The sequence below is a fragment of the Danio aesculapii genome, chromosome 22 (assembly GCF_903798145.1).
Source record: "Danio aesculapii chromosome 22, fDanAes4.1, whole genome shotgun sequence".
NCBI lineage: Eukaryota > Metazoa > Chordata > Actinopteri > Cypriniformes > Danionidae > Danio > Danio aesculapii.
In genome coordinates this window covers 5,490,419-5,599,536 of record NC_079456.1, presented here as the reverse complement: position 1 = coordinate 5,599,536, position 109,118 = coordinate 5,490,419, and the positions used below count along the sequence as shown (strand labels likewise).

The following is a 109,118-nucleotide window of genomic DNA, read 5'->3' as shown; positions in this document are numbered from 1 at the left end:
CTTCTTGAGGCAACTTAAGAAGAACCAGCTTTCATCAGCCGTCTTGGTGAACTTCTACCGCTGCACAATAGAAAGCATCCAGACCAACTGCGTCACAGTTTGGTATGGAAGCTGCTCTGTTGCTGAGCGTAAGCCACTGCAGCGGGTGGTGAAAACTGCCCAACGCATCACAGGGACTACACTGCCAGCTATTGAGGACATCCAGAAGAAACACTGTCTGCGCCAAGCACGCAGTATTCTTAAGGACACCTCTCACCCTGCTCACAGACTGTTTTCTCTCCTGCCTTCCGGCAGGCGCTTCAGGCTCCCCCGGACAAAAACCAGCAGACTGAGGAACAGCTTTTTTTCCCAGAGCTGTCTCCCTTTTGAACTCTGCCCCTCACTGACTCGTTTGCCCCCCCCCCCCCCCCCCAATACACCCCCCACACTCCTCTAACTTATACTCCTCACAATCACTGCACTATTTTACTTTTTTTTTTTTGGATACAATCAGGGTTAGCACCCAGACATCCCTTTCAGACAGCTTCTGTTTGCGTCTACTGTTACTCCTGTTGAATGTAGTTCTTTTTGGAGCTTTGCTGACATTACTCTGGATACCATGGCTCTTGATAGATCACAAAAACTTGCTGTCCAGGTGCACCAGCAAGATGCACACCAACCATTCATCCTCTTTTGAACTCTGATATACGATACCCATGATGTTGTGTGCATTGAAATATTTTAAGCAAAACTGTGCTATTACTCTGCTAATTAAACCGTCACACTCTGCTCTTACTGGTGGAATGTGTGATCAATGAAGATTGGCCACCAGATTGCTCACATTTAGCCATGAAACATCCAACACTAAATTATCCAGTCTTTTAATTTCATTGTCCATACAGTGGGTTATGTAATTCATGTACACACAGCACTCCATATTGATAGAAAAACAACACGTTTTACACACCTGGATTTGGGGATCCTCTGGCATTCCTCCTTGCGGATCCTCCAGTTTTGTCAGGTTGGATGGTAAACAATGGGTTCAAGAACAGTTCAAGAACAGTTACGGAGTGGTTATGAAGCCACTCCTCCATTATTTCAGCTGTGTGCTTAGGATCATTGTCTTGTTGAAAGGTAAACCTTCGGCTATGTCTGAGGTCCTGAGCACTCTGGAGAAGTTTTTCATCCAGGATATCTCTGTACTTGGCCGCATTCATCTTTTCTTCGATTGCAACCAATCGTCCTGTTGTCCTGTCCCTGCAGCTGAATAACCACAGCATGATGCTGCCACCACCACGCTTCGCAGAGGGGACTGTATTTGACAGGCGATGAGCAGTACTTGGTTTTCTCCACATATACCGCTTAGAATTAAGGCCAAACAGTTCTATCTTTGTCTCATCAAACCGGAGAATCTTATTTCTTACCATCTTTTTTTTTTTTTAGAAAACTCCATGTGTGTTTTCATGTGTTGGGTCACTCTGCCACAAAGTCCTGACTAGTGGAGGGCTGCAGTGATGGTTGACTTTCCACAACTTTCTGCCATCTCCTGACTGCATCTCTGGAGCTCAGCCACTGTGATCTTTTGATTCTTCTTTATCCCTCTCACCAAGGCTCTTCTCCTCCAATAGCTCAGTTTGGCCATCCGGCCAGCTCTAGGAAGGCTTCTGGTCTTCTCAAATGTCTTACATTTAAGGATTCTGGGGGGTCACTGTGATCCTTAGGAACCTTAAGTGCAGCAGAATTCTTTTGTAAACTGTCCAGATATGTGCCTTGCCACAATTCTGTCTCTGGGCTCTTCCGGCAGTTCCTTTGACCTCATGATTGTCATTTGCTCTGACATGCATTGTGAGCTGTAAGGTCTTATATAGACAGGTGTGTGGCTTTCCTAATCAAGTCCAATCAATATAATCAAACACAGCTGGACTCAAATGAAGGTGTAGAAGCATCTCTAGGATGACCGGAAGAAATGGACAGCACCTGAGTTAAATACATGAGTGTCACAGCAAAGGGTCTGAATACTTAGGGTCGTGTCATATTTCAGTTTTTCTTTTTTAATAAATCTGCAAAAATGTCAACAGTTCTGTGTTTTTGTCAATATGAGGTGCTGTGTGTACATTAATGAGGACAAAATTAACTTAAATTCATTTAACAAATGGCATATAATAAGATATGTAATGTTAGTGAATGTTACTTAAAACAGTTAACTGTCAATTTAGGATTTTGATTGCAGAGTTTATATTTATACTGATTTCTGGATACATGTTTTCTCAAATTCAAGAAATATTAAGAGGGGGAGCTTACATAACAACCCTAATATTTTAACTCTGTACATAATATACATCAGTATCAAGGGCTAGAATAACATAAAAAAAAGTTAGCATAGCAAAGTTTCTCAGCAGTTTCCTTCTGCTGAAAATAGCTCAATTGATCTACAGGATGTTGAGGCAGTGTCACACTTAATGCACTCAATGGAGCTAGTGACTCACTGTGAGGGGTAGTGTTAGGTGTGTTTTTAGGTGTGCACCTGGTCTGCATCCGGACCTCTCTTACACTGAAAGATAGCTCACCAGCGTATCTGTCAGTTCATCCCTGAACCCATTTTTAAGAGTTTGTCTTTCATATCTGTGGACTGAAAGCGTTGTTGAAGATGTTTCACAGAGTCTGCTTCTGTTTGTGTTTGTGGTGTCTGGTTGGTGAGTCTCAAACATTTTATTATCTCAGAGGTTTCTGTTCTGGTGTAACATATAATGAATTAATGGTTTGCTTTATGGAGTGTCAAACAAGTGTTCATGATGTAACTGTTGATACTGTTGTTGTACATTCATGACACGGATGTAGCCAAAATCTGGTATCATCGGTTTTAACCCATTATTTTGGTCCTAATTGTATAGGGTTGATAAGATCTTGAAACTACTGTTTGAATGTTTAGTCCAATGAACTTCAGTTCACTGAACGTCTACTATATGAAGGAAAACTCCACTTTACTTTTTAAAATAATTATCAGGAAATGTTAGTTCTAGAAGTGAACTGATCTCTTGCACCAGGGGCGTCACTAGACCCAAGTAAAAATTGGCTGTGTGCCAGTGAAAGCTTTGAGTTACGCTTTTTTTTTTTTTTTTTTACATGTGAGTGTCTTAATTAAGAGTGGTAATTCCAGAGTAAAAACATTATTCTCTATGTACAACCAAACCATTACTTATAAAAGCAATATAGCTTAATTGAAAACAAAACCCTGTTTTCTCTTTACACACTCCCTCTTGGTTCTATTATTAGGACGTGTGGGCTGTTATTCCATTATTATGCTGACGACATACAAATAGTTTAAGTGACTTTTGGCCAATTTGCCTGATGTTAAGGCAATGCTCACAAGAGTTTCAATAAGAGTCAAACAGAAATTATCAATTTTAGACCTTCCGATTCTTCTGTTAGGCCTAATCTAAATGTTGGTGGGCTGTCCTCAGCTGTAAAACCATGTTGAAAAATCTGGGAGTTGTGTTTGATTATTTAAAAAAATTTGACAGGCAGATAAATTATGTGGCAAAATCTTGCATTTTCCAGCTTCGACTATTATCTAAAACAGACTTTTCGATCTTTTACAAATTTGGATTAAGTAATCCATGCTGTCATCTCTTCAATAGTCCTCTACTGTAATTCTCTTTATTTTGGGATTAGCCATTCAGCTATGGCCAGCAGCTAGCTCACTGCAACTCTCAGATGGTTGCCCACTGAAGCTAAGCAGGGCTTTGCCCGGTCAGTACCTGGATGAGAGACCACATGGGAAAGCTAGGTTGCTGCTGGAAGTGGTGTTAGTGAGACCAGTAGGGAGCACTCAACCTGCAGTCTGTGTGGGTCCTAACATCACAGTATATTGATGAGGTCTCTACTGTCAGTGAGTTTTAGATGAGACGTTAAACTGATTGAGGCAACAAAAAAAAAGCCCCTCTCAGACTGCCGTCAGGGGGTAAAAAGCCCCACAAGCACATTAACACATAGACACAGCATTGCAAGGAGATGGGAACAGGGCATGTGAATATAGTCTGATAAAGGCGGCCGCCATCTGGTCCTGCAGCCAGGGGGTGCTGGTCACAAACCTGCCTACCCACATCGATGGGTGAAAGCACACGAAGGCGTGGGGTTAGGCAGTGATTTTCTATCTGTAGCTGTGTATGTGTGTGTGTGTGTGTAAGCCTGTAGTCTCAACAGGTGTCCTTGGAACAGGGAGCAGGGATTTAGAGCGTCTCATTGTCATGTTCTCAGGGGGTAGTTGTTTGTCTCCAGCCGAGGCCGTCTGGCAGGAGAGTCACAGGGAAGCCGAATGTCAATTTTGCAGATATCTAATGTCCATCACTGGTCACCAGTTCTGACCAAATCTTGCTACAAAACCGCTAGTTTCTCCTTGATGTTTTCCAATTGGTGGTCTATAGCCACAGTCTGAGTATTAACAACCCTACTCACCATTGTTTCAATCAAGCCAGTTAGCTTAGTGGTTTTTTGAGCCACACTGATCGCTTTTATCAATTGTCGATACCCCAGGGCCCCGCATAAGCCCATCAGCAGAAACCCCATTATCAAAGTTCCTAATAGATAGATGTCTTCAATATCCTTCAGGGACAGAGTGGCCATGCTCACAACGCGCCACTTCTCCCACTCGTCCATCATGTATCCAGCTGCAAACATCCCCGCAGGACAGTTGGGTTCCCCTGAACCCAGACTTGTCATCGAGAAGATGGTGTCAATTGTGTTCAGAGACCAGTTGATCAGATCCATAATTCTGTATTGTTTGGAGAGCAGGGCAAGTAGAGCCTCAGAGATAGAATAAGATGAGACATGAAGATCCAGCCAGGAGAGATTTGGGAGGGAGAGGAAAAAAGTGTGACCGCCTTCACCAATATATACATAGCTTTTATTTACATTTGAATAAAAAGTGGCATGTCCAAAATTATTGATACCCTTTGCAAACTGTCACAGTCTATGGGAAAATCCAAAGTTCAGTACCATCTCAAATGTTCTAAAGCACCCTAATTACCCTGAATCACTGGGAACAGCTGTTTAAATCAACTCAACAGGTGAAAAACAGAAGCTCTCTGCTGTTGGTTTGTGGACAGTCATGGCTTAGACAAAGACGCTGCATTGAATGTGAGAGAAAGAGAGAGATTGGGCAGCTGGCATTATATAATTATAAAACAATAAATATAATTATGGGGTGGCAAGATGGCTTATAGCAATAAAGTCAAGGCATGGTCATGTTGGCATGACTTGGCTTGTTTGGGGGAAGCGCATTTATTTTGAACTATGATGAAAACTGACTGGAAGTACCTGTGTGTTTAAATAAATATAATGCACACCCTCCAGCCAATCAGAATCCAGAATTTCAACAGACCATGGAATGAGTCAATCTTTTTGGCTTTAAATTAGTAATTATTATTGTTAAATGAAATAACAGTTTGTGCGTCTCTTTGTAATTTTTTACTTTAATTTTAAATTACGCTTCACCCCACCTCACAACTTAATACCCCCGTGCATGTAAATGCACACACACACACCCAAAGGTTTGTCAAATAGAGAAAATAGTCACAGTATTGCATGCAACTCATCATCACAGACCTGAAGAACAGCAGAAGAATCTCCTTTCTTACTCTGAATGACCTGAGATGATGAAGAAAGTGGATTCTCTGATATAGAAATAACTGAAGATCTGTTTTTAGAGATTACATTGAATCATTGAGTATTTTAGAGATGACTTTTTCAAGCCAACTTCATGTGATTTAAAGCTTTAATCTGACAAAATCTGTTCTATAGGTGGATTTGATTATTATTATTATCAAGTGTTGGTGGGAAAGTCAGTCACTCTGAGCCCTGATCTCACTGAACTGAAGAATGATGAGCAGATTCAGTGGAGGATTGGAAATAAAAACACTGTAATAGCAGAAATCAATGCAATGGCGAACAGATTCTCTGTATATGATGGTGTTCTTGATGGAGGATTCAGAAACAGACTGAAACTGGACAATAAAACTGGATCTCTGATCATCACAGACATCAGAGCCGAAGATGCTGGAGTTTATGAACTGCAGACCAATCAGATAAGCACGGCAGTCATTCTTAAAGTCTCTAGTGAGTTGAATATTTGTTTCACCGGTTTCATTTTTTAATCAGCAAATACAATATTAATCCACATTAAGTGTTGCATTGGTGTGTCTCTTCTGTTGTTTTATTATATTCATTGTAAATTTAACATTCAGACTGTAAAGCCTTTTTGAATGTTGATATTTGTTCTCTTTGTGTGTTTGATGATGAAGATGAAATGCGAGTGTGGGCCGAAAAATCAGTCACTCTGAGCTCTGGTGTAACTAGACTGAGGAATGATGATCAGATTCAGTGGAGGTTTGGAGATAAAGACACTTTAATAGCTGAAATCATTCAACAGACCAACAGATTCTCTGTATTTGATGATGTTCTTGATGGGAGATTCAGAGACAGACTAAAACTGGACAAGAGAACTGGATCGCTGACCATCCCGGACACCAGAACTGAACATGCTGGAGTTTATAAACTACAGACCAACAATGAAATCAACACTGTTAAACTGAAAGTTAGGGGTGAGTTAAATATTAGTTTGATTTATGTTATAACAAGCACAAAGACACAATTACTAATCCAAACATCCTTTTGCTTTTGTAGATTTATGATATTAATGATGCAGTAGGAGCTCTGGGATAATGCTAAGTTTAGCATAATAGCATTAAAGCATTGACGCTCCCTGGCGTCAAAAGTTCTGACTCCTGAATCATGAATGCACACCAAATAGATAAAAAAATAAATGAAGGGGGCAAATAAATGCCAAAATGGAGGAATAGGGAGGGGCGGAGGATCTTGAAGGAAGGTAGAGAAACAGAAAGGTTTTTTTTCTCTTTCTCTATTGGCCGGGGTGGGGGGTTATGTAATGACTCCTGTGGGAGTCGAATCTCTGAGTGACCCATGCAGGAGTCAGAGCCATGGGGGGCGCAATCCAGCAGGAGGCGTGACTGTGAAGGGGTGGCCGAGAATGGGCTTGGCGTGACTTCTGTGGGAGTCGGAGCTGCTGAGAAATGAGTGGTGGGGAAGCAGAGCATAACGGCGCTCGGGGGACAGGCTAGAAAAGAGAGTAGGGCAAAAAGATATCGAAATGTCTCCAACGCTAGATAGAGAGGTAGTGAGAGATAACGGCAGGGTCATGTTCGAGCCCTTAAACTCCGGTGGGTGGGAATCAGCTGGTGAGGACAAGCTGGGCTTCCTTGAGGTGGTATTGGTTGGGGCAGATGCAGGCTTTAAAAAGCATCAGAGGACCGGTGTCCGAGGGACTACGTTTGTTGATAGAAGCCCCCATTGTGGGCTGCTGTGGTGGCTGCACCTATCCTAAATGTATGGCTAGAGAATGGTTCAGGGGGGAAGCCTGAAAGGCGGAAGACTTCTTTTTTTTTTTAATACTTTATTTATAAGGATTTTGTATACATTTACACAAAACAGAAAAAAAACAAACAGTCAACAACAACAAAACAAAATAAACAAACAAATATCCCCAACACTTCTTTTCCTTTTGTGGCTTTAACAGAAGATATACATAGCTAACAGTCTGCAAACATTAAAGTCCTCAAGCGTCACACAAATGCACAGCAAGTGTACATATAGGGTGCATACTCAACTTCAGTAATGGCAAACAGAAGACTAAATGTAAAAAAGTGAACAATTCAGTGTGTAATCAAAGGAAGGTTCTGTATACCTTTATTACAAGCACTGCCATTGTGAAAGTCATTACAAAAGGCATTACAGTGACATGAAAAAGGAATAATAAAAAATAAAATAAAATAATAATAATAAATAAAAAAAAAAAAGGGGGGGGGGGGGTCTTTTAGGATTATATGAGATTGTATATATCCTCCTGCTCTAAAAATTATAAATTGTCAACATATGTCAGAAAGGGAGACTATGTTTTAAAAAAGTTATTTTTTTGAACCTCTCAGAGTAAATTAGATTTTTTCAAGCTCGATTCAATTCACCTTTATTTGTATAGCGCTTTTACAATGTAGATTGTGTCAAAGCAGCTTTACATAAAAGATCACAGTAAATAGGAACAGTGTAGTTCAGTTTGTAGTGTTTGAGTTCAGTTTAGCTCAGTTCAGTGTGGTTTAATAATCACTACTGAGAGTCCAAATATTGAAGAGCAAATCCAACGATGCGCAGCTCCACAGATCCTGAACCATGCAAGCCAGTGGCGACAGCGGAGAGGAAAAAAAAGTTCACTAATGGCGAAAGTGAAGAAAAAAAACCTTGAGAGAAACCAGGCTCAGTTGGGCACGACCATTTGAATTTCTCCGCTGGCCAAACATCTTGTGCAGAGCTGCAGTCTCAGTGGCGGAGGCTGGAAGCTGGCCTCAGCGAAGACTTGTCTGTCCCTGGAGCGTCACAGGAATCAGTCTCATGTTCTCCACTCTTCCATGACCACCACAGTAGCTGCTCAGGATACGGCCTGGTCCAGGATATGGAAACCTTGGGATCATCTCGTCGTTGGTCTTGGATCGAATCAGTGACTCTGCATAGTCTGAGGGCCTCGGGAAGAGTATCCCCAGGTGGAAATGGAGAATAAAGAGAATAATTAGCGTAGCTGCTGTTCATAGTGTATATCAACAAGATGCAGAACCTGTGTGGAAGCCCCCTAAGTGGTGCACTGAGTGTATGCTTTACTGAACAGATAGGTCTTTAATCTAGTTTTGAATTGGGAGAGTGTGTCTGAGCCTCGGACATTATCAGGAAGGCTATTCCAGAGTTTAGGAGCCATAAATGAGAAGGCTCGACCTCCTGTACTCGACTTTGCTATTCTAAGTACTACCAGAAGCCCTGAGTTTTGAGATCTTAAAGAGCGAGTTGGATTGTAGCGAGACAGAAGGTTGGTTAGATAAACAGGAGCTAGATTATTTAAAGCTTTGTAGGTAAGAAGCAATATTTTAAATTCAGTAGCTGAATAAGCTGAATAAAATAAGCCGAATAAAAGCTGAATAAAATACATCATCTACTATGTGTTGGGGCCTCCGTTTTTTTGCAATACAGAAGAATTAAATGCCTTGCCAATAGCGTGGTAAAAGCAATTACTCTACATATTTATTCTGTAAGCACAATATTTTCTGGGCTGGTTCCAAAAATTGCCAACAGGGGTTCAGGTTCAATAAGAAAACCATACATATAACTAAATGATTGAAAAATGTCTTTCCAAAAGCTCCCTAGATTTGGGCAGAATCAAATCATGTGGGCTGTTGTGGCAGGTGAATTTGAGCATCTACTGCATGCTGGACTAACAGTAGGATAGATCTTAGACCATTTTAAATTTGTGAAATGTAACCTGTGATGTATTTTAAATTGAATGAGGGCATTTCTGGTACAGTGTGATGATGAGTGTGGAAGACTTCTTTTAAGTGTTTTGGAACCAAAAGCGTGTTACTGGACGATTAGCATCATCAGTAAAAAAATAAGGCGAGGGGGTTGAACTCCTGGATCTCCTTAGGTGTAGAAATGCTAGGAGGTTTTGGAAAGGGTGCGTGGGGAAGGGGCTGTTGAAAACGTAAAAGAAATGCCCTTTGCGTATTTGATCTGTTTGCTTTGCTTGACAAGAAAATAAAGGGTGTCTTTATCCTGAAAAGTTAGATCAGATATTGAACTGAAGACAAAACTATCAAATGACTGCCCTAATCTGTCTCTGCTGATAATAATCTGTTTCTTCTCTGTGTTTGGTGATACAGCATTTAAAGAAGTGTCTGTGACAATGGGAGATTCAGTCACTCTGAGCTCTGGTGTTACTGAAATTATGGATGATGATCAGATTCAGTGGAGGTTTGGAGATGAAGACAATTTAATAGCAGAAGTCAATATAACGACCATTAAATTCTCTGTACATGATGATGTTCTTCGTGGAAGATTCAGAGACAGACTGAAACTGGACAGTAAAACTGGATCTCTGTCCATCACAGACACCACTGTTGAATATAAAGGAGATTATAAACTACAGACCAACTATATTGATTTTACTTTCCGTCTCATTGTCTGTGGTGAGTTATAAATGTGTTTCATCTGGGGTTTTTTTTATCAGCAGGTGTCATTTTAATCCACACTAATTTTTTTTTTCTGTTTTGTGTATTTTCTGTTTAATGATATTGAAATCAACTTTCTAACACAACAATAGAGCTTTAATGATCTTAATCTAACAAAACAAAAAAAAAACGTTTTTTCTGTGTTTGTGATGAAGATGACATATCAGTGAAGGAGGGAGATTCAGTCACTCTAAACTCTGATCTCACTAAACTGAAAAAATATGATCAGATAGAGTGGAGGTTTGGAGATGAAGACACTTTAATAGCTGAAATCTATAAACAGACCAACAGATTCTCTGTATTTGATGATGTTCTTGATGGGAGATTCAGAGACAGACTGAAACTGGACAATAAAACTGGATCTCTGACCATCACAGACACCAGAACTGAACATGCTGGAGTTTATAAACTATTGTTCAACTATAAGAGAGAAATACAATTCATTCTCACTGTCGGTGAGTTTAATATTGGTGTCACAGGTTATATTTATCTAGGAACAGATCTACACTAATGTCTGATCATTTAAATGTTGTTTTATTGTTTCATCTTTAATCCAGATTAAACTCAAATGCTGTTCAGACTCTATATTAGATGTTGTTCAATGCTCTACTGTGGATGGGTCTTGTCTACTTCAGTCTCTTGATTCCTCCTCATTTCTCTTTATTCTCTGGTGTTTTCAGCTCCTCTGCCTGTTCCTGTCCTCATCTTCAACTCTTCTCAATGTTCTTCATCCTCATCTTCATCAGTGCAGTATTGTTCAGTGCTGTGTTCAGTGGTGAATGTGAGCGCTGTGAGTCTCTCCTGGTACAAAGGAAACAGTTTATTGTCCAGCATCAGTGTGTCTGATCTCAGCATCAGTCTCTCTCTACCTCTGGAGGTGGAATATCAGGAGAACAACACCTACAGCTGTGTGATCAACAACACCATCAGCAACCAGACTCAACATCTGGACATCAGTCAACTCTGTCCCACATGTTCAGGTACAGCAGAGCTGATATTAGTGGATGGCAGTGCTGATATGAAGCTTTATTGACTGATCTGAGCTCAGTTTGATGTGTTTGTTCCTCAGACTCTGTTCACTGCTGTGGTCCTACTGAAGCTGCGATCCGATTGGTCCTCTCTGCTCTGGTGGGCGTGGCTACTGTCATTATTGTGCTTAATGACATCAGATCCAGAAGAGCTCAGAAGAGGGTTGGGGAGAGATTATCATTTGTTTGCGGGCATCCAAGAGTCTCTACGCATATGCAGGAGACTCCCGGAACTTCCGGGAGACTTGGGATGTCTGGATATTAGTGTATTAATGTGCCTCATGTAAGTTTATAATTGCTCCACTCACTGTAGATTAAGTAAAACAGTTTTTATATCATTTTTATGTTTAATATTATTCTATATATTTGTTATTCTTTTCATCTATAATTCATATTTGACTGGAAACTTAGGGGATTTTAAAAATTCCAATTAAGTTTGTATCTTTCCCTGTTTTTCAATGAACTTGCCTCACTCCAAGGTTCAAGACTCTCTCCATGTTTCAGACATATTTGTAAACTTAAACGACCACCTCAACAATTTACACTTATCAAGTTTAGTTTTGCTACCGCATAGTCATATACCTTTATATCAACGCTCACACTATATGTATTGGACTGTTGAATATGCCGCAATGGTTTGTACTTGAACATATGGTTATTAATTATTAAGTTTTACTACCGCTATAAACACTTTTATCTGCTGTTGGCAAACCAACTTATTGTGCATATTTAGCCACCTTCTGGATTGGAGTGTGGAGCACAACATGAGCTACGTCCCAAATGGCACACTATACACTATGTACTTGCATTTATACACACATATGTATGTAGTGTCGTCCCAAATGGAGCACTAATGGTTTTTTACTAAGCAGAAATTCAAACCGTTTCCCTGATGACGTTTGCCAAATCAGTGAAATAAATGACCAAACTATCAAATAATACCTGCCATGAGTATAACCGCATTCACCATCGGGAGGCGCTATAATCACTTTCGTAGGAGAAATTTGCTTTCACAATCTAAAATAAATGCATTTATTCAACATGTGCGCCCGAAAGCTCCGCCCCTTTCGCTACCTGAGCAAACCTGTGGATGTTGAGTGCATGAAGTGTCCATCATTCCACACTTCATTTTACCGGCTGAATGAGTTCATCATCCGGGTAATTAAAGTGACTTATTATTGTTAGAGTTTTCAGTGTGAACGCACTACTTACACTATTTATACTAAAAAATGGCGTAGAATAGTGCATAAGTATGCGATTTGGGACGCAGCTAAATTGTTTTTTACTAAGCGGAAATTCAAACCGCTTCCCTGATGACGTTTGACGATTGCCAAATTAGGGAAATAAATGACCAAACAACCAAATAATACCTGCGTTGAGTATAACTGCATTCACCATCGGAAGGTGGTATAATCACTTTCATTTGAGAATTTTACTTTCACAATACAAAATAAATAGACCCTTTTCATACTGTATTTCCGGCTTTCTCAGTAATGGAAGGCGTCATGAAAGGCTGGGTAAACTTAGAGCGCAGTGAATGAGAGTACAACAAATAATTATTTTACAATCCTCCCTGCTGAAAAAAACAGCCTAAACCAGCCTAAGCTGATTGGCTGGTTTTAGCTGGTCAACCTGCCTGGCTTTAAAGGGGGTTTTGGCCATTTCCAACCTGGTCTTAGCTGGTCAGGTTGGGAGATGACCAGCTAAAACCAGCTTGACCAGCCTGGTTTAAGCTTGACATAGCTGGTTTTAGCTGGTCATCTCTCAGCCTGACCAGTTAAGACCAGGCTGGTCAACCAGCTAAAACCAACTTAGGCTGGTTTAAGCTGTTTTTTTTTCAGCAGGGCTATTTGCCGATTTTTAACATCTGATGCATACTCAACGTAAACTTTCTAAGCACACCGGTGTAATTGTACACTTCAGGGAACAGCCAATGTTGTCTTATCACATGAGTCTCAGTGTTATCGTACGAGTCAAAGGGTTAAAAGTGTGTTCATTTAAATTTTTTTATTATTCAGTGATTCTTCCGCGTACCAATAGAAGGAAGCCTGCGTACCACAGTTTAAGAACCACTGATCTAAATAAATCATTGTTAATCGATGAATGCTGTCTGCTGTAATCTCTTTAAGACAGAGCACCCAAATCTTTAATGACTAAATGTTCAGTTGTTGTTCTTTCTAGTAACATATAGGATACTGTTTCAGAAAGTCTTGGGACTCTATTTTAACAATCTAGGTGCAAAGCGCAGGGTGCAAAAGCATTAAGGGCATGTCTGAATCCACTTTTGCTATTTTAAGGACAGAAAAATCTGCTCTGCGCCATGGCGCATGGTCTAACAGGGTTGAGCTTATTCTCTTAATGAGTTATAGGTGTGTTATGAGAATAAACCAGTGAGAGTCTCCTATTCCCTTTAAGAGTCAGTTGCGTCACTCTATGGCGCATTTGATATTTACATGGCGGACTTTGTAAGTGGAAAAACTGACAGACATCCATTAGCCTATACATAATTAATTAAGTTTATTAAGTGCAAAGATTTGTTTCAAAACTATTTCTAAATTAAGTTCTAATTTCCAGCAAATGAATAAATGAACAATAATAATAAACTTTGCTCAGATACACATGCTATGCCCCATATGGTCCAAAACCTGACAGGTGGGCAAATCTAAGCTGTTTTTTAATAAAACAAATATAAATATGCATATAATAAATAATACTGCTAATAATAATAACAATATACAAAAGCAAATTGTCATGAATAAACTGAAAAAGCCCCCCTGAGATGAAGAAGGCATGGAGGCAGTGGTTTTTATATTTATGTAGAAAATAATAATTTTGTAATATTTTATTCTATTAATTCTTTTTTATTTGTAAGAATTTCTGTATTGCTGAACATCCTGCATGTGTTTTAAGCAATATATAAGGGAGGCACACAACTAACACGCTCTGTGCTGGAGTTTAGACCTCCTCTCAGTTCATCTATGGGGTCTATTTTAGTTCCTCAAAATAGCAACATGCCAGCAATGCGAGTCCACAAAGTGGTGCAAATGGATTTGCTATTTAAACAACGTGGCTGAAAACAGAAGAAATTCTGGTCTAAAAAAAACAACACGTCATAGAATAGTGCCTTGCGCCTTATTGCGCCGGGTGTATGATGGGGCCCATAAACTTTGGTTTAGTATGGCGTATGGCAAATTTTGCAGTCCTGTCACAATTACATCCTTCCTCCTGGTCTTTATACGCTTCCTTTACATTCCCACATTTCTTAGTGTTTAATATTATACATACATTTCTGTTTCTTTGTTCCATATGTTCTGCATATCTCTCATATGCAATTAATCCTTTTCCTTAAGTCACGCTAGCGTTTTGTCTTTTATTGATGGTGTTTCAATCTTATCTACTTCCTCGTTCCCTGCTATTTCAACATGTGCCAAAACCAATAAAAACGGGTTTGGGGAAGATATTATTTATGAAATATTAAATGCTATATTAAGGGCTGCATGGTGGCACAGTGGGTAGCATGTTCGCCTCACAGCAAGAAGGTCGCTGGCTCAAGCCACAACTGGTCAGTTGGCGTTTCTGTGTGGAGTTTGCATGTTCTTCCTGTGTTCGCATGGGTTTCCTCCAGGTGCTCCACACAAGTCCAAAGACATGTGGTATAGGGGAATTGAGCAGGCTAAATTGTATGTAGTGTATGTGTGTGAATGAGTGTGTGTGGATGTTTCCCAGTGATGGGTTGCAGCTAGATTTGCGGCATCCGTTGCATAAAACATATGCTGGATAAGTTGGCGATTCGTTACGCTGTGGTAACCCCTGACTAATAAAGAGACTAAGCTGAAAAGAAAATGAATGAATATTACATTACGAGTATAGCATTAAGTTTAACAGTCTATAAGTATAACATTTACTATTTTATATACAATATGTTCCCATGCTCATCCTCTTTCTAGGCTTTCCCAAGCTGATTGAGTCTGTAAAACTTAAGGAGCTGTTATGCAGTTTTTAACACAAGAATCTCACTATACTTGTTTTTATTTCTACAAACTTCCTCATTTTGCGTCAACTACGTCGCAGAAGCCCCGCCCACCGCGCTGACTCCTCTTGGACTCCTCACTCGTGGTCTCATCTGATTGGCTGCGCGTCCGGCCAATGATCCTCGGCCATCTGTGCAGGAACACAACTGAGCCATATTTTAGTGACCATTACCTCGAGCGGCGTTCATTATTATATCAGGATCTTCGTCAAAAGCAGGTCCTTTAACCGTGCAGAGATGCGGATCACTGCAGCAGTGTGCTTTATTTCTGCACTGGCCTTCATTGCACACGCAGACGTCTATTTTAAAGAGCAGTTTCTGGACGGAGGTAGGCTAAATTCCACTTCTATGGTCGTGCATGACACATTCTTCACTATTTCAGATTGAGATCAAAGTGTTTGTAATGCAAATGTGACGACGACGACGATGATGATGTATTGAGCATATTTACTTTCATTTTTGTCATCGAAGCTTGTCAAAAATGCGACTTTTACATATTGTATTAATTTACATGCCTAGTCGTTTTATACAGCTTATATGTTAAAATAATATGAACACGATTTTTTAATATGAATATGAGTTTGGATTAATGATACATACATTAATATCAAGTTTCTAGAAATGACTTCTGAATCAAAGTCTTGGGTTTTGGTTTCAGTTCACTTTCTTAACCATAAAATTATTTTTGTTGCATAACAGCAACTTTGAGATACTAAATTTGTATACATGTTCTGCTTTACTTGGCATAATTTGCATGATTTAAATGATTCATAGTCCAAATTCAGGCAGGACATGCTGGTATTATCATCAACAGCATGGACCTAAGGGGGAAATAGCAGTATTATTGAGTAGGAAGTAGAATAAAACTCCTAAAACACAACTCAATGGTTAATCCGATCAGAGTACATAAGACATCAAGCATCATAATATTAGAATAATCAGTTTGAAATGCATGTTAATGATATATTCATTAAAATGTCTTAAATATAATTAAGGCCTTTTAAAAAAAGTGTTCATGACATAATTAAAAAAAAGGCATAACATTTTGATCAATATTTGAAATATCAATAATATTGTGCATACTTACTATATTTGCAAACTTCTTGCTTTCTAGATGGCTGGAAAAGCAGGTGGGTCGAATCCAAGCACAAGTCCGACTACGGCCAATGGAAACTGACCTCAGGGAAATTCTACGGAGATGCAGAGCTTGATAAAGGTCGGAGGTCACAGCTTCTTTCATGAGAGCTTAACTGCTTATGCAAATATCTCAATTTGACTTAAAATCATCTTTTTTTTTTTTCCCCTCAAGGTCTGCAAACAAGTCAAGATGCTCGGTTTTATGCTTTATCCAGTCGCTTTGATTCATTTAGCAATGAGGGCAAACCATTAGTGATCCAGTTTACGGTGAAACATGAGCAGAAGATTGACTGTGGCGGTGGGTATGTGAAAGTCTTCCCCGCCGAGATGGATCAGACCGAAATGCATGGTGAATCGCAGTATTACATCATGTTCGGTAAGTGACTTAATGTATTCGTATATAAAATGGCAAAAAATAAATAAAAAATCACAAAACAATATTTAAATTAACTTTCACTTTCACAATCTGTGTGTTTTACTTTCTTTCTTTGTCATAGGGCCTGACATCTGTGGCTACAGCACCAAAAAAGTCCATGTCATTTTCAACTACAAAGGCCAAAACCACCTAATCAAGAAAGACATCAAATGCAAGGTATGTTAAAATAAATAAAGTGTCTTGTCAGATTTCCTCACAGCCGTTATATAATTTAATTACTCTGCTTTGGCCATCAGGATGATGAACTCACACACCTGTACACACTGATTCTGCGACCAGACCAAACTTATGAAGTGAAAATCGACAATGAGAAAGTGGAATCAGGCTCCTTGGAGGAAGACTGGGATTTCCTTCCTTCCAAAACGATTAAGGATCCAGAGGCCAAAAAGCCAGATGATTGGGATGACAGGGCGAAAATCGATGATCCTGAAGACACGAAACCTGAGGCATGTTGTGATATTTCAAAAAATTGTACTCAAGTTATGAGTCCAGTGGTGTATTAAGACTTTAAATCCCTGCATTGTAGGATTGGGACAAACCTGAGAATATCCCTGACCCTGATGCCAAGAAACCAGACGACTGGGATGAAGACATGGATGGTGAATGGGAACCTGCAATGATCCCAAACCCAGAGTACAAGGTATAAAATGACAGTCCTCAAGTAGTCGATCTTACTTTTTTAAACTCTGAGTGGTCAGATTGCTTGAGTTTAATGGTTTTGGGCACTTGGGGAACCAGTTAACGTCACGTTATACTAGGGCTGGCCAATGTGACAAATTGCATCACAATATATCACAATTGCATCCCCAGCAAACAATTTTGTGTTTATATATACATCTAATAGACATCTATAAGTAGACAGCTTGGCTAAAACAAGGCTAAACTTGGGCTGTCAGTGAAAATCTAACAGACATCCAAGAATAGCCCAAAACTAGACTAGTCATCAAATAGACAGATTAGACCGACTTTACATGTGTAGTCGTTCATTTCTGTTAATTTCATGACTAGTCTAGTTTTGGCCTATTCTTAGACGTCTATTATATTTTCACTGACAGCCCAAATTTAGCCTTGTTTTAGGCTAAACAATTATGTTCTAATACGTCTATTAGACATCTTTTAAAAACAGAAAATACTTACTGGGTCATCTCATATTCCGATACCTCTCATATGTGATGAAATCGCAAAATCTGACAATTCAATAAGGTAATGGGTCACCCTGTTAAAAAATGTAGATAGATTTTTATTTGTTCTATAAGACGTATATTGTCTGGTCTTTCTGCAAATGTTACTGCCACCTGGAGGTTTAAGCTGGGTGTACACGATGCACAATCTAATGGTCGGAAAATTGTCCACGCACAAGTCACAAGCGAGTTTGTAAAAATCGTTTGGATGCAGTGACCTATAACACGTTTTCATGACTTGGTGAATTCAGAAGCAATCGCAAGAAATGTCACGCCAATTAGATGGACAAAATAAAACGCATAATAACTATTTATACAAGCCTTAAATGTTTGCTACAGAAAACGTATGTTCAACACCTGGGGCCTGTTTCAGAAAGGAGGTTCAACCAACTCAGAGTTTAAACTTGAACTCTGAGTTGATTTACCCAGAGCTTAAAAACTCAGAGTTTTCGGTTTCAGAATAGCTGATCTGAGTTAGGTCAATCAACTTTGAGTAGACTTTGAGTTAAGCGCGCACACACCGCTACTATAAAAAGGCATTATCAGTGGAGTGCAGATATTACTAGTGACTATGACAACATCTTAAAAAAAAAAAATAAATAAATAAAGAGATCAACATTTCTTTCTCTAGCTGAACTTGCTGTGCTCATGCAAATTATAGCAAATATGAGCATATATTTTAAAAAGCAACACCACTGCATCAGGGAATCAGGGACAGCGTGGGAAAACAGCTGCTCATGTTAATGCGGAGCTTTACATTTAAAGTATTGAAATATTTAAGTATAATAAAATAAATAATGTTACAATTTTTTACACGTTCCCACTTTTATACACATTTTAATAGATTTAAAAGTGCGTGTGTGTGTCTGCCTTTTTATTTATCAAGTGATAGAGGTTGATATGACATTTAGAATGTAAGCAGAACTAAAAATTTGTTTTTAGTAAGAAAAATAATCCCAGTAATCTAGTAACAGTATATGTCTCTGTCGAAGGTCAGTGAATTTAAGCTAATTATTTATTAAAAAAAAGGACAAGCCATTCTCATACGTGACTTTGTTCTTTGTGTGACTAAAATGTAGGCAAAAGCTGTTTTCATTCAAATATATTAATTAAATTTCTGTGCAAAATTGGAAAAACGCATAAAAGATTCGAATAAAGCAGCGTTTCCATCCAACGAATCAAAGAGAACAAAATCGTCACTTCCTGATTAAACGGGCGCCCAATATCAACAGTAAAAACAGAATTTACTGCGGTAGAAGAAGCTGCGTCAATCTTTTCTTTATTTAATATATGTACTTGCGCCACAGAAGACAATGCTGACACTGAACGCGTGGTGGCATTTGAAGCCATGAGACTGGAAGAACAGACGCTCTTGACACGCTCCAGACGCTCTGGGGGTCAATAATAATATATTAACATTAAAACTGTTAATATAAGAATAATAAAAGAATGACCAAAACATTTCAGATGTTTTATAATATGTTCAGCCTGCTGGTTTGTCCATTCGCACAAATTTTCATCATCATATGATTTCTTATAACAAACCTTTTTTAATGCATACTGTAATTGTTCAGAAAGTGTTTCTTTCGCAGTTTAGGCGCATCTTTTCTATCGAATAAAAGTTTATCCTACTCTCTTATGCGCATAAATTGCTTCAAAGTGGTCAGTTTGATCTAGTTGTCAAATCACAAGCAATGGTTTATGATTTGGCACCTGGGAGACCGTTGAAATCTACCCTACATTAACACGGTTTAGGGTTCAGTCTGAAGAAAGTTGGTTGATTTTATGTTTTAGAAGTTCTTGAGCAAGATTAACAGTCTTGGTCAAGATCTTCAGGTTGTTTTAGACCTTTTCTGAAATGACTTTATTATTGATTTGTTCAATCAACTTAAGATGGCTTCTCAATCAGAGTAATGGCTCATTATGTAGGAAACGGTTTATCATTTACATTTCGTAGTTTAGCAAATGCATTTGTCCAGAGTGACTTACAAATTAGGAAGGCTTTAAACAGCTCAATGTGAAGAGACCAACTAACAAACTTGTGTTTATGTAGGGTGAGTGGAAACCCAAACAGATTGACAACCCCTCCTACAAAGGCACCTGGGTTCATCCTGAAATTGACAACCCAGAGTACTCAGCAGATGACGCCATTTACAAGTTTGACAGCATTGGTGTTCTGGGACTGGATCTTTGGCAGGTATGGTCTAGATTGGTTTATCGTTAAATTAGCATCATGAAGTTAATTTGCAGGTTTTTCTCTGGTGAAAAATTTAACCAGTCCTATCAGAACTTCATTTGTTGTCAATTCTGCTAATCAGAATTACATATTTGGGACTGTTTTTGTGGGAATTCTTTGTAGATTTGGTTATTTTCTCTTTGTTTAACTAACCAATTGACCTTTTTTTTTTTTAAAGGTGAAATCTGGAACAATCTTTGACAATTTTTTGATCACCGATGATGTTGAGGAAGCTGAGAAATTTGGTACAGATACATGGGGTGCGACAAAGGTAATGAAATGATGGCTGTTATTGAGTGTTGATTTTCTATATACCTTTGATTAAATGTTAGATTAACATAGAAGATAATAAACGTTTCTCACCAACATTTATTTTATGTTTTAGGGACCAGAGAAGAAAATGAAGGACCAGCAGGAAGAGGAAGAACGGAAAAAGCGGGAAGAGGAAGAAAAGAGCAAAAAGGATGATAATGAGGAAGATGAAGAGGACGAAGATGAGGATGAGCCAGAGGAGGATGATCATACAGAAGAACCTCCAGAGGAAGAAGAGGAGGGTGAGGATGATGCGCTCGCTAAAGATGAGTTGTAAAGAGAAGTCTCTTCCTGAATGAGCAGATCTGATGTGGTTCTTAAGTCTTTTTCTTTAAATGAGGTGTATAATTTGACCCCGCCCCCTTTCTAGTCACATGTCGCATCCCTGAATTCAAATTTCTTTTGGTTTTGCTGCTAGAAGCCCCATGTTCATAGTACAACCTGTTAAACTAGACTAATAAATGTTTGGGTTTTCTGTTCGGTCTCGAGTTGCGCAATGGGAAAATTCTAATGTATCATTTGTTGGATTTGCACTTTTTTAAATAAATGATTTATTTTTAAATCGCTCTATTGTCTCATTTTGCTCCTACAGAATGTGAATATTACATTTTCCTTTGTTTGAACATATAAAAACATAAAGGGATGGTTTACCCAAAACTAACAATTTATTTATTTACTCTCTTAATGACTATAAATTAGTTTATTTATTCTGTTAAACACACAAAGATATATATTTTTTTAAAAGCAGAAAATCTGTAACAATTGACTTCCATTGTAGGAAAAATAAATACTATTTAGTCACTAATTACAGATTTACAGATTTTTTTTTTTTTTTTCAAAATATCTTAAGTGTTGAAAAAAGAAAAGGAAAAAAAAGTCAAACCGGTTTGGAAGAATTGAAGGGTGATTAAATGTTGACAGAATTTTCAGTTTTGGGTGAACTATACCTATAAGCCATTTTTTTTTTCTTAATTTAAATTACTGATTTATTTAATGGTGAAGGATTTTATATATATATATTAGTCAGAATTATTAGTCCCCGTTTATTTTTTTCCCCCAATTTCTGTTTAATGGAGAGGTTTTTTTTCCCCAACATATTTCTAAACATAATAGTTTTAATAACTCGTTTCTAATAACTGATTTATTTTCTCTTTGCCATGATGACAGTAAATAATATTTTACTGAATATTCTTCAAGACACTTCTATACAGCTTAATGACATTTAAAAGCTTAACTAGGTTAATGAGGTTAACTAGGCAGGTTAGGGTAATTAGGCAAGTCATTGTATAATGATGGTTTGTTCTGTCTGTAGACTATAGGAAAAATATAGCTTAAATGGGCTAATAATATTGACTTTAAAATGGGTTGTAAAAAATTAAAAACTGCTTACATTTTAGCCGAAATAAAACAAATACTTTCTCTAGAAAAAAAAAATATATATTATCAGACATACTGTGAAAAATACCTTGCTCTGTTAAACATCATTTGGGAAATATTAAAAATAAAACTAATTCAAAGGGGGGCTAATAATTCTGACTTCAACTGTATGTATATATATATATATATATATATATATATATATATATATATATATATATATATATATATATATATATATATATATATATATATCTGGCCCATAGCCAGGGGGGTTGGGTGGTTCGGAAGATTTGCCCATACATGAGCTCATTTGTCCTATTTTGACTGCTATGCCATCATAAATAATGACACTAACCCATTGAAAAATGGCTTTAAGACCAAGCGGGATCCTGGTGTGACTTCAGCTAATCAGTTTTGGCCAGTCCAACATCCAGCTGTGCAAGAAAACATCTGACATAAGCAAAGTCATCTTTCGCTACTCTATTGTTTTTAAAAAGAGAAAACATTTTAAAGTAACTTTTATTCTATCAATCTTGGACCTTATCCTTAAAAGAAAACAGTGTGAAGCGATTTTACAAGAGAGGCTAGAAAAATTGTGAAGCTCAAAATTATTATTATTATTGTTTCAGTTTTATTTTTTAAATGGACAAATTCTGACTGACTGAGTTAATTGTGCTGGCCAGTTTATTTGCTTAATTACGCTAGGCAACACATTGTAATAAAAATCTCTAATGATATATGATGCAATAAATTTATATTTTAAAAACAAATATTTGTCATGTTTCTTTATTCTAAATATTTAGGAAATATTTTTGGTCCATCAAAAAGTGTGCTTATAATGACCATCTGACAAGCTAATTCAGCTTAAAATGTCACCTAAGTGCAGTATTTAAATGTCACATTAAATAGAAAAATGGTGAATACCTGCAAAAAGGTCCACCTTTTGTGGAAAAAAGAACCACACCTTCACCAGGCTGGCTACGGGTCTTTATATGTATGTGTGTCAATTTGATGTCATGTGACAAAATAACAACCATAAGCTGGATCCTGTAGGCTCAACAGATCCTGAAAAGTTAACATTTTTATAAATATACATGGTTAGTTGAGGTTATTTAATGGTAAAACGCCATAAGAGTATATTATAATACACTAAAACATTTTATCAGTGAGAGTGTATGAGTGTTTCCCAGTGGTGGGTTGCAGCTGGAAGGGCATCTGCTACGTAAAACATGTGTTGGATAAGTTGGCGGTTCATTCCGCTGTGGCAACCCCAGCTTAATAAAGGAACTAAGCCGAAAAGAAAGAAAGAAGTGAAAACATTGTATCTTTACTTGATGCACTGCTGCAAAACATAAACTGAATTTGTTTGTAAGGATCCGGCACATGTTTTTAACAAATTTGCCATGTTCATGGTCTCCAACGTACCTGTTTATACTGTCCCACGTGAAGTTCATTTTTTGAGGGAATCTTCATCGCTTTTATATTTCTCGCGCGTTTTATTCAGACTTACTAACTGCCCAAAAGACTCGTCAAGGGTCACTACGTCCATGTGTCTTGTCCTATTCAGCAAGTAGATGGCGTCTTCCCAAAACCCCACCGCCTCATCCCTCCTGAAGATAGCTGAGTCACATCTCCACGCGCGCTCATTCAGGACGCTGTTATTCGCGTGGTCTCGCGCTCCGACACAATGCTGACGATAACTCTGAAGACCCTCCAGCAGCAGACGTTTAAAGTGCAGATAGACGAGGAACTTACGGTGAGTGTGTGCGCCTGAGCCCGTGTAAACATGCCAGTGCGCGGGCATGACGCGCTGGGAAACGCCGCGGCCTCCGGCGGCTGATGCATGTGGAACACGCGCGCGGACGGTCCTGTCATTGTACAATGTTGTATTATAACAGGTGACGTCACAGCGGCGCACATTCTAACGGCTGTTAATTTGAAATTAACGGTCGCGTTGTTCACTTTAACGGTCTGTTTACACTCTCGACTTATGGCAAGCCGTATTAACAGTCATTTGTTTACTCTTACTAGTCTTTTTGTGTTACTTATGACTTAAATAATTATTCTAGTTACCAGCAAGTCTAAGAGTCACAAGTATTTTTTTCTGTTTCGTTGATTTGGAAGAAGGCGGCTGCTGTTTATCATATTTGTCAATAATGCTCATTAGATAGGCTACTACTTGTTCATTGGCTACTTGTAGTTATTTGTTACTAGTTGGATAGTGACACATCCAACACAGCTTTTCCACTGCTACTGGTAAGAAATTGCTAATTTTTTTGCTGTTTAACTCTCTTAAGTGTACATCACAAACTAATCACTAACTAGTTTGCAAATACCAGTTTTGCCTTTATTAGACAATATTTGTGTATGTTCAGTTTAATCACTCCAATGTTAGCTGCTAGTACTTCAGGGTTTCTATCTTATACATTAGCATATAGGCCTGCTTCATGAGATACTTTGTTTGACTATACAAAATATTGTTAAACTTTACGGAGGTCTCATTTGTTACAAGTATTTAATACATTAGTTAACATAAACTACATTTGAGCAATATATTTTTACATCATTAACCTGTTAGTTGTCGGTGTTAATAAAAAAATGCTGTTTTCTTTTTGTTCAAAAGGTTAGCTTACAATGCTTTATTGTTAACAAATAGTGGGATTTTTAGCCATGTATTAGTAAATGTAAAAAATGTACTTTGCTCTTTGTTTATGTTAAATATTAAGGTAACTCATGTAAGTTCTTTTTTTTACCATAAGTGACGAATGGCTATTTTATAATTTGGGAATATTTCTATATATTGCTATATAGATACTAGTTTAATTTCAGAAGTAAATATTAAAACAGCTTGCCATGCTTTCTGTTTTCCTTGAATGACTATGCATTGCTGATATGGACATTACAAAATGTAACACCATACACAATACTGCCTTGAAATACTTAATATCGCAGTAAAAAATATTGCTTTGTTAATCTCACTGAGTATTGTGAACTGTTTGTTGTGTACACACACATTTAAAAACATAATTCTAATAAAAGTATGGCCTTGTATGCTGTAAATACAGGTAAAGGCTCTTAAAGAGAAGATAGAAGAAGAAAAGGGGAAAGATGGTTTTCCAGCAGTCGGTCAAAAACTAATCTATGCAGGTATGTTTTCAGGGAAATTGTATTGTTTCTTGTGCATAAATATTAAGATTGCTATTGTATTTTTGCATTTTACCATATTCTTGGTTCTCTTTGAATCTTGATTTGTACTTTTTGATAATATATGCAGGCAAAATTTTGAATGACGATATACCTCTGAAAGATTACAAAATAGATGAGAAGAATTTTGTTGTGGTGATGGTTACAAAGGTAAGACACTTTTCTTTCTCTCAATGCTCTCATTGACTTCTTTCGGATGTCTTTCCGGTTTTATAGAATTTTCATTTATTTATATTAAGTACATTGAGTATATTGTTTCACAAAGTCAGTAGCTATGATATTGCATAATAAAATGCTTAATATGCGAGAAACACATTTACAAATGAATTTCAAGATGCGCAACAAAAAAAAAAAACTCTTCAATGGATTTTGTGATTGGATAACTGGATTAAATTAGTAGACTAATCAGATGTATTAAACATTTTTTTTTCCCAAGCGGACATGTTTTGGACAGCACGGATTAAAAAAATTGATATCCTCGAAATCGGTAATACGTGTCCATCTACTGTGCACTTACTGCCACGTATTGCATAATGTATAAGCCATTTTCACAAATTCGAGTACATCAAGATGTTTTTGACAACATTATCATCTAAATGCAAAACATGTTAAAAAAAACTAAATATTTTTACTTAAATTTGTAGTTGAAAAATTCTGAGGATCAATTAAAGTATCGTGTAAGAAAACAATTAACGTTTTTTTTTTTTTATCATTGATGCTTAGCTCCATTTTTCCAAGAAGTGTCGACTTAATTCTCTTAAACACATGGAATTGAAACACTACATAGTTTAGGATTATTTTATGAAATATTCAAATATTTCACAATTTAGCTAGCCTTAAACTTGGTGGCTATAGTTCTCTGTGCAGTTGTGTTTCTCCTCCTACAGCCGAAATCTACAGCGTCGCCACAAACTCCCACTCCTGTACCAGTGTCCGAAGCCCTCACACATCAACCCACGACTCCTGTTGAGCCTCCTAATGCCTCCATAGTGCCTGAAACGACCCCTGATCCTGCTCCTGTAGAACCAGCGGCGTCAGTGGAGCCAATTGACCCACCCGTCACAGCGCCCTCTGCTGCATCGGAAGATACTGTAGAAACAACTGAACCTGTTAGCGCTACTCCTGCTCCAGCAGTAGAAGAGGAGATCCAGGGCCAAGAGGAGCAGGCCATCGCTCAATCAGAGGCCAGGTATGGCCACGCTCACTAATAATGTTTTTTTTTTTTTGCCTAGAAATTTGAAGTGTTTAAATTTGTTGTCTGTTTTGTGTAGCCTTACAGATGAATTGAGTCTTTTAGAAGCAGCTGCGTCGATACTAGGTATGTTTGGGTATTTAGTTCCATTGTAAACCAGATACAGTGGAGATAAATGCGGCTTTAATATTTGTCAACTTGTGTTTTTTTTTAGTTACAGGTCAAGCATATGAGAATTTGGTGACGGAAATCATGTCAATGGGTTACGAGAGGGAACAGGTGATCGCTGCTTTAAGAGCAAGTTTCAACAACCCGGACAGAGCCGTGGAGTACCTGCTTACAGTAAGAGTGACTTACTTGTGTGTTTACTGTAATAAAGCCACAAATGTTTTTTTTTTTGTTCCCAGGAAATAGGAACAGAATACTAATAATGCTACAGTTTTTCTTGGTCAACATAAAATGACTTTTCTAATAAATTTTACTTGTAATGTCAGAAATTTCTGTGGATTTTTAGCAACATTTGTACTGTACATATTGGATCAATTCAGTTGGTAAAATAACCAAATATATATATGAGCAATTCCAGCGTTATGGATGTGACTTTTGCAGTAAAATCTTAAAACATAAATTGACAGAGGAAGTAAATGTTAACATTATATCGAAACATCTCTTTATATTTTTCAAAACAACTAACCACAAAGTTATGAGATCAGAAAAATATCCATCTGTAAATATTTTTTATACTTTAAATGAGGAAATTAAACATGCGTTATGGATATGACAAAGAAAGTCTGCAAGTTTACAGCATACAACATACTTTGTAGAAATTCTGTGAATTAAACTGCACAACCCAAAAGAAACAATGCTAATCAAAAGGGTAAGAGTTGACTCTCTATAGAACAAACGTGATTGATTTTATTTGATTTTACATTTTTGCATTTATGAGGAAAAAGCTTCGTTATGGATGACACATCTATCTATCTGTTATGGATGTGACGGATGTGAAATTGCCACTTGTGTGACTTTGGTAAATCAGATATTATAGTTTGAAAAGACTGACAGAGACATTTCTGAGTATTTTTAAAGCACTGTAAAATACAAGCTTACACAAAAAATGCAGAAACAGTTTTGCTATTTTGGTAAAACCTATTTATTTTTCATGGCAAGGTTGACATTTGCATGGAATTGCTCATATGTGCATATATATTTTTTTATTGAAAATTAATATACTAAATTATTAATTACTTTAACCCATATTATTGCAAAGATGGGAAAGAAATAAAAATAAAAAAAAATAATGAGAAGAAAACTAAACAAATTTAGCGTCATTTAGCACAAAATAGCTATTCTAAAAAGATAATTCCAATAGTTTAAATGACAAAAACGTTTTTATTAAAAATTATGCTATATACTAGGTATATATATATATATATATATATATATATATATATATATATATATATATATATATATATATATATACATATATATATGATCAAAGTACATTTACAACAATTAGAATCACTAAAATTTATATTTATAAAGTAATATAAATAACAACAATAATTATTGATGTTGTTTTAATTATGTAGCTTTACATGAAAAAAATAAACACAAAATATTTATATTATTACATAAATTATTTATATTTCAACTTTAATGTTTTTGTGATGAAAATGGTCACGTAGTTATTTTGTACAAAGTAGAAAAGTTTTTTAAACCTATTTTTAAATTAAATATTGTATTAAATATTAATATTGATATAAAACTAATATACTATTGTATACATTTTTTATGGTATATTCTATAATAATCACATAATAATTAAAATTAAGTAATACATATTTTATAATAATAATAGTTAGTTAAGTTCTAATACATCAGTAAATTGCATAAAGGATAAAGACAGTGGGTTCGGCTTAATTTCTTGGTAAATCACTGATATATTAAATGTCTGCTCCTCAAGGGAATTCCAGCCGAGTCAGAGCAGCCCCCGCAGGAAGTAGTTCGACCCACACCCGCGTCCAACCCAACTCCTCCAGCGCCACAGAGAGCTCAGCCTCCGCCTGCCGCCGCCGGTGAGTCCACATGAGTTCAGGACAGTGGAAATAAACACGCATTTGTCCAGCAGCAGCTGCATTCCTGCTCATTCAGCGAATTTTATTTCAGTTGCACAGCTGATAGAGTCTTGAGTATTTATGTCCATGAGTGGAGTATCTCAGGTTGGGAATCTTGGACATTGTTGTTTCTGATCATCAAACAACATGTACCTCTAAAAACAGTGTTTAAAGCTGTGAATTAGATTTTTTTTTTTTCCTGGAGGGCCGACGCTCAACACAGTTTAGTTTAGTTCCACTAAACACACCTGATCAACCTAATTGAGTCTTTTAGGCTTGTTTAAAACCTACAGGTATGGGTGTTGAAGCAGGGTTGTAACTCAAATGTGCAGGTTGCGGCCCTCCAGGAACTGAATTTGACACCCCTGCACTAGAGTATGAACATTTGAAATTCTGTTGTGCGACATTGCAAAAAGAAATGGGATAAAACAAGATGATTAGACATCGATAAAGTGAGCAATTGCTCTATGTTTTGCATTTCTGTACAGAGAGGTCATGTTTTGATTTTCTAATTGTCTAACATAATGTGAAATCGCAGGTCAGAGTTCACCAAACTTGAACTTTCGAATGCAGTGACATGCGGAACTTGTCGCACAAACTTGGCCATGGGTATGAATGGAAGTCTATGGGGTGAAAACTGCAGTGTGACCGCAGCTTTACTATATTCTTTATCGAGTCCATTTGACCCACATTTGATTTTAAACAGCTTGAAACACTGGTTACGCTATTAATTTCTTCTTGAAATTTGGTGGATTTTTCCCATTTTGGCTCATGAAAGTGCATGCATGGTTTCAATGCTTAGATGTGTTTTGAAAAGGTTCAACACAACTTTTGTAAATACAGTAGTGTACAAATAGACTCCCAATGGATTTCCTTGCAATTTGCAGTCAGACCTTGGGGGAAAAAAGCAAAGTACGAAAACAAATAATTATTGTTAAAATAGACTGAAATATGAAATGCATGTTAATTCATGAAGTTTAAGGCCTTAAGTTTACTCTAAATCTTCTAATGAAATTCACTTTGAGAGTTTGAGAGAGAAAAACTAAATGTTTGTTATTGAATATTTTGTTGATGTTTATTTAGTGTTTTTTTTACGTTTTGTTGATTCATGTGTAGAGTTATTTTCCAAAAGTGAGGAACAATCTGGTCTGACGTTAGTTCCAACAAAATCACAGCAAAATATTTTCCAGAAAATTGTGCTCAATCTGGTAAACGCCATTGAGATGTCATTGCTCCAATTGGGTATTTTGAAAATAGGTTTTTAGACTTCACTTTTTTACTTTGTTTCCAATGAGGTCAGATATGCCTGAGTTAAAACTCAATTTGTAGCTGATATAGTTTATCAGACACTTTCTGAATTGCTTTCTGTTTTTTATTTATATGTGTTGTGCAGCACATATTTTCATATTCATCTATTTCATAAGAATTGCTGTCATTAATATCAAACCTTTTCATGCCCATAAACTAAGATGCAGAATTTTCTCATTTGGAGACACAAAAAATACACCATATTATAGAATACAGTGCGGTCAAAACAAAGAACAATGCATTTTTGTCTTTAGTTTCTCCCTGGTTTTAGTCTAAGATCCAGCTGTTTCTGTACTGTGAACAGGTGCAGAGTCTGGTGGTGCGCAGGCATCCGCAAACCCACTGGAATTCCTGAGGCACCAGCCACAGTTCCAGCAGATGCGGCAGATCATCCAGCAGAACCCATCGCTCCTGCCTGCACTGCTGCAGCAGCTCGGCCGAGACAACCCACAACTCCTGCAGGTGAGCAGAGCTAAGCAATGATCCTGCCCACAGAGCACTGACTCTACCCAATAGAGCATCTACACCACTTCTAGACAACAAGCGCCACCTCATAGTCCACTGATCTAACCAATAGAGCACTGACCCAACCAATAGAGCACAGACCCGACCAATAGCACACAGGCTCCATCCAATAGAGCACTGACCCAACCAACCAATAGAGCACAGGCTGAGCACACTGTAAAACATCTGAAATGTTGTTTTGGTCACTCTAAAATGCCTTAATCATTTCAGTATTAGTGTTATTATATTAACAATTACCTAATTGTTAAGAGTGTCTGTGCTCTGCATCTGATGCCTTCAAACACCATCATGTGTTTATTGCGTGTTGGCATTGTCTTCTGAGGCGCAAGTCATTTATTAAATAAGGAAAAGATTCACGCAGCTTCTCCTACCTCAATAAATTACATTTTTACTTTAGATATTTGGCACCAGTTAATCAGGAAGTGACGATATTGTTCTCTTTGACTCGTTTGATGTAAACGCTGCTTTATTCACACGTCTTTAATGCGATATGCGTCTTTTTGAGTCTTTGGATGGAAGCACTGATGCACACTCTTGGATGCGCTTTGCTGAATTTAGAGTTTTCTTTCTATATATGCAGCAAATCACGCAGCACCAGGAGCGGTTTGTGCAGATGCTGAACGAGCCTGAAGCTGAAGCTCCCAGTGCACCACAGACCAACTACATCCAGGTCACACCACAGGAGAAAGAGGCCATTGAGAGGGTACAATCAGTTCTGAAATATTCATGACATTGATATTAAACAGTGAATTTAACTAGCACTTGGTATGGCTGATGTTGGCTAAATCAGGCGTAAAATGTAAAAAAAAAAAAAAAAATGCAACATGGAAACAAATTAAGTTGATATTTTTATTTTAAAAAAAATTCTGTATTTTTTTATGTTGTATTAGTGTTGTCACAATACTGGAATTCTGTACCTATCGACACTGGCATTTTAAAATCGTCCATTTACTGCTAACATTTCAGCGCTGTTGAGCACGTTATTAAACAGCGCTTATTTGCCATTGTGTTCACATGCTCAACGGAAATGACTGTGGTTGGCCATAAAGTTCATCAGTTCACCAAACTCACCATGTTTACTGAGTGTAACCACAGATACAGGAACACTGGAGCACTTTAAAGCTGCGATTCATCAGCGGATCACTCGTATGTCAGCTTATAGACAAACCAGCTGATTGATGTGACTTTGAAATGCTCCAGTGTCCCTGTATCTATGATTACAATCAGTAAACAGTGGTGAGTTCGGTGAACTGATGACCTTCATGGCCAATCATAGTCATTTCTGTTGAGCACGTAAACACAATGGCAAATCAGCGCTGTTTAGAAATGCGCTCAACAGTGCTCAAATGTTAGCGGGAAATGGATGTTTTTACATTTTCAGTATTGATTGGTACTTAATTCTAGTATTGTGACAACCCTATGTTGTACTAAATAAAAACTATAGCTACAATGAGGACTTTTATGTGCTTTTATCACTACAGTATTTTTTTACAGTGTGATTTTTGGCAAATGTAGAAATGGAAATAGAGAGAAACACTGACAATATAAAATAAGAAATATAACTAAATTAATATAATAGTTTTTTTAAATATAACTAAAAATTTGTGTACAAAATTATTAATAAGAAATATGCATGGTTTATTTATAGTTGCATGCCAACAGTCATGTAGTTTTGGGAGAGAGAGAGAAAAAAATATGTATTTTCATATGTAAATACATGTGAAATTACCAATATTAAATGATTATTTTTTTAATCTTACATGGTTTTTACTATTTTTAAGGTTTGCAAGTTGAAAATAATTTTTTCATAAGTAATTGCATAAAATTATTTACACTAAATAATAAGTTATTTTGTAATTATATATTAAAAATTTACATTAATTTACATTTCAAGAGTTCACACTTAGCTGATGATTAATTATAAGCTTGTTTGGCATGCTGTCCGGGAAAGAGAGCCCTGAGCTCATAAGATCCTCGAGCCTGGGGCTCCCTCCCGTTGCAAGGCAAGAGGGGAGTTTGAGCTCAGGTAGATCTCGAGAACTCCCCCGCTGTAATAACCAATGAACAGCCAGTGATTGCTCTTGAGAGATAACCATTTACTAGGAGCATGTCTATAGTGCCGGTTTGGATTAGTCACTTAACTTATGTTGCATGTTTTTTGGACGGTGGGAGGAAACCGGGGAACCCGGGGGAAACCCACGTGAGCACGGGGAGAAAATGCAATCTCAGCACAGAAATATCTGCTGGTTTGGTAAGGCCTAGAACCAGAGACATTCTTGCTGTGAGGCAACAGTGCTAAGCACTGGGCCGCCGTGTCACCCATCTAGGAAGAAGGTGGAGTAGGGGTGGGTGGGGGGATTCTTCAAAACGAAGATAGCGGTGGTACGTAACCCAGGGTATTTGTAGTAGCTTAGGAGTTGTCTGATTGGTGCATTGAGAATTGGATAATGCGGTTCCAGCCGCTAGCAATCATAAGCACGTGATCCTCTCGAAATAAGTTTATAACTAAACATCACGAGATAAATTAAAAATATTAGGAATAATTCACTTATGTTTTTACTGTTGCGTTCAAATTAATTTGTTTTGCCTCCCCCAAAACATTTCTTAACATAGTTAAAAAAATGTATAATTGTATTAATGTCACTGTGTTAGCATAACTTCTATTTTAAGTAATGAAAATTGTCTGACACTTTAAATAGTCTGAATATTTTGCACAATATTAAATTCATGTTATCTTTTTTCCAGTTAAAAGCTCTGGGGTTTCCTGAGGGTCTCGTCATTCAAGCGTACTTCGCCTGCGAGAAGAACGAGAACCTTGCGGCGAACTTCCTGCTTCAGCAGAACTTTGACGATGAGTGAACGTTATGACAGCGGAGAAAGTGAAACCGCTAGGCCACATGTGTGTGTGTGTGTGTGTGTGTGAGAGTGAGTGTAAATGTGAACGAGTAGGAAGTCGACTGGTCTTCCATGATGATTGTCATGGAGTTTAAACTGAAGCCATGATGTGACGTTAAATCAGCACAGCTTTTATTTTGATAGATATATAGCCGATCCTCCACGACGAGGAGTCTGTTGTCTGTCTGGATTCTGCTGCTATTAATGCGTTGTGAGTCGATTGAGGTTTTATTTATCGCAGTTAAAACCCTGCCAAAAAAAAAAAAAACACTCATTGTTCATTTCATGCTTTCTAAGATGATTTAGTTAAGGTAGATGGCAAATTTAGTTCGTCACCAATGAAAAATACTTTTTGAGGGATACATATACAACTTTTCAGCATATGCTTTTTTTGTAAACCATTTTTTGTTTTGCGGTTTTGTCCATTGGAATAATTATGCATAATTTTTTTTTTTTATTGCAGTATTAATAATAGTATTTATGATACTTTTTACTCTATTTAGTTGCCATTTAGTGTTTTTGGCCTATAAAACTGAGTTTCATCATTTTCAAAACCCGTTTTTGTTGGGTTTTCTGCTGTGGAGTAGGTATTTTCTGTTTTGTTTAACTGAAGTTATAGAAATAGTTCACCCAAAATAGATAATTCTGTCATCATTTACTTACACTCCAAACATGTTTCAGTTTCTTTCTTATATTGAACACAAACAGTATTTCAAAAAATGTTGTAAACCAGTAGCCATTGACTTCCATAGTATTTTTTTATACTCTGGACATCAATGACTACCGGATTTAACAACCATTGTATTCAACCAAAAAGCGAAACTTAATTTTTATATTTTTTGGGTGAACTATGCCTTTAAATATGGTGTCTACTCTTAGAAAAGTTATGCCACGTTACATATTCTTAAATTTTTTTGAGCATACTGGTGCCTGCTGGGTAAATCAGAACTTTTATTCAGCTGATGCCAACAAACTACACTAATTTTTCAATGTTATACCATTCATAATAGAGATAAACCCAATGTTGGCATGTTGGTATTTTTAAACCCATGCTTAAAGACAGAATTGTCAGTAATGTCTTCAACACTGATAGACATCATTGATAGATGAGTTGAGATGTGACAATCCAGTTATAAAACTATGTCCAAGTTATGTTTATTGTCTTTCCCATGTCAAACCAGTTCAGTGTGCAGTAGATACTGATTGAGAGTCGGTTTTGAATGGAGCCCGAAATGCTGCAACAATTGTAGGCTGTGTTTTATGTAGTGAAGCAACTGAATTTGGTCGAGTGTCTCTGAAACCTCATGAAAATATGCATATGTGTCATTTAAAAGGGTTGGTTTATCTAAAAATTTTAAATGGAAGTTTACTCACCCTGGCGTTGAAATTCACTGATTTCCTTTTCCTCAAAATGAGCTAAGCTATTAAAATATGACAGAACGATCCCGTGCCGTGTATTATAAGCTTTCAAGAGTGTATTATAAGCTTTCGATAGTGATTGGTAAAAATAAGACCGAATTAGGCCACCGTTTAACGGAAATACTGATTTTGACCGTTTCTCTTTAAGTGCGCGTTCACGAGAAAAGCGCGCGCCACTCCGCCTCAGAAATAGCAAACAGTGCACCGCGAAGATAGATAAATGTGAATTAGAGTACGTCGTACAAAGCTTAAAAACCGACGAAAATGATCATAAAAACAGACGAAAAACATCTGGGTTTCGTCAAAGATGATTATCTCCGGAATGAAGAACTAGTAAAGTAAGGCAGCCAGATGAATGCGCTGTCTTGCGACGAAAACCACGGATATATTAACTTAAGACGAAGTAAGAACATGGTATAAGAAACTGTTTTTTGTGTCAGCCTTTTACTCATTTTGATTTATCAGTACTCGGGCTAGTTTGAGAGTGAATTGCCGCGCAAAAGGTCTCATGAACGCGCAGTCATACTGACGGGCTCGGAATATTTTGTTAAATAATACTTAAAATCTCGCTTTGTTTTTTAGCAAACCTTGTCGTATACTTAAATAACCCTTAAAATATGCGACAAGTGTCGCGTGGAATCATTCTGATACATTTGCGTCTTTTAAAAAGATATTTATTATGTGGACGAGCGAGTGACAGGAATTTAAAAACAATTCTCCTCGTGTGGTACTTGAGGAACTTCAAACTGCAATTAAACAACACCAGGGTAAGCAAACGACGATTTTTTTTAAATTTCTTTTTGGTGAACTAGTCCTTGAATATTTGTACATATTAAAATGAAGGAGTTAACAGTGTTGTGTTGGTGTCTGTTGTAAACCTAAGACAGTGCCAAACATAATAGAACTGGAAATGGACATTACAGATATATCTGCAAGCATCACAGTTGAATGCTTCAAGTGGTTGCAGAATGCATATATATTTTCTTATGTATATGATGTGTGCTGCTCCTATGGTATTGGTTTGTATTGTGCTGGAAGGATAGGCCTATTTTTATGGAGTACGTTTGAAAATGTTTTGAGTGTTTTGACAGGTACAGGCATCCTGTTTACACATGTAAGGCAGTTTTGACTTTTCATTTCAGCATTTTGTATAATTTTTTTTTCGTCTTGGGGGATTTGATGTGTGAAGAAAGAAAACGTGTATAAGAGTTTGGTCTTAAGTGCATCACCACAAAAGAATTTGCTGAGTGGTTTATGAATGTATTGTTTCAGTGGTGTGTGAAATAAATTGCTTTTAAAAAGCTTCAATGAAGTCTCAGAGCTTTGGCTTGTCTGGTTTCTTTAATCAGAAATGGATCCACAAAAATGATTCAAAACCCCTCATAGAAAATTTCTTACAATAATTTATTATCACTACGGTTTTGGAGAAACCTGTGCATGGCATTTATGACATACTTCATATTTGTCGAAATATTTCAGAGACCTCAACTGCAAGGTGGTGGGGAAAAAATCTCATATTTTTACTGAACCTTAAGTCCAGTCCTATGATTAGTTTCTTTTTTTTCCCCCAAAAAATTCTTAAATGATTAAAAAAGTTACACGAATTTCTCTCTTCAAAAACTTTCTTTTGGATTCATTTTATTTTTTTCAAGTTGGCTTAAAAAGAGTATATGTCAATAATTTTTACTAAACTTTCTTGCTCTTATAAAATTGTAAGAGCAAGTGAAATCGATTTTTTCAACCATTTTTCCTAGACATTTTAGATCCTTCAAAAACTTTTTCTCTACGAAACCTTTCTCAAACACTCCTTGAAAAAAATGATGGCTACTATGCAGTAATATCCTTGGCCAGCAGGTGTCAGTATCCTTGAGTAATACATTTACGTTAGTTTTCTAGTTTCTTGTAAGTTCTGTTTTTAATTTGTAAACTAAAAGTTACACCCATGAAACACAGTTTTTGCAGATTTTTTAAAAAACCTGCAGATTTGGCATGGCAGGTAGTATTTTAAGACTAACTGCAATGTGAAAATAATAAAAGCAAATTTAAGGTCATGACATTTTTTTTCTTGATTTCTAAATCTGAAAACGTTTTCTTCCTCAGATTTTGTCCCCCTCTAAAAGCCTTTTTTTTTCCAGAATTTTATTTCTTGGATAAAAACATTTTTTTTTTGTCTGTCAATGTCCTGTATCTCTCTTTGCTCTCAAATAGAAAAGATTTTAGGAGAAAAAGTTTTGAAAAGAGAAAAATGCCTTTTCTCCTTAAATGTTTTAGTTCATTTTTTACATTTTCCTTAATTTTTTCTATCTTCATTTTTTTTTTTCTATTTTCAAAACTTTTTCTACTTGAAGGCAACATAAGCTATAAATATAAGCTAATATTTTAAAAAGAAAAAAATTTTTGAAGAAAAGGTTTTTAGAAACAAAACGTTTATCTTTCTTAAAAACTTTAGGAAACCAAAAAAAAAAAAAAAAAGATTTCTAGCTAACATGAGCATGTGTGTTTAGCAAACAAATAAAAGTTTACTGCTCTGTTACTAATGACAACCAGTGTCATAAATTTGTAAACTATATAATAAATTGAGGAAATTCACTATTGAAAAATTGTACACACCCTTAATATATAGTTTGCAGTGTTTCCTCTAGGATTTTTTCCAGCTGTGGCGGCAGCCTTTTACACAGATCCATCAAGTACAAATGGTGTTATTTCAATGACAACTGTGAGCACAAGTCGAGATCGCATTTATGTAATACAAGCAAGGGAATCTGCTTGCACGCCGATTTCCTCTGTTCGTGCACAAAACTTTTTGCACGCTCTCAAATAAACGCTGCTGTTTTACAAAGTGCGATTTAGTGCGTTTATGTAACAAGTATGTCTCCAACATTTGTTAGATTTGCTAGGAATATTTATGAACGACCTACAGTGCGGCGTTAATGTGTCCTGAAGTAAAGTGAAACGGCTATAAACTCAGGCAAGATAGTCATTGCAAGCAAAACCATAGACCTTTATCTATAAATAAAGTATATTTATATATACTGCGTTCATCTTATAACCCGCTATTAAAAAAAAAACCGACTGAATGATTTGAATAAGCTGTAATGTAGTCATGGCGGGATGAATTTTGGTGTGGCACCCCGCCATGGAAGAATGAATGTAGTGAAAACCATGGTTTGACAAGTTTAAACAAAAAAAAACTTAAATATGTTCTGAAAAACGTCCCACCAATTCAGGGGTTAAGCAGAATTCATGTTTCCTGATAGTGACATCTCTTGGCTGAGGTTGGTACTGCATGCTAATGTTAGCTAGCCATCTTTTTTTTTCTCTCGTGTCGCTCTGGTTGAAAAGGTTTTGAAAAAAGAAAAGGTTTTTGAAGAGAGAGGGGTAAGAGTTTAGTTGAGAAATGTTTTTAAAAGAAAAAGGTTTTTGAGAGGATTTTAAAAGAACAGTTTTTGAGAGAAAGTTTTTAAGAGAACAGTTTTTGATAGAAATGTTTATAAGAAGTTTTTGAGAGAAAAGTTCTGAAGACGGAAACATTTTGTAGATAAAATATTTGAGAAAAAAATATTTAAGAGAAGTTTTAAAATAAAAATATATAATAATTGAGTGAGAAACATGTTTTCACAACATTGATTTTTTTTTTTTTTTTTTTTTTTTTTTTTTTTGTTATTGTTTTTGACATTGTTTATCAGTATTTCGGTACCAAAAGAAACCCCCAACTTTCTTTTTGTATTTTTTTTTTTTCATGTTTCAATTTAGGGCTAAAATCACATAGAGATGTATATAAAGCTTAAGAATTCAGGTTGCAGGTTCTAATGACCAACTATCGGTAGTTGTTTCAACTTGCTCCTCGTTAGTATAGTGGTAAGTATCCCCGCCTGTCACGCGGGAGACCGGGGTTCGATTCCCCGACGGGGAGAAAGCAATCTTTTGACAAACTGTTTCACCCTCAGTGAGTTTGAGACAATCCAAAACTTCTGTACTTGAAATCAGAGCCTCTGTTTTTCTTTTTTGGGTTTGAACAGAGGATATCAATTCTCTAGGTAAAAAGAAAAGTATAATAATTTCAGACAAATGGACATTAGATTTCAGTTAGAGGGTAAGATCTGTACAGCATATTTTCACATTGTATTGTTACACAAATGTCCAAACATAACTTACCTTTTTAAACCACTATTACACAGTGTGTGTTTAACATGCACTATTTGATTACAAGAAAATTATATGGGAGTTGAAAATCTTTGGTTGTTCAACAGCTACCTCTCGTGGTTACTTGCGGTATTAACCTGGACAACTTATGCATTCAATTAAAATAAATCTAAAACTGATTTGAAGACTGACATTTTATATAACTCAATTCTAGAAAGTTATAATTTTAAATAAACATATGGCAATATTCAATAGATTGTGATAGTGAACATGCAATATCGATATCCTGGACACTTTAAAATACCAGGAGTAATTATATATGTCAGAATTTAGAGTTCCTTTTAATAATGTTCAGATTATTGTATGAACAGCGATGTTCATAACAGCACTAAAATTCTTTAAAACTTCATAGGCAATTTATTTTCAAACATTGACATTTTCATTGAAAATTCTGTGACGTTTTATAGGCCCTTTGATCTTTATATATTTACAGTTGGCTAATTGTTATTGTCAGTTAATTTAACTAAAGTCAACGTAATGACAACTATAAAAGCATTTATTAATCTTAGGTGATATTCATTTCTAAGTTAATGCCTAATAATGGATTAAAAACTCAGAATTATTTTATTAAATAGAGTTAAGTAAATTCAGTTGTATTTTTTGTTCACTTTAACATTTAAATACAATGGCTAATCACTAAGGTTTACTAATGATACTTTGTTGTAAAGTGTTGTCTGTGGTACTTTAATATGACTTTGCAATTTAATTAGTTTAAAACATTAATATACTATGACCATGTATAAACAATTAAGCAATATACAGTATTTTTAAGTCATTATACCTGTTAACGTAGCCATTTCATCAGCTCAGGTCAATATCATGATAATACCATACATAACGATAAACGTTTTAGCAATCAATCTCAACAAGAAAATTTGATACCGGCACAAGCCTACTTTTAAATATTTACCAAACATTTTGTCTGCTTATTGAAACGGGGTCTCTAGTGTTTTACCCAAGATATATTTAGCCCTCTCTTTCCTTTGCTTGCTGACCCCATTCCCAGTGACAGACTGGGGTGATAAATGTCATCTGATACACTTCAGCAGAGAAGTGAGTGGTGGGAGGGTGAGAGCACAGTCATGGCTTGTGGAAAACAAACAGTAGATACTCTAGTCCAGAGCCCAAATACTGAGAAAATTGAAGCTGAAGAGGAGCCGGATGCTATTGCCGTTGCTCCTGATGTAGTGCTCCAAGTAGAAGGAGAGTCGTTTTTTGTGAACCGTGAGCATTTGGCAAAACTGAGTCCCTACTTCCGAGCCTTGTTTTTTGGCGGTGGTCGGGAGAGCTCCAGGAAGTATATTGAGATTAAGGGAGTTGGACAGCAACAGTTTCGCACACTAATGGAGTTCACAAAGAACTTGAAACTTACCCTGGACACCAAGAACGTCCTTGATATTTTGGAGGCCGCTGATTTTCTCCAAATTGACAAGGCTCGGTTACTTTGCTGCAAGTTCTTGGAAAGGCAACTGCATCTTAGTAACTGCTTGGGAATGATGGCTTATGCTTGGCATCTTGGTTGTCTGGACCTTTACGCTGCAGCCCGGGATGTAGTCTTGACACACTTGCCTGCCATAGCCTCGGAGGAGGACTTAATGTGTCTTTCGAAGGAGAGCATTGCTGATTTGCTTGCTAGCGACAACCTAAGCATTCCCAGGGAAGATCTGGTCCTTGATGTAGCCCTTCGCTGGGCGACCTTTGAGCCAAGTCGGGAAGAAGACTTCATGGAGCTGGTGGGCCTGGTTAGGCCCGAGTGTTTAAGTCTTCCCTACATTACTGATCTTCTGTCCAAGATCAACAGTTCAGACCCACGTGCTAAGCTCATTTGTAGGCTGAACGATAGCTTGCCCAGCAGCTGGACTATAGGCAGGTCTGTGCCTAGGACTCGTTCAAGAGAAACTTTGTTTGTTCTCGGTGGATCGCATGAGGAAGAAACGCAGCTGCTATATCAGTTTCATCCCTACAGTGGAAGGTGGCAAGCTCATCCACCCCTGCAGAAGAAGTGTCTCACACAGTACTCCGTGGCTGCAGTAGGTAACAACCTCTTACAAGATATTTTAAGTTGTTATGTTATGAGTTATGTTATGGTATGAGTCCGAAATTTGCCATGCCAAAAAAAAAAACCTTGCACAATTAGTCAGATGCGTATTTGTGAATTACAGTGATGCTTCTTTTTTTTTCTTCAAAATATTGAACTGATCCTAAACAGTTGCCCTTCTAGATTTCGGCTTTTGCTTCTCCGGTGGCTCTGAATTATCAAAATAACTCTCAAAACGCTTGCTACAAATGAAAAAATAATAATTAGGTTAAAATAAATAGTTAAGGTCTAAAGCTGTGTCTCATTTCAGAGGCTGCATCCTCTGAAGGATGCAGATTTCAAAGGTGAGTCCTTCAAAGTTCACACAAGCCAAGCATTTTGAAATGAGAAGATTCAGCCTACAAAGGTCAGATCTCGTCACCTAGCAACCATAACAGCTGCCGTTAAAAAGCCGTAATAAAATTTGTGATAATATCTTTTAAAGTGATTTTAAAACTTATTTGAAGTGATCTGGAGACAAAACAAGGTTTACAAAAGCTGGAAATCTTTTCCCCTTGATCCATACATGTACACATAAAAATGTCAACTGTCTATAAAATCCCTTTTTTGTAAGACATGTCATATATTTTAGTTTTTTTAACATGTCTTTAGATATCCAAATAAAATAAACCTAATTCATACATTTAATCCAGAGTTTTCCTTTAAAAACGTCCTGCTGTTATCAGCGCGCAATGAATCTTGGGACGATCGAGGCCGCAAAGGATCCACCGGTTGTGTCCTTCATTACCTGGGAAAGGAAGAACGCATTTTGAGGCTGCATTTGAAGGAGCCTTCGAATTTTTTAAAAATAAGGCAGCCTTCATCGCGCCACGATGACGCACCGCCCTTCGAATGCATCCTTCAGAGGATGCAGCCTCTGAAATGAGACACAGCTCAAGTCAAAGAAATGTTTTTTGTATTCGTCATTCTAAAAAAAATGTCACGCACAGAAACCTCCATTATTTAAGAGTCCAATATTTATTCCTCCACGCAAATGCAAACTTTGTGAGGTAGAACTCTGATCATACACTGATTTCAAGGTTATGTTCAGTTTTATTATGATTAACATGTTAATTAACATTTCAAACGTGAGGTCATGTTTATTTTTTAACAAGAAAATTTTGGATCTAAACATTAGCACAGTGTCCACACTGGAACATTTTTGATTTGGTGTTGCATGCCCTTCCCAGAATGAACCTTTTAAGTCAAAGTCGACCAATCCTGTTTCTTGAGATTTACTTTTCATAGAGAGGTTGGTTTTAACCCTGCTCCAATATATACCTGTAGTTATTGAATTACTGTTTGATCCCAGATGGAACAAATCTTTGCACAAGGTTGATCTCCAAAAATACACTTCATCATCATTAGCCCTTCACACAAACAGACATATCTGGAAAGTTACTAGTAAATGGCAGAGATGAAATCATGAGTGAATAGGCCCTTTTTAAAAACACTGGAAAATTAGATACAGCAAATTTCCGGAAAAAGAAACTAACTTTACCAGTAAATTGCCAGAATTCTGCCCTGTGCGAACAGCATTTAAAAAAAAAATTGCCAGTAAAGTCATTCTAATAATTTTACAGCAATTTACCAGAGAGAGGGTTTTAATCTTACCTTTTTCTACTCAAAGGGGACAACATAGTAGTGACTGGAGGCTACTTCCGGGATGTGTTGTGGTATAGCGTGGACTGGGTGAGCATTTATGAGCATGGCAACAATCGATGGGTTGATGGTCCAGCAATGAAGAAATCGAGACACAGCCACTGTTCAACAGCTCTGGACTTCCAGCTGTTTGTGTTTGGTGGTAGTATGGATGAAGGACCGGTGGCTGATGTTGAAAGACTGGTGCTTGGAGCAGAAGAATGGGACGTGGTCAGCACCATGGTGCAAGCTGTGGAAAGGGCAGCCATTGTAACTCTGAGATCTAGTATTTACGTGGCCTGTGGTCTGGATGAAAATGGAGATGTTTACAGTGGGATTCAGAGGTACAGGCCACAGGATGATCAATGGGATGTGGTGTCCTATTCTCCATTCCCACGGTAAGTACAGCAATTGTGTCCACTTGTGTCCAACATGCTTTAGAGCCTTTCAAGGTCTACTTTCCAACACTTGTGTCTAGAGGTGTGAACCTACACTGGTCTCACGGTTCAGTTACGGTTATCATGCCATCGATTCGGTTCAATTCGATATCACGGTGCATTGACGATGCTTTCCATACACAGTTTTATTACAATTTTGTTCTTTAATACAAACAGTCAGATATATAAACTGTACCTTTAAACAACACGAGCATTTATAGAAAATAAGCAATAATATCCCATTCGCTTGTCTAGCAAGTTCTTACACCCCTTTGATTGGTGACGTGCTCAACAGAAAGGGCTGCTATTGGCTGGCGCTCTTCAGAGATGAGTGACACTGATAAACGGCAGCGGCGATCACAGCTGATCCATGATAGACACGGTGGAGAAGACTCTGCAGACACGCGCTTGTTTCTGTACCCAGAAATATCACCTTAACAGCCGAGAGGAGAGGAAAAGTCACGACAGCAGGTCAAATAGGCCACAGTGAGAGAGAGAGAGAGATGGACTACATTAATTCTCTTAATCGCAGTGAAGGGGCTTCTGCTGTAAGTGTCAGTGAAAGACTGTCCAGAAAACACACACGCAGTGAAATTGTGCACAGTTTCTCCGTTTTTAAGTAGTTGGAGAATTGTAAATACTCGCGCTCGCCTCTCTAGCACATATGAGATAAATAACGTCAGTAAATAATAACCGGTAATGATTATAACTGAACCGATACTGAATTGTCCGCATCTGCATCGTGGTGCACCGAAGAAACAATTAATTGTGACACCCCTACTTATGTCCAACATGCTTTACAGCCCTTTGAGGTCTACTTTCCAACATGTATTTAATTCTATTGCCAATAGAATACAACTGGAATCTAACCAAAGTTCTCAGACCTTGAGGGCTAGTTACCTACTCCTGTTTTAAAGGGATAGATCACTCAAAAATGAATATTCTGTCATCGTACTCATAGCCTGTTTAAGTGTTTTCTGTTGAACACAAAAGAAGATACTATGAAGAGTGTCAGAAACCAGTAGCTATTGACTCACAAAGTATCTTTAGCATAGCACACACATAGCATTATAATTTTCCTATTATGGATGTCAATAGCTACCAGTTTCCAACAAAATTTAACTTGAAACCACTTAGAGCAGGGGTGCTCAACACCGTTCCTGGAGATCAACCTACCTGCAGAGTTCAGTACCAACCAAACACACCTGAACCATTTAATTAGGACCTGACCGGCAGGTGTGTTTGTTATGGGTTGCAACTGAAATCTGCAGGAAGGTAGATCCCCAGGAACAGGGTTGGTCAACCCTGACTTAAGTAAAAAAAAAATTTAAAAAAAAGATTGAATACTGCGTCCTGATGACAATTTGTCATTTACGAATCCCCAAGACAGCCTACGTCCTGCAAATCATGCCAAACTTAAGAAAGACATTGTGTAATCTAAACGGGGAGTAAGTATCTTGTTAGATACATATGTATTATTTTTTTCAGTTATGACCTTCTTGCAACCGAGCTCAATGGTGCCCTCTATCTGCTGGGAGGACAGACTCTGCGTTTAGACATCGACACAGATGAGTGGACTGTTCTTCAAGAGGACTGTCTGGATAACAAATTCTTCACAGGCTGTGCCACAGCGAACGGGCAGATTTACATACTTAGCGAGAGGAAGATAAAGAAAACATACCCGAACATGATTCTGCTGGACCCTTACATTGATGCCTGCTTGGAAATCGATGATAAGATACCCTGTCCTGTACCCATAAGAGGCTGCGTCACAATGCATGTGAATCCTTTCTGAAGGCACAAGAGACTTTTAATATTAACATTTTAATAGGTATTCAAAAGGACCTAGAAACAAATACTGGAATGAGAAGTGTACAACATTAAAAGAACTGAAGAAGCTGGCTCATATATCACAAGAATACATATATCCTTCTGTCAGTGTTAAAAGTTACGCAGTATATTGCATTAATAAAATCACAGTCAATAAAATCCCAACAACCAAATTTGTAAAATTCATCCTTAGAGAAACAATCGCAGGTCATTTTAAGACTAAGAATAAACAGAGTATAGGACACACACAGCTTTCAGACAAAAGGCTCAGTTTATGGCTACGGTGCAAATAAACTTATGCTAGTTGTGTGAATGTGCTTTAAACAAGAATAAGTTCCAGCTCTATTCAGAATAGAAAAAAATGCTTCACTCCTCAGTCCATGGAGCGGATTCATTATTCAGAAAAATCATGGTCCTCAGATCAAAAAGATGTCCTCAAATCCACTTCCCACTTGTCAAGCAAAAATCATCAGTTTTGTTGCTTGATATTCCAGTGCTCAACAAAAAAGTGCTTCTAACAAAACAACAAGCTCCAGTGGTAAAATCACAAACACAAATGGATATTTCACCACAAGATGGCGCCAGAAGTCTTTTCTAGATATCCACTGATGCCCATTCTAGAAAAACAAGAGCCTGTGCAGACAAGTCACAGATTTTCACTCAACTTAAGACTAAAATGTCTAAATAAACGCTATGAAAAGTACTATAAAAGGTGCATCTACATGTAGTCACTCTCAAAAGAGTTTATATATATATTTCTGTTCCATACTGAACAGTAGCAGCACTTTAGTAACATAATCTAATTTAATTTAAACAGTTCAACAATTTAATACTTTACAGCCCAGTTTCACAAACAGGGCTTAGATTAAGCCAGGACTAGGCCTTGGTTAAATTAAGCTATTTAGCCACATTTATAAAAATGGCCTTAAAAAAATATATTACTGGATAAAAAAATGACCCTGACGTATTTTAAGACATATCACGCAAGTTATTTTGAGTTGAGACAGCTCAAACATTCAATTTAATCTTGACTTGCTTTAAACCTTGTTTGTGAAACCGGGGGCACACGTGTTCTTGAGTCATTTTAATGCACACCTTTTAATTTTTAATGTGCCAATTCGACTAACTTTAATTTAAGAGTTCACTTTGTTTTGATTCGAACACACTATAATGGTAACAGCATAAATTGTATTATTTATTATTGTTATGAAACCAAAATATGAAGTTCAGAGTTGGAGCTTGACAGACAAGAAAGCTAAGGAAGTGAGTTAAAAACAAAACACTTAAAGGGATAGTTCACCCAAACATGAAAATTTCTTCATTTACTCACGCTCAAGTGGTTCCAAAGGTTTTTGTTTTTCTGTTGGACACAAAACAAGATATTTTGAGGAATGTTGGGGGGAAAAAGCAGAAAATGATGTCCAAAAGTATTATTAAAGTCAATGGTTGTCTTTTCCACTATTCTTCAGTATATCTTCATTGTGTTCAACAGAAGGAAACTCTGATTTTAAATTTGTGGGTGAAACGCCCCTTTAAATGCATAAAGTGGATTTACTATCTATCCTTTGGTGTTCTACTATTAATTTTTTGTCTCCGATTTGTTAAATTGTTCAAAACACAGTTATTGGCCAAAGAAGCCAGTTTTGAATTAAGTGCACCCTTTTTTTGCTCCCAGCTGCGCTCTTCTTCTTCTTCTCCGACTTCATCATCTTCATCAGGCTCGCTTTCATCATCGCTCCTTTCATCTCGCTCCACCTTAAAAACACATTGGTTATTTTTAAACTACTGTAGAGGGGAGGATAATCCTACATTTATTTATCTTTTCTATCTTGGGTCCAAGGCTGTGAAATAGCCTGCCTCACCCCATATAGAAATCTGATATATGCCAATATGCAAATTACATATGTGACATAGAAAATAGATATAGAAAATGTCATATACGGATATAACATATATTTCAAAATACTGCAGAAACTGATGTTTACATATATATCATTTCAGTCATTCGACGTGAAACGTTACAAACATGTACATATATATGTTCTGCTTATATATGACCATATATGAGATCTCTATATGGGATGAAATTTGGGAGATAACTTCGCTAAATTTGTTTAAAAAGTGTTTTTTTTCCCTGTTATTAGCATATGGGAGTTTTGGCTAGTTTTGACATATTGTGCTTTGTTTTTTTTTTAAGATGTATTGTGTGATTTTCTTTATTTGCTTGTCCAGCACTTTGGCATGCATGTGTGGTAGTAAAGTGCTTTATAATTAAAGTGAAAGTGAAAGGGAAAAGTATTGGTTTATAACATAGATACTCACTTTGCCTAAAAAGACAAATTTGTGAACCATTCGAAGAATCAGCCAAGCCCAAAAGATGTGCAGAGCTTGAAGAACCAGCAGCAGGCCGTTAAAGAAATAATAACCAGGGTATGGGGAAAATACGTCCAATGAATCCACCACAGCGGTGTAGACGATTCTGGAAATAAAACATTAAATCTTAGATTAAAGATGTTTTCCAGTTGTCAAGAGCTGTGGCGAAATATCTAGATTTTCAAAGATAGAGCTTAGTTTTTAACCAACATATGGTGCTCTAGGCTAGTTTAACCAACAGATGGCACTCTAGTCTATATTTTAACCAACAGATGGCACTCTAGTCTAGTTTTTAAACCAACATATGGTGCTCTAGGCTAGTTTAACCAACAGATGGCTCTCTAGTCTAGTTTTTAAGCCAACATATGGTGCTCTAGGCTAGTTTAACCAACAGATGGCACTCTAGTCTAGTTTTTAAGCCAACATATGGTGCTCTAGGCTAGTTTAACCAACAGATGGCACTCTAGTCTAGTTTTTAAGCCAACATATGGTGCTCTAGGCTAGTTTAACCCAGTGTTTCCCAACCCTGTTCCTGGAGGCACACCAACAGTTCATGTTTTGGATGTCTCCCTCATCTGACCCATTAACTTCAGGTTTTGGAGTCTCTTCTAATGTTCTGATGAGTTGTTTCAGGTGTGTTTGATTAGGGAGAGAATGAAAATGTGTACTGTTAGTGTGCCTTCAGGAACAGGGTTGGGAAACACTGGTTTAACCAACAGATGGCACTCTAGTCTAGATTTTAACCAACAGATGGCACTCTAGTCCAGTTTTTAAACCAACATATGGTGCTCTAGGCTAGTTTAACCAACAGATGGCACTCTAGTCTAGTTTTTAAGCCAACATATGGTGCTCTAGGCTAGTTTAACCAACAGATGGCACGCTAGTCTAGATTTTAACCAACAGATGGCACTCTAGTCTAGTTTTTAAACCAACATATGGTGCTCTAGGCTATTTTAACCAACAGATGGCACTCTAGTCTAGTTCTTAAGCCAACATATGGTGCTCTAGGCTAGTTTAACCAACAGATGGCACTCTAGTCTAGATTTTAACCAACAGATGGCACTCTAGTCTAGTTTTTAAACCAACAGATGGTGCTCTAAGCTTGTTTTTAACCAACAGATGGCACTCTAGACTAGTTTTTAACCAATAGATGGTGCTCTAAGCTTGTTTTTAACCAACAGATGGCACTCTAGTCTAGATTTTAACCAACAGATGGCACTCTAGTCCAGTTTTTAAACCAACATATGGTGCTCTAGGCTAGTTTAACCAACAGATGGCACTCTAGTCTAGTTTTTAAGCCAACATATGGTGCTCTAGGCTATTTTAACCAACAGATGGCACTCTAGTCTAGTTTTTAAACCAACAGATGGTGCTCTAAGCTTGTTTTTAACCAACAGATGGCACTCTAGACTAGTTTTTAACCAATAGATGGTGCTCTAAGCTTGTTTTTAACCAACAGATGGCACTCTAGTCTAGATTTTAACCAACAGATGGCACTCTAGTCCAGTTTTTAAACCAACATATGGTGCTCTAGGCTAGTTTAACCAACAGATGGCACTCTAGTCTAGTTTTTAAGCCAACATATGGTGCTCTAGGCTATTTTAACCAACAGATGGCACTCTAGTCTAGTTCTTAAGCCAACATATGGTGCTCTAGGCTAGTTTAACCAACAGATGGCACTCTAGTCTAGATTTTAACCAACAGATGGCACTCTAGTCTAATTTTTAAACCAACATATGGTGCTCTAGGCTAGTTTAACTAACAGATGTTACTCTAGTCTAGTTTTTAACCAACAGATGGTGCTCTAAGCTTGTTTTTAACCAACAGATGGCGCTCTAGACTAGTTTTTAACCAATAGATGGTGCTCTAAGCTAGTTTTTAACCAACAGGTGGCACTCTAAGCTATTTTTTAACCAACAGATTGTGCTCTAGGCTATTTTCTAACGAACAGATGGTGCTCTAAGCTAGTTTTTAACCAACAGATGGTGCTCTAGGCTAGTCTTTAACCAACAGATTGCGCTGTAAGCTTTACAAACAATCGTAGTCTACTTGCATCCAATTCCTTACACATTCCACTGGAATCAAAATCGTCATTAATGAAGTTAATGAAAGGTTTTAGCGAATTACAATAGTGTTCCTAGAGAGCTGTGTTTACATTATTCCAATGATATCAAAGCCAACTTACATGACTCTGAACCCACAAAGCACTTAAGTGTACACTTTAAATCTAGCCTAAAGCACCATCAGCTGTTAAAAACAAAGCCTACAGTGCCACCTGCTGTTAAAAACTAGCCTAGATTGTCGGCTGCTGTTAAAAATTAGCATAGAGCACCGTCTGCTGTTAAAAACTTAGCTAAGTAAATCTCACAATCAATGCAGAATCTATTTATTAAATGATTTGTCGCCACAGTTCTATGGTTGTATTTGAGATGTTTATAAATCAAATTCATATTCACATACAGTCCAATGACATTCTTACCTAAAAGGGAACACTATAAGGCGAGTTACTAAGAAAACTGCAGCGAAAACAACAAACAGGGCATCGCAGGTCTTCCTCCATCCAGCATAATTAAACATCTTGGCGGACTGTAAATTAAAAACAATGATCATTAGTGTGATCATCTTCCAAACTGGTATTTTAAATGAACATTCTTGTTTAAGGAATAAATAATCAGGGGAACTTCTGAACTTTCTGTTTCCTGGTAGTTATTTACGCCCAAAGCAAAAACAAAAAAAAACCCTGGTACAACTTGTTAAAATAAACACGACAAGTCTAAACCTTGGGTAAAAATGAACTCGGTTAACCTTTGTTCACACATATACTGTAGTTCAGTTCACTTAGTTTGGTTGGTTCAACCCAAAAACAAGACAATATCTTTAGACCTTGTTCAATTGGAGTTAGCATTGCCATTGTTGAACTTAAAGAAACAAAATAAGAATTGAACTTATTTTCAGCAACTTTCTGAAGGTCTAACATTTCGTTTTTTAGGGTTATATCTTCGAGTTATAAATCAGGTCACATCAGATTGTGTTTTTGGTTTGTTTAGATGTTCTTTGGTTTGTGTTGCATTAATATCATGGCTGAACTGCACCAAAATCCATTTGGAAGTGGACTAAAACATTTTTTAGGCTCAGATGTCAGCATTCACACTTAATTTAAAACAAACTGCATTAAAAGACTAATTGCACCAAATCTACCAATTGTGAACACAAACTTAAATGATAAACAGGACCATAAAAGCTCTTAAAGCATGTGGTTGTGGACTGCTTGATTCTGATTGGCTGATGAACATTTTAAGATGTGTGGTTATTGTCAGATAATTGCACAGCTAAAGTAGTTCCGGCAGGTTTTGAGCGCATCACAGCTCCATATCACTACACTAAATGATTTAGGGTATTTCCCAGCTACAACAGTCAAAAATCACATCAAAACACAACAGAAGGCTTTGGATTTGATGTGTAAGAAACTAGTGCTACACACAGGAGCAGTCTGAGGACAAAAACCTCACAAACGTCTGAAATACAGCGTCTGAACAGTGACAGTTCAGATACTAGTATCACAATGAACCATTAGAAAACAATGAGATATAATGGTCCTTAAGTAACTGTTCATGTCAGTTATTCCACATCACGAGTTTTCATGCTAAATCTGGGATGTCATAATAGAAGCTCACAGAGCAGCCAATCAGATTGCATGATTTACCTCCAGCAGGAAGTCAGACGAGTCGTGAACGAGCATCACCAGGGTTCCCACGCGCACATAGTTCGCACAGTATGAGAATGCGATGAGGAAAATGGTGGCGATGTGGTGGATGATTTGCTCTTGGAAGTCCTAAACAAACAAAAACAAAGCATTAGAGCGGCGTCCACACTTTCAGGAATGCTGGCTATTGGGAATAGAGATTTTTCCTACTTGAAAAGTCTTCATTAAGGCATTTTAACCAAACCAAGGAGTAACAATGAGAATCACAACATTAAACATTTTAAAGCAAAGATTTCTATGAAAACCTGACAAAAAGACAAGACTGTGGCTGCGTCTGAAATCGTATACTTCCCTACTATATAGTACGCTAAAAACAGTACAAGAGCAGAGAAATATGTCTGAATTCATAGTATTGGGAAAAACAGTAGGCAAGAAGTACAATGATGACCTATTACTTCGGTGAGAATCTGAAACGCGCATTCAAAGGACATTCAAGCTATCCCATGATGCATTGCGAGAGAATTCATGAATGGGAATAAAGCAACGCAACTGATGTGGGTAGATCAGTGTTTCCCAACCCTGTTCCTGAAGGCACACCAACAGTACACATTTTCAATGTCTCCCTAATCAAACACACCTGAATCACCTTATTAGAACATAAGAAGAGACTCCAAAACCTAAAGTTAATTAGTCAGGTAAGGGAGACATCCAAAATATGTACTGTTGGTGTGCCTCCAGGAAAAGGGTTGGGAAACACTGGGGTAGATCATGTGAAAATGACAGATGTAGGATGTCCCGATTCCATTCAAACGATATATAACAAACTCTGGTCGTGTAATAAAGTAGTAGTCAAGTTGTAGTCAATTTCAGACGCAGCCAGTGATGACTTTTAAATTTGGCAGAAGAACTACAATCCCATGAAGCACTGCAATGTCAACTGAATTTAACTCATTTGCATTTCTTGATATCTATTATCAATAAAAACATTTTGTAGATTACACCTGTATACACATATTTTGAATAGGATTTAGCGAGACTCAACTTTGTGGGAGTGGGCGGAGCTTACTGCCACTCTCTGATTGGTTGATTCTTTATCCAGCATCATGGGTAATGCAGTTTTTCCTGCATGAATTCTGCTATTCAAACGTTACAATTTAAGAAACATGTTAAAAAAATAATCAATGGCTTCAACCAAAGCATAAAACACTGATATAGTGACTATATAAGGTACTATTAAAAAGAAAATGATTTAGGATTTAAAGTGTGAATAACATAATTTGGTAACACTTTAGTTTAAGCACCAATTCTCGCTATTAACTAGTGGCTTATTACCTGCCTATTATCAATATATTGTCGGTTTATTAGTACATATAAAGCACATAATCTACATCCCTAACCCAATACCTAAACCCAACCTACCCAATACCTAAACACAACTACTACCTTAATAACTTATTTATAAACAGCAAATTAGCAGTTTTGAGGCAAAATCATAATTTTTGGTTTATAAATAGCGAGAATTGTATCTTAAAATATAGCGCGCCCCATCATTTTTGTATAATTACGTCAGAGCAGGAGTTTAGACTTACTTTGCGCTTTATGTCCACCGATACGCAAAGCAGAAGTGAAAGGTAGAAGGACAGCTCGACGATATAATACCAATACTGGGCTTCTGCGACTGCCTGCGGATCAAAGATCACAATCAAAATGACAAAATAATAGAGTGGAGGAATAGTAACGGCAATTTGTAGGCAGAAAAACCCGAAAGTTAGCATTTTAGCAGTTAGCATTTTAAGTTCCGTTTTCTTTGGTTCCATCGTCCCAGAGTCAATTGGTTTTACACAAACTCAAGATACTTTCACGTTTTATTCTACAACATAAAAGACATCAGTTACACAACACTTTTGATTTATTTTAAATTGATTACGCTTCGTAAAAAAGACGGCTGCTACAACACTACAGGCAACAGTCAATGCAAAAATGCAATATACATCCTGTAGCATGGTTCGCACAAACAGGCAACATGAATGAAGCAATTTGAGCGAATGATATGGCCGACTTGAGCGTTATTGGCCGTTTGATGCGCATAAAGCATGATTCGTGACTCGTTCGAGTTTAAAAATCTGAACTTTGGCAAAAATATGCAGGAGAATCAGAAATGCCACAGAACGAGTCCATGTCATTTTTCAGCCTTCCATAGCACATAAAGCAAAGCTACGCTCTCAACAAAATCCATGTCAGCCATTTTACAACAAAACTGAAGTAATTTTGCATCTGTTGTGAAGTGAGTTTCATGTGCAAATGAAGCGTGTAAATTAAACAATTTCAAGCATCTAATTTCGTGCAAAAATTGCAAACAAAGCGAGTTATTTACACGGTCAATGCAAAAATGCGATAGACGATAGGTGCGATGGGTGTGGTTCGCACAAATTAGGTGGCATGAATGATGCAATTTGAGCGAATGAATGGCCAATTTGAGTGTTTTTGGCTGTTTGACACACATAAAGCATCATTCATGCAAATCATTTGAGTTTGAGTTTGAGTTTAAACTTTGCTGAAATTTTTCGTTAACTAATCAGGAGAACCAGAAACGGCACCAAACAAGTCCACACCATTTTTCAGCCTTCCATAGCACAAAAAGCAAAGATACACTCAACAAAATCCATGTCGGCCATTTTACAACAAATCTGAAGTAATTTCACATCTATTGTGAAGTGAATTTCATGCGCAAATGAAGCGAGTAAATTCAAAATTTTTAAGTATCTAATTTAAAGCGAGAGTTATTTACACGTTCAATGCAAAAGTCAATGCAAAACTGCGATAGACGATAGGGGTGATGGGCGTGGTTCGCACAAATAAGGTGGCACGAATGACGCAATTTGAGCGAATGAATGGCCAAATTGGGTGTTTTTGGCTGTTTGACGCACATAAAGCATCATTCATGCAAATCATTTGAGTTTAAAAATCTGAACTTTGCTGAAATTTTTCGCTAACTAATCAGGAGAACCAGAAACAGCACCAAACAAGTCCACACCATTTTTTAGCGTTCCATAGCACATAAAGCAAAGATACACTTAAGAAAATCCATGTCGGCCATTATACAACAAATCTGAAGTAATTTCGCATCTATTGTGAAGTGAACGAAGCGAGTAAACTCAACATTTTCAAGCATTTAATTTGTGCAAACATTGCAATTTACCGCACAAGGTGTGAAGGCCCCTTAAGTATAGTTTCCGATTCACACGAGGCTTCAGTGTCAACGCTTGATGGAGGGCATGTCTGAAGTTGGGGCTGACGCGATCATCTAGCAGCGGCAGCCAATGAAACTAGTCCGCTATTGGCTACTGTCTTAGCTGGGGTATTTGCATAAAGTGATCTGAGTGGCTAACGCTTCCTTTGGTGCCTAAATTTGAGAAATTCCCAACTTCTGCAGTAAGCAACGCCGCTGAAGCGATGCCGACGGATCCACAAATCAGTTCGGCAACGCTTGACATCAACCATTTAAAGTGAATGGGAAGCGTTGATGTTGACGCCTGGTGTGAATGGGGGGTAATGAACTATGAACACAGACCTTCTTTTTTGCAATAATAGAAAGTCTAAGGGAAAATCCTATTGTTTTTTTCTCCAGAGAGAACCAGTGGGATGCTAACAGCCGATAGGCTAACAAAGTGACATCATATTCCCTCCACTCTATATGGAGAAGATCAATATTGTCTTATTTCAGAACGAACACGTCAACATTTAATAACGTAAAAATGAACTGTATAAAAACATGCTCTCAAATGAACAACAGTTATGATTTTATGCTAATGACTGATGATTCTGAGTGTGGTGTTGGATGGTGTTTAGGGTGCGGCTCTGAAATGTTCCACAGATTTTGGGTTTTAATCTCCTTCAAAGCAGATCAACTGAGAGAATAAAGTTCCTGGGATTGTTCAGCAGGAAGTGATTGTGTTCGGAGAGACGTTTGTTTCAGACCTGTGCCGGGTATCCGCTCCAGCATTCCCGGTGATCCCAAAACCACGGAGTCTGCAGAACATCAGTGGACAGAAAATAATGATTAGATGTTCATGTTTATTGCAGAGGATAAAGATTTTGGTTGTTATCAATGTTTTTTTGTTTGTTAAAATACACAGTCCTATTGTTTGATATAATATGCTAGATATTAATCACGGTAGATGTAGTAGTAATTACTGCAATATAATATAATAATATAATATATAATAAATATTATATATAATATAATAATATAATATAATATAAGGCGACGCAGTGGCGCAGTAGGTAGTGCTGTCGCCTCACAGCAAGAAGGTTGCTGGTTCGAGCCTCGGCTGGGTCAGTTGGTGTTTCTGTGTGGAGTTTGCATGTTCTCCCTGCGTTCGCGTGGGTTTCCTCCGGGTTTCCCCCACAGTATGGTACAGTTGAATTGTGGTACGTAGTGTATGTGTGTGTGAATGAGTGTGTATGTGTTTCCCAGTGATGGGTTGCAGCTGGAAGGACATCCGCTGCATAAAACAAATGCTGGATAAGTTGGCGGTTCATTCCGCTGTGGCGATCCCGGATTAATAAAGGGACTAAGTCGAAAAGAAAATGAATGAATAATATAATAAATATAATATAAATATAATAAATAAATATAATAAATGTATATAACAACTATTAATATTACAACTTTTTATATAAAATCCAAGACTTTATAAGCACATTTTAAATGAATTTTACAGTTTTCTTTAAATTTAAAAACATTTTTTAAAAACATTCATTATGGATAAAATTATAATGACATTTTTCCAAATGTAGATGTTTTTTAACAAACCTTTTATTGACATGCAAATATAAAACAACACAAAAAAAATAAGTACAGAAATGTATACTTTATTACAATATTTTAGCCCAATATAACAAAATATATTATAAGAATTAAAAAACATTCAATTATAATATTTGAAGTCATTTATAAGCCATTTTAGTTCTATTAAAGTTCTAAATTATTACAAATATTTTTCTTTTTTTATGTAGTAATTTATTATGTTGTAAATGTTGCATATCATATTACATTAATATTATTTAAATAGAATGTGGTAGCTATTGAATTTTATAATCAAATTAATATATAACATGCAATTATGAAAAGTAATTTAAATGTTTAGATTTCATTTTTTCTATCAATATTTTAATAGTAAAACTGCAAAATAAAAACTTGTATTTTTCCAAATGTACACTAAATATTACGATATTTTATCACATTTAAGCGAAACAAAGTGGCAGCCAACGGTAGCATTTGATAACATGACAAAATACAATATAAATGAAATGATATGAACTCATTTATAGTAATATTTGAAGATAGTAATAAGCTGTTTTACTTCTATAAAATTAGAATGATTAATCCTTGCTTACAGTCTTATTTTGTAACTATTGCGAATTGTATCATATCTTATCATTTATAAACAAAATGGTAGCATATTATAAAAATGTATAATGCATGACTTCCTAATTTCATATTTAGGAGTTACAAAGGTTATTTTTAATGAATTTTAAAATGCTGTTAGTAGGCACAAAATATTATATTATTACTTAATATGAAAAATGATTCAGTAAATGCCACTAAGTAACACTCATTGTAAGAGTATATCATAAATATGTGTAAAAAATATTTGATGTAATCTAATATATAGCACAATCTCAATAATAATACAGTTGAAATCAAAATTATCCCTCCAGTATATTTTCCCCAATGTTCTTTATAACGTAAAGAAGATTTCTAAACATGATAGTTTTAATAACTCATCTCTAATAACTGATTTACTTAATCTTTGTCATGATGACAGTAAATAATATTTGACTAGATATTGTTCAAGACACTTCTAAACAGCTTAAAGTGACATTTAAAGGCTTAACTAGGTTAATTTGGTGAGTTCGGAAAGTTATTGTATAATGATGGTTTGTTCTGTAGACTATCTAAAATATATAGCTTAATGGAGCTAATAATTTTGACCTTAAAATGGTTTAGAAAAAATTAAAAACTGCTTTTATTCTAGCCGAAATAAAACAAATTAGACTTTTTCCGGAAGAAAAAATATTATAGGAAATACTGTGAAAAATTCTTTCCTGTTAAACATGGGAAAATTAAAAAAAGAAAAGAAAAATCACAGAAGGGTGAATAATTCTGACTGCAACTGTATAAATAAATATACAAAAAAACATTGTTTAAATTTGTAGGCATACTGAGAAATTATAACAACATACAATTTAAAACAAAACCTTTTTGCCTAAAAATTTCAGATTTGTCTTACTGATTACATTTTTATGCAGATATAAGACTGAAAATTATGAAAACTATGATGAGATCAATTGTTTGAGACTGTTTTGAAATACTCACTTGAATGAGAGAAATGAGTCCGGCTGAGAAGATGATGAGATAAAAGCCAAACCTCCACCTGATGAAGCACAGAGAGCAGCTGCCGTTAGTCAAACACACACACACACACACACACACACACACACAAACACACAGAGAGTTTTCAGCACACACTCACGAGGCTTCGCTGAACTTGCGGGAGTTTGCGGGTCGGTCCTGAACTCTGCGGCGCCGGAGCCATGACTGAATCTGCTGCTCGCTGAGACCACAGAGCTTCACCAGAGCCTGAAGCTCCTCCTGAACACCAACACACTTTTACTGCCTCAGTGCGGTGAGGGACACAATCCGCTTTTTACTTTGAAATAACAGTATTTTACTTACCCTATTGGCAGATTATTGTGCTTGTTTTAAGAAACACCCACACATTCATTATATATGTACACACCCTTTTTGAAAATAAATATTTTTATCAATTTCTCAGCGACAATAGGTCAAATATTTTGGTGCATTTCAACAAAACACATTTATTAAACAGATATATTTATTTAAATAATATTTTAGTCACCAAACATATTTAGAAATAGAAAGATAATACAGTGTATTCGGAAAGTATTCAAAGTGCTTCACTTTTTCCACACTGTTTTATGTTACAGCCTTATTCCAAAATGGATTAAATTCATTTATTTTCTCAACATTGTATACACAATCCCCCATAATGACAATGTGAAAAAAGAGTTTTTGAAATTGTTGCAAATTTAAAAATAAAACCTGAAAAGTCACACGTACAGAAGTATTTTTGCAGCCTTTGCTCAATACTTTGTTGATGCACCTTTGGCCGCAATTACAGCCTCAAGTCTACTTGAATATGATGCCACAAGCTTGGCACACCTGTCTTTGGGAATGTTTGCCCGTTCCTCTTTGCAGTACCTCTTAAGCTCTATCAGGTTGGATGGGAAGCGACGGTGTACAGCCATTTTCAGATCTCTCCAGAGATGTTCAATAGGATTTAGGTCTGGGCCCTGGCTGGGACACTCAAGGACATTCACCGAGTTGTTGTGAAGCAGCTATAACATATAAATTTGGGTGGACTATTTTCTGGACCGTCATTGTAAGTTATTTTGTTACATAAGCTCAAGATTTGGCCTCAGTACTGGCTAATCTAATATATATGCATTATATGTTGAGCACTGTATGTATATATATATATATATATATATATATATATATATATATATATATATATATATTATTATTATTATTAGCCCCCATATTTATTTTTTTCCCTAAGTGAAGTTTAGTTATAAACAAGTTTCGAGAGGATCACGTGCTTATGATTGCTAGCGGCTGGATCCGCATTATCCAATTCTCAATGCACCAATCAGACGACTCCTAAGCTACTACAAATACCCTGGGTTACGTACCACCGCTATCTTCGTTTTGAAGACAGCTCTGCTCCGAATCAACTGCTACTGCTACTGCTACTGCTACTGCTACTGCTACTGCTACTGCTACTGCTACTGGCTACTGCTACTGGCTACAAAAACTACTTCAAAACGACTACATCTCCAACTATACTCCAACAACATCAAAACCTTCCACTTCAAGTGCCTCACACAACGCATCCGCTGTGTCTTCAAACCAATTCTCCAGCAAGATCACAGTCAAACTTGATCACCGTCCATGAACTCTGCTCAACTCTCAAGACGCCAGCGATTACGCCATGGCAATAAATAACTCACTGCTCTCCTAGCGGTGCACCTGCAGTAACGTATATCGCATGCTTTAAGGGGAAGCCTCGCAGAAAAATAACTACTTCCCAACAAAGACTAAACATCTATAAAGCTTTTGAAAGACAAGACTCGCATGACTAGAGAAATTTCAACCAATAACTCACCTTTCCAGCCTCCTGCCCGTCCACTGATCCATAACATTCCAAGTAATTCGACTGCAAAGACCCAGACAATCAAGTCCCTAAGCTTTGGTCCGCGGCATGTTCGTGCGTAGAGAAACATGACAGAATGCGCTGTCACCATCCAATCTAGTCACGGAGCGCAGCTGCATCTCCTACACATTAACTCTAGTATTCTGGTCAACAAAATGGCCGCCGATCTTTTGATTGACACCTCATTGAGCCAATAGCAAAAAGAAGACTTGTCACCATCCAATGAGCTCCCAACTCGAGATGGTCCCGCCCTCTCTGACAATTTATGAATGAACTCGGCTACAACACCTTGTGAATTATAGGCTCGTGATTTAATAGCATTGAGATTCCAAACTTAATGTTAATGGATTAAAGTAAAGCCTATAACAACATTCCATTCACACTTCTGCTAAGTGGTGACTTTATAGTTCAGAGTCTGATGTTGGCAGTTGATTATATTTATATATATAAAAAAAAAAAAAAAAAAAAAAAAAAAAAAAAAATTAATTAATAAATAAATTTTTACCCAATCATTTAAATTCAACACATCTAGCACAGAAGTTAAATCGTAATGTGATTCATATGTCCATACCAAGCGGCAACCTCCCGCTCTCCCTCGGGAAGCCAATACGGAAGTAACTAAAACTGCAATTCATCAATTCCGCTAGTCCCGGATCCATAATAGAGCAAATTGCAGTTGAGCCCACTGTTAGAATGGCCAACTTTAAAAAAAAAAATAACATTGTTTACACCCTGGTACAAAGAACGATTTGGCTTTTATTACCCTCCATGACAACTGCGAGGGGGGTGAATCTTTTATAACTCATCCATTTCCTTTATATTAAGTTTGCATAATTAAGGGCATGGCCACTTGAGTGACAGCTAGGTCTCGCTGGTCGCTGTCACTTCACCTCAGCTGAATCCGGCAGATTAGCCACTGATCTCGGCATATTCATCGTATTTTTGTTTTGTTTTATGTGGCTTTACACAGTCAGCTGCCTTTTGGACTTATTCTTACAATTATCAGATATGGGATGCTGTGTGCACTTAATTGTGCTCACAAACCATTAATGTGGCCTCCGTTTCCCATGTGAGTAAAGTTACATACTTATACACCATCTCTATAATGTGTGTGTTTTATTTAAGTTCATTTATCATTTATAATGTTCTTTAGAGCTGTAAAGCACTCCAGAATGTGACCGATGGATTAGCTGTAGGCTCTAGATCAGTCATCTGAAGCGTTATCATACAGTGTTATGCTGGAGTTCATCAATAGTCTGGCATTTACTAACACACACTATATCTGAAGTGTTTGGAAGTAATTCGCGTTTTCCTCCTGTAGAAAACGTCATAAGAACAATGCTTCGTGGCTCAATGTATTACAACAGTGTTTTTAAATGTCTAAACACTTTACTGATATAGTGTACAGCCAAGCACATGCGGTCAGAACACAACGAGTTGCAGGTAATAAAGTATTAAGTGTTTCTCCCAAAGTAAAGTCTGTCTGCCAGGTCTAAGCAAGTGCCAGCAAGTGTCTGTAGCTCCGCTCACTCTCCGCCTCTCTGCCCTTGTTTGGTATCCCGCCGTGGGTGCGATGACGCACAAACAAATGGCGACGGTTGGCCGCACCCACTTGTAGCTTCTTTTGCGCTCTTCAGAAACCTATAGGTGATGTCACGGATGCTACGTCCATATATTTTACAGTCTATGGTCCATACACAAAGTGACATGCAAGGTCATAATAACAATTCAGTTGAATCTGAAATGGCAAAGGAACAACTCCATGCTTAATAAGTAGGAGGAGGATATTTCTGACAGTAGATCTTCAAGAGGTATCTGTCTTCAAGAAGTACTTCCAGAACCACCAGACAAGCCACACCCCATATCCTCAGCTCTCAATCCATCTGCCATCCCGTGGGGGGACGAATGACCACCCCTACCATCCTTGCACTTCATGTCAACGAGGCTATCATACCATGCATTAACAAAGGCGCTTGAATTCACAGTTACCCATGCCCTTATTAAGATGCCTCGCATGGATATCAGCTAAAACAAATCATTATGTCTGGCGTACATGTATCATGTTGTAAAGATTTCATTTCTGATTGTCTTTGGTTTCTCGTTTCAGAGATCATGACTGCCGGCCCTAGAAGCTGACCCTCATCCAACCTATTACAATCCACATTCATTCCAAATACATTCACATTCCATGCAAAGGATACATTTTCACTAACCCAGCCCACACCACGATGCCATATTCCCACTTGCCCCTTTTAGTTTTAAGATGTTCTGAACTAACATCAAACGTCAATCCCAAAATCCACCTCACCACATCTGATCTAACTTTGCTGGATGAAGAAACTCCATGTTTCTTTATTAAGCAAATAGCTCAATTTCATAAAGGACGTTCTGGATACTTCCTCGATATCCCCTCCCCCACACACCCATTCCAAACCCTCCAAGCATTCTTACACAACAGTAGAGCAATACCCCCTCAGGGAAGCCCAGCTGATCCTCTCCAGCCGAATTCCACCCACACGCATTTCTAGGTATAAGCACGACTATGCCTTTTCCCCCTATTCCCTCCTACTAACATAGGCGCTCCTTCACTGCCCTTCCCACTTTTTACTTCCTTTAACTTTCCCTCCAAACTTGAGCTATTCCATACTCCTATTCACTCCCATTCACCACAGCTCACACCCATTTTGGGAGCACCCAGAGTTTCAATTGCTGCAGCAGAGACGCTCTAAACAAGCTCACATACACCTTAATTTCCAATACCACTATCGTGACACTCCCACGTACTCATACAGCAGCAATGCTTCTACGGGTGCGCACATTACCTCCATATTGACCCACTGCACCTCTTCAGTAGCATAGATGCTCTGCCGAGCTGCACTTACCCATAGCACCACCGCAACTGTAGTGAAGCTCTAGCTAAGCCCTTATTTTCCTTCATCTCTACATATCACTACGGACAGTATTTACATTCCAGTAGGAACACTCATAACTCCAATACTGGCCACCACTGCACCTCTGCAACCGCAGAGGCACCCCGCTGAGCTACACTCACCCATAGCAACCAGCAACTGCGGTAACGCTCTAGCTGAGCCCCATTTACTCTCATCTGTACACATCACTATTGACAGCATTTAACATTCCTGCAGGAGCACTCATAACACTTCAATATTGAATACCACTGCACCCCCGCAACAGAGGAGACGCTCTGCCGAGCCTTATTCTCCCTCTCCACCACTGTTGCAGCAGTGACGCTCCACCTGAGCTCACACACATCTGCATTTAGCCATTCACTACCAATACACTCCCCAGCGCTACAACATCAGTTAAAACGCCTCTGCGGAAGTGCACTTGCCTTCCAATTTTGACTTCCACTACACATTTGCAACAGCAGAGAAGCTCCGCAGAGCTTACTTTCCCCTCCTCACCACTGCCGCAGCAGTGACGCTCTGCCTGAGCTCACATACACCTGCATCTAACGTACCACTACTGACACACTCCCCAGCACTGCCACAGCAGTTAAATTGCCTCCACGGAAGAGTACTTGCCTTCCAATACCGACTTCCACTGCACCTCTGCAACAGCAGAGAAGCTCCGCTGAGCTTCTTTTTCCCTCTGCTCCACTGCCACAGCAGTGACGCTCTGCCTGAGCTCACACCTCAAGGAAACCCAGCTGGCCCTAACCAGCTAACACAATACTCCAGAACAAGGGCTCGAGCATGACCCTCTGTATGCGTGCGTATGTGTGTACATGGATCTATGTGTATGTGCGTGTGGGTGTATATGTGTATGTACGCGTGTGTATATATGTATATGCATGCATATATGCGTACATGTATATGTGTACGTGTGTGTGTGTGCTTATGTATACATGTATGGGTTTGCGTATGTGTATGTATGTGTTATGTATGCGTGTATTCATGCGCGTACTTGTGTATGTGCATGTGTGTGTCATGTATGCACGGTATGCACGCATGTGCATTTGTGTGTGTCGTGTGTGCACGCATGCATGTGATGTGCATGTGCATATGTACCTGTCTGTACATACCTACCTTTCTGTTTCCAAGCTTTGCTATGCTTTGCCATCCCACCCAACAGCTCTGACCCCCGCAGGGGTCTAACCCGAGCTTCGACTCCCGCAGGAGTCACTTCAAGTCCATCCCTGGCCACCCCTTCACAGTCACACCTCCAGTAGGAGCATCCCTGCCCCCTCCTTTCTCCCCACTCTTACTGGAACCCCACCCCCCCATGGCTCTAACCCCCGCAGGGGTTGCTCCGAGCTTCGATTCCCGCAGGAGTCATCACCGCCCCCCAGCCTTTAGGAATGGTATGCACACACGTACGAGCAGGTATATGTGTGTGCATTTGCATGTGTGTGCGAATGTGTGTGCGTGCATGTGCACGCATGCAGGTACATCCCTTCTCCTTTGCTTCCTTCCGGCGTCGAGATCCTCCGCCACCCTCTTTTTATCCATCTCTTTTCAGCGAATTACTTCGCTACTCTTTCTCTTCCCTTAGGCCCTCAATCCTCAGCTCTAACTCCCGCAGGAGTCACTAAAACGAGCTTCGACTCCCGCAGGAGTCTCGCCCCGGCCACCTCCTTCAGTAGTCTCCACCGCCCCCTCCCTCCCTAGACTACAGCAGGAGAAATGCCTACATCAGCTCTGACCCCCGCAGGGGTCGCCCCGAGCTTCGACTCCCGCAGGAGTCATTCACTGCCCCTCCCTGGCCCTTACTTATCGATTTTTATATATGTATATATATTTTACATTTATACTCTCCTTTTCTTCTTTCCGGCGTCGAGATCCTCCGCCTGGCGATTATTTGCCCTTTCTCTACTTCCTTACAGCGTTGAGTGCTTTTGCTACCTTTCTACCGCTTCTTTTATCTCCTCCCTTATCTCCTTATCTGTCAATTCCCCCAATAATTTCCTCCTTCCTGCGGCAAATTTTCTCCGCTAACTGTTTTCTTTCAGCATTGATTCCGCTACTTTTTACTTCCGCTTAGGTCCTCAATCCCCAGCTCTAACTCCCGCAGGAGTGACTAAAACGAGCTTCAACTCCCGCAGGAGTTCATGCCCCCCCTGGCCCACCACACACCATCTCATGCAGGAGTCTTCACCGCCCAATACCTTTCCCCACTCCCGCAGGAGCCTGCCCACCCCAGCTCTCACTCCCGCAGGAGTGTATCCAAGCTTGACTCCCTCAGGAGTCAATCCAGCCCTTCCCACGCCTCCGCTTGGACTCACGCAGGAGTCTACTTTCCTCTGCTCCCGCAGGAGCCTCTCTTCCTAAAATATCAATATATCCAGCAGCCGGATATGGCATTGTTACATCTGCATTTTGGGGGGTTCTTAAATACGCGGCTGCTGTCCCGAGCTATATATGGCATTTTGGGGAGTTCTCGAGATCTACCTGAGCTCAAACTCCCTTCTCGCCTTGCAACGGGAGGGAGCCCCGGGCTCGAGGATCTTATGAGCTCAGGGCTCTCTCCCGGGACAGCATGCCAAACAAGCTTATAATTAATCATCAGCTAAGTGTGAACTCTTGAAGTGAAGTTTAGTTATAAACAAGTTTCGAGAGGATCACGTGCTTATGATTGCTAGCGGCTGGATCCGCATTATCCAATTCTCAATGCACCAATCAGACGACTCCTAAGCTACTACAAATACCCTGGGTTACGTACCACCGCTATCTTCGTTTTGAAGAATCCCCCCATCCACCCCTACTCCTCCTCCTTCCTAGATGGGTGACACGGTGGCCCAGTGCTTAGCACTGTTGCCTCACAGCAAGAATGTCTCTGGTTCTAGGCTTTACCAAACCAGCAGACATTTCTGTGCGGAGTTTGCATTTTCTCCCCGTGCTCACGTGGGTTTCCCCCGGGTTTCCCGGTTTCCTCCCACCGTCCAAAAAACATGCAACATAAGTTAATTGACTAATCCAAACCGGCACTATAGACATGCTCCTAGTAAATGGTTATCTCTCAAGAGCAATCACTGGCTGTTCACTGGTTATTACAGCGGGGGAGTTCTCGAGATCTACCTGAGCTCAAACTCCCTTCTCGCCTTGCAACGGGAGGGAGCCCCGGGCTCGAGGATCTTATGAGCTCAGGGCTCTCTCCCGGGACAGCATGCCAAACAAGCTTATAATTAATCATCAGCTAAGTGTGAACTCTTGAATTTCTGTTTAACAGCTTAAAGTGACATTTAAAGGCTTAACTAGGTTAATTAGGCAAGTCATTGTATAATTATGGTTTGTTCTGTAGACTATCGAAAAAAAATATAGCTTAAAGGGGCTAATAATTTTGACCTTAAAATGGTTTGGAAAAAATTAAAAACTGCTTTTATTCTAGCCGAAATAAAACAAATAGGACTTTCTCCAGAAGAAAAAATATTATAGGAAATACTGTAAAAATTTCCTTGCTCTGTTAAACATCATTTGGGAAATATTTAAAAGAGAAAAATTAATTCAAAGGGGGCTAATAATTCTGACTTCAACTGTATCTATACATATATATATATAAAGAATATATACTGTATTACTCAAATATAATAAACTAAATAAACACTATATACTAAATAAAAACGTCCCAAATTTTGATGTATTATTTTTGAAAACAAAATATGTTTTACTTTTCTAGAAAATGCTTCTTGATTTAAGAACTTTTTGATATTTGGACTAGAAAAAAAAAGATACATATAAAACAAAAGCAAATGTTAAGATTTTGATTAAAGACTACCAAAGCAAGCATTTATTTTTTTGCAGATTAACTTGCGCAGATGAATTGTTCACCTTAAGAATAAAATTGTGCCCAAGCAAAAAACTTTTGATCTCACGCAGACTGCAAACTAGAGTTTTCCCTCATTGAGTCAACGTGTGTGTGTGTGTTGTATATTTCAGTATCCGCTTGTTAAGTGTGACGTCACGCTGAGTGGCTTCTGGTTCCAAGAGGTCTATCAAACTGTATGGGGTGACTCATCAAATGGTAATAATAAACGTTATCAAAGCGCTGTAATACTTTCGAAAATCACGATCACAATATATATATATCCATGCATAATATCCGATGGCCAGAAAGTGATTAATCTTTTAGAAATTGTTCAAATTTTGAGACTGATGTGTACACTATGATCTTATATAAAATTCATCTTAAAGCATGATATGACTAAAAAGTGATTATTAACAAATATTTTCTCTATTTAAATGAGTACATTTAGCCCTGGAAACATTCAAATGAGTACATTTGGAACCGGAAACAGTGTTCCATACGTCACCGATACGTCACGACTTAACAAGCGGATAGGGCGTGAAGAGCGAGTCAGAGCTGATGATGATGTCATGTGTGCAGTGTTGAGTCAGGTGTTCAGGTGTTGTTCACCTGTGACGGCTCTGTCTTCTTCTGCAGGTAAAACGCCTCCAGTTTGGGGACGGGCGTGACGTGAACCCAAACCCTGTCACGAACACCCAGCCGGCGGCTCAAAGGCAGAGACACAACCCTACACACACACACACACAGACACACACACATTTGTTTTTGTGAATTGTGGGGGCATTTAATTGATTTACCTCCTTTTTTATACGGTACAAACTGTGTTTTCCATCTCCCTACACCTAAGCCTAGCTCTTACAGGAAACTATGAGTGGTTTTACTTTGACTTTACTTTTTCAGCTACTTTCTTTATGATTTATTTACCTTTTGTGAAATGAGGATATCAGCAATGTCATAATCCACCATCTCCTCTGTAATACCTGACTCTATACTAGGCATGGGATGATAAACGGTTTTACCACGATTTGGAAAAGTTTTTAAAACCTCTGAAATTTTGTGTTATACCAGTCTTAAAGTAAATGTAAAAAAAAAAAACATGTTTTTTATGACTATTTGATCTATTTTTTTAGGACAACAGTATCTCCTCCACATCAAAATCTACAGGTCAGCCCACAATTTAGGAAACATTTAAAAACCAAAACGCTTATTAACCAACATTCAACACTCAAACATGCTATAGAGCTGAAGTGGCTTTATTTTAAATCCAAAGACAAGACAGATATCCAAAGATGCCTTTTCAAGTTCTGTGTCAAAGAACTCTATTTTAATGATCTAGGTGCGAAATCTAAAGCGCAGGGCGCAAAAGCACTAAGAGTGCGTCCGAATCCACTTTTAATAACTATTTTAAGGATGGAAAAATACAGTCTGCGTCCTGGCGCATGGTCTAACTGTTATGGGAAGCAGACGGACAAGGAAGGTGAGTGAGTTATTAACGATGTTTATTTACAACATATGAGCACATAAGGAGAACGGAGGAGAAGTGAGTGGAGTCTGGTTGTTTGTAGAGGTCCTTGGTGGAAGGTTGGATGGCTGATACTGAGGGAGACCGAATGCACACACCAGAGGGCTTGCGGGGAAGACAGACTGATGACAAACACAAGGCAGACAGGACACCGGGAACACTGGACAAACTAGGAGAGACAGAGAGCAGATAAGTACAATAAACTGAGATCGAATGCTAGTGATTACCAGGAGGTGTTCACTCAGAGTCCGCTTCGTAAGAACGAGACCGGACACTGAGTGAAGTGAGGTGTGTGCTTATGTAGTGACTATAAGTGATTGGGTGCAGCTGTGTGTGGTTAATACTCAGGTGATGGTGATCTTTGCGTGATGCTGGTGGAAGAGCCTGGCCAATCCGTGACACTAACAGGGTTGTGCTTATTCTCTCAATGAGTTACGAGTGGGTTGAGCATAACATGCATTAAACCATTCAGAGTCTCATCTCCCATTCCCTTTAAGAGTCAGTTGTGTCATGCCATGGCACATTTGCTATTTACATGGTGGACTTTGTAAGTGTAAAAACTGAACGCTTCACTAGCAAGAAAACAGTTACACAGAGCATCTGCAGCGCGAGGATAAAGAACGATCCTCCTTCCATTCAGCCTCTTTACTTTCTCTTTACCTCACTTGCACTCTTTACTCCTTTACTTTCGTGAAGTCAACGGTGAAAACTCACTCCACTGAAGACCGCCATTAGCCTACATATTTAATTTTGTTTGTTAAGCGCAAATATTTGTTTCTATTTACTATTTCTAAATTCAGTTCTAATTTCCAGCAAACTAATAAATGAACAATAATAACAAAGTGTGGTCAAAAAACTGAGTTAAATCCAAACACACATCCTATTCTTATCCCCCATATGGTGATGCAGACGTCTCCAAAACCCGGCAGGTGGACGAATCTAAACCTGTTTTTTATTAAAACAAATATAAATATGCATATAATAAATAATGCTAATAATAATAATAATAACATTACGCTAAGGCAAATTGTCATGAATACACTGAAAAAAGTCCCCTGGGATGAAGAAGGCAGAAAATAATAATTTTTGCAACATTTTATTCTTTTTTTGTGTGTGTGTGTGTGTGTGTGTGTGTGTGTGTGTGTGTGTGTGTGTGTGTGTGTGTGTGTGTGTATTGCTGTACATCCTGTGTGTATTAAGCAATGTGTACGTGTTTAGACAGCACAGGCGCATAACTAACGTGTTCTGCGCTGGACTTTAGACCAGATTTTAGTTGATCAATGGCATGGTCTATTTCAGTTCCTCAAAATAGCAACACACCAACAATTCGCCTTTACACACCTCCTTTATAGACCAGCACACACACAAGTCCACAAAGTGGCACAAAATGTGAAAATTAGGGTTGCGCTGGTCTGAAAATATCAACAAATCGTGCCAAACGCACCTTGCACCTTACTGTGCAGGGTGTATAATAGGGCCAAAAAATCTGTGTTTTTTAACTAATAAAGACAGCAGAAGCCTGTGATTTATTTTAATAATTATTTAGCCTGACATGTTCACCTTTCCAAAATATTTAAAATGCTTCTTAAAATATATATATAATGTGTTTGATGGGGAAAAAAGATTTGTTTTTTACCCAGACATTTAAGAAGAGCATGTTTTAGAGCAGTAAGCATGATACCGTCAAACTGTGATATTTATTATCCAAGGTTATCACACGGTCAGAATCTTATACCAGGCCATGCCTACTTTATAAACATTTGTGTCCTGATATGTCACAGAAACACACACACACACACACACACACACACACACACACATACACAGTTCCTCTGGTGTAAGTTGACTCTCTGTGTAACTCCAGATTTTCACCAGAGGTGAGGATGAAGATGCTGAAGTGTGTTTGATGAATAAACATCTAGATCTGGTTACAGGAGCAACGTGACGAGCAGCTGTCCTCGTTACAGTAGCAGATTTCACAGACGCTCTTACAGACACAATGGCAAAACCACCATGACTGCTCTGAGACACAGACACACAAAAACACATTCACAATACACACACGAAACATACACACACATTCATGGTATGCATTATTCACACACATACGCACACACATTCACCAAACACACACATACAAGACACATAAAACACATACAAAACATATACATATGCACATTGGCAAAACAAACACACACACAAAACACACACACATATTCACAATATACACACATACAACACAAATACACAATATGTATATATTTAAAGAATATACACATACAAAACACCTATTTAAATGCACACACAATTTCACAATATACACACATGCAAAACGTATACATACAGTTTTAAATATTTAATATTTTTCTAAATAACACTGAACATACATGTTCAAATGTAAGTGTGTATATTAGATACTGTATTTGTAAATTTTACAAATTTTAGTTTTACATAAAAAAACTGTGGTCCCAAAAATATGATTTTTATAATTGTACTTTAGTTCGATAATAATAATATATTTTAAATGATAAAAATGCCAGTTTCACTTTCAGTTTCATCACATAATTGCTACAATGCATACTGTAAACAATCAAATAATTGAAAATGCTCATATTCTTTTATTTGCACAGTGGGATTTTACAAATATTGATTAAAATGTTTATATATTTAGCATGATTAAAATTGATATGATATGTTTTCCAATATTATTTCGCAAAAGTTTCATTAAGAAAATGCATTTACAAAATCAAAAATGCACCCCAAAGAAACATTCACATTCAGTATCCAGCCGCTGCCAAAAAGACAATGGCTCAGCAGTGTAAACATAGCAGCCGGCCATGCGTGAGTGCTGCTTGTTACAAGGAAATATTGAAAACAAACCCATGTGAAAACAATCGCCACTTTCATTCTGTCAGAGCTGACACGCTAAACTACCAGCACAACACACTCGATATCCTCATTTCAGTCATTAAAAAAACAAAACGCTGAATAATAGATCAGTGGTAAAGTTAGAAAGCGTCCCGAAGTGAAATATGGGTTCATTTTACTCTTTATACTGTAGGACGCTTGTTGAAATACTGATCGGAAAAACCCTGGAGTGCCACTGGGGGTTATTAAAAGTCTTTTTTTTACTTTAATGACTTAAAAATAACAATCTAAATTATGTTCTAATTAATGTCAGTAAAGTTACTAGTCATATATGGTTACTCACCTGATAAACGTTTAACAGTAGGAAATTAAATAGATACATACATTATTATTATACATTCATTCATTTTCCTTTGGCTTAGTCCCTTTATTCATCAGGGGTGCCCCCAGCAGAATGAACCGCCAAATTATCCAGCATATGTTTTACACAGAGGATGCCACAACCCAGCACTGGGAAACACCCATACACACTCATTTACACACACTACGGCCAATTTAGCTTATTCAATTCTCCTATAGCACATGTGTTTGGACTGTGGGGGAAACCGGAGCATCTGGAGGAAACCCACACCAACATGGAGAGAACATGCAAACTCCACACAGAAATGCCAACTGGCCCAGCTGGGACTTGAACCTGCAACCTTCTTGCTGTAAGGTGACAGTACTAACCACTGAGCCACTGTGCTGCCCATTATAATAATTAAAATACAGGAATTATACACTGACTATCGCTTTTTAATTTAGTGTATTAAGGAACAAATTGATATAATTATTGAAATCAACTTTATGTCATTTACTTATCAAGCTAATGAGTGGATTCTGACCTACAGTAACTTCTGATGGGCTCAACACTCGCTATAAACATTCGCTATGAAAGAATCAGCATATCAAATGTTTGCCTTAATCATAACTCTATAATGCGATATGATTATTTAAATGAGATGCGCGGTTTTGGTTTCACTTTTACTTTCACTGCTGAGTGCGCTCATGTCATGGCTGTCGTCACTTTGAGAAGAAAAAACATACATGCAAATAATGCCTCCTGCGCGGCTCCTAAACAATCACACTGCAACAAACTGAACGTTATTTACAACTTTATTACCTGTTATTCACAGCCTATGCAGGTTCTGTTCACTAAAGTAAACATCGTTCTAAGTCACACGCGTCCACTCTGTGGTAAACAAACAGCTTACGGTCAGCTCACGTGTGATTTTGTAGCCACGAATACATCATTACATGAAGATAGAAATTACATGTTGGGGTGAATTATACCTTATAAATGCAGAATGTGACACTTTCAACACTATTTCGAGGTGTCCACATTGCTGAGCAACGTATATAAAACAATGTAAAGGCTTGTGTGAACGCCTTTATGCTTCTCTGACCTAGAAAATGTAATTGGCTGAATCATAGAAATGCTGGATTAAGATCGTGTGGGGGGTCGAATCGAGATCACGATTTTTTTTTCGATTAATTGTGCAGCCCTACGTGATTCTCACATATGACTTTTTTTGTTTTTATACACTCGCAAATATATATATATATATGAAATGGTGTCATTAGGGTTAGAGTTAACCCCAACGGCATAAAAAAAAATAGACAAAATGAAAAGAGTGGAAAGATCGGGCTTACTGTTTTAGGCCATGATCACGCTGAATGTGCTTTTTGCGCAGAGAGGCACATTTTTTGAATGGTTTTCTAATGGCCGCGAGCATTTTACACACTGCTTATGCGCCCCTCGCATTTTTGCCATTGCGCTCTGTGCGCCTGCAGCTAAAAAAAAGTCAATCGTCCCAAAAAATTGTCCAATCAAATGAAAGCAGAGGCGGAGTTTCCTTTGAAGTGACAGCAGTGTTTGTGTTGTCAAGACGACAACAGAGACTTTTAAAGATGGAGGAGACTAGCGGTTGCTGTTTTAAGTTATGCGGAGCTGTATGACTTCACAAATCGTGAATATCACAATATTATTATATATTACAATTATAACAATATCAACAGCAGAGCTCGCGCAGAATATGCAGCTGATTCAGTGGTTGCCTAGCAACATAAAAAGCGCAGCGCACTTCCCTTTTTCTTGTCAACAAAAAAAAAATGTTCGCCTCACGTTCTCAAAACAGAAATGGTATGATCCTGCCCAGGGGTGTAGTGGACATTTTAAAAGTGCGGGGGGACAGCTGTATGAAATCCAAAAGTTTACATTCTTAATTACCTGTTTCTAAATAGTCTGTCTCTAAAAGTGAGGGGGACATATCCCCCCCGTCCCCCCGGTTGCTACGCCCCTGAGCCTGCCTAACTTTAGTATGTGAGCATGGGCATCTATTAAAATACACACTGAGCATTTACTTTCCTTTTAGGCTATATATGTAGATACAAACACCTATTTTACGAGAATCAAAAGTGTCTTGTGAAAACCTACATTGTCTATGCAAATGTAAAAGTAACCTCTCTGTAATTCACACCCCTGAATATATCATTCAATGAAAACATATATGTAGCATTGATACTGACCTTTCGAATACAAAACGCAGGGCGATGAACCCCAGGGCCAATGGGAATGAGATGAGCAGATCTCGCGGTACGGGATGCCGACTTCCCTTCGACGTTCCCTCTGCGATGTCTTTCCACGTAACGCCAGGAGGAAGCCAGAAGTCTTCCCGCCATAACCAATGGTTTACGACTTCCTCCAATCTGTAGAGAGAGAATTGGAAAGTTAAAAAAGCTGACAACTTATTGCAACAGATACTGATCATGAGGATAAATCTGAATGGAGCAACACCACGAAGTCATTTTGACAACTAGCTACGAGTAAAATACAAAACTTTGTCATATAAATATAATTAAAGTGTCTAGAATTAAATTGAGGTAAAGTTGGTTTTATATTCACAGATTCAGACTTTCTCCTTAATAATGTAATTTCAGAAAAGTATTCTTTGCCAATTCTAAATAGGAAAATCTTATTAGCAGCCAATAATTATCAAAGTACAACATTGTTTCCAGTCAAATAAATAGTGCTAATGTTGTTTTAAACCCATACTCACATGTGATTTCAGGGCGAATATTCAAAGTATCATGATAAACAGTATAGAGAGCGTGTCACAAGTTGTCACTGAATGAATATAAAACCAACTTTACCTCAACTAGAACTAATAGCAGAAATGTATATTTTATAAGTTTAGTTTAAGTCCAAGAATGGTTAAATTTACACTGCCACCACCAGCTGATCACAGATAAATAAGTAAAACGCTATGAAATTATGTACTTTAACATCTATTGTTGATGTAGGTCTGCAGTGACTGCAACAATCCCAAAAACCAGTTTAGCAAAACTTCTAAAAGTATTTTTGAGCAATTTTGTGATATTGGACTCAGGGTTGGAGCAGGCTAAACTAGCGCTCTAGGCAAATGACGATCATCTGCCCTCACAAGGGTTTATGCCGCCCCGCTCTTTGGGGGGGTGGATGTTTGGTCTCATGCCACCCCTTGCCCTAGGCGATCGCCCATATTGCTCATGCCTAAATCCGCCACTGATTGCACTTAAAATAAATTACAATAAAATAAAAACGTATTTTCTGTACTTAGCTTTGCTCGTTCAAAGCACTTGTGGAGTCTCATTTTAGCATTAGCCATTTTACATTAAATCCGAATTAAATGTCGAATTAAATCCATTCATTTATAGAAAATACCCCTGAATAACCTTTAAAAAACTGCTTAAATCAGCCTAAGCTGATTTCCAGTTGTAACTGGAACCAGCCTGGAAAATGACCAGCTAAAACTAGCATGATTTAAGCTGGACATAGCTGGTTTTGACTGGGCTCCATGGCCAAAACCCCTCCAAAACTAGGCTGGTCGACCACCTGTTTTTTTTCAGCAGGGAAATTATAACTTGATTAAAGATAAAACTAAACAATCTAATGACGTGTATTTTTCACAGAGTGTTCAAAGTACACATCTATGTCCAGGGGCGTAGCAACCGGGGGGGACGGGAGGGGGGGATATGTTCCCCGCACTTTTAGAGACAGACCATTTAGAAACAGGTGATTAAAAATGTAAACCTTTGGATTTCATACAGCTGTCCCCCCACTTTTAAAATGTCCAATACACCCCAGTCTATGTCATTATTGAGGTAAAGTTGGTTTTATATTCGCACATTTGTTCAGTGACAACTTGTAACATGCTCCCTATATTGTTTACCGTGGTACTTTGAATATTTGGTCTGAAATCACTTGTAACTTAAGTATGACTTCAAAACAACATCAGCATTATTTATTTGACTGAGAACAATGTTGTACTTTGATAGTTTGATAGTGCTAATTTGATTTCTCTATTTATAATTGGCAAAGAATAGTTTTCTGAAATTATGTTAAAGCCCAAATGTGTGAATATAATCCAAATTTACCTAAAAAATGACATACATGTGTACTTTGAGCACTCTGTGAAAAATACATGACTATCAGTTGAATTTAACTACAGAGATGAGACTAAATTGCAAAACATTAATCTAAATATTTGTTTCATCCACACTATTAGCCAAATCAATTTTCAGAATGATTAATGCACCAATTCACAATAAAATCTCGTATAAACGCCAGAGGGAGTCCAAAAACAAACTGTAAACAAATCTATTAGCTTAACATTTTAGAAAAGATGTACAGAATAAACTAAGGTAAAGTTGGTTTTGCACATTCGTTTAGTTACCACTTGTGACATGCTAACTTGTTTACCATGGTACTTTGAATATTCGGTCCGAAATCACATGTAAGTATGACTTCAAAACAACATTAGCACTATTTATTTCACTGTAAACAATGTTGTACTTTGATGGTCATTGGCTGCTAATATATTTTACCTATTTAGAATTGGAAAAAAATACTTTACTGAAATTATATTATTAAGGAGAAAGTCCAAATGTGTGAATATAAAACCAACTTTACCTCAATAATGACATAAATGGGCACTGTGAGCATGAAAAAACATGACTATCAGGTGAATTTAACTACAGAGATGAGACTAAATTGCAATTAATTAATCTAAATATTTGTTTCGTCCACTTTTCAGGAGGATTAATACACCAATTAGCATTAAAATGCTATATAAACGCCAGAGGGGAGTCCTAAAACGAATAGTAACACAAACATATTAGCTTAACAATTTATAAAGGATGTACAGAAGAATAATAGGCCTACATTAAAAACTCATTGATTACTTATTGCAAATAAACAAAATAGCAAACAAACGCGACAGACCACGCCCACTCCACAACAATCGGACCATTATGTAAACGATCAATAGCACAGTCATATTTACATATGCGATTATGTTAATAATTTATGCTAATAACAAAAACCCATCACTGTTACCTGTTCATGCCTGTCAATGATGAGACGTTAAGCTTAGTAACCGATTTAAATAAACCACAGGCCTCTTCAGCGCTCGTCTTTCCGTGTTTTATGTCCGTTTTTCGTTGTAAACGTTATCCATCATCACGAGCTCCAAACAAAAACAAACCCTCGCGCAGAATCTTCCGGCAAATAATCGCAGGAATCCTGACGTCGACATCAACTCACATCCAGCACAGCAGACCGCGGTCCTCAAGAGGCTTCAGCGAGTAAAACTGAGGCTTCGGCGAATAATACTCTCATTAAATGATCCAAGAGAAGCGAAAATTCACGATGAAAAGTATATTTTAGCAGCAACATCTCCTCCGTCTTTCTGTCCATCAGGGAAACATTGAAAGGTGCTTTTTCCCCCACACAGAGCCCGGTATAGACGCCCCCTGTCGGCTAACATCAACAATGTGCTGGCCTGTATCCAACCTGGTGAAAGGGCTGGTTCTGTTTTTCCTAAAAAGTGGACCTTTTTGCAGTTATACTCTTCATTTTCTATTAAATTATGATATTTAAATACTGCATTTTAGTGACATTTTAATGCACTATTTTAGCTGAATTAGCTTCTCAGATGGTCATCATAACTGCACTTTTTGATGTATCAAAAATATTTCCTAAAGATTTATAATAAATACATGTGAAATAATACTTATTTTTAACATATATAGTTATTACATCATAAATCATTAGAAAAAATAGGAATCTGTTAGAGTTTTAAATTAAAAACTGTAGTCTAATGTCATTTATTATAACAAACTCGCCAGCACATTCGACTTTCCTCAGTCAGAAAATATTCCTCAGTAAAAAATAATTAAAACATAATAATAATAATATAATAATAATAATAATAATAATAATAATATAATAATAATAGTAATAATATAATAATTATAATAATAATATAATAATTATAATAATATAATAATAATAATATAATAATAATATAAAAATAATAATAATAATCATATAATAATAATAATAATATAATAATAATAATAATAATAATAATAATAATAATATAATAATAATAATAATAATATAATAATAATAATAATAATATAATAATAATAATATAATAATATAATAATAACAATAATAATATAATAATAATAATATAATAATAATAATAATAATATAATAATAAAATAATAATAATAATAATGTAGAGATTCACCATTTTTCTAGCCAAAATAGTATTCAAATCAATTTCAACATGGGCCGCTTTTGGTGTATCACAACTTGCTCATTTTTTGTTTCAAGAATAAAGTCCACGATTTAGAATAAAAGTGACCTGTAAAATGTTTTCTCTGTTTAAAAGCAGCGAAAGAAGACTTCTCGTACGTCAGATTGTAAAATGAAAATATTTGTTAGCATTGGCCAAAACTGATTAGCTAAAGTCACATCGAAGCGTCAGCCAATTCCGCTTGGTCTTAAAGCCTTGATGGGTTATTGTCACTATTTATGATGGCACAGCAGTCAAAATAGTATAAATGAGCTCATGTATGGGGCAAATTCTGGATCTTTGTCAGTGAGGGGAGTGTCTTCCGAACCACCCGAACCCTACAGGCCTGTTTTGTCAATACTGATAAATATGTAGCAGTATTTAAATGACACTTTATCAAATTACATTCATTCATTGTCCTTCGGCTTAGTCCCTTTATTTATCAGGGCTCACCACAGTGGAATGAACCGCCAACTTATCCAGCATATGTTTTACACAGCGGAGGCCCTTCCAGCTGCAACCCAGTAGTGAGAAACACCTATACACACTTATTCACACACACACTCATACACTACGGCCAATTCAGTTCATTCAATTCACGTATACATATTCACACATGTCTTTGGACTGTGGGGGAAACCCGAGCACCCTCCAATTAAATTATTATTATTTTTTCAAATATTTCCCAAGATTTTCAACACATTTTTAGGCAAATGGCTAAGTACCTGATTTATTTTGTCATTGCCATGAATATTTTAATAAATAGAAAGACTGGAAAGAGGATAGGGGGAAGTTTATATCCTTGCTCTGTTAATCATCACTCGGGAAATATTTAAAAAACAAAAACTGCATATGCATGTTTTTATATGACATTACTTTTATTACATATAACAAATATAATCTAACATATGGGGCGACACTGTGGCTCAGTGGTTAGCACTGTCACCTCACAGAAAGAAGGTCGCCGGTTCGAGTTCTGGCTGGGTCAGTTGGCGTTTCTGTGTGGAGTTTGCATGTTCTCCCCGTGTTGGTGTGGGTTTTCTCCGGGTGCTCCGGTTTCCCCCACAAGTCCAAAGACATGTGTCATAGGTGAATTGGGTAAGCTACATTGTCCGTAGTGTATGTGTGTGAATGAGTGTGTATGGGTGTTTTCCAGTGATGGGTTGCATCTGGAAGGGCACCTGCTGCGTAAAACATATGCTGGATAAGTTGGTGGTTCATTCCACTGTGGCGACCCCAGATTAATATAGGTACTAAGCCGAAAAGAAAATGAATGAATGAAACTGGCCATAGTGTATGTGTGTGAATGCGTGTGTATAGGTGTTTCCCAGTACTGGGTTGCAGCTGGAAGGGCATCCGCTGTGTAAAATATGTGGTGGGTAAGTTGGCGGTTCATTCCAACCCTGATAAATAACAGGATTAAGCCAAAGGAAAATGAATGAATAGATGAATCTAATATATATATATATATATATATATATATATATATATATATATATATATATATATATATATATATATATATATATATATATATATATATATATATATAAATACATAAAAACGTATTGTTCTATTATTATATTATATTTTATTATATTATATTATATTATGTTATATTATAGTGTATTTTATTATTTTAGTGTGATGCATGTTTCTCAGTCATGCATAAATGAAGAAATTAAGTTTTTGTATTCATAAAAAACAGATTATTATAATAAATAAAACAATTACATTTACCTAAAAACGAACTGAAATGTGATTGTTCTACATCTAGCCATCTTAAACCATGTTAATAATAATTTTAGAAGACTTTATAAGCTATATTATAAGAAAATTTTGAATTTAGTTTTAAATGTAATCATTTATTTGTATTATTTTTTAATTATCTAATACATTTCATATGTTCATTATTAATATTTAAATTAATCACATGCAAAATCCTAATAGTAAAACTATACCATTTTAGTTAATCCATGCTGGAGTTATAAGGAGTTATTATAATAATGTAGTTTTAACAGTTAAGAGCTCGGTAAACACATTAAAACATGCTTAACATTTTGATCATTTTCAATGGGTGAAATCAAGTGTTGTTTTGCTGAGTCTCAGTCTCAGATGCATTTTCTCTTTCCCTGCGTTGTGTTTTTGCCAAGGAAATGATTGACAGGTGTTATAAGGTTCTGCCAACTTACTGTATGAAGCCATTTAAGAGAGGAATGCACATCAGTCCTGTCCGTCTGGCTCCTGACAATGCATCTACTGTCAGAGTGAATCAGCATGATGTCTAAAGCAAGGAAATAACAAAAACAATTGCACTGTTATATCATCATATATCTTTTTTTTTTTGGACATATTATGAAAAGTTCTGCATATTGTCGACACTATGTAATTCATCTGCAATTTGCACGGGTCATTTTTCTTGTTTATTTTCCCTTTAATGACAGTCTTGTAAAATGCATTGCATATGTTATATTTGGCTTGTGACATGCATGTTTTCCCAGGGTTGAACACATTAAATGCAACGCACGCTGCTGAAAGCCAATGTAAACATCAGAAAACCTGAGGACAGCCTTGATGGTGTAGTAGACAATGTATTTATTGTATATTCATATGAGTTCCCATGATGTCAGACATAGACAGTTTCATGATGTAAATTACAGCACATAGATTCAATTATATTTGATAAATCAATGGCATTTCATTTAATTTACTTAATAATTAGTGTTGGGCAAGCTACTTGAAAAATGTAGTGAGCTAAGGTATTAGCTACAGTACTTAAAATGTAGCTTAACTACACTAAAACCTGCCCTCGGGGAAATTTAGACTATTTTTGCAATTTTTATTTTTAAATTGAAGCAACTTAAATCCAAGTCAATCATATCTTAGTGATCACTAAAATTGTCAATGAATCATATGAGGCAGAATTGTTCAGTTATTTACTGTAAATAATATTGTACATAGTATATAACAGCAAAAACAAAAAAATCCAATAAAACCAGGTGTTACACATTTAAAATACTATAGTAATGTATAGTAAAGCTAATTTTGACAGCCCTGATATATATATATATATATATATATATATATATATATATATATATATATATATATATATATATATATATATATATATATATATATATATATATATATATATATATATATAGCCAAACTTCCTGTGCAGAGCTGCAGTCTAGGCGGAGAACGCTGGACGTCCATCATGGAGAAGCTGCAGGTTTGATTAGGACACCGGGGGGTGATCAGGCTGGCCCACAGGATCAATGCGGAGACTCGTCTGTCACAGGGGTCTTTCAGGAATCAGCCTCAAGCTCTCCGCTCCTCCATGACCACCACAACGTCAGCTCGGGATATGGCCTGGTCCAGGATTATGGATAACTTGGCATCATTTCTTCAGAGGTCTTGGATCACATCAATGGCGCTGCATAATCTCTAGGGGCCTCGGGATGAGTATCAATAGAGAATAAAGAAAAAAATTAAAGAAACCAGATCGTAAAAATGGCGAGTTTATAATGGCATGTAGTGCTTGAGCTGGCTTACAGAAAAGGAAAAGTCCCTGTGTATTGACCTTATTCTTTAATGCAGAAGTGCGTCCGTTTTTGCGATTCAGCTGCCTATGAGAGAAATGACTAGGAATAATGAACCGCGGAAAACGGTCAAACTACATGCTCTACAAACAAGTGTTTGCATGATTATACAGACAAAGCAGAATCATATAATAGCATAACGAGCTGTTTTTAAGGTCTAAAATGAATGGAAGTAAATGAGACAGGAAGTCTCGAGCCAAAAAGATTCAAATGGCTGCGCCCACTAGTACGCGAAGTATAAGGTGAATAAATCCCATTCCAAACATACAAAAAACCAACATTGCAAACATTCAAACATAACACGCCTGACCATTTAGATTACAGGCATGAAGTACAAGGGCCATTATTTTGTATCCGGCCCATACCACCTTCACTCAGCTCTGTTTGTGAGTCTGGGACTTATAATTGAGAAAAAGCGAGATACTAACGTGTGAATGGAGTCAGGAGTGGCATAAAGTAGGGAACTGGCCCAGTGCCAGGCTGTCTTTGTGCAGTCTGACGAATGAGGACAAACTGATCAGTGCCAAAAACAACAATACCAAGGCGGCAGAGAACACGGCCTGCTAACTCGGCAGTACACAGTGTGTAGTTATTTAGTCAGAATTAAATTTCCCATAATGCAACGCGTCTAACTTTTCTATTGTGCTGTGAAAATATGCACAATGTCAATACTACTTCCAAAATTCATTTTGTCTGTGAAGTCTTATTATTATACAGAAACAATGACATTATTTGCACAGTATACAGCAAGAATAGTAAGAGGGGTATGGTAGCATGCTAATCTGAACCAGACTAACTTTGAAAGGCTGCATGTCTACTTTAGTTTCAGCAGAGGGCGCAATATCACTTTTGTTTATTGTTTCAATCAAAGCGTGAAGGGTTTCAGAAGGCCTTGCTGTTTTGCTGATTAGGTTATAATGTTGGTGTATAACACAAAAGCAAACAGTCCTTCGGCAGGGAGCCACATGTGTTCCTATAATATCACGCCAAAGCAATGTTTCTGTCTGTAAAAAACTAAATAAGCAGACAAAAACAGTCTAATCATTTTCATGTTTTGGCCTTGGTTCTGCATCAGTAAATGAATATGGATTGAATCTAAACTGAAGTAATGCAGTGTGTCTTGAATAAAAGGTCTTTCAGACTGGTCCACCCTCTCACGTTGTGCAAATATTTCCATGTCTTATCCTCTCTGAGGAGGCACCAAATGTCTTGCGGAGGTGTTGAGGAGAAACAGGGACAGGGAGGTGAAGTTCATGGTCCAAACAATATAAGAGTACTGAAATAATGCAACGTTTAGTGACAATTAGATTAAATATACCTACCTAAAAGCACCCTAGAAACACCAAGAGCTGCCTAGCAACGGCGTAGCAACTAATACAAAACACAAACAACAACAGGCTAAAAAATAGCCAAAACACTCTAGTAACTGTCTAGCAACCAGACAAAATACTGTAGGAGCTGCCAGCAACTGACCTTAACACTACATGACCATTCATAACACTCTAGTAACTGCCTAGCAATGAATCTAAAAAAAAAACTCCAGTAACAATTTAACAACAAGCCAAAACAACCTAGCAACTACCTGGCAACTAATCCAAAACCCTCTAACAACTGCCTGGAAACAAGTCAAAACACTCAAAAAACTGCCTAACAATCAAAATCCATAACATTAAAACAAACTAGAAATACCCAAAGCAACCAGCTAGAACATTTTAGGGACTTCCTAACAACCAGCCATTATAGTACCTGCCTAGCAACCAGACAAAATTCTGTAGTAACTGCCTAGCAACCAATATGTACACTCTAGTAAATAAATAACAACCAGTCAAAATACTCAAGTAACTGTCTAGAAACTACTCATAGAACACAAGCAGCTCCCTAGCAACCAACCAACCCAGAACGATAAAACAGACTAGAATCACCCATAGCAACCAGCTAGGAAATTTTAGCAACACTCTAGGAACTGCCTAGCAACTAATCCAAATCTCAAGAAACAGCCTCCTAACTAGCCGAGACACTCAAAGTAACTACCTAACAACCAGACAAAATGCTGTGGGAACTGCCTAGAAACCAACATGAACACTCAAGTAAATGCATGGCAACAATCTCCAGTAACAACTGAACAATGAGCCAAAAACCACCTAGAAACTGCTGGCAACCAATCCAAAACAAAGCTTAACAATGACCCAAAATACTGTAGTGACTGCCTAGAAACAACCCAAAACACTCTAGCAACTGCTTAGCAACCAATCCAAAACATTAAACAGACTACAAACATCCAAAGCAACATAGCAACCAACTAAACATTCTAGTAACTGCCTAGAAACCAGCATCCCCTTGTAACCACATAGAAAGGCCTACCAACCAATCAGAAATCTACTGAATGCACTGAAAACAAACTAGCAACTAGCTAACAAACATCTGAGCAACACCCTAGCATCCACCAAGCAATGTTGTCAAGAAAGACCTAGCAACCACCCTAGTAACCACTAAGATTTGTAATAGGCTTAGTTCTTCACAAATACATTTAAATGCAGGTTTATGGGATAGTTAAGTATGCTATGTATAAACTTAGTTAGCATTGAGCAAAACTCTTTCCAGATCTTTTCAGCTCGAGCTGTATCACACACAGATGTCTGTTTATGGGATTCATTAACGAGCAAACGTCAGCTGGAATCCCTGTTACGTCATATTTACTTCTGAGGCATAATAAACTTTCTGTGGGTCAGGTTGTCCTCAATCAGCTAACGTTTAGAAGCTCACCCTGCTTCGAGTTTACAAGGAATGCTCGTCATCGTATTAAACAACAAATTCTGTTGTCCTTCCTGCTTTGAAATCCTCACAGACAACAGAGAGCTATTTACCACACAGTGAGAACAGCTGAGAAACAACAGTTCAGGGGGAAGCCAGGTCAATCGGCGGCCATCTTGAAAACACCCCCAGAGAAGTTCCTAAAAGAAGTATATGACCAGTATAAAAGTCAATAATATAACTGAACAACAATGCTATCATTAGTATAGGATTTCACAGTTTAGTAAATGTAATTCATTAATTCTCCAGCAACCACCTAGCATTGTGTTCAAACCGCTCCAATCACCTTAGCGGCTATAGTGACATACTAAAATCATTCTAAACACCCTAGCAACTGCATAGAAGCTTGTTAAAACACTCTAAGCACACCAACAACTGCATAGTGGCATGTTTAAACACCCTAGCAACCACACAGCACCATATTCATACCCTTCTTAACAGCCTAGCAATCACATGCTCTAAACACTTCAACAACCACATAGCAACCCTTTAAAACTACTCGAAACACCTCAGCAACCACATATCAACATGCAAGAACCACTCTGAACACCCTAGCAACAGCATGGTAACATCTTATAAAGCTTGAAACACCCCAGCAACTGCAAAACAATTAGGTAAACACCCCAGAAACCACATAGCAACACTTTAAAACAATTTTAAACACCCCAGCAACCGCATAGCAGCATGTTAAACAGCTCAAAACACCACAGTAACCTTATAGCAATGTGTTAAAAGCCCTCTAAACACCCCAGCAACCGCATAGCAACACATTAAAACCATTCTAAACACCCCAGCAACCGCATAGCAACACTTTAAAACAATTCTAAACACCCCAGCAACCACATAGCAACAATTTAAAAAACTCAAAACACCCCAGTAATTGCATAACAAGGTGTTAAAAGCCCTCTAAACACCCTAGCAACTGCATAGCAGCACAGTAAACGCATTCTAAACACCCCAGCAACCACATAGCAACACTTTAAAACAATGCTAAACACCCCAGCAACAGCATAGCAACATGTTGAAAAACTGAAAACACCCCAGTTATCGCTTAAGGTGTTAAAAGCCCTCTAAACACCCTAGCAACCGCATAGCAACACTATAAACCAATTCAAAACACCCCAGCAACCACACTTGAAAACAATTGTAAACACCCAGGCAACCACATAGCAACACTTTAATCCCATTCTATACACCCTAGCAAAACCATAGTAACGTGCTAAAACCACTCTGAACATCCTAGCAACCACCAGCAACCACACATGAAAACAATTGTAAACACCCAGGCAACCACATAGCAACACTTTAATCCCATTCTATACACAATGGCAAAACCATAGTAACGTGCTAAAACCACTCTGAACACCCTAGCAACCACCAGCAACCACACTTGAAAACAATTGTAAACACCCAGGCAACCACATAGCAACACTTTAATCCCATTCTATACACCCTAGCAAAACCATAGTAACGTGCTAAAACCACTCTAAACATCCTAGCAACCACAAAGCAAATAGTACCGCATAGCAACATGTTAAAATTATTAAATACCCTAGCAACTGCACAGCAACATATTAAGACCACTCACCTTAGTAACTACATAGCTTATGTTAAAACACCCTAGCAACCACATAGCAACATACTAAAATGATTCTAAATATCCTAGCTACCGCATATCAACGTAAAACCATTCCAATCACCCTAGCAACCAGAGTATGCTCATTTAATTTGATTAACAAAAAATCTATTAAAAACATAAATAAAAATAAAATAATAATAATAATAATAATAATAAAAGCGTGTGCTAAAAGAATAAATGTAAATATTAGCTGTAATATTACTACGTTGACCTTAACAGTTGTTTTAGCAGCTAAAACCAAATCTTTTTAAGACTTGAGTGACGTTTTCTCACATTTTATTGTTATATTATTTAAAAATCATTTGTACTATGAAGTGAAATGTCCTCCTTAGTTGAATAGCACTCATCATAATGTGCTCCACACACTCATCGAGAAGCTGTTCAGACATGAAGCGCCGAATACAGACGTGAGCTCTGGTCGTAAATGCTAACCGCGTCAGTCATAGCACTTCGCCATCAAGAAGAGCAGCGAGACGTAACGACCGGCTGTTTCCCCGGTCTGTCATTGTCCTCGGATGATCTCAGGTCTTCTCTGCGTGAGATCATCACTAGCTGTCATTTCATGAGTGATTATCATTATCAAAGAGAGCGTTAATTCTCCAACTGAATCATCCGCAAGGACAACAGCAGATAATAGCCAACATGTGTGGAAACGCGCTCGTGTTTTGAGGACGTTACTGAGAACAAGAATGATTGCAGACATGAGGAGTTTTTTTCTGGCACAATGTGTTTTTGGTCAACATTCAGTGCATTACTTCATTGATATCATCATGAATATAAAATTGGAGCAATAGTATGGCAGCAGTGTCTCCCTCTTTTTGTGGATCAACTAAAACTAACAAATTAGGTTGAAAATAAAACTCAATTTCATTAGGTGTAAAAACTGAAGTAATTTATTTAAATGAGTCACTTTTTAGAGTGAATATGAATCAAATTTAGTAGCTCAGCGAGTAGCTTTTCGGTTGACGAAAAATACACACAGGCCACTTTATTAGGTACACCTGTCCAACTGCTCTTTACCGCAAATTTCTAGTCAGCCAACTATTTCTCTGAGTATTTCAGAAAACTGCTGATCTACTGGGATTTTCACACACAACCATCTCTAGGGTTTACAGAGAATGGTCCGACAAAGCGGAAATATCCAGTGAGCAGCAGTTCTGTGGGCGCAAATGCCTTGTTGATGCCAACAAGGAGGAGAATGGCCAGACTGGTTCCAGCTGATAGAAAGACAACAGTAACTCAAATAACCACTCGTTACAACTGAGGTATGCAGAAGAGCATCTCTGAACGCACAACATGACCAACCTTGAGGTGGATGGGCTACAGCAGCAGAAGACCACACCGGGTGCCACTGCTGTCAGCTAAGAACAGGAAACTGAGGCTACAATTCACACAGGCTCACCAAAACTGGATGATAGAAGATTGGAGAAACGTTGCCTGGTCTGATTAATCTCGATTTGCGACATTTGGATGGTAGGGTCAGCGTTTGGCATCAACAACATGAAAGCATAGATCCATCCTGCCTTGTATCAACGGTTCAGGCTGGTGGTGGTGGTGTAATGGTGTGGGGGATATATTCTAGGCACACTTTGAGCCCATTAGTACCAATTGAGCACCATGTCAACACCACAGCTTACCTATTTTTAGTAGTAGTATTAGCCTAAGTATTGTTGCTGACCTTGTCCATCCCTTTATGACCACAGTGTACCCACCTTTTGATGGCTACTTCCAGCAGGATAACGCCCCTACTGAAAAAAACAGCTTAAACCAGCCTAGGCTGGGTGGCTGGTTTTAGCTGGTCGACCAGCCTGGTTTTAGAGGGGTTTTGGGCATTTCCAGCCTGGTCTTAGCTCGTCAGGCTGGGAGATGACCAGCTAAAACCAGCTTGACCAGCCTAGCCAAGCTGGTCATTTCCAGTACCTTGTTGAATCTATGCCATGAAGGATTAAGGCAGTTCTGAAGGCAAAAGGGGGTCCAACCCGGTACTAGTAAAGTGTACCTTATAAAGTAGTCAGTGAGTGTATAAATATTATATTTTTATAATAAATCTCCTGGAGTCTGAACACCCCAGCAACAGCATAGCAATAGAATTTTAACATACTTCTTTGTGATTGCTAGGTTGATTAGAGATACCTAACATGTTGCTATGCGGTTGCAAAGGTATTTAGCAACTACATTGCAACATGTTAAAAAGCACTTTAAACACCCAATCTACTTCGAATCAACTCAGTAGCAACACATTAAAAGCATGTGGCATTGCAGTATGTTTAAATTATTCTAAATACCCTAGCAACTGCATAGCAAACCTCATATCATATTATAATAGGAGTCTGCTAACTTTGTTACACGGGATGGGAAGTAGGTCATGCAACTCAATCAAATGGTGTCTGAATGTTTATTATGCTAAGTTAATTTGATTAGCCGTAGCTTCAGCATTACCTTAGCTGTTGATGAAAGGTGCTAATCAGCGCCTCATTCGCAAACACACAAAACATTGAGATGCTGCTCTGCAACAAAAGGTCAAATCGCCAACTCAAACCCCAAACCAACACGGTTTCAGCAGATCACCTCATCTATATCCTGCTCTGTCTAAAATGCTTCCTCTGAATCATTATCGGTTTATGCTAACGCTAGTTTCTAAAACATGCCTGGTTCAGGTCTGGAGTTTAGCTTATTATAAATCCTATAATGCTATAAGATGAGGCAACAAACTCCAGATTCCTGACAAGCAATATAACAGAACAACTAAATCAACTTTTATCATTTGTATATAAAATGTCATTTTGAAACACAAGAAGCTTGTAGGTTAATGCTGACAAATGCACATTTTGCCCTTAAATACAGTATACACTTACTGGCCACTTTATTAGGTACATCTTACTAGTAGCGGGTTGGACCCCCTTTTGCCTTCAGAACTGCTTTTAATCCTTTGTGGCCTAGATTTAGCAAGGTACTGGAAATATTCCTCAGAGATTTTGCTCCATATTGACATTATAGCATCAGGCACAGTTGCTGCAGATTTGTCGGCTGCACATCCATGATGCGAATCTCCCGTTCCTTCACATCCCAAAGGTGCTCAATTGAATTGAGATATGGTGACTGTGGAGGCCATTTCAGTACAGTGAAGTCATTGTCATGTTCAAGAAACCAGTCTGAGATGATTTGAGGTTTATGACATGACGCGCTATACTACTGGAAGTAGCCATCAGAAGATGGGTACACTGTGGTCATAAAGGGATGGTCATGGTCAGCAACAATACTCAGGTAGGCTGTGGCGTTGACACGATGCTCAATTGGTACTAATGGACCCAAAGAGTGCCAAGAAAATATCCCCCACACCATTACACCACCACCACCACCAGCCTGAACCGTTGATACAAGGCAGGATGGATCCATGCTTTCATGTTGTTGATGCCAAATTCTGACCCGACCATCTGAATTTTGCAGCAGAAATCGAGACTCATCAGACCAGGCAACGTTTCTCCAATCTTCTATTGTCCAGTTTTGGTGAGCCTGTGTGAATTGTAGCCTCAGTTTGCTGTTCTTAGCTGACAGGAGTGGCACCCGGTGTGGTCTTCTGCTGCTGTAGCCCATCTGCCTCAAGGTTGGACGTGTTGTGTGTCTTCAGAGATGTTCTTCTGCAGACCTCAGTTTTAACGAGTGGTTATTTGAGTTACTGTTGCCTTTCTATCAGCCAGAACCAGTCTGGCCATTCTCCTCCTCGTTGGCATCAACAAGGCGTTTGCCCCCACAGAAATGCCACTCACTGGATATTTTCTCTTTTTCAGACCATTCTCTGTAAACCCTAGAGATGGTTGTGTGTGAAAATCCCAGTAGATCAGCAGATTCTGAAATACTCAGACCAACCTGTCTGGCACCAAAAACCATGCAATGTTCAATGTCACTTAAATCACCTTTCTTCTCCATTCTGGTCCTCTACTGCAGCAGATCGTCTTGACCATGACTACATGCATTGAGTTGCTGCCATGTGATTGGCTGATTAAAAATTAAATTTAATGAGCAGGTGTACCTAATAAAGAGGCTGGTGAGTGTATGTAGGTAGTATATAGTGAAATTGTGAAATATAAAATGTAATGACTGGAGTGATTTAACTAAGACTGAAACTTCAGATCAAAAAAAGTTTGCATTTGTGACCAAACAAGTTTATAAAACTACTTAATTCCTGAGGAAAACTACTCACAGTAATCTGAGTATTTATAAATGGTGACTTCCCACCACTGCTGCAGTTTTCTCTCATGCGCTTTTCAAAACTCGAGCCCATTCAATAAATGTCTGACTCTGGAATTCGGTCATTTGAACACAAGCCGCACTAAACTCAACACAGCGCAGACTCTGTTTAGGCATGGGCTTGAAAAATGAGCGTCCGAGAGCGAGTTTCGCTGAGGAAGAGTGCATTCCTCTCTCATCGTAAGTGGCCGTGCCCTGCTAAATGTATCCCATGCTGCACTGGGCTTTTGCTGTGGCTTCCAGAGCAATCAGAAGCCGAACTTTCAACCACTACCAGATGGCCCGAGAGCATGTTTGAATGAGACTTCACTTTCAAAGACCACACACCTTCTAAAACAATGGCTGTTTTCTTAAACCTGCTAATATTGATGCGGTCGAAAATCGCCCAAATGAAGTGTTTGTGTATAATTGTTGCACGTTTAGAGCTCGGGATGTGAAGGTTTTACACTCAGAAATTGACTTTTGCGGCTTGTTCAGATTTACTTATTTAACTAGAGAGGAAACAACATGATTCGTATGTTTTTTGGGACAATTCGATTGTTTTACGTTTAATCCACTTAAATTTGTAAAAACGATAAAGTTAATTTAATCGATTTGTGTTGGGACAACATGAAGTAATTGTGAGGAACCCAGCATTTTTAGTGTACACCACCTGACAAAAGTCTTGTCGCCTATCCAAGTTTTAGAAACACATAATAACTTGACTTCTAGTTGATCATTTGGTATCAGAAGTGGCTTATATGAAAGGTAAAGGCCTCTAGATTACGCTTATTTTACCAAAATAAAATATGATCATGCCTTGATTTTTAATGATTTCATTAGGACAGTAAGGTCTGACTCTGCTTAGACTAAAGTCTTGTCACTGAACAGAAATAATGTCCAGTATAGAATATAAAGTCATGCTGCAGTGGAAAAACAATGAATATTGTGTCTGACTCCATCATGAGCTTGGAGGACTGCATCCATACATCTCTGCAATGACTCAAATCACTGATTAATAAAGTCATCTGGAATGGCAAAGAAAGCGTTCTTGCAGGACTCCCAGAGTTCATAAAGATCATTTGGATTCATCTTCAATGCCTCCTCCTTCATCTTACCCCAGACATGCTTAATAATGTTCATGTCTGGTGACTGGGCTGGCCAATCCTGGAGCACCTTGACGTTCTTTGCTTTCAGCAACTTTGATGTGGAGGCTGAAGTCTGAGAAGGAGCGCTAGCCTGCTGAAGAATTTGCCCTCTCCTGTGGTTTGTAATGTAATGGGCAGCACAAATGTCTTGATACCTCAGGCTGTTGATGCTGTTCATCCACTATGCAGATCTCTCCCACACCCTCATACTAAATGTAACCCCAAACCATGAACCAAGCAGCAAAATAATTTTTGAGTCCTAACTTCAAATCCCTTCTTCACATATAGTCACGTTTACCTAAACCATTTAAGTTTTATTGACTTAACTCGATCTGTAATCTAAGTTTTACAATCTTATTTCAACACAAACTTCTGTAAATCCCACACTTAATCATGTCTTTCTTTTTTTAATCATGTACAAATATACACACTAACACTTCACTCTTTTGCATTAGTTTTTCAGTCTGACACAAAGCATGCTGGGAACTAGACATCTGCACGGTTGTGTGAACTCATTCAGTTTAAGTTCAGCCTAATACAATCAAATTTTGAGTTTGAATTGAATTTGGATGTAACTTGGTCCTATTAGGTTCAATGAACTGTCATTAAAAATGCATATCAAATGATTTACATTGAATTAATTGCACTGCTTGATTTCAGAGTGCATAAATGTTTGAGTATTAACTTAAAGTCAATTCATTTGACCATAAAAAAGGTTACGAGGAAGAACAAAGAGTAAAATATTAATTTACAGCTTTGATATTATCTTGTAGATACGCTGATAGACAGAAACTTGACGACAATTTTTTTAAAAGTTCATAATTGAGACATTTGTTTCGAAGATCTCAGCAATGCTCAAGACTTTTATTATATGTCTTCGAAAACTTGGACAGAAAAGTTTCACATGTAATTTCTGAAGTCATAATTATTAGAAATGTGTAGACCTATAGTTGAAATTGGAATAAAAAACCTCACTACAAGAATTAAAAGGAAAAGTATGAGAACCAGTCACTTTGGGGAGGTAAAAGTTACATACATTAAGATATTAAAGCGAAATCATTAGATGAAATGCCGCAAATGTAAAATAATTTGAGATAATTTTGAGAAATATCTTGAGCGAGACTAATCGAGGAATAAATGTTCATCATAGGTGAACTATGCCTTTAAATTTGGAATTATTCCAGGCGTTTGACTGGTAATGTCCCAGTAAACAACACTAATTACCTGTCAAACCGAATGGAAGGTGATGAACCCCAAAATGATCTCAGCATTGGGCATTTACTACAGTAACAGCTGGCCAGCTTCACCATCAGCAGATTCACCCCCGTCCTGCAAAAAATATCCCAAACCTCCACTTCAAAGCAGCCGGCTGGGAATCTCACCAATGTGCTGCTGCTCCGACGGGATCGCACTTGCTAATGCTAAGCAAACAAACGCTTGACTTTGTCTTTGAGCGCGTCCTCCCTGGAGGCCTGCGGGATAGAAAGGTCATGAAGGAAAGCACTTTAATATCATGATTTCTGAAAGGAAAAGCAAATGGAGACTTTAGTTGCTTTAGCAGTTCGTTATCACTTCTAAGATGTTTCAATATTAAACTTAAGAAGAGCTAATTAACAATGCTAACGTCTTCTTTTGAGTCAAGTCCATTTTTTTAAGCTTTAAATGTGAAATTTGATGTAAACATTTACTTTGGGTTGATGATTCAATTCATTTTCCTTCAGCTTTGTCTCTTATTTATCAGGGGTTGCCACAGCAGAATGAACCGCCAACTATTGCAGCATATGTTTTATGCAGCGGATGCCCTTCCAGCTGCAACCCAGTACTGGGAAACACCCATACACTCTCACACAGAAACGCCAACTGACCCAGCTGGGACTTGAACCGGCTACCTTCTTGCTGTGAGGCCACTGTGCCACCCTGCTTTAACATTATTTTTTATATTATTTTATATTCATTCATTCATTTTCTTTTAGGCTTAGTCCCTTTATTAATCAGGGGTCGCCACAGCGGAATGAACCGCCAATGTTTTACACAGCGGATGCCATTCCAGCTGCCACCCATCACTGGGAAACACCCATACAGTCTCAGTCACACACATACACTACGGCCTATTTAGTTTATTCAATTCCCCTATAGCGCATGTGTTTGGACTGTGGGGGAAACCGGAGCACTTGGAGGAAACCCACACCAACGCTTAATTTTTTAGGTCATACAAAGTTTAACTTAATATTTTGTGTCAGTTTTATTGATTGATTAAAGTTGATTTGATTAAACTAAAAAGTCAGCAAGAGTTTCTCTTTTTACAGTGCATGGTGCGGTATACACTAGAAAAAAGATGATAAAAAGTCATGACAAATGTTTTATGTTACTTTAACTTATTTTAATGAGTTACTCAGGTTTAAACAAAAACAATTGTTTAGTTATACAAGTTTAACTTAATATTTTTAGTTGATTGACTAGAAAAGTCAAGTTGATTAAACTAAAAAGGCGAGATTGTTTTGTTTAGTCTCAATTAATTTCAATTTAATTAATATACCCCCGGTTTCACAAACAAGGTTTAAAGCAAGTCAAGATTAAATTGCATGTTTGAGCTGTCTCAACTCAAAATAACTTGCGGTGAGATGTCTTAAAATACGTCAGGGTCATATATTTTTCTGAGGCCATTTTTATAAATGTGGCTTAAATAGCCTAATTTAACTAAGGCTTAGTCCTGGCTTAATCTAAGCCCTGTTTGTGAAACTGGGCCCTTAATTTCTAGCGTTTTAGATTGTGTCAAAGCAGCTTAACATAGAAGACTATAGTAAATGTAAACCGTGTCAGTTTTCAGAGTTAAAGTTCAGTTTAGTTCAGTTCAGTGTGGTTTAATTTTCACTGCTGAAAGTCCAAATGCTGAAGAGCAAATCCATCGATGCGCGGCTCCACAAGTTTAAGGAAAAATTCCCCCCAAAAAATTTGATCAGCTGACTTATTTGGTCCCACTTTATATTAAATAGTCTTAACTACGTTCCGCAGATTTTCCGCAGATTTTTAGCCCATCATTGATTCTGTTTATTTACTTGAGTAAATGTGTGTAAATCTATATTTATTCAGTTTTTAAATTAATTACAGTAATATTACTGACTAATATGAAAATGTTCATCTGATTTATGTACGATGCAGTTTGTGCAGTAATATTTTCTGTCTTTTAGTAGAGATATTATATGAGAGACTTGCTTTGTTTACCAAATAAAGTGAATCTAATTGGATTTGCATTTTAAACATTAAATAAAAGTTAAAAAGATAATCTTTTTTATTTCAGATATTAAGGTTTTAGTTATGATACTCCCAAAATAATTCAGCAGATTTTTAACACAATTCTCCGCAGAAATAGCAAAAAACGTCCGCAGATTCCGTCTGGCCCTAATTATATGTAATCTAGACTACGTAATCATTAAAAAATGAAGGACTTGTAATTAGAGTAAAATACTTTTTTTTAATACTTGTAATCAGATTACAGTTACTCTTTATGGATTACATGATTACACACACTTAAAGGGCACATAGGTTACCCCTTTTTTCATATTTAATATAAGTCTTTTGTGTCCCCAGAATGTGTCTGTAAAGTTTCAGCTCAAAACACCCATCAGATTATTTATTATAGCAGTTTGAAGTGTCTATATTACAGCTGGAAAAAAGGTTTTGCTGTTTTTTTGTACTGGCCCTTTAAGGCTAGTCCTCCCCGCCCACCGTTCCCACGTGCCTGTCAGCAATCGCTGCCCTCGGCTGCCTTAGGAAGCAGATCTCACATAACGTGTGTGAGAAATACTACAGTAAGAACTTTAACAATCAGTATTTGATGCATTTGGTTTTGGATTTGCAACAATGAGTCACACACAATGTCATTACAAAGTTCACACACACACACACACAGCGAGGACACACACACATAGCGCAGACACATACACACACACACACACACAGAGAGAGAGAGAGAGAGACACAGCGCGTAAAGCTTTGCACTCGTTTTACACGCATATGTGTCATGATACTGGTAATCCACTGCTGTATGGATATCTGTTATGTTAATATACAAAATAAACCTGATTTAACGTCCACAAACCGCGATTGAAGCGTCTTCCTTTATAATTGTTCTGACACGCGGCTGAGCTGATGAAGTGCATCTGAAGTGAATCGCTGTAACTCATGACACACATGCTCTGTTTTAAAACATGTTAAACTTGTGAAACTCACTCTTGATCACATTTGATGATGATTGATGATCCTAGCGAACTGAACACACCTTTTATTCCCGGCTGCTTTGCGCTCATCCTGTCTTGATGATATAATTATACACGTGACTACCGGGACATGTTAATGCGCGCAGCTGTCAATCAATATTGGTGGGCGGGGGGACCGCACTCCTACGTAAAGTTGCCGTTGATCTGAAAACCGCTCCAATTGGTCCACCGTTTTTATGTTGTTAAATTTGAAAAAAAAAAGCACTGGGTGTGTTTATATCACCCCAATATGACAGTTTATACACTATACTTACACACATTTCTGTCCAAACAGCTTGAAAAGTAGATTTTTCACCATAGTCGCCCTTTAAAAAATACACTTTTGCTGTTCAATCCTATTTATGAGTTGAAACACAATGCTTAATTTTTTTGGGCCAAGTTAATTGTTTTACGTTTAATCCACTTAAGTTTGTATAAACGATTAAGTTAACTCAATTGATTTGTGTTGGGACAGCATGAAGGAGAGGTGTGGAACCCTACATTTTCTACAGTGTATTATTTACACAATGGCAGTGAGTTCCTCCAACTAATTGAAAAATTATAATCAATTATAATCAATCTGCTTGTATATGTTCGTGATTCTTTGTATTCATTTTCTGGCAGAGAAGTTGAGGGGCATAGAAATCAACATTTAATATTGCAGTGATATTGCTGCAGTGTTGATGTAAACATTTTCAAATCATCTGATGTTTTATGTAGTGTTTCTATCAGCAAATGCTAACAGTGAGGTATATTAGTCCAACCATCGAGGACTTCGACCACAGCACATAATAAACTTCATTAAACATGTACACACAGATCTCACCTCTATGCTAAAACTGCAGGTTAACTATGTCTGTATATAACAAATTATATCTGATTGTAACTTTAACTGAATTTGTAAAGCTGCTTTGAAACAATAATTATTGTAAACTTGAACTGAATTAGTGCGAGTATTGTCAAGTATGTCCAATTTAACAAGAATTGCAGATAAAGAATGAAGACATTTATAGTTTGCATTTCATTTACTTTATCGTTATATCGCAAAAGTAATCTAAAAGTAATCCAAAATTACAATACATTTGTTGTGTAATTTGTAACTGATTACATATCGTAAGTAATCTATCCAGCTCTGCTTGTGGATGTATCCAGAAAACAACAAGAACAACCCCCCCCCCCCCCTCAGTTGTATATTGTCTCTATTTGCACTCTTTATTTCCCAGCGACCCCATGCTTGAGCTTAATGCACTACGTGTGTTTGCATGAGGGTGTGAGTGGGTTTGATGCACTGGGTTTCCTGCATAGCTGTCAAAGCACAGGCAAACACAGCTGGCCATCTGATGGACTCCTAGCAAAAACTGACCCTCAACACAAAGGCGCCAAACGTGACCACACAAGCACGAGTCCTGAGGGAGGGGGAACGGCTATTGGGCACTTCATATAATGTTGTTCTTACATTAGCCGAAAGGCTTAGTCATTAGACATCCATTTAAAGGGATAGTTCACCCAAAAATTGATGTTACTAATGATTCTAAAGCTTTATTGGTTTATGTTTTAGTAGTTTAATGAAGATATTTTTAAGAATGTTGGAGCTTTGGAAGCACATATTTGACACTGAATTAAATATAAAAAGGTTTTTGAGTCACAAATAATCACAATTGCGAGTTATAAAGTTAGAATTCGGATTATCTCACAATTTTGATCTTTATTTAGATTCTCAATTGTTACTTTATTTCTCCGAATTTTTATATGTAGCAATTCTGACTTTATAACTCGTAACATTGAGTTGACCTGAGCAACACTGAATTCGTACAATTCTGAGAAAAAAAGTCTAGTTATAAGTCTCGTTAAGTCATAACGGTGAGAAAATTGTAGATGAACATATAGTTAAAATTAGAAAATAAGTCACAACTACACTAAATAAAAGTCCCAATTGTGAAAAATAAAGTCGCAATTAACAACATGACACGAAAAATATACTTAAAACTTTGAAGATTTTACATCACAACGGTGACGAAATATTGCAATTACAAAATGAGTTGCTTTTTACGGTAAATTAAAGTAGCGATACAAACTTGCAAACAAACTCGCAGAACTATACCGATTGTGTTACTTTTCTCAAAATTGTGAGATGTAAACTTAAAATTGTGAGTTATAAAAAGTCAGAACTGTGAGATATAAACTTGAAATTGTGAGTTATTAAGTCAGAATTGTGAGATATAAACTTGAAATTGTGAGTTATTAAGTCAGAATTGTGAGATATAAACTTGAAATTGTGAGTTATTAAGTCAGAACTGTGAGATATAAACTTGAAATTGTGAGTTATTAAGTCAGAATTGTGAGATATAAACTTGAAATTGTGAGTTATTAAAGTCAGAACTGTGAGATATAAACTTGAAATTGTGAGTTATTAAGTCAGAATTGTGAGATGTAAACTTGAAATTGTGAGTTATTAAGCCAGAATTGTGAGATATAAACTTGAAATTGTGAGTTATTAAAGTCAGAATTGTGAGATATAAACTTGAAATTGTGAGTTATTTAGTCAGAACTGTGAGATATAAACTTGAAATTGTGAGTTATTAAAGTCAGAACTGTGAGATATAAACTTGAAATTGTGAGTTATTAAGTCAGAATTGTGAGATATAAACTTGAAATTGTGAGTTATTAAAGTCAGAACTGTGAGATATAAACTTGAAATTGTGAGTTATTAAGTCAGAATTGTGAGATATAAACTTGAAATTGTGAGTTATTAAAAGTCAGAATTGTGAGATATAAACTTGAAATTGTGAGTTATTAAAAGTCAGAATTGTGAGATATAAACTTGAAATTGTGAGTTATTAAGTCAGAATTGTGAGATATAAACTTGAAATTGTGAGTTATAAAAAGTCAGAATTGTGAGATATAAACTTGAAATTGTGAGTTATTAAAGTCAGAACTGTGAGATATAAACTTGAAATTGTGAGTTATTAAGTCAGAATTGTGAGATATAAACTTGAAATTGTGAGTTATTAAAAGTCAGAATTGTGAGATATAAACTTGAAATTGTGAGTTATTAAAAGTCAGAATTGTGAGATATAAACTTGAAATTGTGAGTTATTAAGTCAGAATTGTGAGATATAAACTTGAAATTGTGAGTTATTAAGTCAGAATTGTGAGATATAAACTTGAAATTGTGAGTTATTAAGTCAGAACTGTGAGATATAAACTTGAAATTGTGAGTTATTAAGTCAGAATTGTGAGATATAAACTTGAAATTGTGAGTTATTAAGTCAGAATTGTGAGATATAAACTTGAAATTGTGAGTTATTAAAGTCAGAACTGTGAGATATAAACTTGAAATTGTGAGTTATTAAGTCAGAACTGTGAGATATAAACTTGAAATTGTGAGTTATTAAGTCAGAATTGTGAGATATAAACTTGAAATTGTGAGTTATTAAAAGTCAGAATTGTGAGATATAAACTTGAAATTGTGAGTTATTAAAAGTCAGAATTGTGAGATATAAACTTGAAATTGTGAGTTATTAAGTCAGAATTGTGAGATATAAACTTGAAATTGTGAGTTATTAAGTCAGAATTGTGAGATATAAACTTGAAATTGTGAGTTATTAAGTCAGAACTGTGAGATATAAACTTGAAATTGTGAGTTATTAAGTCAGAATTGTGAGATATAAACTTGAAATTGTGAGTTATTAAGTCAGAATTGTGAGATATAAACTTGAAATTGTGAGTTATTAAGTCAGAATTGTGAGATATAAACTTGAAATTGTGAGTTATTAAAGTCAGAACTGTGAGATATAAACTTGAAATTGTGAGTTATTAAGTCAGAATTGTGAGATATAAACTTGAAATTGTGAGTTATTAAGTCAGAATTGTGAGATATAAACTTGAAATTGTGAGTTATTAAGTCAGAATTGTGAGATATAAACTTGAAATTGTGAGTTATTAAAGTCAGAATTGTGAGATATAAACTTGAAATTGTGAGTTATTAAAAGTCAGAATTGTGAGATATAAACTTGAAATTGTGAGTTATTAAGTCAGAATTGTGAGATATAAACTTGAAATTGTGAGTTATAAAAAGTCAGAATTGTGAGATATAAACTCACAAATCTAAGATATAAACTCAGAATTCTGAAAAATAGACGCAATTACGAATTCTAATGTCAGAATTATGAGATATAAACTCAGAATTCTGAGAAATAGTTACGATTATGAATTATAAAGTCAAAATTGGGAGATTAAAAAAGCCACAATTCCAGAATTCGGACTTTATATCTTGCACTTCTGAGAAATAAAGTCGCAATTGCGTGCTACAAACTCGTAATTGGGAGTTGTAAATTCATAATTCTGAGAAATAAAGTTAAAATTCTGACTTTATGACTCACATTTGCGACTTTTTATTTCAGAATTCTTACCTTTATAACTTTCAATTGTGACTTTGTTTCTCAGAATTGTGTTTACATCTTGCAATTCTGACTTCATAACTCACAACATCAAGTATACATCCAACAATTCTGAGAAAAATACACAGAATTGCAAGTTTGTATAACGCAATTCTGAAAAAAGGCTAAATTCTAAGATTAAAAGTCTTTATAACATTTATTTATAATTTATTCAGTCGACAAAATGGGCTTAGGCAGCCACTTACATCCATAGTATGAATAAAAAATACTATGGAAGTCAAGGGCTTCCGACCTACTTCTAAATACCTTAATTTGTGTCCAAAAGAGTAACAGTTTTGAATCAAGTGAAGGTATAGTTTCATTCTTAGGTGTCCATACTGTACAGTATTCCTTACTTAAGCATCAAAATAGTGAACATACCAGCACTGACCCTTGGTTTCTGTGCATCGAGGCAGAAAACAGCTGCAGGAAGCGCTGCAGACCGTGGGTACAGGTAGGATGTGCTGGTTATCGAGCTGTCGAGCATCTGTTCTTCACGTCCGTAATGATATTCCAGGCTGTCCATCCATTTGTCCGGGGGCTACACCTGCTTTGCTTGACTTTCACACCCATAAAAGAGGCTGTTTGGTGCTGTTTTCACCAGAGGATTGTTGCTTTGTGCTGGAACTAGCCATTTAGGGCTGTTAAGCTTTATCTGTCAAGGGTGCTATTAGAAACTGTTGGACTTCAGATTTATGCTGCTGTTTCTTGAAGTACTCTAGTTGAATCAAGCAGACTATGATACAGAATTAAGAAATAAAGACACAGTTATAAGAAATAGTCGTAAAGGTTGCATATTTAAGATATTTAGTCATAATGTTAAGAAAACTTACACTTCTAAACCTGTAGTTAAAATTAGAATATAATAATAATTATAATAAGTCACAAGTACAAAGATATAAAAGTCACAAAGTGTGTATGGGTGTTTCCCAGTGATGGGTTGCAGCTGGAAGGGGATATGCTGCATAAAACAAATGCTGGATAAGTTGGCGATTCATTCCGCTGTGGTGACCCCAGATTAATAAAGGGACTAAGCCGAAAGAAAATGAATGAATGAATGATAAAAGTCACAATTGTGAAAAAATAAAGTTGCTATTTGAGGAAGTCATGGTGAGACAAAAAAGTAAGACTTCGAAGATATTGAGTCAACACTGTGATAACAAAATAAGTCTAGAAAACTACAAGAAATAAGAAAAAAATTGCATATTTGGGATATTAAGTCATATGGGTGAGAAAAGTTACACTTCTAAAGTTGTAAATGAATATATGGTTAAATCAGTACATACAGTAAGTCACAAATACAAGAAATAATAGTCACGATTGTGAAAAAAATAAAGTTGTAACTATGATCGTAAGACAAACAAAACTTCTTAGATATACAATTAGAAAATAAGTAATAACTATAAGAAATAAGAAAAAGTTGCATATTTGGGATATTTAGTCATAATGATAGGAAATGTTGCACTTCTAAAACTGTCGCAATTAACATGCTGATACAAAAAGTAAAAAAAAATTTTATATAATATAAAAATTTAAATATTTTAAGCTCAAAAAATAGGTTTGCTGTTTGTTCAGACTACTTATTCAAAATCAGCTGAAACAACACAGTTCTTGAGTTTTTGGGGGGGGACAACTTAATTGATTTCAACGGGAGAGAACCCTGAGCTCGAAGATACTTGAGGGGATTCTTCTAAAATGAAGATAATGGAGGCAAGACAAACTGGGCTTATTATTAAAGGCTTGGATTCATCTGATTGGTTAATTGATAATTGCTAAAGCGGGACCAGCTGCGATCAATCGTAGCATGTGATCCTCTGGAAATTCCACTAATCCACTTAAATTTGTAAAAACTAATAAAGTAACTTAATTCCTTCATGTTGTCCCAGCACAAATGGATTGTGTTTGTTTTTTTTCACAGTGTACGTCACAATGGTGATAAAAGGCTGCAATTTTAAAATGAGTTGCATTTTACGATAAACTAAAGTTGTGGTTATGAAAACTGTCCAATAAAATTTTCACAATAAACAAGTCACTACTATGACAAATAGAGACAATGGTAATGTAAAATGAGTCACAATTATAGAAATACAAGTCACAATTGCGAAAATGAAAGATTAGAAAATAAGCCACAACTATTAGATATAAAGTTTGCACCTGGAAGAAATAAATTCTAAATAAAGATTAAAAACTACTGGAATATAGTAGTGGAACCAGCAATATACTAACGTTTCCCTAAATGTTCTTAAGGGAAAAGTAAAAATGAGAGAAGGGTCTTATTTTGTGAGACGTTTTAGGTTATTATTGAACCATGAGTTTTTAGGAGATCCAAAGCACAGCTGAAATGAAAAAAAAACGTTGTGCAATTTTAAGTTTCAACCACAGATGGCGATACAGAAGCCAAAAGTGTAGTTTTTGCAGTCATAAGTTTTGGTATCTTGGGAAATCTAAACACAGTTTGAGACACTGTGAAATTTTCTCCTGAAACTCAAGAGGGACGTCGCTGGGTGTTTTTTTTTCTCAGCAGGAGCCGGAGACTTTGTCCATTGTATCTCACTGCCATCTAGGCAAAACATACTCATTCCGATGGGAGGTTCATACTTTCGGAGCACAGCTATGCTTCTCCCATTATGGCCATTCCTTCATTTAGTTTGCAATATCTCACAGCTTTAGATTTACGTGTTGGGAAAGAAACTGTCCTTATGTTTGCTTCTAACTGCTCTTTGCATGAATTGTGATGCTATTTTCACCTCAGCCATAAGGGGGTCTGGTGGCCATATTTTCTGGGTCATTTTCAACGTAAACAACCGTTGCTGGAGTGGCTGAGATGGGGAGCCGCTGTGCAAATAATCAGAGATCTGGATCATGTCCAGGTTTATTATTGCTCCGGCTCTCTGGCTCTGCCTTTCTCAAAGTCTTAACATTAAGTTGCATCGCAAGCAAGTGTGAGGTAGACAGAGCTGATTGGGCACTAATGTCATTAAATACGAGGTGAGAACTCACAATGCCAAAACCTGCAAAAAAAACTTCCCTACAAACTGTTCCCTGCTGAAAAATCCAGCTTAAACCAGCCTAGGCTGGTTGGCTGGTTTTAGCTGGTCAACTAGCCTAGTTTTAGAGGGGTTTTAGCCATTTCCAGGCTGGTCTTAGCTGGTCAGGCTGGAAAATGACCAGCTAAATCCAGCTAAAACCAGCTTGACCAGCCTTGTTTATAGAGCTTGACATACAGCTTGACATAGCTGGTTTTGGCTGGACCCCCATCCTGGCTAGGCTGGTCAAGCTGGTTTTAGCTTGTCATCTCCCAGCCTGACCAGCTAAGACCAGCCTGGAAATGGCTGGAAACCAGCCTGGAAATGGCCAAAACCCCTCTAAAACCAGGCTAGTTGACCAGCTATAACCAGCCAACCAGCCTAGGCTGGTTTAAGCTGTTTTTTTCAGTAGGATTAACATCTGCATAATAAGTGAATGCTTAGAATAGTGGTTCCTAACCTTTTTTCCCTAGTAGACCCTTAAGGCTGGTTCATATTTCTGCGTCAAGTGATCGGCCTGACCCAAGGAGCATGCATTTCTTAGTGCTGTTTTTGTTGCTCTGCAATAACACTTCCGAAACATTAGCTGGCAGAAGGTTTTTCTGTTCCTCTGTGTCAAGTTTGTTCACGCGCATTATGATTTAAAAAAATTAAAAATCTTATAAGTAGCTGAAACTCACTCATTGAGAGGCGGTAACCAGCGGATGTGCAACAACTTTAATCATAAGGTATACACAAAGCAAAAGTTTCCATCTGGAGCTCCTTCATGGGACTTGACACTTGTAAACACTCACTCCAATGGGTTCACGCGACTCTCGGTCCCACCCACACTGAACACAGCTACAAAGCCTATCAATCACAGAGCTTGCGCTAAGCATCGTTACATTTTTTGAGAGCATCAGCCATGGCGAGGGCTATGCGGCCGCATGAAGGTTGCGCCGAAGCATATGCGTGTGTTTGACGCAGAAGTATAAATCAGTCTTTATTTTAGCATTCAAAAACCAATTAAAAACACAGTTCACCTGAAAAAAATGTCCTCACAAAGTTTCACGTGTCAAAGATTGAAGTGATTCTAAACTTTAATAAATATCTTTCTTACGTTACAAGATATTTTGATGAATGTTGGAAAAGGCAGTCACTAGCCATGTTTCCATCTAAAGTTGCAAATTAAATTCATGCGCAAAACTGCAATATGGCATAAAACATTTGCGAATAAGAGTTTGAGAAAAGGCGCAAGATTAAACAAGATTAATAGACGTTAAAAATTGGTCTATATTTAAAATTTCTGTACACTGAGATCATGTTTTGATCTTCGATTGGTCTCAGGCAATCATGTGATGTGATTTCACCGGTCAGAATTAACGAAGCTTGAATTGTGCAATGCAGCAAACTGCGAAACATGTCACATGAGCTTGCGTTTCCGGTCTGTCCCATTCGTATGCGCATGAATGGAAGTCTATAGCAGGAAGCCGCGACACGGTGCGCACATGATGTGCATGATGAGTTAAAAGTATCACACACCAGACGCCGACATTCGCATGATATTTAACATGAAACTAATCAGATGGCGCTCTGTGGCGCGGCAGAGAAATGAACGGTGTCCTGAGTCGTGGCTGGGCCCTGCGAACAGCCGCCGACTTGCGGTGCCGGAGTGTGTACCCTGATAGAATTATACCCAGATAGATTATGTTTCGAATTCTGAAATGCATTGCGCTGTGTGGCGCTACGTGGCGTGCCGCCGAGCGGCGCTTCTGGTGTGCGACCTGCTTAAGGCAAAGTCTATAGTGCAGTGTGACCATGGCTATACTCAAAAACACAGCAGTGCTTGTTAACTCTGCTTTTAAAAAAGTATTTGTATAAATTGTTGTTTTTTTTTGTCACCGACTTGACTTTGCATCTAGAATTCCATCCATTAATCTATATTCATTCATTCATTTTCTTTTCGGCGTAGTCCCTTTATTAATCAGGGGTCGCCACAGCGAAATAAACCGCCAGCTTTTCCTGGATATGTTTTACGCAGCGGATGCCCTTCCAGTCTTAACCCATCACTGGGAAACACATACACTCCCATTCACAGACATGCATACACTACAATTTAGTTTACACGGACAATTTAGCTTACCCGAAACCAGAGCACCCGGAGGAAACCCATGCCAACAAGGGGAGAACATGCAAACCCCACACAGAAATGCCAACTGACCCAGCCGAGCTTCGAACCAGCAACCATCTTGCTGTAGTGCGACAGCCCTACTCACCGCGCCACCCTATATAATAAGATAATAACAATATTGTGGTGGTATTCATGTGCATTCAACTTGTAAATACGATTTATCCGACATGAATTAAACGTACTACATGATCTGAACAAAAACTGCAGACAGTCTGAATGAAAATGTACTGAAATCTACTTTCTGACTTATTGAAAGGTGGAAATGCTGGAAGAAACGTAATTCTAAAAGGTAATTACTTCTCAAATAGTTGATTACATACACCTATAACTATTAAAAGAGTCAAATTAATAATCAGCTATTTCTTTTATCATCAAATTGATATTGGGTTCATTTGTACTTGTAACCCTCAACCTAGAGTGACACTATAAATCTCTGTTGACCCCCAGAGGGGTCGCGACCCCCAGGTTGGGAACCACCACTGGCGGAGACTCAGCAGGATGTGGCGCATGGCAAGAGTCACCGTCTGCAATAAACTATAGTCAAAACATATATCGGTTACCCTACTGAAAACCAAACATGGACCTGCAAAACCTTACCTGAAACCTGATATCTTCTTTTGCATTCAAGTTCGCCCAGATTTTTGGGGATTTCACACCAAAAAAAAAGTGCACTTCAACCACAGCGGGGCACATGCTGACAAAACCATTTCACAAACAGAACCAGGTGTTTCAAGGCCTAAACATTGCAGAAGCTTATGAATTACCACTGGAACACTCTTACATGACACGTTTACAGTCAGGTTAAACCAAAAACATTCGGGGTGTATGAAGACATGGTTCCCCGGAGCGTAAATTGTTCTTTCTTAGCATGGCCCCCCTGTGCACTTGCGCTAGGGAGCGGATTTACATTATCAAGACGAAGCCACTGAGATCAGCATCCCACGTTCTTCGTAATTAACTGCAGATGCTTCATCCAAACCTGGAAGCGCACATCCGATCTGTAAAAGATTAATGACCGAATTAAGCAACGAGTCAAAGTGGTTTGTCGTTTCGATGCATGAATGGCGTTTATATGAATGAATCTGTGTTTTTTTATATGAGTGAGAATGGATGTGTTTGGACATGTGATGGTCGATGCAGAGTATTTCTAATCAGCACCGGATATTTAGTAACCTCACGACCTTGCGAGTCCATGGATGTGTCCTGAAACAGAAAGCAGCTGGCGTTGGTTTAAAAGACAGAGGTTTGAAGGTGCGTCTTCAGTAAACTGGCACAGATGTCTTCCAAGATGTCATCGCATCAAATGTGAAGATCTAGAATAAATTCAAATGAGCGTTAGAGCATAATTAAATGGTTACTTCACACACACATACAAAAAATATTAATCCAATCTCCCGAGACCTTTGTTTATCTTTAGAACACAAATTAAGATATCTTAGATGAAATCTGAGACCTCCAAAAACACTTTAATTCATTAATTTTCCTTCGACTTAGTTCCTTATTTATCAAAGGTCACCACAGAGGAATGAACCACTAATTATTCCAGCATATGTTTTATGCAGCGAATGCCCCTCCAATCCAGTACTGGGAAACCCAATTGACCAATAGTGCATGTCTATGGACTGTGGGGGAAACCGGAGCACCTGGAAGAAACCCATGCCAACATGGGGAGAACATGCAAACTCCACACAGAAATGCCAACTGGCCCAGCCGGGACTCGAACCAGCAACCTTCTTGCTGTGAGGTGACAGTACTAACCACCGAGCCACCCCAAACACATTTTTGTGCGCCAAAAAACTGTACAATCGACTTTGTTTGTACTAAATGCCTTCTGACGTCATTTTTACAGTCCTGCATGGTGCACAAAAGCGTTTTTGGAGCTTCAATTAATTGCAGTTAAACGTTTGAAGTCACATAGAATGTTTTCAAAATGTTTTTGGTTGCTTTTCTGGAGTTTGAACGTCTCCGGGCCATTGTTGTATATGGAGGATCTCAGCTCTTGGATTTAAAAAATATCTTCATCTGAGTTCTGAAGGTGAACAAAGGTCTCAGGAGATTTGGAACAAGATGAAATGATTGTAAGATATAATAATAATAATATTAAATCAAATTTATGATACTCACCCTCACATGCTCATGGAAACGTTTTGTTGATGTCCAATCTACTCTTTTCCATAGAACGGAAGCTGTTGAGTTATAAAGAGTCCAGGAAACAGCTAGCATACTTTTGTAGTAGGATTCATGTACATGTAAAGTTTTCAAAAACTGGTTGTTTGGTGTAAGAATCAAAGCTAAATGTAAGCCAATTTTAATGAAAATTCTCCTCTCTGTCATTGTGTATAAACTCATTGATGTATATCTTACAATGACATACATTCATTTAGTCGACACTTTTATCTAAAGCGACTTACAAGTGAGGATAAAATCATAGAGCAACAATATATACCCAGCAGACACAAAATCTATAATATTAGGTTAGATTTAGGTCACCAGTGGCTAAGGATGTTATTTTGACATCCAATAACGGGGTAAAATGACATTGATATTTTGTTGATTTTAGGTTGTGTTGGAAAGTGACCAAAATCCAACGGCAAGCCAACATCTTAAACCGACGCCATATTGACATCAAACACTGCCACTTATTTGTCAGGTATGGCAACCAAAATCCAACGTCTGATAGACATCATAGTGGTAACATCCACAAAACGTCAAGCTGTAACAACATTAGTTGTTGATATTGTGTTGTTTTTAGGTTACGTTGGAAAATAACCCAAATGCAACGTCTGTCTGATGTTGGGTTCTGACGTCAATCAAATGACAATAAACAAAATACAACTTCCCACAACATTGGGGTACAAAATCAATCAAACGTCATATTGATGTCCTGTACCTGCTGGGTAGATGCCATGACACTTCTAAATTAGTTTTTTTTAATAAACACACACATATATACATACACACACTGTATATATACACTAACCTGTGTGAAGCACACTCAGAATTGCGTATTTCATTCATTAATGTTCCTTCGGTTAGTCTCTGAGGTCGCCACAGCAGAATGCACCGCCATCTATTCCAGCATATGTTTTGCACAGCGAATGCCCTTCCAGTCACAAGAATTGCACCAAAAAACATGTATATAAGAAAGTGTCTGGTGCATATAGAGAGGAAAAAAGCATGTATATTCAAGTGGGTATGTTCAGCTATGGCAAAGAATTTGCTGCACCAAGTTTGACATCAATACAAGACAACTCGTAAATTTTAGTGACAGAAATTTTAGCTTTTGAAAAACGAATCATTTGGAGACATGCTATTTGGATTGGTTTACAAAACAGCTCCATGATAATGTATCAATTTGGACGTTTAGTACACTCTAAATCTGACTTTTAGCAGAGTACTTAGTAGACCAAGCTAAATCTTCAAAGTGCAAATGTATGCAAGTCTTTAATTTTCCCTAAATAGCGTCAGAACGTGCACGTATCGTTAGGACTGGATGCAGTAAATTCCTGCCGTTTCTTAGATTCCCCCACGACAGAATGTTTTATGCACGCTTGAGAGTGCAAGACATGGTACATCTGAAACCTATTAGCACGGGTTGCAGTTCACAAGCAGACGCTCCATGCAGCTCTATTGGAATTTCGCCTCATTGCCAATTCCCCTTTTCTTCCTTTACTCAACATTTTCTAGTTTCATGTATACTGTAGGACTGTGGATTTGCCTTTTGGGAATGTGTGTTTAATGCCGTACCCCGTCTCACATGTGCAATTCCCAATGTAATGTCTCAAAGGCACGCACGTGATGGCGTTCGACATCAGTTTGTTTTTATTTTATTACGGGATGACACAGGTTGAAAAACAGCTTGCGTTTGTCCTTTGAAGTCGTGCATTCTTACCTCACTACATCACTGGAGGTCTACAGCTGCCTCGGAGGAAGGTGAGGTTAGTGTTACTGAAATATATACACACACACACACAAGTATAAAACTAGGAACAAAGTGTTTGAGACAAGAACAAAGAGCTGTCGAGGTGTAAAACCAGCAGAAATTAGAGTGACGCAAGAGCTGCTTTCCAAAATAGTGGCGAGTTTAGTGCTTCTCTGATGTTTGGGGAAATGGACTGGATGATATTCAAGGACTTTAATAGGGGACTCTTTCGTTGAACACAAAGTTTCTTCATTGACTCACACTTGGGTTGATCCAAACCTGTACTTAATTGAAAAGAGAACATGTTTGCGCTGTCATTTTGTTTCCTCTAGAGCAGGTGAAAAGTAACTACACTTTTAAAAATAAAGGTACAAAAGCTGTCACTGGAGTGGTACCGTACGTTTTTAAAAGGTGTACTTGTCCTTTACAGCTGCACACTAGTACCTTTAGGGTACACTTTTGTACTTTTAAAGTACCATGAGGTACAGATTTCAGTTCAATTCAACTTTATTCCTTTAGCACTTTTACAATGTAGATTGCGTCAAAGCAGCATAACATTAAAGTTCTAGCAAATTAAAACCGTCTCAGTCCAGTTTTCAGAGCTGAAGTTCAGTTTAGTTCAGTTCAGTGTGGTTTAATTTTCACTGCTGCAAGTCCAAACACTGAAGAGCAAATCCATCGATGCGCAGCTCCACAAGTCCCAGCCAAGCAAGCCAGTGGCGACAGTGGAGAGGAACAAACATTACCAATTGACGAAAGTGAAGGAAAAAACCTGGAGAGAAACCAGCCTCAGTTGGTCACAACCATTTCTCCTCTGGCCAAACTACCTGTGTGGACCTGCAGTCTAGGCGCCGGAGGCTGGAGAACGCTGGACGTCCATCGTGGAGAACTGCAGGTGTGAGTAGGTCACCAACGGGTGTTCAAGCTGGCTCACGGGATCAATGCGAAGACTTGTCTGTCACTGTAGTCTTTCAGGAATCAGGAGTCTCAT

General features: G+C 37.5%; 5 protein-coding genes and 1 non-coding gene across 6 annotated transcripts; 5 read left to right on the top strand and 1 right to left on the bottom strand.

Moving 5' to 3' along the window:
* Window positions 1–5,918: 5,918 nt before the first annotated feature.
* On the top strand, window positions 5,919–11,407 carry LOC130216566 (uncharacterized). Its single transcript, XM_056448460.1, has 6 exons — window positions 5,919–6,093; window positions 6,279–6,578; window positions 9,750–10,055; window positions 10,253–10,552; window positions 10,778–11,077; window positions 11,167–11,407. The coding sequence occupies exons 1-6, from the start codon at window positions 5,919–5,921 to the stop codon at window positions 11,388–11,390; spliced, it is 1,605 nt and encodes a 534-aa protein (XP_056304435.1). The 3' UTR covers window positions 11,391–11,407.
* Window positions 11,408–15,290: 3,883 nt separating this feature from the next.
* Window positions 15,291–21,019, top strand: calr3a (calreticulin 3a). Its single transcript, XM_056447950.1, has 9 exons — window positions 15,291–15,483; window positions 16,270–16,371; window positions 16,465–16,668; window positions 16,790–16,884; window positions 16,965–17,174; window positions 17,255–17,368; window positions 19,963–20,106; window positions 20,324–20,416; window positions 20,531–21,019. The coding sequence occupies exons 1-9, from the start codon at window positions 15,393–15,395 to the stop codon at window positions 20,732–20,734; spliced, it is 1,257 nt and encodes a 418-aa protein (XP_056303925.1). The 5' UTR covers window positions 15,291–15,392; the 3' UTR covers window positions 20,735–21,019.
* Window positions 21,020–23,419: 2,400 nt separating this feature from the next.
* rad23ab (RAD23 homolog A, nucleotide excision repair protein b) lies at window positions 23,420–35,809 on the top strand. The gene is made up of 10 exons (XM_056447862.1): window positions 23,420–23,593; window positions 24,903–24,984; window positions 25,112–25,191; window positions 25,929–26,230; window positions 26,313–26,359; window positions 26,448–26,575; window positions 28,200–28,311; window positions 29,963–30,120; window positions 30,764–30,886; window positions 32,929–35,809. The coding sequence occupies exons 1-10, from the start codon at window positions 23,525–23,527 to the stop codon at window positions 33,040–33,042; spliced, it is 1,215 nt and encodes a 404-aa protein (XP_056303837.1). The 5' UTR covers window positions 23,420–23,524; the 3' UTR covers window positions 33,043–35,809.
* A 2,529-nt stretch (window positions 35,810–38,338) lies between these two features.
* Window positions 38,339–38,410, top strand: trnad-guc (transfer RNA aspartic acid (anticodon GUC)). Its single transcript has one exon. It is a non-coding gene; the product is annotated as a tRNA-Asp (tRNA).
* A 1,265-nt stretch (window positions 38,411–39,675) lies between these two features.
* Window positions 39,676–44,650, top strand: LOC130215694 (kelch-like protein 23). The gene is made up of 3 exons (XM_056447527.1): window positions 39,676–40,734; window positions 42,408–42,816; window positions 44,344–44,650. Exons 1-3 carry the CDS (start codon window positions 39,726–39,728, stop codon window positions 44,648–44,650), a joined length of 1,725 nt encoding a protein of 574 aa, XP_056303502.1. The 5' UTR covers window positions 39,676–39,725.
* Window positions 44,651–44,663: 13 nt separating this feature from the next.
* On the bottom strand, window positions 44,664–76,038 carry cers4a (ceramide synthase 4a). Its single transcript, XM_056447528.1, has 11 exons — window positions 75,636–76,038; window positions 72,788–72,967; window positions 66,439–66,556; window positions 57,301–57,419; window positions 57,144–57,201; window positions 54,740–54,790; window positions 52,351–52,443; window positions 50,762–50,890; window positions 49,538–49,644; window positions 47,008–47,164; window positions 44,664–46,440 (listed from the first exon to the last, which is right to left on the bottom strand). Exons 1-11 carry the CDS (start codon window positions 75,641–75,643, stop codon window positions 46,240–46,242), a joined length of 1,221 nt encoding a protein of 406 aa, XP_056303503.1. The 5' UTR covers window positions 75,644–76,038; the 3' UTR covers window positions 44,664–46,239.
* Window positions 76,039–109,118: the final 33,080 nt, after the last annotated feature.

Bases quoted from the DNA above. Each gene is read 5' to 3' on its own strand.
- LOC130216566 (XM_056448460.1), top strand. From the start codon at position 5,919: ATGGCGAACAGATTCTCTGTATATGATGGTGTTCTTGATGGAGGATTC. The intron at 6,094-6,278 runs GTGAGTTGAATA...TTGATGATGAAG, and splicing joins AGTCATTCTTAAAGTCTCTA to ATGAAATGCGAGTGTGGGCC. The intron at 10,553-10,777 runs GTGAGTTTAATA...TGGTGTTTTCAG, and splicing joins ACAATTCATTCTCACTGTCG to CTCCTCTGCCTGTTCCTGTC.
- cers4a (XM_056447528.1), bottom strand. The intron at 57,202-57,300 runs GTGAGTGTGTGC...GTGCTTCATCAG, and splicing joins CGCAAGTTCAGCGAAGCCTC to GTGGAGGTTTGGCTTTTATC. The intron at 50,891-52,350 runs GTAAGTCTAAAC...TTGTTTGTTTAG, and splicing joins CGGTGGACATAAAGCGCAAA to GACTTCCAAGAGCAAATCAT.
- rad23ab (XM_056447862.1), top strand. From the start codon at position 23,525: ATGCTGACGATAACTCTGAAGACCCTCCAGCAGCAGACGTTTAAAGTG. The intron at 26,576-28,199 runs GTAAGAGTGACT...CTGCTCCTCAAG, and splicing joins CCGTGGAGTACCTGCTTACA to GGAATTCCAGCCGAGTCAGA. The intron at 30,887-32,928 runs GTACAATCAGTT...TCTTTTTTCCAG, and splicing joins AGAAAGAGGCCATTGAGAGG to TTAAAAGCTCTGGGGTTTCC.
- LOC130215694 (XM_056447527.1), top strand. From the start codon at position 39,726: ATGTCATCTGATACACTTCAGCAGAGAAGTGAGTGGTGGGAGGGTGAG. The intron at 40,735-42,407 runs GTAACAACCTCT...TTCTACTCAAAG, and splicing joins GTACTCCGTGGCTGCAGTAG to GGGACAACATAGTAGTGACT. The intron at 42,817-44,343 runs GTAAGTACAGCA...TATTTTTTTCAG, and splicing joins TCCTATTCTCCATTCCCACG to TTATGACCTTCTTGCAACCG.
- calr3a (XM_056447950.1), top strand. From the start codon at position 15,393: ATGCGGATCACTGCAGCAGTGTGCTTTATTTCTGCACTGGCCTTCATT. The intron at 15,484-16,269 runs GTAGGCTAAATT...CTTGCTTTCTAG, and splicing joins AGAGCAGTTTCTGGACGGAG to ATGGCTGGAAAAGCAGGTGG. The intron at 16,669-16,789 runs GTAAGTGACTTA...TCTTTGTCATAG, and splicing joins GCAGTATTACATCATGTTCG to GGCCTGACATCTGTGGCTAC.